General features: G+C 51.4%; 3 protein-coding genes across 4 annotated transcripts; 1 reads left to right on the top strand and 2 right to left on the bottom strand.

Moving 5' to 3' along the window:
- Positions 1–4,886: 4,886 nt before the first annotated feature.
- On the top strand, positions 4,887–11,357 carry Ldlrad2 (low density lipoprotein receptor class A domain containing 2). The gene is made up of 5 exons (XM_027399761.2): positions 4,887–4,965; positions 7,362–7,814; positions 8,537–8,668; positions 9,357–9,497; positions 11,125–11,357. The coding sequence occupies exons 1-5, from the start codon at positions 4,887–4,889 to the stop codon at positions 11,355–11,357; spliced, it is 1,038 nt and encodes a 345-aa protein (XP_027255562.1).
- A 2,522-nt stretch (positions 11,358–13,879) lies between these two features.
- Hspg2 (heparan sulfate proteoglycan 2) lies at positions 13,880–113,929 on the bottom strand. Its single transcript, XM_027399760.2, has 97 exons — positions 113,771–113,929; positions 81,101–81,236; positions 79,921–79,965; positions 73,488–73,597; positions 73,331–73,389; positions 72,774–72,934; positions 70,952–71,080; positions 70,467–70,721; positions 70,263–70,382; positions 69,618–69,749; positions 69,343–69,487; positions 69,107–69,258; positions 68,862–69,008; positions 67,340–67,503; positions 66,852–67,031; positions 66,546–66,742; positions 66,290–66,437; positions 65,631–65,758; positions 65,216–65,302; positions 65,080–65,138; positions 64,880–64,947; positions 63,984–64,124; positions 63,691–63,867; positions 63,408–63,587; positions 63,198–63,316; positions 62,742–62,853; positions 62,517–62,630; positions 62,299–62,426; positions 61,908–61,994; positions 61,266–61,315; positions 60,883–60,977; positions 60,552–60,692; positions 60,028–60,219; positions 53,501–53,593; positions 53,160–53,240; positions 52,807–53,037; positions 50,429–50,542; positions 49,015–49,142; positions 48,826–48,912; positions 47,561–47,619; positions 47,241–47,405; positions 47,028–47,138; positions 44,513–44,613; positions 44,247–44,427; positions 43,630–43,755; positions 43,368–43,520; positions 43,147–43,289; positions 42,694–42,829; positions 42,455–42,609; positions 42,044–42,194; positions 41,231–41,376; positions 41,007–41,142; positions 40,190–40,341; positions 39,925–40,060; positions 39,676–39,827; positions 38,894–39,029; positions 38,545–38,696; positions 38,024–38,162; positions 37,788–37,939; positions 37,180–37,315; positions 36,915–37,066; positions 36,072–36,210; positions 34,690–34,841; positions 34,351–34,495; positions 33,194–33,339; positions 32,744–32,885; positions 32,035–32,186; positions 31,548–31,689; positions 31,291–31,431; positions 30,556–30,690; positions 30,218–30,399; positions 29,436–29,631; positions 29,053–29,232; positions 28,554–28,814; positions 27,236–27,440; positions 25,495–25,592; positions 24,783–25,049; positions 23,197–23,306; positions 22,902–23,049; positions 22,707–22,823; positions 21,769–21,880; positions 20,604–20,748; positions 20,425–20,524; positions 20,157–20,266; positions 19,933–20,041; positions 18,943–19,041; positions 18,428–18,649; positions 17,906–18,150; positions 17,408–17,579; positions 17,183–17,305; positions 17,045–17,101; positions 16,307–16,382; positions 16,121–16,199; positions 15,897–15,964; positions 15,655–15,738; positions 15,122–15,225; positions 13,880–14,987 (listed from the first exon to the last, which is right to left on the bottom strand). Exons 1-97 carry the CDS (start codon positions 113,831–113,833, stop codon positions 14,815–14,817), a joined length of 13,161 nt encoding a protein of 4,386 aa, XP_027255561.1. The 5' UTR covers positions 113,834–113,929; the 3' UTR covers positions 13,880–14,814.
- A 14,259-nt stretch (positions 113,930–128,188) lies between these two features.
- Positions 128,189–135,056, bottom strand: LOC100764856. 2 transcript variants are annotated; one of them, XM_027399759.2, is made up of 2 exons: positions 134,849–135,056; positions 128,189–129,158 (listed from the first exon to the last, which is right to left on the bottom strand). In XM_027399759.2, the coding sequence occupies exon 2, from the start codon at positions 129,103–129,105 to the stop codon at positions 128,257–128,259; it is 849 nt and encodes a 282-aa protein (XP_027255560.1). In that variant the 5' UTR covers positions 129,106–129,158; positions 134,849–135,056; the 3' UTR covers positions 128,189–128,256. The 2 variants fall into 2 exon arrangements, with proteins under 2 accessions (XP_027255560.1, XP_035295392.1); XM_035439501.1 differs by having other exon boundaries at positions 128,189–129,263.
- Between the last annotated feature and the right edge of the window lie 6,323 nt (positions 135,057–141,379).

Below are 141,379 nucleotides of genomic sequence, written 5' to 3' on the forward strand. Positions count from 1 at the left end.
ACCCATTGTGTATTGCACATAACCGCATTCAGACACACACACCCACACACATAGTTAAATGCAATAAGTTTTAAAAACTGGTAAAGACACCATCTGGCAAAAATAAAAAATAAAAAAAATCCCTGTCCCAGTTAACATTTGTGGAAGATCAAAGTATGTGTTCAAGGTCGAATCTCGTTCTCAAAAACTAAGTACACTTTGCTTAGCAACCACACTGCACTTTTAAGTCAGCAGATGATGTAACAAAGTGAGGGAGCTCAGCCGGGTGTTGGTGGCGCACCACCAACGTCCGGCTCAGAAGGCACTATTATTTTTCTTTTCTCTATTTCTTCTTCCTTTTTTAATAGGGTGATGTGGTAGTTTGAATGTAATTACTCCCATAAGCTCATCAGGAATGACACTTTTTAAAATCTATCTAGCCGGGTGTTGGTGGCACACACTTTTAATCCCAGCACTCAGGAAGCAGAGGCAGGCAGATCTCTGTGAGTTCGAGGCCAGCCTGGTCTCCAGAGCGAATGCCAGGATAGGTTCCAAAGCTACACAGAGAAACCCTGTCTAGGAAAAACCAAAAAAAAAAAAAAAAAAATCTGTCTATCTGTCCGTCCATCCAGTCTTCTACCTGCATGTATCCCTACAGGCCAGAAAAGGGCACCAGATCTTATTACAGATGGTTGTGAGCCACCATGTGGTTGCTGTGAATTGAACTCAGGACCTCTGGAAGAGCAGCCAGTGCTCTTAACCTCTGAGCCATCTCTCCAGCTCTTTTCTTTTCTTTTCTTTTCTTTCCTTCCTTCCTTCCTCCTTCCTTCCTTCCTTCCTTCCTTCCTTCCTTCCTTTTTTAAGATAGGCCTTTCCAGGTGGTGATATACACCTTGATCCCAGCACTCAGGAGGCAGAGGCAGGTGGATCTCTGAGTTTGAAGCCAGCCTGGTCTTCAGAGCAAGTTCAGGACTGGCTCCATAGCTATTAAGAAACCCTGTCTTGGAAAAGAAAGAAAGAAAGAAAGAAAGAAAGAAAGAAAGAAAGAAAGAAAGAAAGGAAAAGAAAGATTGAAATATTTTAGTTTGCTGAGAGAAAAAGTTTTGAAAGATTTTAGTTCACAGAGAGAAAGTTTCCCACGGGCCTCGGCCCATTACCAGGAAGCTGGCCCCAACCCCGGCGCATCCTATGGTTGAGACGGGGGCGATCGCCAAGACAACCCTCTTTGGGTCACACCTGGCTGGTCAATAGACAATCAAGGACTTTTCAGGGTACGTTCTATGGTTTTTCCTTTGTAGAAAAGCAGGTCACACCTGGGTGACCACTCTAACATGAGATCATACTTTGTAATCAATCACTTTGTGCCCCTTGCCTGTATGCTGATCTGTGGTTTTTTTCCTATATAAGGAGCTTGCACCCCATGCTGGGGTGTGCAGCTTTCCCGATATTGCTGACACCCGAATGTGCATTAGTTCAATAAACCCTCTTGCTTTTGCAGCTCTTGGTCTGGTTTCTGAGTCTGGGGGGCTCCTCGGGACCCTGTGCCCCTTAGGGGCCTGAGGGTCTTTCAGATATTCCTGACTCATAAACTTCTAAGTGATTCTTCTGTCTCCATCTCTTATCTCACCATAGGAATGCTGGAATTACAGATGTGTGCCACCACACCTCACTTCCTTACTGGGATACTGGGGCTCAAACCAGGCAAACAGGCTTGGTTTGCATGCAGCTTTACCCATCAAGCCACCTCACTACAAAGTCCCCCTCACATTTTTTTTTGCCCCTCACATTTTTTTCAGGTCTTTGCTCAAAAGCACCTCTTAGGGAGGTCTTCCCTGGCTTTCTGAAATGTCATGTCTGTTGACAACATTGTATAGTGTTTTGTTTTGTTTTTTGAGACAGGGTTTCTCTGTATTGCTTAGGAGCCTTCCTGGCACTTGCACTGTAGACCAGGCTGGTCTCAAACTCACAGAGATCCACCTGCCTCTGCCTCCGGAGTGCTGGGATTAAAGACGTGAGCCACCAATGCCTGGCTGTATAGTGGCTTTTACCTTATTACTTATCACAAAATAAATTAGAGCCCGGCATAGGTGGTGCATGCCTTTAATCCCAGCACTGGGTGGGGGTGGGGGTGGGGGGCAGGTGGCAGGTGGATTTCTGTGAGTTTGAGGCCAACCTGGACTACAGAGTGAGTGCCAGGAAGGCTCCTAAGCAATACAGAGAAACCCTGTCTCGAAAAACAAAACAAGAAACAAAAACAAAATAAATTAGCTATTTAATTCCTTGAATCTTCTCCAGTGCCTAAGATGGAGGTCTATGGTCCTTGAAATCTGAATTTACACTGATAATTTAACATGAAAATTTCCAATAACCCAATAAGATCATTTAGTGCTGTCCCACTTTTGTACAAGAGAAAAGTGGGAGACAGAAAGATTAAGACCATTGAGCTGTGGTCATGCAGTTAGCAAATCTGGCACAAGTAATACTCCATCCAACGCTTTAGTGACCTTGCTTAGCATTGTCTGTACTCAAATTTCTAGCCATTTATTTATTTAGATTTATTTTATTTGTCATTATAAGTGTGCGTGGGTATGTAAGTGTTCTCTGAGGCCAGAAGAGGGCTTCGGATCTCCTGGAGCCAGAGTTACAGACTGCTGTAAGCCACCCTAAGTGAGTGCTGGGGTATGAGTTCAGGATCCTTTGCAACAGCAGCAAGCACTACCCATCACCAGCTATCTTATCAATGCCAAAGTTCTCATCTTTTAAATGAGGCATTATGGGCACCAGCTCATGGTGGGCTCATGGTGACAAGAGTCTATGACGGTGACAAGCTCATCACCTGTCAGAAGCCAGCCTTGACGACCCCCCATGCCTAGCTAGCCGCCAGCTAGTCTAGCATCCCACCCCTCAGGTTCCGGGACCTGGCCTGAGAAACAACTAACACCTATTCCTTCCACCACTTCCTTAGTTAGTTCTTGAGATAAACACAGGAGATTCCAGATACCTGCCTGAGAGCAATTAACATTCATTCCTCCCCCACCTCCTTTTTCTCTGCTTCCCCCTTTTTCTTTAAAAAGCCCCTTGGTTTCAATAAAGTTAGACCTTGACAAGTCAAAAATCGCTTGGTCTCGCTCTTCTTTTCCGCCCATTATTTTCAGGCTTGATCCACCTCAGACCCATGAATTACTGGAGCCCCTCGGGCCGGGGCAATCACCAATACCTGGCCTACTGTCAAGAGGCCTAGGGTGTAGCTGGGAGGTATAGCAAATGCTTAGCTCATGGGTCCCCAACACTAGCAAGCAAAGGGGCAGGGAGTTATTAGAGATAGGAACGATTGTCCCTGGTCATGAAAGGTTGTTTGGTTTGGTTTGGTTTTTTGAGACAGGGTTTCTCTGTGTAGCTTTCAAGCCTGTCCTGGCATTCACTCTGTAGATCACAGTGGCCTCTAACTCACAGAGATCCCCCTGCCTCTTCCACCTGAATGCTGGAACTAAAGGCATGTGCCACCATTGCCCGGTTGCTATGATTGTTGATACTGCTGTCATTCCCCTTTAATTCTGTGTCAGCATCTTTTAGCAACATCCACGTGTTCCCAGGGTGAGTGACTAACCTCACATACAGTTGTAATCCCTGCACTTGGGAGGCAGAGGCATAATGATCAAGAGTTCAAGGTCATTCTTGGCTATATTATATCAAGTTTGAGGCCAGTGTGGATTACATCAGACTCTCTTGGCAAACACATAGATAAAAAATGAAAATAAAAATCAATATTTATAAAGAGTCCTGAGAAGATAAATTCAGAGAGATGTGATTGATTGATAGGTGGGGGGGGCTCTTTCAGGTGGTTATGGAAGGGTAGTCTGAGGAGGCAAAATGTGAGCCATGACCTAATGCCCTAACAAAGTCAGTCACAGACAGACAGCTACGGGCAGCACTATGGATAGGAGTGCAAAGGACCTGGGGCTGGAACCCTGGGTTAGGAATTGAAGACGCTCCTGGTCCCATGTGCCATCCCTTCCCACTGAAAGATTTTAGTTTGCTGAGAGAAAAAGTTTTGAAAGATTTTAGTTCACAGAGAGAAAGTTGCCCACAGGCCTCGGCCCATTACCAGGAAGCTGGCCCCAACCCCGGCGCATCCTATGGTTGAGACGGGGGCGATCGCCAAGACAACCCTCTTTGGGTCACACCTGGCTGGTCAATAGACAATCAAGGACTTTTCAGGGTACGTTCTATGGTTTTTCCTTTGTAGAAAAGCAGGTCACACCTGGGTGACCACTCTAACATGAGATCATACTTTGTAATCAATCACTTTGTGCCCCTTGCCTGTATGCTGATCTGTGGTTTTTTCCTATATAAGGAGCCTATAACCCTTGCTGGGGTGTGCAGCTTCCCCTATTTGCTGACACCCAAATGTGCATTCGTTCAATAAACTCTCTTGCTTTTGCAACTCTTGGTCTGGTTTCTGAGTCTGGGGGCTCCTTGGGATCCTGAGGCCCTTAGGGGTCTGGGGGTCTTTCACCACTAATCTAGGCCCTCAGACTGGTTCCTTTGGTCTCCTGAGATTTTCCCAAACTCAGTCTCCCACTCATTCAGGAAGGCAGTGGTGCGGAGGCCCAAGGCCCCCACTTCTAGAAGCCCTGCAGCTAAGCCGGATCTGAGGCTCCTGATTACTGTTTGCCTGGTCTTCTCCAGCTTGGAGCCGAAAATCTCCTTGGCAACCCTTATACGCAGCAATTCTGATCCAATGGAGGAAGACCTGAGAGAGGGAGCCCAAAACAGACCTTAGGAGCTAGCCTCATTGTTTCTTGTGTCCTGTGCACTTCCAGGAGCAGCAAAGCCCTGCACCCCAATCTCCCCAAAGACTCCAAAGGGGATTCCAAGGTCTGTCCCTTGCTGGCCAGAGACCAAGGATGATTTTTCTTTGGCACCTGCCCCAAAGGCTGCTACTGCTGGGGACAACTGCCTTGACTGTGTCTGCCCTGGGGACAGGTGAGTAGGAAGGTGCACCTGAAAACCTTGTTCCCAGGCCTTCCCCAGTCAGCACTCACTCTGGTGGGCAGTCTCTTGATAGAGGAGCCTGGGTCTTGCTTAGTATCCCCAAGCCTATACCAACCCCTTCTGGAGCTTTATTTATTTATTTATTTATTTATTTATTTATTTATTTAATGTTTTTTGAGACAGGGTTTTCTCTGTAGCTACTCCTGCTTGGTTATCATCACAAACAAGGACAAATGGCTGAGATGCCTATTAAAGGCCTCAAAGTGGACTGTCTGCCAGGTTCCCCCTGCGTCCCTCAGTCCCTAACTGACATAGGGCCCTCCTGGCTGGCATACCCCACCCCCTACCTTGAACTCTCCAGCCCAGGGGGCTGGGCTGCTCTTCCCTCTATAATCCAATCATTTTGGTTACCCACTCTTTGTATTTCGGACCTCATGGCTGCTACACCTGGCTCCCCTTTCCCTTCCCCTCCCCCCTCTCCCCACACGGCCCAGCTCAGTCTGGATGTGTCCACTCTGGACTCTCCCAGATGTCCCTGCCTCTGGCTATGCTCTCCCACATAGCTACAATAAACTTTCTCCTCCACTAAACCTAGGAGCACTCATGGCCTTCCCTTTCTTTTCTTCATTCAGTCCTTGTTGTTATCATTTGCTGTTGTTTATATATTGAGTAAGTTCTTGATATGCAATCTACATGATCTCAAACCTTGGGACATCCTCTGCCTCTTGAGTGTTGGAATTAAATGTGTGCACTACCACTATGCCTATTTTTTTTTTTAAATCAGGGAGGAAACCATTCCCCAGAAACCCCCAGCAGATCTCTTCTTAAGTCTCATAGGTCAGAACTAGGTCACATAACAATCCCAAAGGCCCAGGGATGGAATTAGGACCCGTTATGAAAAGCTTGAGGGGGACCTTTCGTGGATTCCATGACAGGCGAGGGTGACGGAGGCAGAGGGACTAACATGCCAGGCAGACAGAGCTTAAGTGAGAAGTTTTATTAGAAAGGGAAGGGGGGGAAGGAAAGAGAAAAGGGGTAAAGAGACACAGAGACAGAAGAGAAGAGGGAGACAGGAAAAGTCCTGTCTGCCCCAGGGGAACAGCAGTTAACAGAGGGAAAGAGAGTGGAAGAGAGAGCTGGAAAAGAAAGAGCCGGAAAAGAGAGCGTAAGCGGACAGGGGTCTTTCTTTTAAAGGGGTCCTTTCCACCTGCGTGTAGACTGTGCAACCATGGACCCCTGGGCTGACCAGGCTACTGCCTGAGTGCATCCTGCCAGTTAACAGGGGCAGGCCAGCATAATGCCTGAGTCCTTACAGGACCCCTTTAGCAAGGAGAAACAGAGAACGAGAGGTTGGTGGGCGCAGCCAAATGTCCAAATGTATCCACCCCATCCTCACAAAAGATAATGGAGGTGGCTGACACTTCAGTAACTCTGAATTCTGAGCAGTGTGGGAAAACACTATTCCTAGATGCCCAGGCGTTTGTTGTTGTTGTTGCAATCTCAACCTACAAAATACTTGAAAAAGTAACATTTGTTTTTTATCTTGACTACAAGACTTAATTTGACAGCAGCCGTTTGTTCTACCCACAGCTAGGTCTGGCCTGTTTACTGTTTAAGGTTCATCCTTCCTGCAGTTAACACAATAGTTCTTGGGATAGTTTCTGAACGTAGAGAGGTCTCAGAAATATGCTGTGTATACAGTATTCCCCCCTTTTTTTCTTGAGACGGGTCTCTTGTATCTCAGCTGGACTTGAACTTTCTGTGTAGTTAAGGGTGGCCTTAAACTCCTAATCCTCCTGCTTCCACCCCCTAAGAGTTGGGATCAGAGGTGTGTACAACCTGAAAACCTTATTTACATTTTCTCTCCCTGTCTGTGTCTTTGTCTCTCTATCTCTCTGTCTAGCTCTGTCTCTGTCCCCCTCTCTCCCTCTCCCTTCCCCCCTTCTCTCGTTTTTTTGAGACAGTCTCACTACATAGCCCAGGCTGTCCTAGAATCCACCATGTAAACCTTGAGGGCTGACCTTGAACTCACAGAGGTCCACCTGTCTCTGCCTCCTGGGCGCCAAGGCACGCATGGCCAGGCCTGTCTATTATAGTATTCTTTTTTGAGACAGATTCTGAATTTGTAACCCAGGCTAGCCTTAACCCACCATGTTTCCTGTCCTCCAGAACACTGGGTTTACAGGCAGATGCCACCACCCTAGGGGCTGAAGTCCAGGGCTTTCAAATAAGGAGTTGTGACTTTAAGTCATTACGTGCTCACCAAAATTCATCCCTGTTTTGCCAATGAGGCTCAGAGAGGATGTGTGACTTGCTGGGATCAAGCAGCGAGGGGGGCCTGGGACGGCTGGGTAAGCCCCGCATGGTCCCGGCGCTCTCCCCCTCAGCGGACCTGACAGACCTGTGCGGACAGACGTGGCAAGGGGACGCGCTACAGCTGCGCTCGCACTCGGCTTCGCGCAAGTTCTACTTCGTGACTCCAGACACTGACTGCATGCTGTGGCTGCGTGCCGCAGCCCCTGAAGACAGGATACGCTTCCAGTTCCGCTTCTTCCTGGTCTATAGCCTGTCCTCGGCCACCCGGACCACCGCAGCCACCCTGACCACGGCGGCCACCCTGAACCCCAATGCGTCTTCGCGCGACCAGTGCGCACCCGGCTCCTACCTGCAGTTCTACGACGGCCCGCAGGGGGCGCCCCGAGTTCTGGGACACCCGACCTGCGGCCTGACCATTCCTGCCCCTATCACGTCCTCTGGACCCTGGCTTGGCCTGCGCTTGGTCACCAGGGGCCGTCACCCCCGCGTGGACTTCTTGGGCGAGGTGACCTCTTTCCGCCTGGGTGGGTTGGGGCTGATGGCCAGGATGAGGTGAGGAGAGACAGAGCAGGAGAGGAGAGGCTCAGATGACAGGAAGGGAGGAATGGGGTCTCAGCTGGGAAAGATTGGGTGACATGGACAGGGTTGGGGAACCAGTTGGGGAAGAACCAACACGAGATCTATAAGTCCGGCTTCCTTTTAGCCTAGACACACACTCTCTAACCACTTCAGAGCACATTCACACAGGACGCCAGTTCACACCCATACCACACTCACAATTGAACCCATACTCACACATACACCTCACACACTCATTGTCCTGCCCCTACCTCACGCAGTTCTGTCATTGTGGGGACACATTATTATAGGAGCTGGTCTAGGATTCCTTTTTTGGGGTGGGGGTTTGAGACAGGGCTTCTCTGTGGCTTTGAAGGCCGTCCTGGAACTCACTTTGTGGTTAAAGGTGTGTGCCACTATCGCCCGGCTGGTCTAGGATTCTTTTTTTTTTTTTTAAATATTTATTTATTTATTTATTTATTTATTTATTTATTGTGTATACATCGTTCCTCCTGCATGTATCCCTATAGGCACAAGATCTCATTATGGATGGTTGTGAGCCACCATATGGGTGCTGGGAATTGAACTCAGGACCCCTGGAAGAACAGCCAGTGCTCTTAACCTCTGAGCCATCTCTCCAGCCCCCTGGTCTAGGATTCTTACTCCCAGCTTTCCTTTTCCACCCCAGGGTCTTGTGGCACCTACTTCCGGTGTAGGAATAGCAGGTGTGTGCCCCAGAGCCTGCTGTGTGACGACTGGGACATGGACAACTGTGGTGATGGCAGTGACCAGGACTCCCAACCCCCGGCCAGCTGCAGAAGTCAGTGATGAGGGCTGCCTGGATCCACAATGAACAGCAAAGTGGAGAGGCTGATTGGCCCTAATACCCTTCTTCTGGGTGGCAGGGCCTGGGTTGGGAGGTGGCATGAAGCAGGAAGGAGTGTGGCCACGGTGGCAGTCAGTTTAGAGACCAAGGGTGTGAGGGCCAGTGCAACAGGGAAGGGTCCAGTCCAGCTTGTGGCCCGGGACCTTGGAAGAGAGGCTGTTCTTCACAGGACCTGAGGACCCGTCTTATTTATTTCAGTTAATTATTGCCAGTCATTACAATGACCTCTGGGTTATAGCAGATGCTTGAGAAACAATGGTTAACTGATTAGAACAGCAAACTTCCTGATACCTTGGTTTCCTTATCGGCAGGGGGTGGAGTCATCACACCTCACCTTGCAAACACCTCCAACCACAAGTGCTGTCAGTTGCACACAAAGCGTGACACTTGCTGTACAAAAGCTGCTCACCCAGGCTGGTCTGTCCCATGTCCTGAGAAGCAGCTCCACTTACAAGCCAGACCTCACTTCCAGCTGTGTGACCTTGGCCAGATGTGTTATCCACTCTTGGTTCCTCATTTCCCTTATTCTGGTAGTGGGGACCACAAAGAATTCTCATGAGGAGTAAGTGACACAGCAGTGCCCCATGAAGGGGAGTTCTCAGAGTGCTGTTACTTCTCACAGGTCCTTCTGTGGTACCCAAGCAGACCCCGAGAATGGAAGGTGACAGTTCCAGGCCTCTGACTCTCCTCTCGGCTCTCGGCTCTGCAGCGGAGAGGACCTCTCCAGCAAGTCTGGCACCCATCACACGAGAAGTGCTGGAAGGTAGATGGCACTTGGTGACAAACCTCTTACATTCTTCTACCAAAATCCCTCTTGGCTCAGTCAGGAAAACGCTTGCTGCGCAAGCATGAGAAGTTGAATTTGGATCTCACCATAGTATAAAGCCAGGCTCGGTGGGTGTACCTGCAACCCCAGCACTGGGTAAGCCAGTCTAGCCCAACAGGCAAGTCTTGAGTTCAGTGGGAGAGACCTTGTCTCAGATAATTAGGTGGCAAAGAGGGCGAGGCAAGGAAGCCTCCTGTGTTGAGAAATGGCTCAGAGGTTAAGAGTATACTACTTTTGCAGAGAACGTGAGTTTGGTTGCCAGCACACAGCTGGGCAGCTCACAGCTGCCTGTAACTCCAGCTTCAGGGGGGAACTGATGCCTCTGGCTTCCAAGGACACCTGAACTTACATGCAATTGCCCACACAATATACACAATTAAAAATAAATCTTAAAATAAAGAGGCTTGCTGGGCATTCGGGTGCTTGCCTTTAATCCCAGCACTTAGGAGGCATAAACAGAGATCTCTCTCTGTGAGTTCGAAGCCAGCCTGGTCTACAGAGAGAGTTCCAGGACAGCCAGAGCTACATAGTGAGAGCCTGTCTCGAAAAAATAAAAACAAACAAAAAAGAAACAAGAACAAAAACAATCAAACCAACTAGAGGCTTCCTAATATGTCAGCCATGAGCCTCCATATTCAACACACATGTACATCTCGACACATGAGAACATGTGTACACACATAAGCATATACCACAAGACACATGCCAAATAGCCAAAACAGCAAAAAATAAGATGGAGGGCTGACAAGAAGGCTTCGTGGTAAAGATGATGGCTGAGTAAACCTGTTAGGCTGAGTTCAATCTCCAGAAACTGTTTAAGGAAGGAGAGGACAGGGTCCATACAGGTGTCCTCAGACCTCCACACATTTGCTGTGGCACAATGCCCTCAGCCCACTATAATATCACCCAGTGGTAGCGCGCACACACACACACATACCCACACACATACTCTCTCTCTCTCACACTTGCACACACAGTCACTCTCTCTCATACACACTCTCTCTCACACACACTCTCTCTCACACACACACTCTCTCACACACATGCACATTCTCTAACACACACATACACTCTCTCTCTCTCTCTCTCTCTCTGTCTCTCACACACACACATTCTCTCTCTTTCTCACTTACACACAGTCACACACACACTCTCTCTTACACACACACTCTCTCTTACACACACTCTCTCACTTACACACACACTCTCTCTCTTACACACACACTCTCTCTCTCTCTTACACACACACACACTCTCTCTTACACACACACTCTCTCTCACTTACACACACACTCTCTATCACTTACACACACACACTCTATCACTTACACACATACACTCTCTCTCTCACACATACACACACACACACTCTCTCTCTCTCACACACACACACTCGTTCTCTCTTACACAGACACACACACACACACTCTATCACTTACACACACACACACACACACACACACACACACACACACACACACACTCACACACTCATGTCCAGTCTAGGTGATGGAAGAACATCAGGCCCAGGGGGAAGCTGACTGGACTCTCATTCCTCCCACAGGTTCCTGGATCTGGTGGGGGGCTCTGGCCTCTTCAATACTATTGATCTCCACTGGCCTCCTCTGGTGGTGCTGCTGCTGCCCAGGCTGGCTGGTCTGGCACCCAGGTGCCCATAGGCTCTGCCTCAGATGCTGCACAGCCTCCAATACCTGCCACCTGTGTCCTGGCCGGGTGGCTCCTGGGGATCTGTGGCTGACCTGGCCAGCTTTCCAGAACCAGGGAGGCCATCCTTAAGGGGCTGTAATTATCAGCTGAGTAGGCTCTGGGGTCTGAAAGGCCTGAGTTTTAAGATTTGTTGGATGGCTGACATGGAACATGTCACTCAGTTCTTTGAGCCTTAGTCTGCTTCTCTGGGAAATGGGCCAAGTTCTGTTTCCCAAATGAGGTAAAAGCTGCAGAAAGCAGAATCACCAGGCATACTTTGCTTTGAGTTATTTCTTTCTTTTCCTCCTTCCTTCCTTCCTTCCTTCCTTTCTTTTTCCGAGACAAGGTTTTTCTGTATTGCTTTGGAGCCTATCCTGGAATTCACTCTGTAGACCAAGCTGGCCTCGAACTCACAGAGATCCACCTGCCTCTGCCTCCTGAGTGCTAGGATTAAAGGCATGCGCCGCCAATACCCAGTCTGAGTTATTTCTTATTGTCCCGCACAGTAGCTTCCGTGCTGGGCCTTGCTCTGAGCGAATCCATTCTAGAAAACAGCTGGCTGCACCTGAAGTGCAAACACTGAGCCACACTGACTCCAAACAGATGCTGCAGCATGGACAGACAGGCCCAGGCTGGGACTAAATATCACCACCTGTGGCAATGCCAGGTTAAATCAGAACACACTGACACAGGGGGGTCCATCCAGGTCTGGGAACGTAGCCCAGTAGAGTACTTGCCTTAGCAGTACAGAACCCTAGGTTCCATCCCCACCAACACCTCATAAAATTGAGTATGGCAGAATGCACCAGTCATCCCAGTAAGCAGCAGGTAGAGGAGCATTGGTGAAAATATCACTACAGTCATCCTTGGCTATAAGTACAAAGTCAGCATGGGCTACATGAGACTCTGGTTAACAACAAACGCCCAAAACAACCATACAAACAGAAAATAACAAAGATAAGTAAATAAATAAGGGCATTGGAGAGATGGTATCTCAGTGGTTAAGAATACTTGTTTTGCCAGGCGGGTATTGGTGGCACATGCCTTTAATCCCAGCACTCAGGAGGCAGAGGCAGGCGGATCTCTGTGAGTTTGAGGCCATCCTGGTCTCTAGAGCGAGTGCCAGGATAGACTCCAAAGCTACACAGAGAAACCCTGTCTCGAAAAAACAAAAAACAAAACAAACAAACAAAAAGAAACCCCCCCAAAAAAACCAACCCCCAAACTGTATCAGAAAAACCAAGTTAGCCAAGTTAGGTGTCAGTGAATCACACCTATAATCCAGCACTTGAGATGTTGAGATAAGAGGGTTACCCTGAGTTTACCAGCCTGGGCTACAGAGTAAGACCTTGTCTTAAAAAATACAAAAACTGGGGCTAGAGCCTGGCATGGTGACAGTCAGCACTCAGGAGGCAGAAGAAGGCAGATGTCTTTGAGTTTGAGGTCAGCTTGGATTATATATTGAGTTCCAGGACAGCCAGGGCTACACAAAGAAACCCTGTCTCAAAAACAAAAACAAAAACAAAAACAAACCAAGAGAGATGGCTCAGGGGTTAAGAACACTGGCTGCTCTTCCAGAAGACCCAGGTTTGATTCCCAGCACCCACATGGCTGTCCACAACTGTCTGTAACTCCAGTTCCAATTAGACACTCATGTGGTATACAGCAGACACATGCAAACAAAACTCCCATACACATAAAATAAATAAAATTTAAAAATACAAAACAGGAATAAAAACCAAACCTTTGAATATAGCATACCAATGAATGATGGAACCTCTTACCCTGGGTCATATACAAGGAAGGACACCTAATGTAGGGATACAGTGGCCACCAGCAGCTGGTGGTGTCCTAGATGGAAGGAAGGCTGAAGTACTTGGGACAGTGTCCTACCTAATACAGGAGCTTTGGTGCAGCATGGAGCAGGGTCCTCTGCTTGCCTTGTTTGAGCTGCTAACTGTTGGGACCCAGCTCCTAGGTAACTGGTAATGCTAACTGGGCTGTTAGACTCTAACTATAGCAGGGCCTGTCTGCATCTCTGCCATTGCCTCCCCTGGGGTCTCTTCAACCCTGTAGCTGTTCCGTAACACAACACACATGTATATACACATACACATGTGGAAAATCATAATCTGTCCATCTGTCTTTGAAGCAGAGTGCTCATGACAGAGGAATAGGTACTGGGTGTAGGGTGGGCACTGTGCTGAGAGGGTAAGGGTGCCAAGGGCAGGAACTGAGGCCTTCTCTGATCATGAAACTTGTTTGTCTTTGCTTCTCCTCCAGATCTCAGAAACCCTGTCCTGTACCCCCACCCCAGCAGTACTGAATGAACCCCTTGTCAAAGAACAAGAGACCAGCTGGGCAGTGGTGGCACACACCTTTAATCCCAACACTAGAGGCAGAGGCAGTTAGGCAGTTGTTGGATTTCTGTGAGTTTGAAGCCAGCCTGAATTACAGGCAAGTTCCAGGACAGCCAGAGCTGTTACACAGAGAAACCCTTTCTGGAAAACCAAACCAAACCAAAACAAAACTGAACAAAAACAAAAAAAACAAAATAAAACAAAAAAACAAAGGGTGGGTGGGGGAGAGAGACAGGAGAGACACAGGAAACCTCTTGGCGGGGATAGCACCATTTATTAAGAAAAAAATCAGATGAAGACCACAGGGTTCCCTCTAGGACCCGAGGCCAGGTATCCCAACAGCCTGCTTACCCCTCAGTTGGGCCCTCAGGCTTCCAGGTGGGCAGGGCATCACCCCTCTTCCCAATCTGAGAGGGGTGCCCCCACCAAGGCACTGGTCTTCCTGATTCCTGCTCCCCCACGCCCTGGGCCTTCACCTCCAGAAGGGTGGGGGGTGTGGCCTGGTGTGTTGGGACTTCATTGCTGGGCTCTGCCTAGCAGGTCAGGGGAAAAGTTGGTCTCCCTTGCAGCTCCTGAGGGCAGGGCCCTGAGCTGTGTGTGGTGGTGGTGGTGGTGGTGGTGGTGGGGAATGCAGAGGGACGTGGGCTGGGTGGGAGGGGATGCTGCCAGGGACATGGGGTTTCTGGGTAGGTGGGGGTGGAGGAAGCTGGGATGTGGCCAGTGGGAAATGAGCTGTCTTCTGCTCCCAGCACAGTAGCTCAGGCTATTGCAATACCATACCCTCATTCAGTTTGACAGTGAGGTACCAGGCGGTAAACTGAGGTTGGCACTCACAGCAATGAGGACTGTCCATGGACTGCTAAAACGAGCAGCCCGGCTTTACTTTGTAGTGGGGATGGAGTCAGAGCAGTTCTGAGCCCTACCAGTCACTGGGCCTGACTTTAAGTCCCAGTGGCCTTCTGAGGAAAACCTCTTCCAGTCCACCTGCCCCACCCACCAACCTTGGGGCTCTGCCCACACGTGTGTGGGAGCTGGCGCACCCACCCTCCAGTCCAGCCCAGGGTGGTAGCAGCAAGCGTGGCATTGCCTCCGTCTCTTACAAAAAAGTCATAATAATATTAATAATAATATACTCGACATTGTCAGGCTGGGTGCGGCCCAGGAGTCCGTGGGCGGCAGGAGGGTGCCTATGAGGGGCAGGGGCGTGTGTTGGCCCCTGCCTGGGCACGATGCTGCAGGTCCAGGGGTTGTGGGGGTGGGGCTCCAGGCCGGGCTGAGTGCAGCACCAGGTTCTTGATACAGCCTGTGATCCCAGAGGAGAACTTGCCCCTGGTCAGTGTGGCCACATCTGGGGCACCACCTGTGGAAGAGGAGTGTGACAGTGGGTCAGTGGTAGAACCAGAGAGGCGAGGAAGCCAGGCTCTAGCACTGAAGGCTGCCACCCCCCCACCCCCGTCACCCTCCACCTGTCTCGACACCCTGCTGGGCACTCACCAATGTAGACCATATCCTTGGTGTTGACGGCCACATTAGGACCTGGGGACCGGCCGATGACCAGCTCCTCACCGTCTACTTGGATGGAGCCTCTCTGGCCCTTTCTGCAGTGTGACAGGTTCAGGCCCCTTGCCCTGAATTCCCATCCTCCCCAAATGTCCTCCCTTTGTCATTGAGACTCCCCATAGACAAACCTGGCCCCTGCTTGCTCTTAAGTCCCTCCTTTCCTACTGGCCACACACAGCTACCTTCTGAAGCCCTCCTCAGGTTGCCTCTCTTTAAAAAGCCAAGGCTGGGCTCAAACTCAGGATCTTCTTGCCTCCACCTCCCAAGTGCTGGGATTACAGGTGTGCACCACCACCTTGGACCCTATGGAGCTCTGAACGGCCAGGAGCTCTGCTTGCCGGTAAGGTGTCCTTCCCACATCAGTTTCTCATTCTCTCTAAGATGGCCAAGCCTCCCCTGGGACACGGGGGAGGCTCCTGGTCCTATGCCCACCTCTGGCCCTTCCCCTACCCAACTGGACTCCTTACCGCAGTGCTGTCACCCGATGCCACTCGCCATCATTAATGGGGTCCTCAGAGACAAGACGGGCCTCTCCACTGCCTAGCTGGTAGCTGTAGTATCAAAGATCCATGGAGGTGTGAGTTTTGGGGTGGGGCAGAAGGTGAAAGGTGCAGATGGTCCTGGGGTATGTGGCTGGGGCATCTGGAGCTGCAGCTTCCCATGAGAGAAGCCAGGGATAGAAGAGGGGGATGAAGGTGTTAGGATTCACCTGAAGACAAGATGGCCATCCTGTAGTCCAAGGCTGATGAAGTCCTTGCTGCGGCTGGCCTCTCTCACCTGCCAAGGAAGCATAAGGTGTCTAGGGTCCCACATTGGAGAGTTGAGACCCTGGGGGCTGTAGCCTTGGTCTTCCTCTTTCTGCACTTTCCCCGACTAGGAGGCCAGTTTCCAGCCCCAGGAATCCCAAGACCCCCCAGTTGGATGTCCACTCACCACACCCTGCCAGAGCAGGAGGCCATTGGCTGTGCTGGTCCGAACCTCAAATTCAATGGTCTCAGGTACTTCAGGAAGGCTGGGGGGAGGGGGGGGGTGGGCAAGAAGCAGTGGGTCAGGGGACGCCTGAGTCTCAGACTCCTGTTAACCCTGCTGGACCCATAGAGTCAACAACACCTGTCTTACCTCCTGGAGAAGATGTTGCCAGGGAGGCCTAGGAAGCCATTGTCATGAAAGTAGGCCCCGTATTGCCCAGGAGCATCTGTGTGAGAGTAGAAGACAGTGAGTATGTATCACGGTGCTCATCTGTCCTGGAACTCACTTTGTAGTTCAAAGCCTCTGAATTTGAGGCTTTGTAGGCCTCAAATTCAGAGATTCACCTGCCTCTGCCTCCCAAGTGCTGTATTTTGTGTGCGTGTATGTGTGCGTGCGTGTGTGCTTGAGCACGTGTGTATCAGTGCTTGTGGAGGTTACAAGAGATGGTCAGATCCCCTAGATCTGGAGTCCCAGACTACTGTGAACTGCCTGAAGTGGGTGGTGGGAACTGAACTCAGGTCTTGGTAGGAGCCTCAATCACTCTTAATGTGGCTCTCTAGGCCCACACATTTTAACTTTTAAGTATGTGGAATTCCAGAGCATGAGCCCTGCACTGTTCCAAACTGGCACACAATAGATGCCTGCTGACTGAGGGAACTGATGTCAGAGTGGGTCAAAGGCCAGCCCAAGGTCACATTGCCAACAAATTGTGTATGGCTCTGTCCCTCTTTGTTCCCGCCTATCTGTGTCCAGTGAGCTCCTGTCATAGGCTTGTTTTACTTGAGGACTCAAACTAAGGTATAAATAACTGGAGGAAAAGTGGCTGAGAGACCAAGACCAAGAAGACAAGGTCACCTGTTTGCCTAGCTGGCCACAGGGAATACATACCATTGCCTCCACTGCCTTCAAGGTGCCAGTCAGATTCTACTACGCCATACCCTGCGCCTGTGGAGAAGGGTGGACTCTAGTTGGTGGACACAGACACCAGTAACTGTGGCCCCAGAGGAGGGTGGAGAACAACTATACCTTGTTGGCAGCGGGGACCAGAGAAGCCAGGGAGACATAGGCAATGGGCACCCCAGCAGGTGCCACCATTCAGACAGGGCTCTTGGAGCTGGCAAGGGTTCTCCTCATGCTCACAAAGGTCTCCTGTGGGCCAAGACAAAGGTGCGTGGGCAAGGGCTAGAGTTACCCTCTGAGTCTTGGACTGCTGGTCCCATGCCCTGCTGTGCCCTGGGCTGGCTCTGGTACCTTTAAAGCCATCTTGACAAAGGCACTGGAACTCATATTCACCCGCAGGCATGCATGTGGCACCATTCCGGCAGGGCTGGCGCTCACACGGGGAACTATCGTAGCACTGCCCCACACCCTGGCTGCCCAAAAAGCTGTAGGTGAGGTCCAACCGCTTGCCATTCACAGACACCTGTGGGCATAGAAACACCAAGGAACTTATGGGGTATGGAAGGCAGAGGCATGGGTGTGCCAGCAGACAGGGCATGTGTTATAGAGTATCTGGGAAGTCAGCCAGGGGCATGAAAAGTGACAAAGGATCCTGAGTGTGGACGGGAGGCCTTGAAGGTGAGTACCTCCTGTGCAGCCAGTCCCCAACATGACTTTAAAGTGGCTACTATAGCCTATTTTGAAGAAACTGACTCAGCAAAAAATGTGTGGTTCCAGGGCCCTGTGAGTGGCAGGTGGTCTCACACCGAACCCGTCCCTCCCACTGTTCCCCTGGGGGCTGCGTCTCACCTCGCCCACACAGCCTCGGAAGTGAGCACTCATATTGGTGGCTGGGGAAAGCTGTACGGAGGGCTCCACACCACCCAGGTAGAGCAGCGTGTGTAGGTTGAGGCCCTGGCTCTTCCCTGGGGAGGAGCGCAGCACAGGGCGCCCTCCATCCACCCGCAGGCTGCCATCTTTGTTGAGACGCTCTGCAGACACTCGGTGCCAGCGGCCCAGGGCCAGCGGTTCATGGCTTCGCAGAACAGCCAGACCTGACGAGACCATAGGCAGTGCTGGGTATTGGAAGGACCCTGAAACTCTCTCACTCTAGAATGTGATTAATGGGACACTTCTCATATATCTGAAGAATCTCTCATGAGGAGTTTGTGGTTAGGGGTGGCCTTAAAGTCACAGAGAAGTATGCAGGGACAGACCTCAGAGGGTCTGGCTTGTGAACTTAGCCCCCCTTGCCTCCAGGGAACATGGTGACTCAAAGACAGTGCAGATCTTGCCACCCAGGCTCATCCACACATGGCACCCAATGCTTACCTGACCCTAACTCATAGCGGAATTCCAGGTGGCCACCAACCATCGCTAGGGACACAAAGTCTTCCACGGGCCCACTCTTGCCCCCACTGAACAGCAATATCCCATCGGGTGCCAGTGGCTTGAACTCCACATCCAGGCGTAGCTCATGGTGAGTATTGGTGAGAGCCGGTAGTGCCAGGTAGGAGCCAGTGCCAGACATAGATGGGGTGGTCACTGTCACACCTGTAGCAGCCATAGTTTAGCTAGGAGCAGTGGGGATAGCAGAGCCCTGGGCAGGAACTCCACCCCTGACCCCTTACCCTACCAGAGGCTCAGGACTGGCCCTGCCCATGAAGATTCCCGGGAAGACAGTGTCCTCTTAGGGAATCCCAGGTACGGGACTCAGGCTAGATAGAAGTGTGGCCAGTTGATTTTAACATCTTCCTGCTTTAGACTAACTTGATTACTCATAGGACTTGTTATAACCCCAGTGTGCCTTGTGTATAATGTCCCCAGCTATCACAGAGAACACTCACCTTCCTCACACCTCATCCCCGAACGGCCCAGGTGGCAGCGACAGGTGTAGCCTCGGCCATCTGGCCGGTTCACACAGGTGGCGTCGGGCCCACAGGCCTCTGGAGGCATAGGGAAGAGGCAGGGAGATAACTTAGCAGAGGAGATTCTGTCTCTCATACTCCTGGGGACTTTGACTCTTAGGGCCAAGCCAGTCCTGGGAGGACTGTCCAGGTCCAAAGTGGGGGCACAGTCATAAGAAGGATACTGTCAGAGAGGACCCCTAGGGACAGCTGTGGCATTGAGTGACTGTACCTGTGTTTGTTTTTGCCTTTAGGCAGTCTTGCTTTGTAGCCCTGGCTAGCCTGGAACTACCATGTAGTTCAGTCTGGTTTTGAACTGGTACATGAACCTTCTGCCAGTGCCTCCTGAGTGCTGGGATTATAGTAAGTGCTACAACCCAGTATGGTTTTTTGCTTTGTTTAGATTTGTTTTTGTTTGCTTTCAGGGTCTCATGTAGCCCAGGCTGGCCTCAAACACACTGGTGACCTTGAACTTCTGACCCTCCTGCTTCCAGTTCCCAAGTGCTGGGACTATAGACATGCACAGTACACCTAGTTTATGAAGTGCTGGGGATTGAACCCAGGGCCTTGGGAATGCAGACATTAGGCAAATACTCTAACCATTGAGGTTAGCCATAAACCAGCCCTGTTTATGGCTTCTTTGAGACAGGGCCTCATTTTGTAACCCAGGCTTGCCAGGAGCTCACGGTAATTCTCTAGTCTCAGTCACCCAAGTCCTGGGGTTATAAATGTGTGCCACAATGCCCAGCTTGCAATAGTAAGACTGGGGGCGGGGTCAGGGCTGTGGCTAAGTGGCAGAGCACTTGTCTAGCACGTGCAAGGCCTTGGGTTCAATCCCAGCACATACATACACACACAAAGACTGCACCTAGGCAAGAGTGCAGGGTATGGATGGAGAGGCAGTGGAGGCACAGACTAGACGGTGCTCACCTGGGTGGCAATGCAGGGCTTGTGAATGCTCACAACGGCTGCCAGTGAAGCCAGCAGGGCAGACACATGTGTAGCTGCTGCTCTCAGAATCGTGGCACTGACCCCCATTCTACAAAGCAGCCACAGACATCACGTCAAGGAGACCACAGCCCTCTCCCTCCCTGTCCACCCCAGGGGTTAAGCCAAAGCTCAGGGCAGCTGGGGAGTGGTATGGGAAGAACCACCTGGCAGGGTCGGTCCTGGCAAGTAGGGCAGTGGGAGATGCCATGTGTTGTGAGGTTGAGGTCATGGAAGATGATTTCCTCGCCTTGGATACGCAGCTCACGTACACAGCCTGGAGGGCAGGGCAGGGTTGGGGGAGGCAGGGTGAGCATATGGAGGAAAGAGAAAGCTGGCCAGCTGTTGTCCACCATCTCTTGTGCCCCCTTTGGCTCGTGGGGCTCCATAACCAGCCAGGCAAGTTTAGCTGGGGAGGAGGGGAGGAAGGCTCACCTACAAAGCCACTGCTCAGCCCAGCCTTGGGGATGGCACCATAGTCAGGATAGCCACCCAGATACAGCTCCTCATTCAGGTCTAAGCCTTGGAACTTGCCCTGTGGAAGTTGGTAAGTGAGGTCCAGCTATTGGGTAGGTACAAGCTGGGAACTGGAAATGGGACAGGCTGGGTCTCACCTGGGAGGTTCCGTTGACAGGGGCAGAATTGCCCACAATCAGGGATCCATGAGTGAGGCTTCGGAGCAAGGTCACGGTGTGGAACTGGCCTAGGGCCAGTGGTGTGGGGTGGCGGATAGTGGCCATGCCAGAGCCTGCATCGAATCTGTTCCATAGGGTGGGGCAGGGGCAAGAGAGAGGTTTGTAAGCACAGCTTCAGACAGGCCCAGGCTGGGCAATGAGAGCCAGAGGAAGGACATCGTTCCCCATGGTCCAGGCTCTGAAGTTTCTGTCTTTGCTTTGTTTTCCTTTCATCACCCAACCCTGGCTGACCCCACCTCTTCCAAAAGCTTTCTCCACCACTGCCTTTCTGTGGGAGCACCTCTAGAGCAGGCTCTTAGGACTGGGAGAATTCTCTGCTCTGAGGCCCTTGCAGCCTAGTTCTCGGCTTCACTGCATTTGCCTCTGAGGTGACCTTGCTTTTCTTTGTTATGTTTTGGCATCCCCAACTAGAGTGGACATTCCTATAGGAACAACCTGACTTTTTCTGTTCATACCTGTAACAGTGCCTGGCACATGGCAAGAGTCAAGCAAGTGATTATTGGATGGATGAATGACTGGTGAGAGGATGGATGAATTGATGGATGGATGGTTGAGTAGATGAACTGGTGATGTGGATGAATGGAAGAAGACAGATGGGTGGTGGATAAATGGGATGGATGGATGGATGGATGGGTGGATATATGGGTAGATGGATGGATATATGGGTAGATGGATGGATAGATGGGTAGATGGATGGATAGATGGGTAGATGGATGAGTAAATGGGTAGATGGATGGATATATGGGTAGATGGATGAGTAAATGGGTAGATGGATGAATGAATGGATGGACAGGTGGATGAATGAATGGATGGATGAATGAATGGGGTGGATGATGGATGCAGGAATGAATAGATGAATGAATGAACAAGTGGATGGATGAATGAATGAATCCTGCCTATAGTAGAAGATCCCTCCTCTGCCTGCTCAGGATAGGGTGCCTCCTCCAGTAGACTGAGTGGTCATTTAGGATAATAGCCATAACTACTCTTTCTATAGATTCACCATAGTGTAACTCAGCCTAAAGCAGAGTATGTCCAGTCCCCAGTCTATCCCTCCTAGAAGACAGGGAGGTAGAGATCTCACCGGAACTCAGGCCTTCCGCCCACGAGGCCAAAGGAGATGAAATCAGGTTGCCTGTTGGCCAGGTTGGTGGGACTCCCTGGGATCCGCTTCTGCCCATTGTACAGCAGCATCCCTGGAGGGTAAGCAGTGTAAGCAGCCGCCCCTCTGGTCACCAGCCCTCTGTCACTCACCTAAGCTCTTGAGCCAGTGGCTTTCAACCTTGCTAATACTGTCACCCCTTAATATAGTTCTTCATGCTTCAGTGACTCCCAATCATAAAATTATTTTCATTGCTGCTTCATAACTGTAATTTTGCTATTGTTAAGAACTGTAATGTAAATATCTGATATACAGATGGTCCTAAGGGGACCCCTGTAAAAGGGCTGTTCGATCCCCCAAAGGGGTCATGACCCACAGGTTGAGAAACGCTGTCTTGAGCCTTTCTACTCTATGGTCCCTCACTCTGGAATACGGCCAGGAACCTCCACAATTATAGGTTCAGTGGCCTGAGGAGAAGAGCCTTACTAAGAGCTCTGAGACAGGACCTGACTTTTTGGGCATGCACCCATAGGGTGTGTCTCAAGGAGGAGAGGGAGGCAGAAACTCACCTGAGTAGAGAAGGAGGCCTGGGAAGTGAAAGTGAGAGACCGGCAAGATGAGAGGATGAGGGGAAAGAGAGAGCAGGAGAGAGAGAGAGAAGTCCATCAGATAAAAAAGAACATTGAGCAGGGACAGGAAGATGGGCCAGGAGGGCTGGGCACCAAGGCAGCCATGCAGCAGGACCAGACGGAGGCTAGAATGTCACAGAGAAGGATTGGAAAGCAAGGAGGCAAGAGAAATCCAGTGGGCTCTAGACAGGACAAGGGTTCTGTCAGGATTCCTACTGCAATGACAGATCCAAGGGACAGGTCCCCATCCCACCCCACACCATCCTCCAGACCCACTAGGTGTCTGTTTACCATCTGCAGAGTCTGGCCGGAAGGTAATCTTGATCTCAAACTTCCTGTAGGCATCTTTGATGGTGGGAAGTGGCAGGAAGGAGTAAGGTGTCTGAGTGAAGTAGGGTACCACTCGCTCTGCAGAGAGAAGACTGTCAGTCAGACACCTGTGGGCAAGTTAGCACATGCTGCCAATTATGGCTGGAGTTGTCCTACCTGGCACCTGCAGATAGGCGAAGGCTTTGACCTTGCCCTGCCGGTTGGTGGCAGTGCACACATAGGTGCCGGCGTCCTGTGGACGAACTGATGGTAGCATCAGCATGTTGTTCTCCAGGCGGCTGTCGGGTGGCAGGTCGCCATCCACCTACAAACATTGGCACTAAAGGCCTGGCCTTGGCTCATGCCCATACTTTGCCCCAGGCCCCGTCTTCAAATTGGGCATTTACTTTTGACCAGGACCAGCGATATTGAGCTAGCTCAGAGCTGGTCCTGGCACTTGTCCAGCATTTACCTTGCTCCAGGTGATGGCAGGTGTCGGGTAGCCTGAGGCCATGCATGGGAAGACTGCTGCAGAGCCAGCAGGCACTCGGACCTCTGGGGGAGTTGAGATCTGAGGCAAGGCTGAGGGAACAGACAGAGGTCACTCGTGTGATGGCATCCACCAACTTTGTGCTACCTTATGCTTTTCTAGTCTTCATTTTTCTCTGGGTGAAAGGTACTGCACCCACTGCATGAATCGGGGTGGACTACGGCCGTTCATTCCTGGTTGGACAGAGGGGACCAGGCAGAGCTGCAGCTCAGACCCAGGCTGATAACACTTCATGCCTGAGCAGACATAGGAGGCACTAGGACAGTGTAGTTGAATAGGTATGAGGTAAGTCTCAGAGTTTGGGGTAAAAGGAATTGCCTTAAAAAAAATAAAAACAGACTTGTATCTACTGTGTACCATGGTGTCTTTTTATTTATTTCAAAATTACACTTTTATTTTATTATTATTATTATTTTCTTTTTTGTTTTTGTTTTTTTTGTTGTTGTTGTTTTGTTTTGTTTTTTTGAGACAGGGTTTCTCTGTGGCTTTGGAGGCTGTCCTGGAACTAGCTCTTGTAGACCAGGCTGGTCTCGAACTCACAGAGATCTGCCTGCCTCTGCCTCCCAAGTGCTGGGATTAAAGGTGTGTGCCACCAACGCCCAGCGAAAATTACACTTTTAATTTGTGTTTACATTTGTGTACGTGTGCACATGCCATGCATGTGTATGGAGGTCTCAGAGGGCAACTTGCAGGATTTGGTCCTTTCCTTCTACCATGTGGGTCCTGGAGCTTGGCAGCAAGTGCCTTTACCCCCTCCTCACCCCCTTTTTAAAAAAAGGCTGGGTCTCTCGTAGCCCAGGCTGGCCTCTACTGGCTCTATGTAGCACATGGTGGCCTTAAATGTATGATTCCCCTTGCCTTCACTTTGGAGATCTGGGTTATAGGTGTATGTTTATTTATTTATTTTGAGATGGTGTCTTACTGTGCAGCCCAGGCTGTCCTCCAACCCAAGATCTTTCTTCCCCAGTCTCCTGAGTGCTGGAATGGCAAGTGTGTGTCACCACACTCGATTTTACATTTTCTGTTTCTGTAAAATCTACCACTGGGCTAGGGTATGGGTCTCCTGCATCAGATTAGGGTATTTGTCTCCTCCATTAGAGTTAGGACTAAGGGTTATTCTTCTCTTTCTCCTCCTCCTGTTTTTTTTTTTTTTTTTTTTTTTTTTGGAGACAGGGTCTCACTATTCACCCCCAACTGGCCTGGAACTCGATATGTAGACCAGGCTTGAAACTCACAGAGATTGGCTTGACTATGCCTCCGGAGCCAGCAAGCTCAGGAATCCACCTGTCTCTGCTTCCCCAGAGTCCTGGGATTAAAGGCATACACCACCACACCAGGCCTACTTTTTCTTCTTGTCATTCATCTGCTGGGAAAGCTATCCCTTAAATATAGACACACTAGGAAATCCCCAGGATAGCACAGAAGGAGCGATGCTGCAAGATGGAGCTGGCAGCACCTCAAGGTCCTGTCCCTCCCCTGTCCCTTCCATAGCCCCTAGTGGTCTCTACCTTGTACGAGCAGCAGCACGTGGGACTGGGTAGTACCAGCAGCATTGGTGGCCGCACAGCGGTACTGTCCTGCATCAGTCAGCTCCACATGGGCAATCCTAATGACACTTCCACTCTGCACGATGCCAGGCCTTAGGTGTCCTCCAACTTTGCTCCAAGTTACCTGAGGCTTAGGGTCACCCAGTGCCAAGCACTCAAACTCCACGGAGTGGCCGACTACCACGGAGTGCACAGAGGTGCGTACATTGATGAGAACTGAGGGCAAGGCTGGAGGAGAGGCAGGGTGGTGAGCCAGGATAGTGGAGGCCAAGATTGGGGGAGGGGCAGGGTGGTGAGCCAGGCCACAGGAGGTCAAGTCTGGGAGGAGGACGGCCTGGAGGGAGCTCTAGGCACTCAGCCATCTCCTGGCTTGCTTTTTGTGTGGTCACTCACACATCCAATTGTTAAGCTTCCGTTTGTTCATGCACTCAAGTAGCTGCTAATTCTGTCTTCACTACTTTGCTGAGCACCCACTCGTCCACCCATCTCCCTTCTTTCCTTCCTTGCAACACTTGCCACGGCCAGGGCTCCATGCAAGGTGCAACAGGGAAAATAATAATTTTCTTTATCATGCACATTTACAGGCTTTCCTGGGGAGTAGGGGCAGATCCCACCACCACCTGTTTCTTTTCTCTGATCCTGCTGTTAGCAGAGGTCTGAAGCCACCTCCTACCTTGAACAATTAGCTGGGCACTGGCCTGGGCTTGTCCCCAAGGCCCATGGGCCTGACAAACATACGTCCCTTGGCAGCTCTGGTCTAAGTTCTGGATTCTGAGAAGAAAGAAGGGTGACGTTATAAGTAGCCATGGAAAATGTTTGCAGCTGTGCGATTTAAACCAGACAGACCACAGAGCTGGTGAGATGACTCAGTGGTGAGTTGCCTACCCCAAAGCTAGGTGACCTGAGTTTAAGGTGGAAGACAGCTGACTTCTGAAAACTGTCCTCTTAAACATACACACAGTGGCGTGTACATGAATACATGTACACACACTTACTTACTTAAATAAATAAATAAAAACAAACACCAGGGGCTGGAGAGATAGCTCAGCGGTTAAGAACGCTGACTGCTCTTCCAGAGGACCTGGATTCAATTCCCAGCACCCACATGGAAGCTAAAACTGTAACTCCAAGATCTGACATCTCACACAGACTACATATAGGCAAAACATCAGTGAACATAAAATAAGAATAAATAAATTATTAAAACAAACCAACAAACAAAAGCCAAACATGAAACAGTCCAGAATCCAGGGCCAGTGCTAGTGACCAGGATGCAGGTGACAGGGTGGTACACCACACCATCTCGTCCATCCATCCATCCATATAGCCTCTATCTAACCATCATCTACCTATTATCTCTTTATCCATCTGTCTATCCATCATCTATCCATCTATTCTCTCTTTCTCTCGATTTATCTATCTGAGAACTTGAGGCTTCACATATGCCAGCCAGTGCTCTACCAATGAGCTACATTCTCATTTGATTTTCACTTTATTTGGAGACACGCTCTCAACTAAGTTGAGAGCCTTAACTCACTTTGTAACCTTGAAGTTACGATGTTCCCCCTTCAGCCTCCCTATTATAAGCCTGTGCCATGAGGCTTGGCTACCAGGCCCCTCTCAGAAACAGATTTCTTGCTCTAAGGCTCTCTATCACACTGAGTCAAGGTCTCACATCAGAGACCGAGCTGCAGATCTCTGGCCCCATTTTCCTGCCTTTAATAATAGCTGGAATGTAGACTTGGGCACAGTGGCTTACCTCTGTAATCCCAGTCAGTACTAGAGAGGCGGAGGCAGGAGGATCACAGCTAATTAAGAAGCCAATCTGATCCACATAGTGAGTTTCAGGCTGGCCTGAACTACAGAGAGGGACCTGGTCTCAGAAATACCAAAATACCAAAACCAAATAATCCAAAAAAAAAAAAAAATCCCCCCAAACCAAAACAAAAATCCAAACCAAACCAAACCAGTATAGAAGGAACACAGGCCACTGTTAGCAGATGGCCTTCCAGGCTCCAAGAAAGCACTAAGCATTTTAGAGAGAACAGCCTTCAATTTCCTAACTTATTGACCACTGTAAGAACTAAGGTTCAGCCATGTGTTGGTGGTGCACACCTTTAATCCCAGCACTCAGAAGGCAGAGGCAGGCGGATCTCTGTGAGTTCGAGGCCAGCCTGATCTATAGAGCAAGTGCCAGGACAACCTCCAAAGCAACACAGAGAAACCTTGTCTCAAAAAAACAAAAACAAAAACAAAACAAAACAAAACAAAAAAGAACTAAGGCTCAGAGAGCACTAGCAGCTCACTCAAGGACATTGCTCTGTCGTGGCCCCATAGGCAGGTAAAGTAAGTCAGTTCCACTGAGCCTTAGGCTGGGGGGAACCTGAGTCCAGTCCACACCCACCACCGCTCACCGGAGGACTCCGTCCTGTACACTGTGTCCAGGAGGCAGCTGACCTCCCTCCTTGAGCCATCGAAGGTGGGTGCCCCGTTCGTTGGGCACAGCACAGTGGAACTCAACGCTGGCCCCCACATTCTTGGTCTCTAGCTGAGGAGTGACTTGCACAGTGGGTGTGGATCCTACTGGGATGGAGGTTTCAGGGAGATCGCCAGAAGGGCCTGTGGAGACACGTGAGATTTAGTTAGTTAGGATCGCCAGAAGGGCCTGTGGAGACACGAGAGATTTAGTTAGTTAGTTAGGATCGCCAGAAGGGCCTGTGGAGACACGTGAGATTTAGTTAGTTAGTTAGGATCGCCAGAAGGGCCTGTGGAGACACGTGAGATTTAGTTAGTTAGTTAGCTAGTTTACTATAACAGGGGCTCATGTAGCACAGGCTATCTTCAAATTCATTAAGTAGCTAAGGATGACCTTGAACTTTGTAATTTCCTGCCTAAATGCTGGGATTACAGTCATATGTCACCACATCTAATTTATATGGTGCTGGGCATTGAAGCCAGGACTCAGTGTAAGTTAAACAAGCACAAGTCATACCCTCTGCCCCCCGCCCCCAGGCTAAGGGCATGAGGTTGTTTGTATAGGGTTTTGAGATGAGGTTTCTCCTCTGTTGTCCTGAGTAGTACTGAACTCCTAGGATCAAGTGCTACCTCAGCTTAGTTATCTTGATGAGCTGGGACAAAGGTCCACAGCATCACACAGGACACCCAAGGCTCTTCTGTACACATGTATGCGTCATATCCCTGAAATACCCGGGTACCAGGATACCCTCATCTCAACATTCAAGGGATGTTCTTCAGATAGTCCTTTCAATACAGATCCACTCATCTGTTCTCATAGTCAATCATTTTCAATCATTTGATGCACCAAGGGCCAGTGTGGGACTGGGCTTTGCCTCTCAGAGTTTGGGCCCTTGGATAGGGAAGGTGGCCCAAGACATGAATAGCCGGGAGGGAGACACTTTCCCCCCCTTCTCTTTACATAAGAAAAACAAAGCTGGGCATTGGTGGCACACACCTTTAATCCCAGCACTTGGGAAGCAGAGACAGGCGGATCTCTGTGAGTTGGAGACCAGCCTGGTCTACAAGAGCTAGTTCCAGGTCAGCCTCCAAAGCCACAGAGAAACCCTGTCTTGAAAAACCAAAAAAAAAATAAAAAGAAGAAAAGAAAAGAAAGAAAAAGAAAGGAAGGAAGGAAGAAAGGAAAAAAAAAAAAGAAAAGAAAGGGCCCACAAGGAAGCTGACTCCTGGTTTCCCAGTTAGACTCTAGCTGCTTACCTTGGACCAGCACTTGGGCAAAGGCCTCAGCTGAGCCCACCTTGTTGGAGACCTGGCAGCGGTAGCGGCCAGAGTCTGCAGGACCTGTGAGCTCCAAGTGCAGCAGCTCGTTCCTAGCAACAGCCCTTTCAGGGAGGATGCCAGCCACACGGCTCCACTGGAAGGTGAGTGGTGGCGTGCCGTGAGCCAGGCATTGCAGCTGAACTGGCTTCCCTGGCTGCACTGAGGTATGCTCTGGAATGATGGTGGCATAAGGAGGACCTGAAGAACACACATACAGAGATCAGGTGGGAAAGAACCACAGTAGGTAGCTGCATCCAGATAATGCAATCAAGCTCCTAGGGCCCAAGAGGAGACATGGGTGACAGTCAGGGCAGGCTCTGGAGTCATCTAGATGGAAGGGGATGCTGGGGTTCTGCCCAAAGAGGAGCTTGGCAGGGGAACATAGACCTCCATGCAACACTAACGTAAGTCCACGAAGAGGGTATAGGAGACTTACTCTCCACATGCAGGACAACAGTGGCTTCAGTATGCCCAGCAGAGTTGGTGGCATTACAGATGTACTGGCCTGAGTCCTGCTGGGCCACCCGGGGAATGACCAGTGTGTTGCCTTCTACCCGGTGCTGCCAAGGCAGGGGGGCACGCAGCTTGGACCAGTGGATGGTGGGCGGGGGATTGCCTATAGGGTTGAAGATGGCTTGGTCACTAGGCTGTTCCAGGGATCAATCAAGTGTGTGTGGTGATAGGAAAAGGTTGTAAGTGACCTATTCCTCCATGGGACTGGCTAAGTGGATGCTTCTGGGGCGTGGCATCATTTTCAGACGAATCCAAGCCCCAGAGCAGCACTGCTCTGCCTTTCTGTGGGGCTCCACCACACCACACCTGTGGCCGAGCAGTGAAGAGTGGCCGTGTGTCCAGCCTCCAAGGTCAGCTCAGCTTCTTCAACTTGGACCCGAGGGGCGCCTGGGGCCACAGTGCCGGTGTCCACGATCACCTCCACCTGCTTCTGTGCCTTGCCGAGGGCATTCTGGGCCAGGCACACATAGGTGCCTGCATCTGATGGTTTAGCTGATGAGATCTAGAAGAAAACAGTCTGGTTTTGAAGGTGCCTGGCAGAGGACACTGATACTGAACCCTTCCTTTGTATTTTGATTATTGTGTTTGTTTTCTGAGCTAGGGTCTCATGTAGCCCGGGCTGGCCTGGAATTCTGTTTGGTGACAATCTTCATCTCCTGCCTCCACACCCTGAATGATGCTTCAAGTACAGGCCTATGCTACCATGATTTGTTCATGTGGTTCTGGGAATGGAAACCAGGATTTGGTACACAATAGACAAACACTTTCCCAACTGAGCAGTATCCCTAGATGCCTTCCTTTGCTTTTAGCTCTTCTCTGTGCTGCTGGAAGGTTCACTTTCACAACTGCCCATGGGTCCATCTATCTGCTAAGCAACCAATCTACCCATCACTCAGCTACCCGTCCACCCAGGCTTCTGAGTCATTAATTAGTTCTTCCTTTCATCCTCTCTTCTCCCACCTTCCAATCCCCACTAACCTCCTCTTATCTGTCCATCTACTTATGTCCCCTCTAGGCCTCTAGGCACCTGCTTCAGTCAGCTCCTAGGAAGGACCTCAGACCCAGACATGGCGCAGCCCCAACCTCACCTTCAGCATTGCATGGCTATTCATGAGTCCATATATCCGCGGCTCCAACTTGACAGGGGTGCCGAGTCGGGTCCAACGGGGGGAAGAGCGGGGTTCCCCAGCACTGACGCACTCCAAGGTGATGTCCTTACCCATTTTCACATGCACAGGGCCCTCAGGGAGCACAGACACTGTAGGAGACCCTGAGGGAGGAATGACACGCAGAGCTTTGGGTTACAGACGAGCCACAGTCCACAGCTGAATACCATTCTTAGAGGGCTGGCAGTGGTGGGACTGATTTTAAACCTGGAAAAGCTGGGCTGGCAAGAGGGCCAGAACCATGGGTTGGTGTTTCTCACCGTGCACACTGAGATTGACGACACTCTGGGCCACACCATAGGCATTGGAAGCCACGCAGCGATAGGCTCCATGGTTGCTGGGCCGGGTGCCCACGATGGTAATGATGGAGCCATTGGGGCTGATGTGGACATTGTCTGTGGGGTTGCATTGGTAAAGTGTGATGGTTAGTGTTAGCTGTTCCTTGACGGGATCTAGAACTGCCTCAGAGATAGGCCTGTGAGGGATTACCTAGATTAGGTTAACTGGTGTGGGAAGATACATGTTAACTGTGGAGAAAGCTATCACCTGGGCAGGAGATTCTGGACTGTATGAAAAGAGACAGTGAGCTGAACAGAGGTATTCCCTCATCCCTCCCTACTTCCTGGCTGTGGATGTCACATGACCAGCTGCTTTGAGCTCTTGCTGCCTTGACGGAGCATAATCCCCAAGCTGTGGCCTGAAATAAGTCCTATTTCCCCCCACAGTTGCTTTCATCAGGGTATTTTATCACATCAACACCAAGGGAGGGAAGGCTAGTTCACTGTTGATCCTTTGGGTCTGGACACAGGGCTCGAAGTCATAGATGGTAAGTGGGAGCCCTGGCAGTCTTCTGGGTCCTGCTCCGTCACTACATGGATGGGTTCAAGCCTCACTCAGAGCCACTGGGGAACATGGCATGGACCCAGCTTTCCACCCTGTGTCTCACAGCAAATGGCCCTCCCTCCTGCCTCCAGCCCAGGCAGCCAGCCACTCACCCTCCAGCTCTTGGTTTCGGGTCTTCCACTCAAGGTTGATGGGTGTTGCTCCCTCGTGGATAAGGCACTTGAAACTGGCATCTTGGCCCTGTTGCACTGTGAGGCTGGGTGGCTCGATGGAGATGACGGGGCTCCTGAGACCTGGATGGAGCCCGAGGGTCAGATTCTAGGCTCATTTGGGTGGGCTGGCTCCACTCAGGTAGGTCCTGTCTAGGCTCTAGGCCTCCCTCCCCACTCCGGACATTCCCTATACTCACGGTAGGAAGACCCTGCGCTGGGCGGGACTGTGACTGTGAAGGAAGCTTCATGCTCAGGGCGGGAGCTACCAGCCACTTGGCACACATACTCGCCAGAGTCAGCAGGGGAGATATGGTGGAGCCTCAGCAGGGAGCCATGAGTCTGTCAGAAGAGTAAGGGAAGGAATCCATCAAGGGTTCTGGAGATGAGGGAAGTGAGGCCTAGAGCTAGGCCTGCAGCTGTGGGCTGAAGGAGCTTCCCGCACAGAATCTCTCGAGTTTGACACATTCTCTTTACTGAGTGGGACATGGGTTTAAATGCTAGTTGTAAAGCAATGCCAGGAGGAACGTCTTTCAGCAACTGTTCTCTTGGTCTGGGGCACTCTTCCCTGATGGATACCTGTTTCCCACGATCCCATGAATGCTGGGGTCTGTGTGGGGCTTAGGTGCAGAGGAAACTACAGGAGACCTCGCCTACTCCAGGCTTCTCCCCACCCTGACCAAGTACCTGGTGTCGTGCAGGCAGGCTGCCCCCTCGTTTGTGCCATGTGACCTGGGCATGGGCTTGCCCAGGAACCACACAGTTCAGATCCAAAGTCTGTCCCTCAGCCACGTGGGAGGAGGAGGACTCTATATAGATAGGCTGGGCCAGTCCTGGAGCTGCAGGCACAGAGGTGGGGAACAGTCAAGGCTCCTGGGGTGAGGGTAAGGACCTAACTGTGGTGATACTCTTAGAGGGGACACAGCTGAGCCATATCAGCCAAGGCAGTGTCCCTTCCCTGGTTTTGAGGTGTCTTGCTGAGAACCAGGACTGATTGAGGGTGATTGAAGGACTTAGTAACCCAGACACAGATTATGGAAGCTTTGACCTGGGTGGGCTTGATCCTCAGCCATATGAAAGCCAATGACCCAAGAACAATGCCATGCCTAGACAGGTATGCTGACAACTGTCTGTAATTCCAGAACTTGAGGCAGAGAGAGAGGAGTAGCATGAGTTAGAGGCCAGTAAGGGCTACAAAGTGAGACCTTGTCTCAAAAAAAAAAACAAAAACAAAAAAAAAACAAAAAAAAAACAACCCTCAAAACAAAAAACAAGCAAAACGAAACAAAACACAGCAGCAACCACAAAATCTACCAAAATAAAGGCCCTATGTGAAGAAAAAGCAAGGCCAGGAAAGCACCATCCCCAACATCACCCACTGCTCCATGTCACTCACCAGGGATGGGCCTGGGGTTAGTGGACTCAATGTTGACCAGGACAGAAGCCTCCAGGGTACCTGAGCTGCCAGTCACTTGGCATGAGTACTCGCCAGAGTCCGCTGGGGACACATGGTTCAGCCTCAGTATGTGACCGTGGACCTGCATAGAGGGGAGAGGGTGGGGAGCACTGCTTTGCCTCTAGGTGCCCCGCCCTGGCCTACACAAAACTCTGCCTCCTATGTAACAGACAGTAGAGTTTAGGAAGTAGGGTCTTGAGGAAGTGCTGGGTACTGGGGGTAATCCTGTTGTGCCTGGTCTGTTTGCAAACACTTGTCTCTAGGTGGCTGTACAATGTTTCTCAAACTGTCACGGGCTGCTAGGGCCACCCTCCCTTCAGGGATGGGCTCAGGAAATGATCACTGGGGTTGAGGAAGAGGGGCACATGCTGCTCTTTCCAGGCTCTGTACCTGGTGCCCGGCGGGCAGACTGCCTCCACGTTTGTGCCATGTGACCTGGGCATGGGCCTGCCCAGGAACCACACAGCTTAGATCCAGGGTCTGCCCCTCAGCCACTCGGGAGGAAGAGGTCTCGATGCGGATGGGCGGGACTCCACCTGGGGCCAGGGCACAGCTAGTGGTCAGTGGCTAAGGCTGCTCAGTCTCTCCCGGGTGCTCTACTGTGCACACTGGTTTCAAGGGGCAGGTGGCTTCTTTTCCTTTTCAGGCCACTCAGATTGGAGGGAAGGACTCGCTGAGGATGGGGACCCCTCTTTTTTCCTAGCCCCACCCCCAGGCAACCATATACTCCCAGAACCACTGGGCTAGGCCCCTCCACAGAGCCATTGACACTTCCCAATCTGCAGTAGGTGGTAGCTAGGAATGCAGACCTTGGGGCCAGACTGCAAGAGCTCAGCTGCTAGCATGGCCACTTATTGTGTGATCTTTGGGAAGCTACCTCTGTGTCTCTATTTCCCCAACTGTAAAATGGAGAACTGTCATCCAGCCTCAGGGCTAACAGGATGAAATGCAGTTAATATGAACAGCAGGAGGATTGGATCTGAGCAACTGACATCACATCATGCCTGGGTCCCCTGTTTTCCTTTAATTGAACCATTTTAAAACCTAGTCCTTAGCTCCACTCTAGTAATAACTACCTCAAACCACAACAGGTCTGAGGTGCCGCAGTTGTTAATATACCACAACTAGTAGATACACTCATCAAGACCATCCCAAATGACCTCTAACAACCCACAGGGCAAGGCCAGGCTCTCGGGACCTCAGTAGATTGCCTATACATCGAGATAGTAGAGGGTAAAAACCCCACTAGCAAGAGCCCCACTGTCCTTTGTCCATGGAGGACAGCAATGTGGAGAGTTCTTTGTGTGACGTCTCCAGGTGGGGACACTGATACCACACTTGAAAGCTGTGTTCTCAAGCCCATGAGAGAGAGAGAAACTCATACCGTCTGGCCTGGCCCTGTGTTCTGGAACAGCGAGGGAGGGCAAGAGACAGGAGGCAGAAGTCTGGAATCAGACACCTGCTGTCTCCAGGCCTCAAAGATACCCAGCTCAGCTGATATTCTCCCTCCCTTGTCTCTCTTTCCAGACCCATGCAGGGATCCTCACCAGGGACGTGGGCATTAGTGGTAGGTGCTGTAATGGAGACCAGGACTGAAGCTTCCAGAGGGCCAGAGCTGCTCAGAACTCTGCACACATACTCGCCCGAGTCAGCAGGGGACACCTGGTGCAGCCGCAGCCTTGAGCCGTAGGCCTGGTCAGGGGTGGGCCAAAGACAGAGGATGAGGGATAAGATATCAACCGAGAGGCCTGGAAGGTTGGGAGCCAAGGTCCAGCCTCCACTCCAGGTGTGTGAGGTATCCCCACAGGGGTCTCATGCCTACTTCCTGGGCAGAGCAAACCAGCACTCCCGGCCAGCATTTCTCTCATTTCTTTTCCATTTTATACCTGATGTCGAGCAGGGAGGCTGCCCCCTCGCTTGTGCCATGTGACCTGGGCATGGGCATGTCCAGGGACCACACAGTTCAGATCCACAGTCTGTCCTTCGGCCACATTTGAAGAAGAGGATTCGATTCTGATGGGTGTGGCACCGGCTGGGGCTGAGGACAGAGGAGAGCAGATTAGCCTGGGCTGGATTCTCAAGTGGGGTATAGGATCCACAGAACAGAAAACCCATAGCCCAGGGTAGTCTCAACTACCCCCTGGTAAGCACCATCAGGGTGCCAGGCACTGCTCTAAGTACCCACATCCTTGACCAACACACTTAACCCTCACACTTCCGTACCCTGGGGTGATGGAAACATCCTTTTATATTGACTTTATTTTTTATTTACAGATGTGAGCCACTGTGCTCGGCATAAAACGAAATTGTGTGTGTGTGTGTGTGTGTGTGTGTGTGTGTGTACGTGTGTGTGTGTGTGTGTGTAGCAGTCAACCTTAGGTGCTATTTTTCAGAGACATCAATCTTGTTTTTATTCATTTATTTATTTGTTTTGGAGGCAGGGTTTTACTCTGTAGCCCAGGCTGGCCTCCAACTCATAGAGATTGGCTTGCTTCTTACCCCCTGAGTGCAGAATGTTGTCCTTTTAATTTTTGGTTTCCCAAGACAAAGTTTCTCTATATAACAGTCCTGGCTCTCCTGGAACTTGCTCTGTAGACCAGGCTGACCTCAAACTCACAGAGATCCTCCTGCCTCTGCCTCCTGAGTGCTGGGATTAAAGGTGTGCACCACTACTGCCAGGCTGCATCCAGTTTTTCTATGTGGGCTCTAACTCAGGTCTTCATGTGAGTATGGCAAGCACTTTACTGATGGCGCTATCTCCCCAGCCTACAAACCAAATTTCTTTCTGTTTTTTCTTCTGTAGTACTTGGGTTGAACCCAGGGTCTTTGCATGCTAGACAAGAACCCTAGCACTGAGCCACACCCCCAGCCCTCTTTTTACTTTGGTTTTGAGATAGGGTGTCACTAAATTGCATAGGCTGGACTTGAACTTTTGATTCTCTTGTCCTAGCTTCCCAAAGAGCTAAGATTATAGGCCTTTGTCATTGGGCCTGGCTTGTTAACGATTTTTGCCTACAAGGCTAGTGTGACAGTTTAGCTTTATGAGGCAGCAGTGATCTGTGTCCCCATTTCACTGTCAAGGAGACCGAGGCTACGAACAAAGTGTAACTTATTCACTGCTGGAGTGACACAGCAGGATTTGAACACAGACACTCTTTGTAAACCCTTGCCTTCACCTACACCCAGGTCTGTGGGCTTCAACTCAAGGTTTCTCTTCCGAGGGAATTGTGTTTCCCTGTCCCTTTCCTGGATCAGGAGTCAGACCTACCAGAGGGGCTGCTGTTGCTGGGGGAGACTGAGATCATGATGGAGGTCTCCTGAGCATCAATGTTGTTGTTGGCTCGGCACACATACTCGCCGGAGTCAGCCACTGACACCTGGTGTAGCCGCAGACGAGAGCCGTGGGCCTGGGACAGATGGGGATAAGACAGACAGGGCTGAGATCAGCAGCCACGGCCCCACTGACTCCAACCTCCCTTGCCAGGCCTGCTGAGGCTGTCTTACTTATTTTTGTGTATATGTGTTTTTGTGAGTGTGTATGTATGTGCATGGGTGTGGATGTACTGATGCACACGGTTGTGCCCCCATGTGGAGGTCAGAGGAGGCCGTCAGGTGTCTCCACTATTACTGTCCCCTTTGTTCCTTTGAGGCAAGGTCTCTCTGTGAACTTGGGAGTGTTTTACCAACTAGGCTGGTAGCCAGCAAGCCCCAGAAGCACCCTGTCTCTGCCAACTTCAATGTTGGGATTACAGGCAGGTGCAGGACCATACCTGACTTATTACATGAATGCTGGAATTTGAACTCAGGTCCTCACACAGACCAGAATGGCCTGGGAACTTACTAAACAGCTGAGGATAACTTTGAACTTCTAATCCTTCTGCCCTCACCTCCTGAGAATACAACACAGCACAACTTCCGGTTTTCTGTGGCGCTAGGGAGGGAGTCCTCATGCCAGGCAAGCACACGACCAACTGAGCTACATCGCTGGCCCTGCTGAGGCTGCCTTTTGTCTACCCAAAGTCCAGATGGCTGGAGTACACTAGGTGTGAGAAGGAGCCCTCCATCCTGAGAGATCGAAGGGCCACCCCACTGCCTCAGTTCCTCTTAGTACCTGGTGTTTGGAAGGCAGGCTGCCTCCACGCTTGTACCATGTGATAGTGGCCTGGGGCTGCCCAACCACCACACAGTTCAGATCCAAGGTCTGTCCTTCCACCACTATGGGAGATGAGGTCTCAATCCTCATTGGTGGGGAGACACTGGGCACTGGGGACAGAGGAGGGTAGGGGAGAGAATGCAATTAGACAATAGTGACAATACTGGGGACCTCTGTCTCCCCAACACTCACTTGCCCAGCCCCTTGTCCACCACATTCTCACCATGGGATGGACCTCTGCTCTCGATGTTGACAATGAGCGAAGTCTCCTGGGAGCCAACGCCATTACTGACATGACACACGTACTCTCCGGAGTCCGCTGGGGTCACTTGAGGGATCCGGAGGCGGGAACCCACGATCTGGAGGAACAGATGACAGTGGGTGGAGGTGGAACCTACATGTCATAGGCCCTACAGACATCAGATCCTGGAAGTCCTCTCCCCAACCTTGCCTCAGTGCCTTCCTGAGGCTCCCGGTGTGACACCCTCTGGGTCCTATGGACGAAGCCTCTAGTCTTTGTGCTGTTCCTATACTTCACCCCTCCAAAGGCCTACTGAGCCCCCACACCTGTCACACCCTGCTGTCATTTAGTATGTCAGCTTCCCTTTAGACCACCAGCTGTATGAGGGCTCAGCAGTGCCAGGCACAAGCAGTGGCTTCAGAGGAGCCCGAACCAGGGCCAGCAGGATCAATCTGTACCCCAGTGCCAGTCCAAGTCTACCCAGCAGAGATGCTCAGTGTTTGTTGAGTGACTGAATGAGCACAGGACTAAGGGCTAGAATCCACTCTGGACTGCCTGCCAGACTGCTGTCCTGTCCATTGGCTCTGTACCTGATGCCGGCTGGGTAAGCTGCCTCCACGCTTATACCAGGTGATGGTGTGGGGGGCGTGGCTGGCCACCAGGCAGTTCAGGTCCAGTGTGTGCCCATTGGCCAGTGAGGGTGACGAGGACTCAATGCGAACTGGGTGCACCACGCTCTGGGCTGGAATGAGACAGAATGCAGACTGAGGGTGCAGCTGGGCCCCTCACAGCCCCTGTTAGTCACTGCAATTGCTAAGACACTCACAGTGAGAGGGGATGAGGCGCTGCTGGATGGTGACAAGGACAGAAGCTTCGTGGGTGCCCGAGCCACTGACCACACGGCACACATACTCCCCGGAGTCAGCTGGGGTCACCTGGAGCAGCCTCAACCTTGAGCCATGTACCTGAGAGGAGTGGGATAAAGGCACCAGGTTGAGAGACCAGCATGGCAGCCACCCACCAGACTCTAGTTCCCTTGCCTGGTTCCCCCCCAGCCCAGTTAGCTAAGTTAGCTAGGGGTTGTACAGGTTATGACTGGTTAAGTCACATTGAGCCTGCCACCTAAATGCACACAGGGCTTGCAGAGACTCAATCAGCACTTGTTGACAGGAAGTCGTTTGACAGGTGACCCTAAGAATCAGAGAAGTCATGCAACTGGCTCAAGGTCACCCAGCAGGCAAGTGACGAGTGCATCTGAACTACAATATGGTTAAATTCACAGTCTGTGCTCTTTGTTCCCCAGTTATGAGGGCTCTTTAGGCTCTTCCTTGGCTTTCCACCTCCTACCTGATGCCGGGCAGGGAGGCTGCCCCCACGTTTGTGCCAGGAGATCTGGGGGTGAGCCTGCCCAGCAACAAGGCAGTTCAGGTCCAAGCTCTGCCCTTCTGCCACGTGGGAGGGAGATGTCTCGATTCGGACTGGAGGGGTGACCCCGAGTGCTAGCAACAGAGGGCAGAGTGTCGGTTCCCGGCAGATGAGAGATGGGTGTGGGTGGGGACAGGAGCCCACTGGACTCATGGAGGCAAGGTAGGCATGCTGCCTCTGGGTCTTGTCATGTCATGGCTGCAGTGGAGAGTCTCCTTGTGTGGTGTCCAGCCCCATGCACTTCCCGTCCCCTCCCAACATGGCTACTCACCAGGCCCAGAGCCTGCAGGCTCAATGGTGACAAGGACCGAGCTCTCCAGAGGCACAGGCCCTCCCTCCACCCGGCACACATATTCTCCTGAGTCAATAGGAGACACCTGGTACAGCCGCAGCAGGGAGCCATGGGTCTGGCAGAGAGAGGGTGGCATTAGGGAGGAATTCTCCCAGGACCCCAACACAACACCCACAATCTGCAAACTGCATCCCCCTGTGAGCCCCTGGGCTCACCATCAGCTCTGGGTCAATCCAGTCTTGTGCTAGGAGTGGAGGCTGCTGGGAGAAGCCCTTGAGAACTGGCATGCATCTTCCCACACTGTGTCATGCTAAGCACAGACTCTCCAATCCCAGTCAAGACTCTGCAGTGGCTATCTGATGACTGCAAACATTTCCCCCCTCGGGAGCACATCACATAGTGCAGTCAGTGGGGTCGAAAGGCTGAAAACCCCAGCACACAAGCTGATTAGCTGCAATGACGGCTCAGTACTTGTGCAAGCCAAGAGCCCTGAGAATCCACAGCTGAACTTGGTCCAGAGACAACTATGAAGACAGGACTGCTCTCTACTTGTAGACCCTGAGCCTACAAGCACCGAGAGGTTGAACAACTTGCCTAAGGTCACAAGCCTGGGTGACAGATACAATTCATACCTAGGGTGGCCCTGCCTAGGCTTTAGGTCTAGCCACAGTGGACCACACCAGGATGATGGGGCCCATGCCATCGATTTTCCCCACCCACAATTCCCTTTCTTCTCGGCTCCTTTGCCCTCTATCCTCTACCTGGTGCCGGGCAGGCAGGCTGCCTCCTCGCTTGTGCCACGTGACCTGGGCATGGGCCTGTCCCTGCACCACACAGTTTAGATCCAGGGTCTGCCCTTCAGCCACATGAGAGGAAGATGACTCAATACGAATGCGTGGCGTGCTACCCGGGGCTGGAAGAAAAGTCATAAACAGATGGATTCTCTAAAGCCACACCAGCCTCCCCTTCCTTCCTCTCCACATCCCAGCCTAGCCAAGTGGGCTACTCACGGTAGGCAAAGTTGGCCCCTTGGTTGCCTGTGACCTTGACTGTGATGGTGGCTTCTTGTCCATTGCCTGCTCGGCAAACATATTCTCCAGCATCTACTGGGGAAGCCTGGAAGATGTACAGGCGGGAGCCACGGACCTGGACAGTCATGAGAGCAGTATAAGAGGGCTTTCCAGAGCCCAGCGGGGGTCCCACACCTGCCTGCCAGGCTGTAACCCCAGTATAGCTTACCACCCATGGACCCTTCCACATTCTAGGAGTGAGTACCTGATGCCGGGCAGGCAGGCTGCCCCCACGTTTGTACCATGTGACCTGCGCATGGGCTTGTCCCGCCACCACACAGTTGAGATCTAGCGTCTGACCCTCAGCCACTGTGGAGGATGAAGACTCAATTCTGACAGGCAGGACAGGTCCAGGGGCTGTAGGGACAGTGGGAAGGTAATAGATACTTCCCAAGCTCCAGGGCTGGAACTCCCTCTTGGATCTGGCTCAGCCTTGTAATCTGAGGTCAGGCCTCCATTTCAGAAACTTGACAGCCCTGGCTTGAAGCCCTCAGCTCAGTACTCTGTTGGAGGACTCAGGATGAGGATCTCACAGGAAGCAGGAAGAGAGACAAAGTAAGTAAATAAGACAGGCAGGGGCCAGATGGGGTGGCGCACGCCTTTAATCCCAGCACTCAGTAGTCAGAGGCAGAGGCAGATCTCTATGAGTTCAAGGCCAGCCTGGTCTACAGCATGAGTTCCAGGACAGCCAGGGCTGTTACACAGAGAAACCCTGTCTTGAAAACAAAACTAAAACAAACAAACAAACAAAAACAAAAAAACAAACAAAAAAGAAAGAAAAGAAAAGACAGGCAGGAGTAAGGCTAGGGTGGAGGGGGGAGGCAGGAGTAGAAACCAAGGGAGTGACATGGCCAGGGATAGCATGATGGGAAATATGGGTCATTCAGACAAAGCAGTTGGCCTAAAGCCAAAGCCTGGGTGGCCTACTATCCCCAGGTAGCAGTAGGAGCCATAGATGGGGACATTACTCCCTGGAAGACTTCTGCCTCTCACAGCTTTCTGTATCACTGGGAGCCACTCACCAGGGATGGCCTCGGAAGGTTCAATGGTGACCAGAACAGAGGACTCTATGTGCTCAGAGCCAAGGACCACATGGCACACGTACTCGCCCGAGTCAGCAGGGGACACCTGGTGTAGTCTCAGCAGGGGACCGTGGGTCTGTGTGGATAGGGAGGACTGAGGGTTAAGCAGGGCCCAAAGTGTCCCCATCCATCCCCTCTAGCAGGTTGGCCCTGGATGGCTTTACCTGGTGCCGGGCAGGAAGGCTGCCTCCACGTTTGCGCCATGTCACCTGTGCCTGCCCAGGCACCACACAGTTCAGATCCAAGGTTTGCCCCTCAGCCACATGGGAGGATGAAGACTCAATGCGGATAGGTGGGGTGCTGCCAGTGGCTGGACACAGAGAGGGCGGTTAGAGGCCCAGCGTGAATCTTATTGGTACCCTGAGCAGAGTCGTGTGCACCTTTCTTTCCCCACCACTAGCTCCAGGCTCTAGCTTGAGGTGATAAGATGTAGGGACCCAAGAACTTTCTCAGGCCAGGCAATAGGATGCACAGTAATGCTGCTGCTCTCTTCTCAGAACACCAACTATAGTTTCCCAACACGCTTCACGGGCCCCATGTCCCCTAACCATACCCTGATGGCTTCACAGTTCCCATCAAGCCAAGCACTTTCTGACCTGATAGGTGTTAAAACCACACCCATACCCAGCAGGTAACCTACAAATGGCACAGTCTACACAGAGCGGGAAAATGAGGTTGACAGAGGTCGAAGAACCAGCTCAAGGTTGAAAAGGGGGCAGAACCCAGATTTGAACCCAGGTCAGCCTAACTCCCGGCTCAGTGTGAAAGCCAACACTGTGTTTTGCAGGTAGAGTCTTATTGGGCTTGAGGCAAACTGGGTCAGCATCTACTCTACCCCAAGACTTCTGGCTTCTGGAGCAAGCAGCAGAGGGTAACAGGAAGACTGCATCCTGATGATCTTGGAGAGATCGTAGCATCCTTCCCTGCAGCTGGGAGAGCCAATGGCTCTGCCCCACTCAGCCCTGCTGGCATCTCACCTGGGGTGTAACTGGGGCCTGAATGGACACCGTGAAGGACAGAGACAACAATGGAAGCCTCCTTGGGGCCCAAGTCACTCTCTACTCGGCACACATATTCTCCAGAGTCCGCTGGTGAGACCCGGGGGAGCCGCAGCCTGGAGCCGTGGACCTGGGCAAGGTGGGGGCAGAGGTGAGGATGGGCTGTGATTACCACTCCCACTGAGCCTCAGTAGTTCAGTCATCCAACTTATAGGCTCCACTCTGAGCCATTCACACTAGGCTGGGAGCCAGGAGGGTGGGAACTGTCCTGGTCCTAAAGCACAGGAGAGCTTGGCAGCTGAAGCACCCAAAACCCCCTACACCCTAAGGCTATCCGCAGCCAGTGCCCCTGTACCCCAGTCCCAGCCTTAGGCTGGAAAAGCATCCTACCTGGGCGTGGGGAGGTAGGCTGCCCCCTCGCTTATACCATGTGACCTGGGTATAGGTCAGCCCCATCACTGCACAGTTGAGGTCAAGAGTCTGTCCTTCAGTCACAGATGGCGATGAAGACTCGATCCTGACTGGCACCGAGCTGGTACCTGAGGCTGTGGCCACAGTGAGATGAGCATACCTCAAGTGAGGCTTGGCTCACCTTACCCATAATGTTAGCCCTGGAGGAGGTCCCATACCTGAGAGAACGACCACCTGAATTCGGGCCTGAGCGGTGCCTGTGGGGCTGGTGGCCACACAGAGGTAGAAGCCAGCATCAGCAGGTGTGATGGCTGGGATGAGCAGCGTGGGGATTTCTGTGTTGTCTGACCGGGCCTACCACATGGAGAGAGTGCTCAGGTATTGGGAGGGGGTCTGCTACTGGCAGACTTGGAGGGAGCAAGTCCTACACCAAGATCAAGGCTCAGTGGGACTCCAAGAACCACGGAATTGGGGACTATTAGGATACAGGCACATGGAATGGGGATCCTGGAATCGAGCAGTAAAGGGGTGAGTGGGGTCAAGGGTGACTGGGGTATGGGATCTACATAGTAAGTACAGGGAGCCTGAGGAGGGAGAGACCATGGAGGGACAGGTGGTTGAGTGCTGGGACTCTGTTGACCCCACTGACCTGGGACAGCTGGGTGGCTCACCTGTGGGGGCAGGCTGCCTCCCTCCTTCCTCCAGGTGATGCTGGCACTGGGCACTCCTGCTGCCCTGCAGTACAGCCTGACTGTGTGGCCCTCGTACACCTGGGTCCTCTCGGGGCTCACCTGGACCCTGGGTCCACTGCCCCCTGCAGACAGAACCCCTATGAGGATGCCTCTCTGAGCCTCCCCCAGCCCTGCCCCCACCTCAAGGCCTGCTCTCTCACCGTGCACCTGAAGCATGGCCCTAGCTACATGCTGCCCCGCACTGCTGAGGGCGCGGCACAGGTACTGGCCCTGATCTGAGGGCTCGATTGCTGGCAGGCGCAGGATGCCACCGTGGATCTGAGCCTTCTGAGGAAGCTGGCCACTAGGTCCTCCTGGTGTGGGAACACGGGTCAGCATACCCCGGGAATGGGCCGACTCCTGCCCTGTACCCCTCACTCAAAAAACGCCAGGGTCTGAGTGTCACTCCCATCACAGCCTCACCTGTCCATTCCAGAGTGGGTGTGGGGTTCCCTGTGGCACTACAGCGGAACTCAGCCAGTTGTCCAGGCTGCACAGTGAGCTGTGGCGGGTGTATGGAGACCACAGGGGCAGTTGAGGTACCTGAAACTAACAAGCCAGGAGCAAGGATGAGATATGATCAGGGTGGGGACTTTTCTCCACCGATAGCCCCTTGCCTGTCGCAGCTTCTGCTCTAGCCCGGCATAGCCATTTGTCCACCCAGTAGCTGGAGAGGGCTTTGAAAATTTCATGGGCCAATTGCTTCCTTATCTAAGGCCCACCCATAGTACTCGAACTCCTCTTTTTCGGAAGAGGGTTCACAATGTTGCCCAGACTCACAGTGCTTCAGCCTCAACCTCCAACTGCTGGGATAACAGGCCTGCATCTTCCCCTCACTTAGTGCTATCCCAACCCTCCAATCCCTCTCACCCCTGGCATTCATCACCACACACAAGCGTCTTGTTTCTGCTCTCTCACTTCCCCTGACATACACTTCAGGAGGTCCAAGACACAGTTTGTCCCTCTCTGTCCCCGCTTCTTCAGAGCCTAGAGCATGTAGGGGATCCCTGGGGCCAGACTCAGATCACAACAAGGCATACCCTGAACATGCAGCGTGGCTGTGCCCTGGTCCATGGCGAACATGTTGGAGCCAGTACACACGTAGGTGCCCGCATCACTTGGCTGCACATTGCGGATGGTCAGGATGCCGTTGAAGTCCATAGCACGAGAGGGCAGCTTCCCATTATGCAGGCGGGTCCATACCAGGGTGTAGGCTGGAGACTGCAGGGAAGCATCAGGGTGAGGGACATGCGTGGGCTCAGGGTGCCCACGAGACAGACTCCCCCACTGCTCCCTGTCTGCTCACTTTGCTCTTGGCTGTGCAGATAAAGGTGACATCAGCTCCAGGCCGCACACTCTGGCTCCTCTGCTCCTCCACGGTCACTGTGATGGGCTTGCTGGGAGCCTCTGTGAATGGGAGGTCTCCAGTGAGTTCCACAAGCCTGCTGTGTCACTTTCTCTTAGGCCTGCTTTCCCGTTCTCTTCTATAAGACAGATCTTATTCCGTTTCCCTGACTGGCCTGGAACTCACCATGTAGACCAGGATGGCTTCAAATTCAGATCTTCCTGCCTCTGTCCCTTGTGTAAGCTGTCTTTCTCTCTCTCTCGGTTTTTCGAGACAGGGTTTCTCTGTAGCTTTGGAGCCTGTCCTGGAGCTCACTCTGTAGACCAGGCTGGCCTTAAACTCACAGAGATCTGCCTGCCTCTGCCTCCTGTGTTCTGGAACTAAAGGTGTGGGCCACCACCTCCCAGCTCATTCTCTTTTAAAATAGACTCTCATTGCTGCAGGCTGGTTTCAAACTCCTTATGTAGCTAAAAATAACCTTAAACTTTTGATCCTCCTGCCTCAGCCTCCCAAATGCTGGGATTACAGGTTTGTACTACCATACCTAGTTTTTAAGTAATAATATATGTGTGTGTGTATATGTGCATATATAGATTATGTCTATATACGTGTGAGTATAAATGCCTGCAGAGGTCAGAAGAGGGTATCAGATCCAAGTTGGAGTTACAGGTGGTCGTAAGCCACCTACACTGGAAGAGCAATGTATGCTCTTAACCACTGAGCCATATCTCCAGCCCCAACATCTGGTTTTTGTGTGGTTCGAACATAAGGCTTTGTGTGTGATTGGGAAGCCCTCTACTAGCTAAGCCACATTCCCAGCCCACCTCCTCGGGATATCTCTTCCTTTCTAGTACAGCTGGGATGCCATTCCACTCCCTGGTGCCTCCCTAGACCCCACTACCCACGTCTCTCCCTTCAGGCATTGAGCAACCAGCATGTGGTCCAGTGGGAGTGCACTGGCTGCAGTTCATCATCCCAGGACACAAAATAGCTCTTAGCGCTTCACACTTCATTGCAACTGACTTCTCCATCTAGTTTGCGTCCCCAGATAGCTATTTCTTACCTCCTTCCATCTCCCTCAACCTTCCTGCCCACCATCCCACCTTAAAGCCCATGGCTTCAACGTGCACTTGTTCAGAAAGCAGAAACCACCAGTCATCAGGTGCATCTCTAGCTTTCCCGGCCCCCCCCCCCCCGTCTAACCCCCCCCTTACTCCTCTCTGGTCCCTGCATGCCCCACCCCACCCTTCATTTCAGAGCACTGGATCCTTCCTTCCTCTGGTGTCACATCAACCCCTGCCTCCTGCCACTGCTTCATAGTCCAATGTGTTCTAGAAATGTCCATAGTTCCATGTACTTCCAGATACTGCCCCATTGCTTACTTGACCTCTCTTCTGAGCTAGGACTTTTTATTCCCTTTTTTTTATTCTCTCCTCTCTCTCTCTCTCTCTCTCTCTCTCTCTCTCTCTCGACAGGGTTTCTCTGTGTAGCCCTGGCTGTCCTGGTAACTCACTCTGTAGACCAGGCCAGCCTTGAACTCAGAGATCCTCCTGCCTCTGCCTCCCGAGTGCTGGGATTAAAGGCCTGCGTCACCACCACCTGGTGACTTTTTCTTTTTTTCTAGACAGGGTCTTGCTACATAGTCCAGGTTGGCTTCCATCTAGAGATCCACCTACCAAAGCCTCCTGAGCCTGGGTATTTAACGTAGGTGCTGCCACACCCTGTTCTGACCTGGCTCTTGCAAGAGTTTCCACATGTTCCTGTGTCTACTCCAATTGAGTTTCCACCTCTGTCAGTCTGTTCTGCCAGAGTCCAATCTTCACACCATCTCCCTGCTTATACAATACGTCCTATTGCTGCACTGGCTGAGCAGCTCTCCCAGGAGCCTTTACTCCAGCTCACACCCTAGACTTCTCTCCCCTTCTTCCTCCAATCTCACTGGCGGCTCTTCTGGCTTTTTCTGTCCTTCCTCTCCAGCTTGACAAGCTGGCCTTGGAGTTTAGTGGATGCTATCTTGGCTCTTGTCCTAAATAGGACTTAGCCAATGACCAAGACAAGCTGGTGTACACAGACCAGACAGGACATAGAAATCTGGGGTTCCCAATTTCCTCAGCCACATTAAACAACTTGGCAAAAGCCACTTATGGTGGCTATTCCCTTGACCATGTCCTCCCTGTTGGTCACTTCTTCTCTGCCCCTTCCTTTGCTGGAATCCTACACTGCCTCAGCTTTGGGGAACCCAAATAAAGAAACTTGCGGAGCCTTCCTCATCCCAGTAAATGGCACCCATACCCCAGGCGGTGTCTTCTCTCTTAAGCCTTAAGGATCATAGTGAGTCCCGGAGATTCTGTCTCTGCAATGTGTAAATCCACCCCCCTCATGTACTTCCCTCCCATCTTCACAGCTATTGTCCTTGTCCAGTGGCCACTGTCCTCTCTAGGCAGATGGTAGCAGGGGCAGGGAAGCAGGGGCTCACCAGTGACCAGGAGCTCAGCCCTGCTGTTGCTGGTGTGATGCAGGTTTTGGCAGGTGCAGATGTAGACACCGGCATCGGAGGGCTGCACGCTAGGGAAGTGAAGCTCAGAGCCTGGGGTGGGGAGACGCTTGTCAGGGCCCAGCTCCACATGGCCCAATAGGACAGGAACAGGGCTGACTCATGGGACAGAAGAGGCTGTAGGTTTGTGACTACCTTGATGCCGCTGCTGAGCACCACTGGATATGGGCCGCCCATCTTCACGGGACCAGTAGAAGTAGTGAGGTGGACTGCCGTTGACCTGGCACCTCAGGGAGTGTGGGCCTCCTTGGGGAACCACGCTCCGAGAGGGATGGATCTGAACCTCCAAGAAGTCTTTTGCTAATGGAGTGGGGGAAGGAAACCATTCAGCCAGGAAGACCCCAATATAAAGCAGTGTCCCTGACACTGGTCTCCCAACCTCAGAACTCTATTCCTCACACTCCCGAGGGTCCATGACCCCCTCTCTCACCACCCTGTGTCATGGTCCTACTTACTCAGTGGCTGGCACCGGCCTCCTTGCACATTGGGGTTACCCTCATAGCCTGGGGCACACCTGTTAGGAGGAACGAGAACCAGCTCTGTAATCCCCAAGGGATCTAGTGTCTAACAGTGAACTTGAGGAGCCAGTTCAGCCAGCTGCCATGGTATATGGAGGAAGCTCAGGGTTCTAGAAGGACTCTGGGGACCACAGAGGTTCCAATACACAGCCTCAGTGAGCTGAGACAGAAGTTGCTAGGGGGCTGGGTAATGGAAGAGGTAAGCCTGCTATTCTCCAGGGAAGCATTCATTCAACAAACAGTTATTAGGGAGTTAGTATGCCCCAGACACCATGCTCGGTGTGGAGGCACAACAGGAGACATGGCAAGGTCTCTGGTCTGAGGATTAATCAGGAAACGGCATAGAAACTTCATGTAAACTGAGAACGAGGGAGGGGCCATGTGGACCCAGGGAGCCCAGAGAGACTACAAAGCATGGCTCCTATGCTGCTTTGGGTTTCCTGCAGCATGCTGCGCACAGCTTCCAGAGAACAGATCACATTTGGAAATGTGTATCTTGTAGCTGTTCTCCTGCCTCTGCCCCCATTCACCTCCTATTTTGGGTTGCAGACTCTGTAGGGCTGACACAGAATCTGTTCTGTTTGCCAGTTTATCCTCAGCACTTCAGGACACAGCACACACACACAGTAGATGCTCAATAAAAATGTGTTGAGCCCTGCATGGCAACCCACACCTGTAATTTAAGAGGCTGAGGTTTCAGGCCAGCCTGGATTACACAGAGTTAGAGGCCAACTTAGGTTTTATACTGAGACCCTGTCTTAAACTTCCTACCCCCTCCAAAAAGTGTTGAATAAGTGCAAGAGGTTGAATCTTGAAGGCTAAGGAGTTAGCCAGGAAAGGGCATGTTTGCGAGGCTAAAAACGTTCTGCAGACGGGCAACAGCGCATGACAATACAAGTACTAAGAATTCAAGAAGGTGGTAGAGGGCTACATGGTGAGGCCTGTGCCTTAACAACAAAACAAAACAAAAAACAATTCAGCTTATCCTGTCTGGTGTGAGGAGTGGGGTGGAATGGGCGTGCCTGAAGCATGGTTAAGTCATAAGCCCCACCTCATCCCAAGGGCAGTATGACTGTGGGAAGTGTTTGGGGCAGGGAGGGACACGATCCTGGTAGAGGCTTTTCTGAGCCACACCCTGTAGGACTCTCACCTGGGAGCCTCTCATTTATACCTTCACTCCCCACTCCTCCTGTGGAACTTACTGTTCACAGTACTGGCCGGTGTAGCCGGGTTCACAGGCCGTGCAGCGGTACCCTCCAGCTCCAAGGCTCTCACAGGTACGGGAGAACCTGGGGCAGGCAGGCAAATGTCAGGCCGCAGGAGCCCACTCCCCATCTCGCTCCCCCATCCTCCAGCAGGAGTTCATTCTTGGATGTGAGCCAGGTACGCACATGTTCTCTGGGTTGGTCAGTGGGCAGGCACATGGCTGGCAGTCTTCAGGCGTCCCGGCCGTGGCATCTCCGTAGTAGCCAGTTGCGCACAGTTCACAAAACTCACCAGCTGTGTTGTGCTGACATCGCTGCGGAGCACAAGGGTGTCAGACAGCAGCTACGAAGCAAAAACTCACCAAGATACCCTCATCCAGAAACCCCAAATCTTGTCTTAAAGAAGAGTCATGGAGGGGGCTGGAGAGATGGCTCAGCGGTTAAGAACACTGGCTGCTCTTTCAGAGGTCCCATATGACAGCTCACACTTGTTTGTAATTCCAGTTTCAGGGGATGAGACACCCACAGAAAAACACCAATGCACATTAAAAAAAAAAAGTAATGGAAGGACATACAGATTTACTTATAGGGATGCCCATCAGTTCCGCAGTGCTGAAAAAAAAAAGTACCTATGGGGACTCAGATAAACCAAAAAGTCCATCCCAGCCTGGGCTTGGGTTTACACCAGTAACATCAGCATGGGGTGGGGAGCGGTGTGTGTGTGTGTGTGTGTGTGTGTGTGTGTGTGTGTGTGTGTGTGTAGGTCATCCTTGGCTACAATAGTGAGTCAGCTCTGTCTCAGAAAAAACTGTGTGTGTGTGTGTGTGTGTGTGTGTGTGTGTGTGTGTGTGTGAGAGAGAGAGAGAGAGAGAGAGAGAGAGAGAGAGAGAGAGAGAGAGAGATGCCTGTGACATTAAAGGAAAACAAAGGTATACATTTGGACACAGAGCCTCGAAGATACATGTTTCACTATAAAAACCCCATGGACTGGAGAGATGGCTCAGTGGTTAAGAACACTGGCTCCTCTTCTAGAGGACTCGGGTTCAATGCCTAGAACCCACATGGTAACCCAGCACGAAGGGATATGATGCCTTTTCGGACTCCATGGGCACCAGGCTCACACAGGGTACACAGACATAGGCAAAACACCCCAAAACATAAAAACCCAGACAATATACAATCTCATCCAAAGACAGCCACATCTGTGGCATTAACATAGTATGTTCCTTGCTTCACACAGAGTCTGGGACTCTGTCAACTATCTGTGCCCTAGCCGTGTACTTGTAAGGACATACACATACCACTCCAGAAAGTGTATGAAAAAGTATTTACTAAAGTTTCATCTCCAGTACCACCAAAGACAAACAACCCCCCTCCAGCCTCTATAATCTGACTCTTCTACAACAACGTCAGTCACTTAGGGGCAAGCAATAACAAACCATAGCTTTCTTTACAAAGAAGAATGGCTTTCCACACTTGTGGTTCCTGACTATCTTCACCTGTTCCATTCATCCAGGTGCTATCTCCCGTGAACTTGCCCCCAGAGGCTTAACTTACAAAGACCCCTCCCATCCCGAGGCCACCCCTGCTTGCATCTCACCGAGCAGGCTCCAGTCTCTGGGTGACACAGGTCAGAGTGGCCGTTGCATTCACACAACTCACAGTGGCCAAGGTACAGTCCGCTTCCAGTGCGCGTGTAGCCTGGGGCGCAGTCCTAGGGGGCAGAGGAAAGTTGGTCTCCATTACCCACAAAGCTCCACCCAGAGCCAGTATACCTAGCCTTCTGTCCCTTCCTCATCTTCCAGAGTCTAGATCCCACTGGCTCTAGGAGAGGGCATCCCAGGCCAGCCTCCATCCACAACCTCTCTGAAGAGGCCCCAGCCTGCTGCTCATCTTCACTTTCATGGCTCCGGAAGGAGATGGAGCTTGTAATACCCAGGCAGTGTTAGCTTAGTGAAACGTAGTATATCCCCAATGGGGACCTGCCTCATTTCAAGATGGGAAAGGTCTCTATGGGAAAATAGTACAGCTAAATGGTGAAGTGAGCTGGGGAGACCCATGGGAGAAGGGGTCCTTGAAGATATTTTTACATTTGTGTGTGTGTGTGTGTGTGTGTGTGTGTGTGTGTGTGTGTGTGTGTGTGTGTGCCACAGTTCATATATGGAGGTCAGAAGACAACTTATAAGAGTCAGCTCTCTCCTTCCATCGTGTGGGTCCTGAGGAATGAACCGAGGTCCAGGCTTTGTTGTAAGTGCCTTTACCACCTAAGCCATCTTGCCAACCTTTATTACTGGGGTTGCATGCACCAATTAGTAATCCTGCTCGGCCAGGTGATACACATCTGTAATCCCAGCACTCTTGGAGTGGGGGCAGGAAGATAGTGATGTTCAAGGCCAGCTTCTGATTACACACACACACACACACACACACACACACACACACACACACACTGAGCTCAAAGCCATTCTAAGCTGCATGAGCTCCTGCCTTGAGAATTCGAACCAAACCAAAACCAAAATCAAACAAGCACAGCGATAGAGTTAGCACAAGGCATCACAGATGTTGGTGCAAAGTGGAGATGAAGGATCACAGGTCTGAAGGGCAGTCCTCTCCCCCGCCCCTTCTGAGAAAGCTGCCAAGGCCTCCTCCGCACATTCCATGGCCAGTTTGTGGACCTCTTAGGGCTGGGCTGCAACAGTGTGCACAAGCACGTCCCAAGAGCTCCTCTTTCAGATGAGTCAAACATGGTATCTTTGCAGAGAACGAAATTCTACACTGGGATTTGAGAAGTCTGTGACCCCAGAAAAGGCACACAGATGTATGTATGTATATGTAGTATAAATATATAAATACATAAATTTATATATAAATACATTATATTCATTTATTCACATATCATTTTTATTTATTTATATATTATAAATAAATATAAGTGTATATATAAATAAATAAATAAATATATTTTTCAAGATTTATTTATTTAGTATACAGTGTTCTGTCTGCATGTATTCCTGCAGGCCAGAAGAGGGCACCAGATCCCATTATAGATGGTTGTGAGCCACCATGTGGTTGCTGGGAATTGAACTCAAGACTTCTGGAACAGCAGTCAGTGCTCTTAACCTCTGAGCCATCTCTCCAGCCCGGCACACAGATATTAAAGTGCAGAGATACGAACTTGCTATAGCTGTACCCATTCCTGACCTCTGCCATCTCATTAGATATTAAGTGGGTCAATGTCACGTGTAGGGTAAATGCCTGTCTACCTGGAGCTCAAAGCTGGGGCCAGATCCAGCAGAGGCTCTTAGGAGCTTCAAAGAGACAGCCCTCTGTCCCACTCCACAGCCCCTCCACACGGTACACCAGGCCTTGACCTCTTTCTCTGCACCATCCATTTTGTCTACATCCAACAGACACATGGTCCCTGCCTGGCGCTGATTATGGGATGCCTATAGCAGAGTGACTTCCCCATCCCAGGGCCCTGTTCTAGGCCGGCCATAGTGACCCTACTGCAGGTCCAGTCCCATGTGCTCCTCCTTCCAAGCTGGTCATCCCTTAAGCCTACAGAGTCATCCACTCCATGCTGTGTACCTGAGGCATGTCCTTGCCCAGCTCTGAGAGTCTCCTGTGTTTGGGTCTCTCCAGTTGAAAGTGTGCCATTCTTTAGGCAGTGCTGTCTGGTGGTTAGGATATCAGATCTAGGTTCAGGTTAGTTCTCCACACGTTGGGTGTATGCCCTTGGGTAAGGCACCCATCCCTTGGACGTTTGCTTTTGTCAGGTAAAGGAATGGCTTGGATATGTGATTGCAGCAATGTAAGAGCAGAAGGTACCTAACGCAGAGAGCAGTCATGGACTACAGCAATGGTTACTGACCTTGCAACGCAGAGAGCAGTCATGGACTACAGCAATGGTTACTGACCTTGCACCTTGCACATACCACAGCACTGAAGCAAATGCAGTCAGGCCAGCCACACACTCACCTGGCAGGACAACCCGACATAGCCTGGGGGGCAGCGGCATTCTTCTACCTCGAGGGCTCGGGGCCCTCCAGAAGGCCCAGGCTGGGCCACTTCTAGGCTCACGGCGCTGATACTGGCTGCCCGTGGCACTGAGGAGAAGGTGGCCCGAATCAGAAGTTCATCCAGATCCGCCAGGGCCATGAGCAAATGCTCACGGGTAGCAGGCTGTCCATCTGGCCGCCGCCAGAACTCCTGGGGGACGGGGGGATGACAGTAAGTGTCAGTGGAAGCTCTGGGCTTGGTTTGCTGAACTTGTAGCCCTGCACATACTCTGCCAAGGGGAGGATGGGCGATCAAATCCAAGTGCCACCTACCTCTCGGAAGATGATCTCGTAACTCCTTCTCTCTGGGCCCTGTGGTGCTGGCTGGGAAGCCACCAGCATGATGTTATTGCCCTGCACAAAGGTTAGGAAGGGCATTTAGAGTTATTGGAGGTATATCCACCGACCCCAGGTTCTCCAACCATGTACCTCCTGTCTGTCCACACCCCCAAGCTCATGTGCCTGCCTGGTGTTCCCATGCCTGGCAGCCAGCCTAAGGCAGCCTAAGGAGCAACCAGCCAGGTAGGGACCAAGGGCCCACATTTGGCTAGCTGGTGTGGCTTCCACATGGCTTGCATCCTCTGCCTGACCACTGTGGATTCTACTGAGCTCACCGTGATCTGGATATCGGGGTCTGAGAGTGGGCTGCCCTGTGGCCCTGATGTGTAGGAGAGGGTGTATCGTAGCTTCCCGCCATAGGCCGCCACCTGGGAAGAGACAAGATCACACAGGTCAGAGACAGAGCCTCTTGGCTCCTGTGTGTTGCACACTAACCTCAGAAGGCCAGGACTTGTAGCACAGAAAACTGGGCAACAGGCCCATTCTATCATTTCCTCCCTCGTCTCACTCATGGGAGGACTTCTTACTCATTCTCCATTGCCTGGCAGTCACAGTCAACACGTCCCTTTTTATGTGTAGACATTTCCCATAAAATGACAAGAGTAACAATAGTGACTCTCATGGGGAGACTGCCAAGATCAGAAGTTTTAGCCCAGGGCATGGATCTGCACGGGCTCTGGGGCCTCATCTCCTGGACTCCTGGCTTTGGGTCCACCCAGACTTCCTTCCTTCTGTAAACTACATCCTTGTTCCTTCTCTCCTCTCTGTCTTTTAAAGTATTTACTTTATGTGTGTGTGCACGCCTGAATGTATGTACGAGAGTACAACGAGCCCAGAGTGTACCTGTGTAGTCAGAAGAGGCTTTGGATCCCTGATACAGGGGATCCCCTGACTTTAAAGTTATAGAGGGTTGTAAACCACCATGTGGGTGGGTGCTGGGAATTGAACCTGGGTCCTCTGAAAGAACAGTCAGTGCTCTTAACTGCTGAGCCATCTCTTCAGCCCCTTCCTTGTTGTCTTTTAAAAAAAACAAGCTTCCTGTATACTCAGGTCCCTCCGACCTGCAGAAGGGAGCAAGCCAGGCCTGCCAATCAACACGGTTCTGAATTAGGAAGAGAGATGGGATAAGGTCAGTTCTAGTGTGACTAGATACAATGGGGCCATGTGCATTTCTCTCCAACTGGGGAATGTCTGGTGTATGGCACTCCTCTTTCTTTTGGGACAGAGAAATTCCTATCTCCCATGTGACCAGAAGCTACAAAATGACACTCACTGAGAAAAAGCCCTAATGAGCACTTGGACCCGGCCATCATCCTTGGACCCTATGGTTGAATGAGTCATTCTGTTTGTTGTTTGTTTTTTATTGTGGGCAAGCCAACTGGACTTGTGTCTTTGCAGACATGACTAAAAGGCTAAGGCTAGTTGCAAAGGGCTTTCATCCTGGCAGCCGAGGTTCCAGCTCTACCCATTGGCCTTTCCTCCCTCTCCTCTATCACCAGGGCAGACTGGCTGAAAACTACCCAGCATGGGTGTCCCTCTGGTTCAAGTGTGTTCATTCAGTGAGTGAACGTTTATTAAACAAAAGCTGATGACATGCCAGGCCCTGGGTGACACAGGCCCCAGGGCTATTCTCTACCAACTTAGGGTGTGGTAAGGAACCAGATTACAACAGAAATAACTGGTTTCCTGTTTGTTTTGGATGCCAATGAGTTCACAGTCTCATCTGGAACCAGCTTTCTAGGAAGTGGAAGGCGTGTGCCACACAGGGCTGTAAGTCAAGGACTACAAGGGGAAAGCCTGGGCTCAGACTCCAGCTCTGCTGTCTTATAACTGTGGGCAAGTCACTTAGTCTGAGCCCAGTTTCCTCATCAGCAAATAGGTGTAAAAACAACACTTTAAAGGACACCTCGAGGATTATGTAACTCAGGACACATACAGTGAGTGACACATTCATCTCAATGTAGAGAACACACTTGAAGGCCGATAGCTATCCAGGGCTTCTGATGCCAACCCAGACTCTGGTAGACTGTCCTCACCTCACATCCCCTGGACCTGCCTGGTCTAGCCTGGCCTCTGAGTGCAGTATTACATGTGTTACTCATAACTTGTCCCCCTCCCCCGATGCTGGAGACCGGACCTGAGCTTTAAGAGCTCTACCACTGAGTCAAAGCCTCAACCCCTTGGTACACACACTCTGAAGAGGCTCTCTGTGTCTCCTGGGGGCAAGGAGGCAAGGTGGAAGCAGTAACAACATGAATGCTAATGCCAGGGTAATAGTAACAACATTCAGGGCTGGAGAGATAGCTCAGTTAGTAAAGTGCTTATCGTGCGAGCATGGGGACCTTATAACACTGGTGAGACAGAGAGAGGCTGATCCCTAGGACTCCATGGCCAGCCAGCCTGCTAGGTGAACTCCAGACCAATGAGAGACCCTGTCTCAAAAAACAAGGTGTGTGGTACTTTCTGAGCAATGACACCTAAAGTTGTCTTCGAGCCTCCATAGGCTCATGTGCACATGTAAGTACACACACACACACTCTCTCTCTCTCTCTCTCTCTCTCTCTCTCTCTCTCTCAGAAAGACAGCCACATTCCGAATGCAGGACTAGTACATGAGAACAGAGGGGAGTTCTGGGAGGTCAGTGTGCCTCTGCAGTGGCAACACAGCATACAGTAAGTGCCTAATGAGTGCACACTAGATACAGGGAGAGAGGGCTGTTCTGCCTCCTACCCTCTGATAGCTAAGAATCCTCTGATGGCCAATGGCCCTTCCATTTCCTGGTTACCTTGTTCCCCAGGAAGGCTCGGGGCAGCTGCCAGTAATAGAGACTTCCGGGCAGCAGAGAGAAGCCCTCGTAGGAGAGGGAGAACTAGTGGAGAAGAGCAGAAGGTAAGAATGGGACACAGGCACCCCAGCAGGGACCCAGGACCCACCCCAACTACACAGCACAGGCCCACCATGCTCTCTGGGCAACCTGCTTCCTGCTCTGGGCCCAGGTCCTCCAGCTGTTCTTTCAAGCCTGTTCTTGGTCTGTTTTGTCTCCCAAGCACTGTGTCTTTCTGGTGGACCCCAAAATCAATGGGGTACACTGTAAACAGTTAAAAAAAAATTTTTTTTTTTGGTTTTTCGAGACAGGGTTTCTCTGTGTAGCTTTGGAGCCTATCCTGGCACTCGCTCTGTAGACCAGGCTGGCCTGGAACTCACAGAGACCTGCCTGCCTCTGCCTCCCGAGTGCTGGGATTAAAGGCATGCGCCACCAACGCCCAGCCAGTTAAAAATTTAATGGCTCTTTTTTACATATATTTAAAAATGTAGATGGATCTGAATATGTTAGACACGCCTTTAATCCTAGCATTTGCAGGCCGAAGCTGGTGGGCCTCTGTGAGTTTGAGGACAGCCTGGTCGATACAGTGAGCTTTAGCATAGTCAAGGCTATATAGTGAGATCCTACATTTTATTTTATTTGAGATAGTGTTTTTCTGATAGTGAACCTCTGACTATACTGGAATTTTCTCTGTAGACCAGGCTGGCCTGGAGCTCACAGAGATCCTCCTGCCTCTGCCTGCCAAATGCTGAGATTAAAGGTGTGCACTACCACTGCCTGGCATGTGAGAGCCTATCATGAAAGAGAGAGAGAGAGAGAGAGAGAGAGAGAGAGAGAGAGAGAAAGAGAGAAAGAAAGGAAAAATGTAGTCAGAAAAAAAAAAGTAGCCAGAGCGCTGTGGATATAGCTTAGTTGGTAGTGTTCACCTAACTTGTGTGAAGCCCTGGATTCCATCCTAAATATGGGATATCACATTCATTATCCCAGGACTCAGAAAGCACAGGCAGGAAAATCAGGAGTTCAAGGCCATCCTTGGCTCGAAAGTGGCCAGCCTGGGCTACAGGGGACTGTCTCAAAAAAGGAAAAAGTAGTTGGATATGGTACTTTATGCCTTTAATTTCAATACTTGGGAAGCAGAGACAAGAGGATGGACACAAGTTCAAGGCCGACTTGGTCCACATCAGGAGACCTTGTTTCAAAACAAACAAACAAACAAAAAGTAGCAGGCAGACATGGTTATTATCCCAGCACTTGAGAAGCTAAGACAAGGATTCTGGGCTTGATGTCAGTCCAGGGCCATCATGAGACTCCACCTCAAAACACAAGCCTGACTGACTCGATATCTGGTGGAGCTAACGTGACGTCTGAAGTCAATGATGATCCAGACAGTCTCAAGAAATAGCAACTGGTTTGGAAATGACCAGAGTCTAGGAAGCATGGTGAGCCGGTTCCTCAGTGAGTGACTTGGTACATACCTGAGAGCCTGCTGAGGAAGACAGAGAAGTGGAGGCAGAGGAAGAGGAGGAGGAGGAAGAGGAAGAGGAAGAGGAAGCGGAGGGAGGACCTGCTCGTAGAGCAGCGGCTAACTGGGGGTGGGGGTGCAGCCCACGAGGAGGGGGTTGAGGGTGGGCAGCAAAACTGGCAAGGAGCTGCCAGATCTCAGCATCGACCCGCCTCTGAGCTTCATCCACCTAGGGGGACGGAAGGATAGACGACAGGAACAGATGGACAGAAAGACACCCATGAGGCTCTGCCTTTCCCCAGGCTGTACCAGCCCCATCCAATTCCCTGATGTGGGCCACCCACGTGCCTGTGCTGATGTCCACCCCCTATTCCCACGTGTCCTTTGCCTTCTCACTCCTAGGACTCAGGCAGAACATCTCAGGATGAGTATTTGCATGTGGGCTAGGTCTGCTGGGGGAGGAACCTGCTCATGGTGTTCCCCAAGGGAAGGACAGAAAGTTCTGTGCAGTCAGGGCAGACAGCCGTGTGTGTGTGTGTGTGTGTGTGTGTGTGTGTGTGTGTGTGTGTGTGTGTGTGTGTGTGTGTGTGCGCGCGCGCGCGCGCGCATGGGGGCTTAGGAGGTGCTGCCAACAGCACTACAGAAGGCATTCGGGGGTGTTTGTAGAATACTGTCATTTGCTGTCCTTTTTAAGGACAGGCAGGGTGGGCAGAGGGGGCCCAGGAAAGCCTGGGTCTTGGTTCAAGGTTTGGTCCCTAGACCCCCCGACACAGCCTGCCCCTGCCCTAGGTACCTGTGATGCCCGCTGTGCCCGGCCCCTGCCCTCTGGGTCCCCAAGGATCCTCCCAGTTGTCACAGCTGCCCGCCACTGTTCCTCTGAGAGGGATGTGCGGTTCTGATGGGGTGGAAGTCACAGGCCAGCTCAGCCCTCACAGGGCTCAGACCTATAGCCATGGGTAGCCCTTTCCCCATACATGGTACCAGCAAGGAAGGCCACAGTGACTGGTTAGGGAGGCATGCCCTATTCCTGGGCTGGCACATAGGGTTACTCCAGGCTACTAGAAGGGCACACGTGAAGAGGTTAATGGTGGTTGCTGGCAAATGCATGGGGAAACAAGGGAGTCAGGCACAGTCACATGGATTAAGATCAAGTTAGTTTTCCTGTTCACAGACCCCCAACTATTGTGACACCAAAAACACATCACATGGCTGATGGGGCACAGCACAGAACACGACCCTCCAAACTCTCCTAGCAGCACTACAGGCTCAGGAAGAACGTCCATGAGTACAGGATATCCCCCATGCAGAGCTGAGGGTACCCCCATTTCACACCACTCAACAAAGGCATACCTGGTGAGCCCGGCGTAGCCGTGCAAAGTGAGCCTCCCTCTGTGGGGCAGCAAGAAGCACCAGGGGAGGAGACAGAGAAAGGTCTGAGGGAGGCCAGGAGAGAAGGAACCAAGGGGAAGAATGCACCGGAAGGCAGCCAGGTTGGACAGAGGTTGAGCCTCTTTCTCTCCAAGGAGCAGAGCCTGGAAGGCCTAAAAGCCCTACTGCTGAGTGGACTATACTGGCCTCATCTGGTGGGAGACTTAGATACTAAGTAAGTCCCACTTGTCCTGGTACCATGGCCATGGCTGAGGACCACATGTGGCTGCTCTGGAGTTCTCCCTTTATTTATTGTTTTTATTTTTGTGCATTGGTGTTTTGCCTGCATGCATGTCTATGTGAAGTTGTCAGATCCCCTGGAACTGGAGTTACAGACAATTGTGAGCTCCCATGTAGGTGTTGGGAATTGAACCTGGGCCCTCTGGGAGAGCACCAGTGCTTTTAATCACTGAGCCATCTCTCCAGCCACCCTGGAGTTCACCTCTTAGACGCTGCCCTTCATAAGACCATCCTTGATGATGCTGCCTTCCTGGCAGATTTCACTTCAAAGTCAAAATGATGGCTCTCTTTTGCCTAGCTCAGCTTTTTAAGGGCAGGTCTGACCTACAAATGCTGCTACTAGTTGTAGGACTCAGGAAAAGTTCTTGAACTCTGGCTTTACTTTCCTCTGCTAGGAAATGGCAGTGAAGCTAGCTGGTTCATGCAATCATGATTTAAGATGCCTGCATAAGTGAGTGTGTAGTCAGAGCTCAATAGAAATGACCTGAGAATCACCATGCCAGCACCCAGTACTCAGCCTGCAACACCCAGCACAGATGAGCACCCAGGAGATTCACACTGAAACTGTCTCACCATGCATGCGTTTCGGCCTGGCCTGAAAGTTCAGTCATTACCACTTGAGTGCTCAGTATGTGTCAGGGACAATCCTCCCAACCACCCTGGGTTGGGGAGGTCAGGTGTCCAGCTAGAGGACAGCTCAGCTGAGATGTAATCTGAGGTCACTGGACCCCAAAGACCACACACTACATGACATGGCAGCCATGACTCCATGTTGACTCCATGTTCAGCAAGGACCTGGCTCAGAGCTGGCACTTGGAGAGGGGCCGCAGGCCTCGCTTATATCTTACCTTGTCTCCCTGGTATGTTTCTGGAAGCTGCCAGTAGAAAGACTCTTGGCCAAGGTGGGCAAAGTTGCCAAAAGAGAGCTGGGACCCACCAGACACTGATTCCACGGTGAAGCCTCCTGTCAGTTGGCTGTTGCGCTGTGGGTTCACCAGGGCAAAGCCTTGGAAATCCCCAGGAGCAAATTGGGTGGAGATCTGGCAGCAGGAGAAAAACAGGGGTCAGCTAGGTGACGGATCACGCACACCAGGATGGTCAGGGCACAGAAGGGCAGGATAGGACATGGGGCTTGCTGAGACCAGGGCTGAGCAAGACATGATGGAGGGGGTGGATATCGGGTTAGATGAATGGGTATGCTCAGAGATGAGATGAGCAACAGCAGAGGCCCAGTTCTTGAGACAAGAGTCAGTTCACTGGACTCAGTGCCAAGGTGAGCAGCAATGGAGGCCTGAAGATGGGTACCACCTGGGAGGCTGGCACCCATCTGGGACAATGCTCCCGATCTTCAGGGTGGCAGACTGGCTCTGACCTGGTGGCGTGAGTAAGAGGAGCTGGCACACTGCTGGGTGACACCCATGCAAAAACAGGGAAGGCAGCCTTCTGGGTTGCTGGCACTCAGGTAGAAGTGGTGGGGTCGGCAGTGGCTGCAGGTAAGGCCTTCCACCTGGGCCTGGGGAGGATGGAAAAAAAGATGTGAAGGGACTCAGGGGTGTCTGCTGGACCCCAGGAGCTGTTGTGAGCAGCCCTGCCTACCCACCCCATGACCAGGCCTGAGGATCCCCTCGCGCACCATCTGACTTCTATTCGGCCCCAGTGCTGGACTGAGATAGACCTCATGGAAGGCAGGACTTTGAACTGACCTTGCATTGACACTGACCAGAGGCATCACACTGGCTGCTGACACTGCCATGAGGGTCACAGCCACAGCCTAGATCCTCTGGCCCCTGACCATCTCCTGAAGAGTAAAGAAGTCATAGATGACATCCTCAAACCCTACACCAAACACAGGCTCCCTAAGCCTGTCACTCAGCACCAAGAGGACTGCTACCTGCTTCTGAGCATGTTGGAGGTGCCTCTCCCCTATCCCATGTGACAGACAGAGAAGCCAAGAATCAGAAAGGTAAAGCCACCTCTCCCAGGTCCCAGGGAAACAAAGGATTTGTCCTAGCTCCCCCTGGACCACTGCCACCACCATCACTCAACTCCCGCCACCAAGCCCTCTGAATTCTGCAACTCTACTCACTGTGGCAGGGCTGTCCTTGACTGGGATTACCATAGTAACCTGGGGCACACCTACAGAGAGAGAGAGAGAAAGTGGTGAAGAGCTAAGGTCCAAGGAGAATCGTGGCTTAGACTCATGACCCCCACTGTAAGAGGAAAAACATCAGTCTTGTGCATCCATTTCCAAAGCATGGGGGAGTCCGAAGCAAGGGTGGGGCCAAGACCACAGCCAATGAGTTGATTCCATCAGGCCCTGACTCAAAAGGTCAAACTCAAGAGGCCTAATGTTCAGCCTCATGGTGTGAACCTAGAAGCACCTCCAGGGCATGGAGGTAGGAGGAACAGTAGTTGAAGGCTATACACAGCTGCATAATGAGTTTGTAGCTAGATTAAACGACATGAAACTCTGTATCAAAATAACCAAACAGCAAAGGGTCTAGTGGGAGGACTCTGGCCTGGGTAAGACAAGGGAGGGCTGGAAGGTGGGCTGCAGGTCAATGCCAGGCTGCAGTGTGAGGCTTCCAGAGAGGAAAGCTAATGTCCTTTGACAGCCTGTGTGATGAAGAGAAGTTGCAGGCTCCTTGTGAACAGGAGGCCTGGGACTCACTGAGGACCCTCAGGTATATCCTCCTGGGCCCCAGGCGCACCCCACCACCCGTCTCACCTCTCACAATGACGCCCGCTGTGGCCTGCTGAACATGAGTCACAGGTGGGGTGGCCATCTGTGTCCAGGAAGCAAGTATGGGCAGCCCTGAGAGAGTGGGAAAGTCCTGTCAGTAAGACAGTGACTGCTCCTGCTGGGCTCGCTCACGGGGAGACGGCGAAGTCTATGCCAATACATCCTTTCCCACCACCTCACTCAGCTCTACCCAGGGGCTAAGGTGGGTACGTTGTCCCCATTTAGGAAACCGGGGCTCTGAAAGTGAGCGTACTTTCCCCCAGTGACACTGAGAAGTGGCCAACCAGGATTTACCTATAGCCTCTCCCCAGTGCTGGGCAAGAGGGGGGATAAGAGGGGTGGTAGGCATTTCAGGAAGAGTGGGGTCCAGACTCACTGGCCAGCAGCAGGGGCTCCATAGCATGGGCAGGGTTGGCAGTCCTGTGGTGTGCCCCGCTGGGCATCCCCATAGAACCCTGGCTGACACTGCTCACAGTGAGCACCTTCTGTGTGGTGCTGGCAGCTCTGCAGGGACAGAGGACAGGTTGAGGCTAGCCCCTAGAAACCCCAACCTGCCTTCCAACCAAGGATGGAGAGTGAAAGGGCAGGACTCACCTGGCAAACACCAGTCTCAGGCTCACAGGCCTCTGAGTGGCCATGGCAGTTGCAGCGTTCGCAGGTACCCAGGTAGAGTCCACTGGGCATGCGTGTGTAGCCTGTGTCACAGTCCTGGGAACAGAAAGATGGTGGGGGGCTGAGCATACGGGGAGAGACAAAGGAGGCCAGGACAGCAAACACTGTGAAGGAAGCTGGGTGGGTAGGTAGGGGACCCAGGCTCACCTGGCAGGAAGGGCCACGGTACCCAGGTGGACAGGTACATTGCTCTACTTCCAACGCTGAGTCCTGGCCAGTGTAATCTGGCACAGCTATGTCCATGCTGATGCCAGAGACCCTGGATGTGATAAGACTCACGGTGAAGGACTCTCACTGTGCACTGGTAATACCTAGAATCCCATGCTCCATCTCCATGTGGCCTGTGTTCTCCAGCAGTCTCTTGGGCTGCGGTGAAGAGCTCACATCTGCTGAGCTACCTCCAAAGGGCTACCATCCTCTACCCCTCCTCACCCAGACATGCTACTCTACCCAGGCGACTCAGAAGACACTGGTCCCCAGCTTCTCAGGATTCTCTGAGGGAAAGCAGCAGTATGCTTTGCATTCTACAGGCAGAGTGTGAGTGGCTACACTACGTTTCTGCTTAGTCTGGAGACCCCTCTGCCCTGCCCTGGCCCCAGCTACCTGCTCTCAGCCGGTTGCTGGGTGTAGGATGCTTGGATGAGGAGGGTATCGATGCCTGCCAGGGCCATCAGCAGATGCTCCCTTGTGGCTGGCTGCCCGTCAGGCCGCTGCCACGCTTGCTGTCAAGAAAACAACATACGATCCATTCCTGCCACCTTGGGTGCCGAGGCCCCAGAAGAGAGGAACAATAAGGGACGGGAAGGGGCTCACCTCTCGGAAGGGCACTATGAAGTTACTGGGCTGGCCAGGGCTGGGCTCCCTTGAGGCGTGGTGCTCCAACACGATGCCATTGCCCTGCAGCACCACCAGTGGCTGTCTGTGCAGGGGTGCAGAACTGGGCCGTGGCCGCTGGGTTATAGTGAAGCGCAGCTCTCCTCCGTAGGAAGTCACCTAGCATGGGGTGGACAGGCGTTCAGCGGGAGACTTGAGTCAGGCCATGTTAACTGCTATTCTCTCAACGACCTGCTTGTCTTGCTCCTCTGTTCCCACCCACCTTGTCTCCTCGGAAGCTGGCAGGAAGGCTCCAGAAGTAGGGTCCAGACAGGAGGTTGTGGAAGGAGGAGAACAAGAGCTCCCCAGGTGCAGGGGACGAGACCCCCTCACTGGTGGTGTGGGTACCTGCCACATTTGTCAGGCTGAACTGAGAGGGCTGTTCAGAGGCCCCGAGCACCTGGAAACGGAGAAGGTTGGGATAGGGCAGTTGTAGCGGTGGTGGGACCCACCCTTTGTCCCCCCCCAGGCCCCAAGCATGGCTGTCCCATCCTGCGGCCGCCCTCTTGTGGGTACCTGGGCTCGGCTCCAGGAGGAGCTGCTGCACTGCCGACTGACCCCCATGCAGAAGCACTTGAGGCAGCCGTCAGGGTTCTGCTTGCTCAGGTGGAAAGAGCCTTCCGAGCACTCGTTACATAAGCGCCCCACCACATTGTTCTGTGGACACAGAGTTGGGAGCTTCAGGATGGCCCATAGGAGGGGCTACCTGAACACACCCACAGTCTAGATGGGGCCCCAGAGCACCATGGAAAACACGTATGTGTGAAGCATCACCATCAGCAGATCATGGCTGCTTACAGAAACCGCTCTTCCCTTTCTCACTGGCTGCTAAGAGGCTCACAAACAAGTTAGGATTTGAGACAAAGCAAGCTGATTGAATGGATTGCCACTGTAACTTAGGATGGAGAATCTCATGCTCTCGCTGCTGCCTCTGCAGCCACCTCACCCAACTCCCATTAGGGCTTTCAGGGGAAGGCGGATATTTCTTCCATCCTTAAAATAGCGAGGCTTGAGACATGCATCAGCACACAGGGTCCACTCGGCGTGCTTGTCTACCCTTCGTTACAAGATCGGGGGTGCCTGACTGCGAAACCCACCCAGCTGTTTCCCCCACTGACCTCTGATTCTCCTACAATTGATGTGATATCAACATGAAACCTGACAGAGTGACACAGGTGAGGGCCGGAATGTATGCAATAGCTGCCAAGGGCATGTCAGGAAATTGAACTTGGGGTGGCTGAGGGAAGGCCAGGACTTCCTCATGGTATAGAAGACCAGGCAGCCAGGCCTGTGGGCTGCAGGCAAGGTCAGCGTCCACTTGCCAAGGTACTAGAGAGGGTAGGATCTCTTTCCTCCCTTGGCCACAGTAAGGCTGGGTCCGAGGTCTTGGAGACAGCAGACAGTACACGCACCTTACAGCGGCAGGCCCCTCCGGTGGCACTCAGGCTACCTCGCTCATCACAGCGCACAAGTTCCTGGGCTGGAGACAGAAGGAAAGCACCGGCAGATTGGGTGAGAATGGGTGGCTCTCCAGGGATTCTGGGTATGGGCTGGAAACGGGGAGTGATTTCCAATTCAACAGGTTATGAGAGGAGGTGGTCACGATACTCACTGGTGGGCCTACACTTCCCGCCTGGCTGGATGGGGTTGCCTTCATATCCAGGGGCACAGCTGGGGGGAGACAACACTGTCACACCCCGCCAGGACATCCTGTTTCCCACCTGCCAGCCCCGTCAGCTCCTCTTTACCTTTCACAGCGACGGCCGGTATAGCCTGGGGCACAGGCATCACAGGTGGCTTGGCCGTCTGTGTCCAGGAAGCAAGTGTCTGAGAATCTGTGGAGATCAAATGGGCAGGATAGAAGGGTAAAACTGGGTGCCAGGCCTGACATGCTCACCCCAGGAAATTACTTCTGTCCTCACAGACAGACGGAGAGGCGTGATGCCATCTCCTGGCCCCTGTACTTGCTCTGTGGCCTCACAGCAATTGTAGAAAGGGAGATGCGGCCCACTGTACAGAAAGGGAAAATGAGGCCCACAAGAGATCAAAGAGCATGGGACTACTCAGTGAAGAGGTCAGGACTGGAATCCACGTGGGTACCCAGTTTCTCTGGCAGAGAATGCCCCTACTTGCCACACTACCATATCCTGAGCGGGTTCTGACCTTCGGGAGGCGTCGATGTATGGGCAGGGGCAGGGCCGGCAGGCTGTGGCTGTGGCTTTTGTGGCATCCCCAAAGAAGCCAGCTTTGCACTTGTTACACTGAGGTCCTTCAGTGTTGTGTTGGCAGTTCTAGGACAGGAGAGGGTAGGCTCAGGGCCTGCTGAGCAGAACTGGGCCAGACAGGCTCTAGAATGTTCCACAGCTTTGTAGATAGTAGCATCAAGGTAGTCCAGCATGGAAGCCAATCCCATAGATGGTTCCAAGCACCTCTTGATATGGAGCCAGACCTGTCACCCTCTTCCACAGTACACCCAGGGCTAGTTCTGCCCTAGAGTTCATTCTGTCACCCCTACAGCTGCTGGGGCATCTGATGACAGTACCCTGTCTGTGCCTTCTCTTTGATCAGCTCCACAATCCCAGTCCTCATCACTATTGCCAAGAGATGAGGTGTAATGTCTAGGCCATGCTTCCTCCAGCCCTCGCCAAGGGAGAGAAGCTTTCAGCTCCCTTGTCTAGCCACAGTATCTCTTGTTAACATATCCAGAGGTCATGGTAGTTCACCTGGAGCCATTCAAGCCATTCTAGAGGTCATGCAATGCTCTTGGATGCAGGGGAGACCCACACCTATCCAATGTCCAAATGGCAGTTTGCACTACTCACCAGGCAGTGGCCATAGACAGGGTCACAGGAGCTGGCATGGCCATTGCAATTGCAGCCAGAGCAAGTGCCCAGGTAGGGCCCTCCGGGCACCCGGGTGAAGTGGGCATCACAGCTTTCACAGGACAAACCAGAATAGCCAATGGGGCATCTGTGGGGATAGGGTCAAGAGAATGGCTGCAGGAACTACATTCTCTGATGTTTCACTTCTACCCCAGATAGTATCCCCAGGATCCACAGCCCCACAGGGGGCAGGCACCTGCACTCCTCCACACTGTGAGCACGGCCATGGCTGGTGGTATGGGTGACAGTGGTGTCCATGACGATGTCACTCAGCCCCACACTGGCCATCTTGGTATTGTACACTGTCTGCAGCAGTATACCCTCCAGGCTGGCCAGCGCCTGCAGCATCTCAGCCCGCTGCACAGGCCGGCCAGACTCATGGACCCAGTGTTCCTGGAGGGGACAAGGTTGTTTTGTCTATCAGTGCCTGCGTGGCGTGCATCACTCCACCCTGGCCAATCCTCCCTCCTAGACTGACCCCTGGGACTCAGGTACCACCAACCTCAGAGAGCTGGACCTGGCGCTGGTTCAGAGTTCCAGGTTGGGTAGGTGTGTGGCCTCGAGAATGGAGGCGGTACCCTGCGCCCACAAGGATCACATCTGGTTTCTGCACTGGTTCCAGCATGCCTCGAGCCAGATCATAGCGCACTTTGTAGCGCAGGTAGCCACCATAGGAGTCCACCTGGTCAGGATAGGTTAGATCAGGGTTGGGCAGCCATCCTTCCCTACTCTGCCCATCTGAGGCATACAGAGTGCCTGGCATGGAAGGCTCATAGAGAACTGGGCATGGGGAGCCCAGCCCATGGCAGACAGTTTGTAATGCTGTACCCATGGAGGTCAGTGTGGAGCACTCTAGCCAGCCCAGAGTAGGCAGTCAGAGAAGAACCCAAAGTGGGTTGGGAGAGCAGCCAGCAGAGATCTTGCCTTGTCCCCAGAGATACAGCTGCCTTGCTTCAGAGTGAGCAGAGACTAAGCAGGCCCTGCCCTTACCTTGTTCCCCAGAAACTGCTTGGGTAGGGCCCAGAAAGCGTCATGGACAAGGAAACGGCGTGACAGGTCAACCAGCTGGAACTCCTGTAGGGCTGGATCAATCTGCAGCTGGGTGGAGGAGAGGGGTGGCACACCAGGCTGCGATGGCATGGTCACATTCACACCTGCAAGGACAAAGGCAGGGTGAGGTTTGCAGCCCATGATTAGTGGAGAACAGCCACCCTGAGAGCTGGGATCCAGGAAGGGACAATTGAGAGAAAGCAGAGGCATCTGTCTGGAATTTAGGAAGTAGCCAAGCAGAACTGGGCATGGCACACACCTGTAATCCCAGCACTCCTGGAGGATCACGAGTTCAAGCTGGAGGCCAGCCTGGGCTACATAAGACCCTGTCTTAATCCACCCACTCCCACCCCCAAAAGAAGCATCAGTTCTTTCTTTTCTCTTTGTAGTCATTGTACCTCCTGCAGTTTTGGTGCATGCTCTAGGGAGGGCCATCACTGCAGAGTGACAGCTGGGAGCCACAATCAAGGAAAGGGCAAGAGAATCACTACAGCAGGACTTCTCAGAGTCTTTGTACCATCAGGCTGGGAACAGCCCACTGAGGTTAGCAGAGAACTATGTAGGGCTGAAGAAGAGAAACCCAAGCCCTGGTTCCACCATGTTCCTGGGGTCTGACCCTGGACAAAGGGCTCTGTTCCCTTATCTATAAAACAATGATCCTGGTGGCCCAACTCATGGAGTTATGAAGACAAAATGCACAAGTTGGCAGAAAGGTTAAAATTGAGGGTAACATGAAGGAAGCACTCAAAATAGGGCTCACTCTTACTGTTACGAGGGGTCACTGATTCAACCCCAAATGTGCACTCATTCATTCACTCACTCATTCATTCATTCACTCACTCATTCATTCACTCATTCACTCACTCACTCACTACTCATTCACTCACTCATTCATTTACTCATTCACTCACTCATTCATTCATTCACTCATTCACTCACTCACTCACTCATTAACTCACTCACTCACTCACTCACCCACTCACTCACCCACATCCACACAAGGTTTCTCTGCAGCACCCTGCCAGCCCCTAGTGCCAGCCCCTAGGGCAGTGCCACTTCACATGTCAGTAGGAACACTTGGTACCTACACTCTGTCATTTGATGCTCACATATCTTTGGTGGCAATCCAACACTCTTGCTGTTTGTGTGGAGTATGTGTGTACATGCTTGTGTGCAGATATCCATGAGCGTGCGTGCGTGTGTGTGTGTGTGTGTGTGTGTGTGTGTGTGTGTGCGCGCGCGTGCGCGCGCGCTTGCATGTGTTTGGAGACATGGGACCTAGGCTACAGAATTTGTCCTCCCTATAGCCTGAGGCAGGGAAGCTACAAACATGGATCTAGCTTGTCCTAAAGGTTTTTCTGATATAACTCAGTGTTTTCTCAGTCACTCCCTACCCTTTGGCCCTGGTCCTTCTCCATCTGTCTCAGGTTCCCAGGAGCCCGGAGTCCACCCATCCACATACCCTTGAAGTCATTGGGCTGGTCAAAGCTCAGCCGGATCTGGTCCCGGAAGCGCCGGCTGCTCTGGCATACATTGGTCACACCAAAGCAGAAGCAGGGCAGGCAGGAGGCGCTGTCCTCCAAGTAGAAGTGTCCATCGGGGCAGGGGCCTGTTGGGAGGCAGGGAAGGGGCTGTGGTTGGCCACCAGCAGGAGGTCCTGTGGCACTGGTGCCAGTCACCCACCTTACACCCGCCCGTCTACAGCACCTCGCTGTGGGACGAGTTCCAGCACGCCATCTGGAATGCCAAACACCATGCCACGTGCGTTCATGGCTTCACAGGTGTAGGCGCCCTGGTCTGCCTCCTTCACATCACGGATGATCAGTGTGCCACGCCCTCCCTCGCTGGTCATCGTCACCCTGGTAGACAAGACAGTGGTGGGTTAGGCTTGAGCCACAGACTCAGTCTTTTCCATGGGCAAATCACCCCCACCTGAGTTGTACCTGGGATGAACAGGGATGTGGCCCCAGTTGAGCCTCCAATTGATGATGGGTGTGGGGACACCAATGGCTACGCAGGTGAAAGTCACTGTCTGGCCCCGGGAAGCCTGGATGGACTGCTGGGGAGGCGTCACCACCTGGGGGGGCACTGGGGACAGCAGAGCAGGAGTGAAGTGTTCAATCAGCAATTGGGGCAGGAAGTGCAGAAGAGTGGAGACTCGAGTGGAAAGCAGATGGGACATGGAGCCACCCAGGGCCATCCCCAGGACATCACTCACTGCAGCCAAACTCATCACTGCGGTCAGGACAGTCAGTTTCCTCGTCACAGTGGAAGCTGGCCGGGATGCACTTGTTGGTGGAGACACATCGGAACTGTGTGGGCCCACAGTCTTCCCCAGGCTCCTTGACGGCTGGTGACAAAACCAGGTGGGGTGAGCACAGGGCACTGTCTGCAGGGCACCACGGCTCACCTACCACCTTCTTCAGGTGCCCTCTGGGTCACTCCCTCCCTCTTGCCCACATTACACACAATGCCTTCAAATCTGAGCCAAATACAATGCGTTATAAAGTGACCGGGCTCTGGCATTCTGTTACAACAACATAAAATAGACTGAGTAGCCCATGGGTTAGGTTGTGACCCACACACTGGTCCAGGACACCATCTTCACAGAGATCCGCATATCCACTTCTCTCACCAATACCAACACAGTAACAAAGAAAAGATTAATGGTCACCCAAATACAGCAGAGCAGGAGAGACATGGCCAGCAGGCTGTCAGCTAACTGCAGTTCCAAACACAGAGGAATTTGGATGTTTGTCTGCAGGGTCCCTCACTGACCAGTAAGGCCAGCACACCTCCCAGAGCAGGGACCAGAAGCACACAGACTGGAGGGACGAGGCAGAGTGAGGCCTGCTGTACTCACGGCAATTAGCCTCATCTGTATGGTCCTCACAATCGAAGTCACCATCACAGCGCCACAGCTTGAGAGCACAGTGTCCATTTCCACAGGGGAACTCGTTAGGTTCACAGGGTGGTGGGGGCCCTGTGTGGACCAGGCAGGGGGGTCACAATGGTCCTTTGCTGACCAGAACCCAGTCCCCACACTCCCAGCCTATATGGTACTCACCACAGCCCAGTTCGTCGCTGCCATCCTTGCAGTCTTCCTGACCATCACAGAGGTAATCTTTGGGGATGCAGTGCCCACTGCGGCATGTGGCCTCCTGGGGTCCACACACCGTGGGCACAGCAACACTGGGTAACAGAAACTGAGGTCCATATGTGACTGGTGGTGGATGTGCTGTGGCTGCCTCTGGCCAGAGTGGTAAAGGAGACACCTTCACAACAGCAGGTGGCATGGAGCTGAGCTCTGGTTCTGCCTCCTCTGTGGACAGGATCCCTTGATGCTTAGTGAATGGGTGGGTCTCATCCTCGCCCCAGTCTCCCATGCTCCCTGGAGTCTACCCCAAGACCAGCCTCTGCGTCACTCTTCCCCCACCCCCACCCTCTCCAACCTCTCTGCACCAAACCCTTATAGCCCAGATGACCCAAAGACTCAGATGTAGCCCCGCCCTGGGCATTAGGGGCCCCTTGAGGTTCCCAACAACTTCTCACCACAATTGAGCTCATCAGACATGTCCCTGCAGTCAGGTCGCCGGTCACAGCGATACTCTAGAGCCACACACTCGTTATAACTGTGGCAAGCAAACTCTGTCTCGGTGCAGACCCTTGGGATCTGTGGCACTGTTGGGAGGGGGCAGTAGGAAGGAGTCAGGCAGCAGGCTGAGGCAGCTAGTGGTGTGACAGACGGCAAAGGCAAGGCACGGCTGTGAGTGGCTCTGGTGCCCTGAGTCAGGCCACACTGTGGCAGACAGCAAGAGCAAGAAGCACTTGGTGGGCACACACATGGCACACATGGAACACTATGCAGGAGCCCTTACATGGAACTTCACTCGGGTGACATGCCACACACACGCAGCCACCATGCCATACACATGCAGGCTACAGCCGGGCCCGGTGAGGGCAATGAGACAGTGGGAGGAAGCAGTCACGTGGCCTTTGCCCTTCTTTTCTCCCTCTGTCAGGTTCTCTAGGAACCCCCCTGCACCTCAGCCAGGCTCACACTCTCACCTGGTGTCACTGTGACCCCCACAGCAGCTGGGGATGGTGGGGGGGTCTGTGCTGGAAAGGAAGCTGTAGTTAGCAACCGTCCCACCTGGGACCTGGAAACTGAGGCCCAAGCCGAGCCTGCAGCTGTCCCCTCCCTCGCCAAGAATTCACTGAAGGTGGGGATTAGATGGCTAGGCCTCCAGCAAACTTTAGGCCTGGGTCTTAAGACCCAGGAGAGCAAGTTCGATTTTGGGGTGCACGGATAGGAGTTTTCCATGCAGAACAAGGAAGGCGATAGAGCACTACTTTTTTTCTTAGACTTGATACCATTGTAGGGCTGGAATTTGTCCCGTTTGGAGCTTTACTGAGTCAGAGGTACATGGCATGACAAATGACAGCCTGCTCAGTAAGGACGCTGAGATGGAGAAGGGCCCAGTACCACAGCCTGTGAGGGATGAACCAGAACTGGCTAGGGAAAGACTCAGTGGGTCAAAGAGACAGCAGGTAGAAAGACAGGAAACCTGGGCAGGCCCTGAGCACTTCTGCATCTAATGGCTGTATGACTTGGGGCCCATTTCCTGTCCCCTCTGGGAGGGTTTCTCTTTTGTTTCCCATTCCTCGTGGATTCTAGAGAGAGCAGTGTGTGTGTGTGTGTGTGTGTGTGTGTGTGTGTGTGTGTGTGTGTGTAGTATGCCTTTGCATGTATAGATACATGTCATGAGATACATGTGTAGGTGATATGTTACATGGAGGCCTGAGACTGACATTAGGTTGTCTTTCTTGATCGATCTTCACCTTGTATACTATGGCAGGGTCTCTCTTGAATCAGGGCTTGATGATTCGGTAGTCTAGCTAGCTTGCTCTGGGGATCCCATCTTTACCTCCTGACAGCTGGAATTACCTGACAGCTGGAATTATAGGTGGCTGCCACACCCTCCTGGTATGCCCATGGGTGCTAAGGATCTGAACTCCAATCCTCATGTTCTCACAGCAAATGCTTCTTTACATGCAGAATCACCTCCTCAGCCCTACAACTGTTGGTTTTACTGAATGCCAATGCCTTTTGATTTGGAAGTGCTGTATGAAGGAGTTTATCTACTGTCCATATATGAAGGTCTGTGAGGACACAGCCTTATGGGTCCTATTAAAGGAAACAGTTGGGCTCCAACCAAGTAGAGACTGTACAAAGACTGACAGGCAGGCTCGGGTTCAGGATGAAGTGAGTTCCCTGTCTGGGGGGGGTGGTGGTAGCTCAAGGTGAAGACACCAAGAGGGGCTAGAGTCTGAGGAACTGGAGAGGCGACCCCAGTTTGGAGGACAGGCTCACCTGTGCCCAGGCGTCGGAACTTGAACCCCCAGGGGGAGGTGATGTAGGGGCCAATGGAGCCGCTGGAGACCACTGTGTGTAGCACCTCCTGAATCTGAGCCCCATCTGCATTCCCTTCGGAGCCCACATCCAGCTCAACAAAGACCCAGCCATCCAGCTCCCTGAGGAGAAAGAGGCCTATGATCTCCATACCTCTATCAAGTTCCTAGCCTTGTACTGGCTGGCCTGTGCCTAGGGTAGGGTCATTTCTGATGCAGGATACCTCATCTATGCTCTCTGAATTCCTGTCACACACCTTTAATCCCAGCAGGTGGGAGGCAGAAGCAAACTCTGAGTTTGAGGCCAGCCTGATCTACAGAGTGAGTTCCGGGACAGCCAGGCTACACACAGAAACCCTGTCTCGAAAAAAAAAAAAAAAAAAAAAAAACAAAGCCAAGAAACAAAAACAGCCCATCCCTTCTGACCCTGCTTGTCCTGCTCTTGGTAGCCAAGCCATTTCCCACCCTTGGCCCCTCCCAGTTGCTCCCACCCCTCCCATCCCCAGAAACCCATCTCACTTGATGAACACCACGCTGACAATCTGGTCTCCTGGGATCTTCAAGTACTCTGACTCCAGCTGTGGGGACACACCATCATCAAATGCCTCCCACATACTCCAGTGCTGCCCTGGCATCCCTGGGGAGCCCCCAATCCCAGCTTCTCTCTCCCACGTACCTTATCCACCACAGCCTCCGACACCTCTCGGAACTCCTTGGCACCTGCATCCTCCAACTGGGGGCTGTACTCAATGGACCGAGTAAAATTTACCAGAGCCCGGAAATAGACTGTGGAAGAGAAGGTGGAATGTCACTGTGAAGGTCCCAGTTTGGCAGTTGGGAACCCCGTTGGCAGGCTGAAAATAAGGTGTTGGACTGCCACACAGGCTGTCACCTGTGTTCCCACAGAAAGGCCCGCACTGCCTGTAGAAGTCTAAAAGGCCTGCCCATGGCTCAGAGGGGGCTGGGCAGGAAGGGGCAGTTATCAGGGCACTGGCTAGCACGAGGGTCATCACTCCTTTATAGTGATTTGTTTTCCCAGCCAGTTCCTATTCATCCTTCTGGGCTCAGCTCAGCCACCATACTCTCTAAGAAGACCACCTGGGCTGCCCTGGCTGGTGTGGGCGTCCCCACTCTGGGCTCTCACAGCACCTCTGCTTTCCAAACTGGGAACCTTCCTTCCCTGTCACATCGATTCTGCTGGGAACACCCGAGCCACACAGCACCGCAGTAACTATCAGGTCCTGAGTCGGCTACTTCAGATACTGACCCTTCTCGGTGAAAGTCTCACTCCTTCTTCATAAAATGGGGGGGGGGGGATGAGGGAGTCAACCACATTTATACCCCATGGCTGCTGCCCGATTCCCACACTGCTCCTGTGTGCACAGCTGGCACTCAGTAATGAGAAGCACAGTCCCCTCTTACCCTGTTCCCCCAAACCAGGAGCTCCATGAGGAAATGAGGAACCCACCCATTTGTGGCCCATGTGCCTATCTGTGAGTCATGGCCAAATAAACTCACGCTGTTCTGGCATAAATAAACCATACAACTATTGTTTCCTTCAGCGCTGGATGTACGCAACACGGTTGATAGCCACTGATTATCATGTTGGCTGAGTCTGGATCTCACAGGTTTCTCTGTGTAACAGCTATGACTGTCCTAGTACTCTCTCTGTAGACCAGGCTGGCCTTGAACTCACTGAGATCCACCTGCCTCTGCCTCCTGAGTGCTGGATTAAAGGTGTGTGCCCCCCGCAGCAGCGTCCCCCCCCCATGCCCACCCTCTGCTGGTAGTAGACGGTACAGCCATCTCCCCTGTACAACCATCTGCCTCTGTTTCTTGTTGTTGCTGTAGGGGAGGGGGGGAACCTAATGGATAGAAGTTAGGTCGCTGAGGGCCTGGCCTTGAAAGCGATATTGAGACTCTGCCCTTCCATGTCTCCGTCTATCTCTGCCTCCCATACACTATTAGGTGACCCAGATTCTGCCGAACACTCCCGCCACAGTATCCTGTGCCAGCACAGGCCCAGAGCTGCAGAGCCAAATAGCCAAGGTCTGAAACCCCTGAAACTGTGAACCAAAATAAATTTTTCTTCCTTAAAAGTCAATTACCTCTGGTATTTTGTCACAAAGAAGGAAGGCTGGGCAGCACAACGTCCTTGAGTTCAAAATGCAGAGTAAGCTCTCTAGTGGCAAATGAGTCAGCCATTTGTATGTATATGTACAAGCACACCCACGTGCACACACACACACACATACACAGAGCCTGCAACAAATAATGAGCAAACCATGCTATTCCACATCACACAGAGAATGTGTGATGTGTGAACACACATAAACACATATACTCCCATATTCTCAATTATTTCTCTGAGTGTGTGTGTGTGTGTGTGTGAGTGTGTGAGTGTGAGTGTGTGCGAGTGTGTGTGTGTGTGAGAGAGTGTGTGCAAGTGTGTGTGCGAGTGTGTGTGTGAGTGTGTGTGAGTGTGTGACTGTGTGTGAGTGTGTGTGTGAGTGTGAGTGAGAGTGTGTATGAGTGTGTGCAAGTGTGTGTGTGTGTGTGTGTGTGTGCGTGTGTGTGCACGTGTGCGTGTGTGTGTGTGTGTGTGTGTGCGAGTGTGTGTGTGTGTGTGTGTGTGTGTGTGTGTGTGTGTGTGTGTGTGTGATATGTGCATGTGTATGTAGGTGCACATGCCCATGAGCCCATGGAGGCCAGAGGAAGCCAGGGAGTGTCTTGTTCTACTCTCTTCCCTTGAGCTGGGGTCTCTCACTGAACTTGGAGCTGGGTGGCAGCCAGCGAGCCCCAGCCATCCTGTCTCTGCTCTGATCAGAGCTGGGGTTACAGGGCCTCAGGGCCGAGATGGGTTTTTAACAAGGATGCCAGGGATTTGTACTTAGGGTCTCATGCTTAGGCATCAAGTGTTCTTTTTTGTCTTGTTTTGATTTTTTGAGACAGGATCTCTATATATAACCCTGGATGTTAATCACAGAGATCCACCTGCCTCTGCCTCCCAGGTGGTAGGATTAAAGGTGTGTGCCACCATGCCCAGCCCAGCAAGTGCTCTTATTCAATAGGTCCCTTTTCCCAGCCCCTGTTTACTATTGTTGTTGTTGTGTGAGACAGGGTCCCAAATTCTGGGCTAGCCTTGATATATAGCCAGGGCTGACCTTTTTTTTCTCTTCTTGAGATAGGGTCTCATGTAGCTGACACTAAGATCAAATATAATATGTAGCCAAGAATGACCTCAAACTTCTGATGCTCCTGCTTCTACTTCCAGAGTGCTGTTATCAAAGGCATGTCCCATCACAACCGGCATCTCAATAATTCCTTAAGTCCCTATTACGTATATACAGGATATTTTTGTGTACTCATGGGTTTAAGCACAGGCTATAAATATCAGATTAATAAGAGTCACCAAGTGGGGCTGGGGAGATGGCTCAGTGGTTAAGAGCACTAGCTGCTCTTCCAGAGGATCTGGGTTCAATTCCCTGAACTCACATGGCAGTTCATAACTGTTTATAATTCCAGTTCCTGAGGATGTGACACCTTCACACCAATGCACATAAAGTTAAAGTATAAAAAAGAAGTTTTGTTTTGTTTTTTTTTTTTTAAAAAAAAAGAGTCACCAAGTAGTCTGAAGTGTGTGCACAGTGCTCAGAACACTCCCCAGTACAGAGTGGGCACAACACGATACCTACTGTCACCATGCAGAGGTAGGGGAACTCACTAGTTAATGGCCACTGATGGCCTGTGACATTTCTGAGCTCTAATGTTGCATCTATAACCTGAGGCCACCAGTGTCCACCCCAAGAGCTGCTATGAGGATCCACATTGTACCCGGAACACAACAAGGAGCAGGGTCCACAGTGACTATTATCTCGATCTTCAGGACAAGCTCTAGGACCAGTCCTAGACTGGAAGAGCATCTGAGTCACAAACAGTGTGGAGGGCCTACCATGTGCCAGGTGGTGTTCTAGGGCAGGGGTGCATCGATGGACCCAACAAATGGAAAGTCCCATTCCCAGGGGCAGCATCTTCTAGTTGGGGGAGAAAGGAAACAAACCAAATGGTTGAGAATGTGTGGACTGGGCCCAGCAATTGTGGCTCACGCCTTTAATCCCAGCACTCGGGAGGCAGAGGCAGGCGGATCTCCGTGAGTTCAAGGCCAGCCTGGTCTACAGAGTGAGTGCCAGGATAGGCTCCAAAGCTACACAGAGAAACCCTGTCTCAGAAAAAAAAAAAAATGTGGATTATGGAATGGGGGCTGAGGAGAAGGTGGGTACATTTTTCCATGAGGGTCCAAGGAAAGGAAAGGGGTGAGCCATTTGCAGTGTCTGTGAGAAGAACACTGTACAACAGACGAACTGACAAGTGCAAAGGCCCTGAGGCTGAAGTGAGTACGTGTGACATCTGGTCAGGATGTGTGTGACATAGTAGGGGATGCCTTCCACTTACTCACTCGCTGTCCTTCAGGCCTAGAGAGCCCTTCAGACCCCCAAGCTAGGGTGTTCTCCCTCTATGGCTCAAGCTAAGAGGGTCCATGAGGTCCTGGGCCAGGTGCTGAGGTGAATCCTGCACTGTGAGGGGATACTGTGTCTGCTCTGAACCACAGCCAATGGTGGGGCTAGGCTCCTGGGTGCGGAGTAGGTGGAGCTTGTGGGCGGAGTGTGGGGCTGTGAGCTCCACCACAGAGGCCTCTTGTATGCAGGCACAGAGGCCCATTGAGAGCCCCCACCCCGGCCCCTGGCCTCAGCCCACGGCCAAGTTCGGGTGAGGAGGCCGGGCCTCTGCCCAGGAATGTGCCCACTCCTGAGGAGTGTTAGAGTGCCACAAAGCCCCTTTCTACCAGGGCTTGGGAAGAGCTGGAGCCCTCCAGCCTGACCCCCTTCCATGTCCCAAAGCAGAGGCCAGCCAGGGTGAGCACCCTGGGAGGGTCATTAGCCTGAGCTGAGGCTCCACCCAGAGCTGAGGGACTGAGATTGCTGGACTGTGAGGCTGTCAAGGGGACGGGGTGCTCTGGGCATCTGCCCTCACTAGGCCTCCCCCACTTGGCCTCTGACCCTGGCTAAAGCATTCACTGAGATGGGAGGCTGGAGCAGAGGAAGATTAGGCTGCACTGAGGGCTGGTGTGAGTGGGAGGCAACACCCCTAACCCCTAATGGGCCACCCCAGCTCCAAACACCCATCCCTGCTCAACAGACTCATCATGAGTGGCCTGTCCCTCTAGTTTGGGATGCCTTGGGTGGGCAGTAAACCAGCCTTTGCAGAGGTTGAGACAAGCTGTTCCCAACTCTAGAGCCTGGCTATATCCTGGCCAGCACCCCTAGAGTAAGAACAGCAGGCTCCCAGCACCCTGTTCCAATTTAGAGCCCTGGTGGGGAGGCACAGGACCTTGCCTGGCCTTGACTCTTCTTCAGAGGGGTGCCTCTGGCTTCCTGTGAGATCCTGGCCAAGGTGGGCTGGGCAGAGGAACACAGGGAGGAAAAAAAAGACTGAATGTCAAGGATGAGCTGGGAGGGCGTTCTGCAGGACAATGACGGACATACAGGGAGGAAGAGCAGGCACAGCATAAGGGTCCTTGGGGAAGGGACACACAGAAAGTAGAGAGATGGCAGAGGAGTGTCTAGACAGTGGCAAAGATGGGGAGGAGAAGGAAGAGGGAAGAGCCAGTGATACAGGCAGTGTGGGGAGCCAAGGGGAAAGTGGACAGAGTTCCCACAGAGATGGAGGAATAGGCAGTGGCCAGAGCAGTCCCCAAGATAGGGGAAAGGCTGACAGGCAGGTTAACAGCTGGAACCAAAAAGGAGAGGAGTGAGGCAGATCCAGGGGTGGCCCATGAATAGAGGAGATGAAGCTGGGAGGAGCTGGAGAGACAGTACTGCCTGTCTACGAGGGAAGTCTCGGGGATGGGCTCTAGTGTCAAGTCAAGGACAGCCCAAGCATGGCCCTGTCAGAGTCAGGGCAGCCTTCCTTGCCTGCACAGGAAGGGCGCAGGTCCTGAGCAAGCCCATGTGATATACACACCAAGACCTTAGGCATCAGGATGCACACCTGTGCTTCCCAAGCTGGGACTAAGCCCAGCTGGGTGGCCACACTCCCAAGGGCCACCAACTGTACAGGGTTGGGACTGGAGAGTTCGGGGCCCTGCTACCTCCTACAAAGGAAAGAAAAATCCCTGAGCTTGGACCCTCCAATAGTTTCCCTGTTTCCTGGCTTCCCCCACCTCTGGCCTTGCTGGCCCTCACTGCAGCATCTCAGAAGTGGCTGCCAAGGAGCATCAAAAGGCATCCCCTGGTAGGCCCCAGGTGCTCTAGAAGGAACTAGATCAGTGGTTCTCAACCTTCCTAATGCTGTGACCCTTTAATCAAGTTCCCCATGTTATGGTGACCCCCCCAACCATAAAATTATTTTGTTGCTACTTCTTTTCTATAAATTTTGCTACTGTTATGAATTGTAATGTAAATATTTGATATGTAAGATATCTGATACGTAACACCAAAGGGTTGTGACTCACAGGTTGAGAACCAGTGATCTAGTTAGACCAAAGCCTCAACAAGAGGTAGTTCCCAGGATACATCAGCCCAGGTCACTCTGGGATATAGCTCACAACCACAACACTACCCGACACCCCCACTTCTGTCCCCAGCCAGGTTCCAGGCATCCTGTGGCCCTGCAAAGACCTATGTGTAGGAAAACTTCAGGCAGCAGTCATGTCCAGGCTCCATGAGGTCACGCTGGCCAGGCTGCCAGTGGCCAGTCCTGCGTACAGTGGCCCAAGTGGGATGCCACCCTCAGACATGGGGGAATAGTGGACGCTCCTGCTGCACTAGCTAAGGGAAATGACCTCAGCCCTGGAGACACCTAACTACTTTGAACACTGAGAGGCAGGCTGGCTTTCTGTCCCAACCAGAACTGAGCTTTTATGTGGTCACTGTCCTGCATTTTGTGCTGGTAACATAGGAAAACAGCCAAACTTGGCCATTCCCAACCGTGCAGGTGCCTGCCCATCTTCAACAGGAAAGGGACCGTCCCCACAGGACCATCTCCCAGGACCCTTGAGATGGGGCCTCTGCAACCAATAGACCTGCTCTCCCCAGAGAGCAGAAACTTACCCATATGGAAGTTTCCACTGCCCCCGTCTCCACTGCCCAGACCATCTGCACATAAAAGGGAGACTTAGTTCAGCAACAAATATTCACTGAGCACCAACATGGTACAAGGCATTACTGTAGGCTCCTGACCCAGGGGTGAAGAGTCACTCCAACATAGAATAGCCACCCCACTCCCACCCCATGCCTCCTTAGTTTGGAGGCCTCCAGCACAGGGAGTGGACTGAAGCCTCAAATTCCAGGGATCATCTGTTTGATGGGTGGGGCAAAGGAGCCAAGTCAGCCTGACCTCCAAGTAGGGACAAGGAGGAGGTAAGATGAAGAGATGGTGGGGCTGGAGAGATGGCTCAGGGGTTAAGAGCACTGACTGTTCTTCCAGAGGTCCTAAGTTCAATTCCCAACAACCACATGGTGGCTTACAACCATTTGTAATGGGATCTGGTGCCCTCTTCTGGCACGCACTGTATACATAATAAATAAATAAATCTTAAAAAAAAAAAAAAAAAAAGATGAAGAGATGGCAAGTGTCCCTATTATGCACTGTCAGCTATCTTCCCCATTGTTCCTGATGGCACCAGGCAGCAGAGAGGAGTGGTGGCCAATCTAGGAACATGGAGATTGCAAATAGAGGATACTGGGACCATGAGACCAGGGTTCAGGACATACATATCCACATCTTTTTTGTTTGTTGCTTTTAAAAAAAAATGTACACTTATTTGCTTATTTATTTAGTGTGTGACCACATGTGTGCCACAGTGAGTGTGTGGAGGCTCTAGTTGGTTCCCTCCTTCTGGGGTTCTGGCAACCGAACTGAGGTTGTGAGACTTGGTGGCAAGCCCCTTTACCCACTGAACCATCTCACCAGCCTTTGTGTGTGTGTGTGTGTGTGTGTGTGTGTGTGTGTGTGTGTGTGTGTTTTGACAAGGTCTCATTTATGTCAGGCTGGCCTTGAACTCATGTATTACAGAGGCCAACCTTGAACTCCTGATCCTTCTGCCGCCACCTTCCAAGTTTGGGAATTAAGTAGATGAGTACCACCACACTCAATTTATGGCCCATCTTTTTTATGGCCCATCTTTTAAAGCCCCACCTGGGGTGACTTTCACAGGACCTTCAGAAGCTCTGGTGGAAGGAGCCAGAACTGTTCCTGTCAGCCTTCCCTCTAGGGAGACTACTGGCCTACCTCCTGATGCATCATCAGCCAGCAGGTCCTCATCGTCAGAGAGGTATGAATGGGTCCAGCCAGCCCGGCCAGCTGTGACAGTCTCTGTGTCCTCAGGCAGGGAAAGGCCATCATAGGCCCTCAGGCCGTGCGTCACCTATGGGAGATGACAGTCCATGAATCACCTCTCCAGTTAACTGCCAAACCCCAAGGCCCTTCTCCTCACTTCAGAGGGACCCAACAATCCATCCCAAAGCCCCACAGGGTGGTTAGGCTCACTGTGGCTAAGACAGCCAGGAGCCTGAACCACTCTTTGGGACTCGGCTTCCCCCAATCCCACCAACCTCTGGAGGCCTCAGAGTCAGAGCCCAAGGTACAGATTCTCAAGGACTCATCAGATAAAATGGACAGGAGAAGGAAGATCACTTGGTAAAAGGTGGCTTCTTTTTATTTGGAGAACATAAGGGGCCCCCAGGACATGAGAATGGGCAAGGGGACAGACACAGGTAGGTACGGGGTGACCTGGACTAGCAGAGACAAGAGACATAAGCATGTAGAAGACTGTGGAGGGGACATGGGCAGAAGTGAGGGTATTGATTTATGTGTTATTGATCTATAACAGTTCCTCTCTCAGTTCCTTGGCCTTCTCCACCAGGTCTGGTGTCCAAGCCTGGCTGCGGGCAGCACATTCCACTGCTCAGAACACTTAAGAGTCCTGCGGCTAGTCTAAAAGGAGGCGAGACAGACATCAACTCCCCGTGGCCTCAGGCTGATGTTAAGCTCAGCTGGCTCTGAGGCATCTGTCCCAGGAAAGCTGGGGGTGCATGTGTGCATGTGTGTGTGCGTGCGCGTGTGCTTGTGTGCACAGCACGCAGGCCAAGCAACAAGTTCCAATACTCATTATCAGGCTTTTCCAAGAAATGACTGTGGACAGTGAATGCCTGCATCTACTGGGACAATATCAAGATGTTTTCAAAGACGTTGTCCAGGTAACCGATGGGAAAACCATCCAGGGAGCCCAAAGGCCGAGAGGCCCCTGGCACAGGAATGCAGTATTGAATGGCCCCAAAACAGTCCAGAATCCCTGGTAAAAGAGCCTCAGGCACTACTGGGGCTAAGTTGCATCTGAGCAGCCTGGACTGGACAGAGGAAACTCAGTTCTCTGTGAAAACCAAACAGCTACACCAGGTAACAAGGCCCAAGCTGAGGGAAAACTACAAATCCATACAGTCCACATCTCCCATGCCTGTTGCCACAGGGCCCTCTGCCATCATGCCCTTCCTCCCCTGGTTTGTGGACCAACTCTTATCATCCTCTACATCTGCATCTCTTAGCCATCGTCCCTCTAAATGCCCAGTAACAAAAAGGCATGGTTAGCCAGGTGTACCAGCTCATACCTGTAATTCAACTTAACAGGTAGGGGCAGGGGAATCAGGAGTTCACATAGCAAGGTGGAAGTCAGGCTGAGTTACCTAAGACCTTGTCTCAAAACACACACACACACACACACACACACACACACACACACACACACACACACAATGGCTGTGCCTGGCAATTATAATGATCCTCAGTTCCTGTGCACAGTGACAGGCAGCAGATAAAAAAGGCCCAGGGATCATGAGGACTCAAGGTGGGACAGAGTGCCCCACGCAGTGACAGAAGACAGATCAGCAATTTGCCTCAGCTGTGGACTAGACAGGTGGGTTGGAAGGGACTCAAGATATTTTGGGGAGAAGGTTCCAGAGTATGTGTCATGCTCACATACATTATTGATCTGTATGCTCGAAGCAAGTCCGTTTTACTCCCAGTCAACTGTGGCATCATAAAGAAGGCAAAAAAGAAAGTTCTAGAGAGATATTCAGACTCCTTGCCTTTCATGACCACCTCTGCCCTGGCCAGGTCCTGTCATGTGTACCACCACTAGATAGAAGCAACCTGAAGATGGGGCGGAACTGGCTCAGCTCTACTTTCTCAACACATACAAGCAATCCTTCAACACATGAGTAAGAGATAGCAGCTGTGACCGAACTCAACAACCTACATATATTTCCCGGCCCCCAGCCCCACCCTGGGGGGGCTGAGAACTCCTGGGTTCAGGGACTGAGCACCACTTTGTCACTTTGTGTTAGCCAGAGTGCTGAGCTGCACTGCCTTCCCCCCAAACCCTGGTATGGCCTAAAGCTCTATCCTCACAGCCAAAGAGCAGGGCCACCACCTGGTCCTTCTCATCCCTGCCCAGAGTGGTAGCCAAAGGACTTGTGGTCTATGCATATGTGGCTATGGGTATGTGGCTTCATAATCTTCAGTACCAGTAGCTGAACACAGTGGCACATGCCCGTAATACCAACACTCAACAGGCCAAAGCAAGAAGTTCATGAGTTCAAAGCCAGCCTGAGCCTTATTGAGACCATGTCTCAAAACAAAACAAAGCACAACAGCAACAAAAACCAAACCAAACCAAACAAAAAAACAAAAAAAAACACCAAAAACAAAGGCTAGGGTATGTTCTAGCAGTTCATCAATAGAGCTCATATGTACAAGGCCCCAGGGTTGATCCCGAGTAATACCATCATCACCAAAACACAAAACAAAACAAACAAAAACACCTTCTGGGGCTGGTGGAAAAAAAAAAAAAAAAGATTCCTGGTCCTTTTTCAGAGCCAGAGGCAGCTTCTCATCCCAGATCGGGCAGAGCTGTACATACCCAGGGGACACTGACAGTCCCACTTAAAACAGGACCAGAGGCTCTGCTTCCTTCCCTACCTGGGAGCCGAGGTAACTGGAGGGTGAGTCTTGAGCAGGTCTTTAATTGACACAACGGGACTAAGAGGCTAGGGTTGGTGCAGGGACACTGATTTGAGGCACAGGAGGTTTGGGTCATCTCCAGGTAACAAGTGTCACTTTGTTATACTCACAGCCTCCCAATGCCCATATGAGCAAGGCTATGAAGGTGAAGCATGAGGAGCAGATTCCCGCCACCACTCAGACACCACTGTCTGGAAAGGAAGCCCTTGCTGCTAAGCAAGGTCCAGAGCTTTTTGTAGGGAGGAAGGGGGTGGAGGGAGTAGAGCCTGGACCCGGACAGGAAATAGCAAAGTGAGATTCAACAGGGAAAACCATGCCAGGAACACACATCTGCAGGAAGGCCAAGAGTGCAGGGCACTGAGTCAGAAGCCCCCCAGCCCCAGACACCCAGGTTGTCCATGCCAGCAGCTCTTGCTTCCCAGGATCTGAGTAGCCAGGGGTAGCCAGGGCCATCAGGGAAGAGGCAAGGCAGCCAGGGGCAGAGACTTCATTTGCTAAAAGCTGTCCATCCCAAAGCAGCTGGGATTCACATCTGGGAGGGAAGATGAAGCCAGAGCAAAAGAGGCTCTGGAAAAGCACCTGATGGTAGAAGAGACTCAGAGCTGGCCAGCCTAGTCTGATAGGGATAGTCAGAGCCAGTGCTGGTTCACTGAGTGTTCCCTGCACACCAGGAATGTCTAAATGGGACAGAGAAAGATGGGCTTGGCTGTAGGAGCTGGAGGTCTGGTGGTCTGCCTCCCAGACCTGGGGTCTCACCACTGAGTGCTGAACACCCCAGGACTCCCTCTCAGAGTCCCTCTCCTCAGCCCATGCACCTCACCCAGAGAACTACAGCTCCCAAAAATCCTCTGAGGAACTGGGGCAATGGTGTGTGGCGCTCACACCATTGTAATCAAGGCCTGTGGGAAAACCTTACCTAGATCACAGTGGGGCTGACCTCTGCTCCAAGCTCTGTGCTAACCAGGCAAGGCCGAAGCACTGGGCCACAAGGACAAAGCAGACAGCAGTACCAGAAAGCCCAGGGCTACCCAGACTCCATCCCCAACCTGAATGGCCCAGGGGTGTGCTGAGCTGGCAGCAGCCTGGGCTTGTGCAGTGTGTTCCTTAAGTCCTAAGAAGGCCCATGGGTAGCTCCAAGGTCAGAGGCAGAAATAGAACCCAGGCTTCCTGCCCTGTAGCCTGTCTCCGGCCATGCGGGAGCCCTGCTTCCTCCCAGAGGAACAGCACTCAGGCAGGGCTGAAGGGGGATCTGAGCCAGTGAGGAAGGAGCCAAGCTGAGAGGGGGATTTTCCAGACCTGTAGGTTGCTGGAGGGCTGGGATGGGGGTGGGGGTGACTGACTCACACAGGACAAGGCCAAAGTCTAACATGCTGGGAACTACTTGAGGCAAGGATATAGGCAGGGTGGTCCCCAGTGACAGCTATTCTCTGAACCCAGGCAGGTGGACCACAGGCAGGGTATCAGACAGCAACGTCTGGAAGGCACCACTCTCAAACACTGAGTGAGTGTCTAGGCTTTCCTGGTGAGGACAAGGGACACATGGAGATACCTCTAAGTCCAAGTCCTATAGAGGTCCAGAGGGACAAGGAAAGAAGGGACAGAAACTAGGCCTTCTTTTCTAGCCTCCACGAGGCTAGAAAAGGAGTCAAGGCTGGCTAGGATGCTCTCAGAGTGGAGAGAAATGGAAAGCATGGAAACCAGACAAGGAAGCCAGGCAGTGGTGACACACTCCTTTAATCCCAGCACTCAGGAGGCAGAGACAGGTGGATCTCTGTGAGTTTAAGGCCAGCCTGGTCTATAGAAGTAAGTTCCAAGACAGCTACACAGAGAAACCCTATCTCGCAAAACAAACAAGAAGAAAGATAGAAAGAAAGAAAGAAAGAAAGAAAGAAAGAAAGAAAGAAAGGAAGGAAGGAAGGAAGGAAGAAAGGAAGGAAGAAAGAAAGAGAAACTAGATAAGGCCCTGAACATGGGGACACAGGTACATACAGGACAGAGCATGTAGAGCTTCCACAGCATTGAGTGTGCACCTTTCAAAGCTTACACCACAAGGCTGCTCCTAAGACTGCTCAAATCAAAGCTGGTGACAGATGGGAGCACAATGACAGAGGACAATGAGTGCCAAAGGGACTAGGGAGGTGACCCAGTGGGAAAGATGCTTGTTGATCAAACATGAGACCCTGAGTTACACACACAGACATAGGCACACACACACACACATAGACACACACATACACACCCACACACAGACATAGACACACACAGAGACACAGGCATAGACACACACACACACAGACACACATACTTACACAGACACACATACACACAGAGACATAGACACACAGACACACACATAGACATACACAGACACACAAATAGACACACAGAACAGACACAAACAGACATAGACACACACACAGATATAGATACACACAGACATAGACACACACACACAGAACAGACAGACATAGACACACACAGACATAGATACAGACACACACAGACATAGACACCCATACTCACACAGACACACAGGACACACACACACACACACACACACACACGAAGAGCCAGATTTCACAGAGGTTTTCTCAGGCCAATCCCTTCCCACATGCCATGTAGACCAACTCCACATGGCCTGAAGTTACAGGGACACCATTCTGTACCCACAAAAAGGGAAAACCCAAGAGTTCCTTCTGCTGTTGCTGGCAACAGGGTTTCACTATGTAGCTCAGGCTGGCCTAACCCCCCCCCAACCTCCCAAGGGATCAGAGGCATGCTCAAACATGCATTATGCTTTTGTTTGTATTTTGGGTTTCTTTTGTTGTTTTGTTTTTGGGACAAGGTCTCCCAGCCTGGCCTCAAATTCATTATGCAGAAAAGAATGACTTTAAATTCATGATCCTCCTGCCTGCAAATCCACAATGTTGGAATTACAGGAATAAGACACTGTGCCTAGTACATTTTTGTTTTTGTCTTTGAGACATGGTCTCACTGTGTAACCCTGGCTAGTCTGGAATGCCCTATGTAGACCAGGCTGGCCTCAGATTTACGGAGGTTTTTCCTGTCTCTGCCTCCCAAGTGCTGGGTTTTAAGGCTTGAGACACTGAAACCAGCTGAGCTACATGATTTTGGCAGCAATGGTCATGTGCTTGATTGTGGAGTGTGGCCCCAGGTACCATCACAGCTGGCAAGCGTTTTGTGTCTCCTTTCTCAAACTCAAAAATTGCTGGATTCTGAACTACCTCCAACCCCAAGAGTTTCCCTTGCCACTGTGAACTTATTTCTATTTCTGTTTCATGCATGAGGAAGCTGAGGCTCAGAGAGGGTAATCTGTGCACCTGTGATCAGGCAGGTGTGGTGTGGACAGCAGCTATTCAGTAAGGTTGAAAACAGTACCATAAAGGGAGGTCAGAGTGGAGGTCTGTCTGAGGGGAGATGCTTGCAGGTGGGGTGTGAGCTCAGGTCTGTGGTCACCTCCTGGTTTGGAATGAGAGAGGCAGGCTAAGTGGCAGGGCCTAGACTGGGGTGAGCTACAGAACTCTGAAGGCTGACAGGGGTTCTCTGGAGACATTCTTCACATGCCTTGGGTGGCCAGCTCCCAGCCTCTGTCTTCATGGCTCAGGTCTGAAACTGAGGCCCCCTTCATCCCCCACAGCTGGTCAGGAAGTCCTGAGCCCCTCCCCCTCCAAGCAGTCCCCAGGGTGGCTATGGCTGCCCAGGGCAAGACTCCAGGCATCTGGGACTGGAGTGAGCTCACCCCATTAGAATCTGGAGACAGTGGGGGTGGGTCTGACCACTTGTCTCTTTCTCCCATGCTTCACAGGCCACAGCCCCAAACCTTGGCCCTAAACCTTGATGCAGGTGCCTAGGAAGCCCCCAAGAAGCACAACCTCCTCCAGCTCCAGCCCAGGCCATAGGAGAGGGCCAAGGTGCCCCTCCCCCCACTGCCCAGTGTCCTGTTGAGGGCAACAGACGGCAGAGGGGAAGGAATCTGTCGGGGCAGCAGTTTGCCGTGCAAACTGCCAGGGGCGGGTGAGCAGAACACAAAGGCCCAAAGGCCTTTAATCCCCTGGCAGTCTGAGAGGGGCGCCGGGCCGGAAAAGAGGTGGCTGTGCCTCCTCTGGCAGGCCCATGTGCCCGTGCCGCTCGGGAGGCCTGCCAGCTTCTCACACTTGGGCCCTCAAGGCGGCAAGCAGGACCTTTGCCAGCCACTCAGCTGGGAAGAATTTGCTCCCCACAAAGGAGGACAAAGGTGGACACTCAGAATGCCGCTGCACACTGGGTGCCAACCTAAGGTCTTCAGGGGGTGATTAGCACTCAAATCCATGACAAGCAGTGGAAACCAGGCAAAGAGAGAGGTAAAGCCACCTCTCGAGGCCACACAGCTAATGGGAACTACATTTGAAATCCAGGGCTCTAGGCTTACCTGCCTGTCCCTTTTAGCTCAGTAGCAGGGGCCAGGAGACCCCTGCTTGACCTCTGTCACCTGCTCTCCCAGGCCTGGGATCCGGAAAGGCTGCATTCCAGGGGATGGGGCGGGGGCACTGGGGAACACTGGGGAGGATCAGGGCTTTTGGCGTAAGCCCAGGGAGCAGTGTCTTTGAACAGCACCCACCTCCTGCTCCTTTCCCTTTTAGCAGCTTCAGGGTGTTCCCATCATCCACACAAAGGGTCACACCAGCCCTCTTCAGTTGCTATCTATACCAGGAAGGTGGGACTTTTATTGCTATTTTGCTTTGTTCTTTAAAATCTTTTTATTTATTTGTTTGTTTGTTTGTTTGTTTGTTTTGAGACTGTCTCACTACGGACCCCTGGCTAGCCTGAAATGGGAGAACCCAGGCTGGACTAAAACCTGTGGTGATCCTTCTGCCTCAGCCTGCAGGGTACTGGGACTGAGGTATGCATCACTGTGTCTGGCTAGCGAGTAGAATCTGGGGCTCATGAAAAAGCATGGACAGTGAACTCTGCAGCTGGCAAGCATTACCCAGGAGGCCCTGGTTGCTCAAAGTGGAGAGTGTCACCAGTCAGACCTGCCCATTAAGATTGAATCCAAATCCCTTCGACCTCCACTTTCTGAGTTCTATTCTGCTAAGCCCATACAGAGGGGTGCAAACCAGCTGTGCCAGTGTAGACCTATAATCTCAGCACTGGGGAGATAAAGGCAGGAGGAGGACTGCAGTGAGTTAGAGGCCAGCCTGATCTACATAGTGAATTTCAGGCCAGTGGGATACACAGCAAGACCCTGTTTCAAAACCATCAAAAACAAGGGCTGGGGACAAAGCCCTGGGGTTAACTGCCAGGACCACATAAACTGGGTGTGGTGGTGTACAACTGTAATCCCATCACCTAAGAGGATCCGGAGTTCAAGGCTATCCTCGGTTATGTAGCTAGTGGGAGGCTAGCCTGGTCTACATGAACTCTCTGAATTCTGTGGGATCCAGGCAGCAACCCAGTGAAGAGCCTATAGTGTGAGGAGGGCTGTGATGGGGAGGACAGAGGCTGGGGGTGAACAGAGAGGTTCCTTGCTAGCTAGCGGTAGATAAGGAACTGGTCTTGAGGTTTGCCTGAGCAGGGGATAGGCAATGTTCAGTGTAGGGGGGCACATGGGTTCAGAGGCGGGAGGGCCTGTGACATGTGGAGGGCAGGAGGCAGCAGTGTGGTAGAGGGCATCAGGGAAACGATGCCCACACTTTCCCATTTCCAAGTGCTTGGCCCTCAGCTGCACTATGGACCCTGAAGGCTCCCACTCCCCACAGACCCTATACACATCCCAAGGATGGCACCCCTCTGGAGGCTGGGGTAGCTATTGTCCAGCTCCAGGGAGCACACAGGAATCCCTCCAGTAAGTGTTCCTACCCCACCCTTAGGCCAGGTACAGTCAAGGCTGGTGGTGGGTACAGCTTCTAGGCAGGGCTGGGGGCTGCCAAGCACAGCCAGTGCCAACTGCTTGCAGCGCTCACATGCCGCCTCCTCTTTCTGGCCTGCCTTACACCTCAGGTTCTCTGGCTCCTGGCATTCCTGCTGCTGGGAGGCACTGGCCTGTCTGCAGTATTTTTAAAGACCAGTCCCATCTGGCTGGGCCTGTTCATACCTGCAAATTTCTCTAATGAGGCTGGGGGCTACTCCCCAAACTTCCATTGAAATAAGACACCAATAATGACAATGCCTATTCCCTAAACCTATTATGTCAGGCCTTTTTGCTGCCTTCAAGCCACTAAAGAGTGAGAAGTAAAGCCTGCACTATGGCAACTAGTGTACAGACAGACAGACAGTCAGACAGACTCACAAACACACCTGCCAACCTCCTCTGTTCCATTCTCTCTCTTTCAGCTACATTACCTTCTTTTTTGGGGGGGGCGGGGTTTGAGACAGGGTTTCTCTGTATAACAGCCCTGGCTGTCTTGGAACTTGCTTTGTAGACCAGGCTGGCCTCGTATGTTTTATTTTATGTAGATGTATGCTACATGTGTACAGGAGCCCAAGGAGGCCAGCAGAAGGAGCTGGAGTTAGACGTAGTTCTGAGCTACCCGATGTGGGTACTGGAAACTAAACTTGGGTCCTCTGGAAGAGCAAAACGTGCTCTTAACCACTGAGTCATCTATCCAGTACCAGCGATAAATCTTAAAACAAAACAAAACAACAACAACAAAACCAAGCAAACAAACAAAAAACCTTCTCTGGGGATTACCAGAGAAGAACCTGAGGCTCAGAGAGCCAGCTTGCCCATAGTTACAGAGTTGTAAGACCTGAGACTTGAACCCAGGACCCCTGTGCACAAGCTTAAAAGGAACTCTCAGTCTTGTCCCACCTCCTGGCATCTCTTTGCCCCAAATGCCTGGGCTTTTCCGCTAGATGCCCACCTCTAAGGGACAAGTGGTTCCCACAGTCTCTGAAGAATGTCCCAAGGAACAGCAGAGGTCTCAGAGATGAGTAGAGCCAGATCTCTCGCCCTAGGGCCTTATTCAAGACAGCCAGGCAGTCAGGCAACCAGGCTTCTGTGAGGTTTTCAATATGGTCGCTGTGGGCATCCACCACAGGAAAAAACAGGCTGAACGGCAGCTGGATCCTGGGCCAAGGAGACCAGCATCCCTGCCCTAGGATTTCCTCATCTGCTTCCGGGACAGGGAGGAAGCAGCAGTGGGCCAGGCCCCTGGCTCGGGCAATGGAAATGAGCAGGATCTGCTGTTTCCTCACAAATGTTCATTCCTGGGCAGTGTAGCCCTGGGACAGGAGTAGGTATAAAGACATGCAGACAAGTGTCCCTGGGAAAGCCTGGTGTAAGGAAACTGAGTCAGGCATCCCAACCCCCACCCCACTCCCAGCCTGTCTCCCCATCTCATGAGGGAAGAGATCACCTAATTACCAATTCCCAAATGTGTGTAACTTGGAGCCTTTCCTCCCTGCAAAGTGCTTACTGCCCTTGCAGAGGCAGTCCTGAACTTGGTTCCCAGCACAGCTGCCTATAACTCCAGCTCCAGAGAACCCCAGCTTCCATGCACTCTGAGTTTCTTTCTTCTTTCTTTCTTTCTTTCTTTCTTTCTTTCTTTCTTTCTTTCTTTCTTTCTTTCTTTCTTTTTAACCTCAAACCCCAAAACCTTAGGATTCTAAAATCCCAGCCTGGAACTCCCCTCAGCAGAGTTGTGTGTGTGGGGGGGGACTACTGGGAGTAATGACAAAGTCAGGACAAGCCAAGTCATAGGAGCTTGGCTGGGATCTCCCTACCCTTCCTGCTTCAGGGAGCTCCCAAGATGAACGCACAACAGCAAGAGAAGATAAAGGAAACAGACATTAGAACCCAGGGGTGGGCAGATAGACAAGCCTGCAGAGACACGCTGGTCAGAGTCAGCACTGTGTCTCAAACTTCCCAGTGGTTGGTGGGACGCAAGAAATCTAACCTGTCCAGGATTCCATGTCCTGTTTCTTAGAAGGAACACAAATATTCCTAATACAGTAAATAGGGGTTGTCCCCAAGGTAAGAGGCTGCTGTGGCTATCTCTGCCTTGTTTGTGGAGCTCACATTCCTCACAGTCCTCTGACTGAGACCCTTTGAGGCTGAGGCCAGAGACAGAGGCGCTAGGGATCAGAGCGACATAGACAAGAGTTGAGGGAGTGTCTTCCCCACCTCATCCCAGGATCGTTGGTCTGGGCAGGATCACCCATCACTCCTCAAACCTAAATGCAACCCAACCAATGCTCAAAATAGCCAGAGCTGGCAAAAGTGCCAGGAGGCCCTGGGCGGGGACTGGACTAGGCCTGCCCACCAGAGAGCTCTGAGAGCCAATACACATATCCCTCGCACGCACACAGAGGCACGTTACCCCAGGCACGCAGGCCTCCCTGGGAGTCCCACACCCACTGGCTCCCTCTGGCAGTAAGTTACTCATGCTGCCACCCTGCCCTTCCCAGGCCTTCCTGCAGGAGGCAAATGGAAAAGTATTAGCAGAAACACCATATAGGGAAGCTTCCTGGACCTCCTGCCCCCACCTCCAGGCCCAGCCTTCCCTAGGACCTACTAGGCTCTGTGAGCTCTCTCTGTCTCTCTCTCTCTCTCAACCTTGGGCCGAGACAATGGGGGCTATTCTGGGCATCATGGAGTATTTAAAGTCCTGTCTGGGCCTCCTCCCTGGGGAACAAGAAGCCTTGCCCTCCACAAGACCTTCCTGAACTTGTCACTGCCCAGGCCTCAATGGCTGGCGGCATCCCCTAACACTTAGAATAATCTAAGGTTCAGGCTGGGACCATGGGGAATTGAGCAGCAGTAGCAAGTCACAGAACCTCTGGAAAGCAGGGTTCTAGTAGCCTGAGTAGCCCATGATCTCTGGGTCTGAGACCTCTCATCTGCAGCCCTGATGTGTGTGATCACAAGACCCACATGTGCAGAGCTAGCCAGAGGCTTGTGCGGGTTAACACAAAGGCGTGTGTCTCTCTGGCCACTATAAGAGGAGGAGGGTCAATGTGAGCAGTGGGTTGGGGAAGCTTGGTTAATTTTTCACTGCTCTCTTTATCAGCACCTGGCACACAGTAGGTGCCAAATATTTACTGAGTGATACAAATGTTTGCAGGATGCGCCTGGAACCCCTGTAGAGTGTACAAATGACCTAGCATTCTATGGTGACAATGCTGCCTGCCCCTATGAACTCTGTGGGTGAACCTGGGCTAAATACTGCTGTAAACTCATTATCTCATCTAATTGGCTCAATTCCAAGAGGCTGATACTACTGCCACCAAGCCTTATAAGCAAGAGCATGGAAGTTCCATCCCAAATACTCGATCAGCTTGCATGAGTGGCCAAGCTGGGAATGAGACCATGAAGTTTCTGTCTCCTTGCATGAGTGTGCCTTAAAGATAGGAGCAGGGGACACCGAACTGGGGGGCCAGAAGCTGGAGGTCAACTACGATGTAGCTCTGTGACTTTCAGCAAGTCACTTGGCCTCTCTGAATCTGCTTCCTCTCGTGTAAAAACAGGATATTCATCTCAGTGTCTTCAGATCTTTAGTGGGATCAAAGGAACTAAAGGATGTAACCATGCCTCCCCCACCATGTGCCTCAGCCTCGTCCAGGGGCAGGGCTAAGAAACATGGTGGGAAGCTCACTAGAAGAGGCGGGTGTGATGACAGTGCTGGGCTCAGCCCCAGCTGAAGAAGAGCAGCCTGGGAAGTCACCTCTGGCCCTCCTCTGTCACCCTTCCCAGCTGACAGCTGCTAGGGCTTTGGGGCCAAGGGCCCCACAGCAGCCAGAGAAGGAGGAGGAGGAGGAGGAGGAGGAGGAGGAGGAGGAGGAGGAGGAGGAGGAGGAGGAGGAGGCAGTGTTAGCTGGCTGGGTTATCTCAGATCTCAGGCAGCCACTGCCCAAGTCCCAGGGGCCTAGTTGGGCCCACTGGCCAGGATGCTAGGCTGGCTGCCCCATCCACCCCCAGCCCTTCACCTAGTTCTGGGGGCTTTTGGCTGAGGGTAAAGGGCTGGAGTAAAGGTCTGTGGGTGGAACATGGGCTGGGGGGCCCTATTGACTCTTCAGCCCACAGTCCCCTTTGCCCTTTGTGGGCACCTTTCAGGGGTCGTTCTTAGCAACCGTGAACTTGGCCTACCTCAGGCCTCACTCAGCTCACCACTCCCAGCCAGCTCTAGCCCACACGCCTCTCTCTCTCTCCTCTGAACTCTTACACACCCATAATTAACATTGACCATATTTTCCAAGGCAAAAAACTCAAGAAATTGTAGAACAAAGGCTTTCTGGGTTACTTCCGGGTGCTGGAGGCAGCTTGGGAAATGTAGTTTGGACACAGAGGTGTTCAAATGACTGCAGCATGTTAACACTTGTAGGGGAAAGACTAAGACATTAAATGTGCTCCATTAACAAATCCGAAAGTCATTCTAGAAAGTGTGTAACAACCATTTGTTACTTCCCACCGCTGGACACTGGACACTAGCCGGGCAGCCGTCTAGCTATGTGGTCCTGGGCAACTCACTTGACCTCTCTGAGCCTCTGTTTCTCAACTAGAAAATGGGAATAAAAATGACCATCTCGTTCAACAGAGCAACCTAAGGGCTTTGCATCAGGCACTTACAAGGTGTGTCTTTACTTTTTCTTCCCCCCCCTCATCCTTCCCACCCTTCCCCCCACCTCCCCAAACCCATCAACAAGAGTGTGCTCCCCAGAACTACCCAGAAAAGCAATTCCTCAAGAGAAAGACATGGCCATAGAAAGTTCCAACGTATCCCCAGAACCTGGGCTTACTTATCAGGAGCAAGAGAGGCACAGAGAGGGTTAGTAAGCATGGTTCGTGTGACCAGCAAAGGTCAGAGGGCCTGTTCAAATGCCATCTCAACACTGCTGGCTGCTGGGGACACGACACTTGAGCCCAATTTTCTGATTTTGAAAGCCACATGGCAGCAGTCCAGGGCAAAGCTGGGTGCAAGGAGAAGAACCGGCTTTGGAAAGGAAGAGCCTGCCAGGGACATGATCGGGGAGGAAGACCCAGGGCCTTGGCTTCCTGGCTGCTGACACAGGACCTATCACCTTCTCTAGCCATTTCTTCCCTTCTTGGGAACAGGGACTCCCCAAAACCAGGATGAGAGTTTGGAGAGTATGGCAGCAAATAGTGCTGGGGCTGGGGGTGAGATGGGACCTGAGACCCACCAGGTCTCAACCCCTGGGACTATAGCATGCCATCCAGCCCCAGCCAGGCCAGCCCAGAGAAAGTAAGGGTAGGAATGGCGAGCAAGGGGTGCCTGTCCTTGGCAGGGAGAGCTACATTGCTGGGGACTCCGGTTACCGGAAATGGTAAATCTTCCTGCTGCCTGTCACCTCCAACTAGGAATGTCTGCTGCCAGGGAGCGGGGGAAGAGCGTCCTGTCCACCTGCCCCGAAATGCTCCAGGGACACTGGGGACCTGGGCCCACTCTTTGCTCCCTGTCCTGGCCTTGGAGCCACAGGGCAACATTGTTCTAAGTCAGGAAACCCTGTTGTAATTGGCTAATTCCAGGAGAGAAGGCAGAAAGGGAGATCCCAGGAGATGGACGTCACCCCTAATCCTAGTCTGCTGGATCAGTTACAAGTGGCTTCTGAGGTCTCAGTTGGCCTGAAGGCCTTCCTTTGTTAAGGCTCAGCACACAGGACAGCACAGTATGAGTTCTAGGGTTGAACCAAGCAGCCTGGCTCTGTCACTGACCAGGTGGATGGCAGTGAGGAAGTCACGAAGAGCCCTTGGTAGATCTCTGTTTAATTCTTAGAGATGAGCTCAAAGCACAAAGGGCCGTGTACTGGGGTCAGTGGGCCAGCAAGCAGAGGAAACAGAAAGGGTAACTTCAACAGAGGAAAGATAAGGACAGTACCTGACTCAGCCCTCAGAGAGCTGGTACTAGCTGCACTGAGAGACCATAACTTAATACTCTTAACACTGTGAAATGGCAAAAGAAGAAAACTGACAGGGCCAGAGGGGAGAGAGGCTGGGTATGAGTTGTTGATCCTGTCTGCAAGGGAGAGCCACGAGAGGAGTGAGGGGATAGGTGCCTGCCATGAGGAAGCAGCCGCTGCCCAACCCTAAGGCAGAAGGGTCCTAAGAATGCCCTGGAAACTCTTAGGGGGCAGGTCTTCTACGTGTGCAACCACCCTGGGAGCTGGGTGCTCGTACCACCCCTCATTCCCCTGAGAACATGGAGCAGCTGGCATTCCACCTCCTCCCCAGAGAGGTGCTCGGGTACCGGTGTCTTAGATCTCTGGTGGGGAGGGACAGGATGGGTGAAAAGTGCAGCAGGCAGTGGAATCAGTTCTCTGATCTCCGCCCAGGCCAGCCTGGGGCTCTGATAAATTGTCTCTTCTTGTTAAGTCTCATATCCTCTCTCCTCACGGACCAACATGTCTGTTTTGGTTTTGTTGTTGTTTGTTTGTTTTTGTTTTTGTCTTAATCTCCCATGGGATTAAGGAGCAGTCAGAACAGGGGGAAAAGATGAAAAGCTGGACCTCAGCTTTCCCACTACCCTAGACCAAAGCCTCTCCCTAACAGGTACAGTGTGGAGTAGAGAGCATGTCCACCTGAACTGCCCAGGGTGATCTCTAGCCTGGTTCCTAAAGGTCCACAACCCTGCCTATGCCTGCCTGGGCCTTGCCCCCACTTAGCACTTGGGACCTTTGCCACAAGTGGCAGCTCCAGGACTCAGCCCAGGCCTAGCTCTCCATACTCCGAAGCAGCCTCTGTTAGCAGGGTGCTTGAGCAGACCGGCCCTTGTGGGCACCAGGCCAACACAAAGCCTGGCCAAGTGCAAACAGCACGCTTGGCGCCCAGGTCCAGGAGCACTGGAGTGGGAAGGATGCCCACTGCCCCCGTCACAACAAACTATCCACCCTGTTGAGGGGCCCAGGCAGCCGGCACCCCTGCAGTGAGTTCAGGACACAACAGAAGCTTCTCTCCCTCCCCCTCTGGGAACCAGCAGTGGGAATCTCAGAGGCTGTGACAAGGAGAGTCCAGATGCCAGCAGCTGGACAATGAGAGCAGGAGAGCCAGGCCCAAAGAGGTGGCGTGTCAAGAGATGGTGACAGATGGTCACAGACTTGTTATCATTATGAGGACATACCAAGGAGGAGGATAAAAGGCTTTACCCTAGCTTCTGTAAAGACATTGTGTTTGGCCCGCCACAGTGAGAAGGACAGTCTAGCATTGCTCCATTGAGGTCTGGGTGGCGCCAAATGGGACAGAGAAGTAGTGATGATGACCCCAGCAGCTCCTTGCTGGAGGCACACGTTACTTCCCAGAACATACCCAACAGCTTTTTGTCAAGATGACAGGGTCCTGATCCTGCACCACCCAGTTTAGGGGCCACTTGACACATTTGACTACTGAGGACTTGTCACTAAGCAAGTGAACAGAGACACTGTGTACTTTAAAATCTTTAACATTCTTTCACTAAGTTTCATTTTTAAACAGCCATGTATGGCTCTTGGCTACCACAGCAGACAAGTCCTTTGGCGCCATCACAGCCTCCATCCACAGAGGAGGAAACCAAGGCTTGCCCGAGGTCAAAACTATGTAGCTGGCAAGCCACCTAGGAGATGGAGGAGATGGGAGTGCGTGCCTGGCTCCAACCCAGTGCTCCCCACCCAGGGTTATTGTCGACGGCACTGGGCAAGTCTAACGGAAATCATACATGTGCGGGAGATAAGGCCACCTCATTAATCAAGATATCAAGTCCCTTTGCTTTCCATCCCAATTCTGCCAGCTAAAAGGGCTATCTCACAGAGACCAGAAGTTCTGGTGGCCATTTATAAAAGGGCTTTGATTTTCTGACATGAAGAAAGGGCAGAAAGATGATGGAATATCCCAGCTGGTGTGAGTCCAAGTCCCTATGGACACGGGGACTTTTTCCTTGCAAGAACAGGGAGCTGTGTGTCCTTTTGCATCACCCTAGATCCCATGTGGGTCACAGAACTGGATGGAACCCACTCTGAGGAACACAGGGCCCCTGGGCTTTTATGTATGTGCTTCCTTCCTCATGGGGTGCTGTGACCACCACTCTAACATGCCCATCACCCAAGGCCAGCTCAGCTGCAATCTCTACTTTGAGATCTCTGACAAAGTGGCCTTTCTCTCTCACACATCTGTAGGCCTTAATTTCTATCTTACAGTACTAGACACTGGGTCCTAATTACAGTCATTTGAGTTGCTCTCATTTGGAGCCAAAGTCCCTTGGGGTTTGTTTTGGGGTGTGTGTGTGTGTGTGTGTGTGTGTGTGTGTGTGTGTGTGTGTATTTTTGAGACAGGGTTTCTCTTTGTAACAGCCGTGGTTGTTATGGAATTCTCTTTGTAGACCAGGCTGGCCTCGAATTCACAGAGATTTACCTGCCTCTGCCTCCCAAATGCTGGGATTAAAGGCATGCGCCACCACCACCTGGCTTTATATAATGTAATTTTTTTTAAAGATTTTAAGTATTTATTCTGTATACAACATTCTGCTTCCGTGTATATCTACACATCAGAAGAGGGCACCAGATCTCATAAGGGATGGTTGTGAGCCACCATGTGGTTGCTGGAAATTGAACTCAGGACCTCTGGAAGAACAGTCAGTGCTCTTAACCTCTGAGCCATCTCTCCAGCCCCTTTATAATGTATTTTTATTGCATTTATTTATGGTGTGTGTGTGTGTTCACCCATGTTTCCAGTGCATGCTCTGGCAGGCTTGTAGGAGTCAGAGGACAACTTTCAGGAGTTGGTTCTTTCTTTCCTCCACATGGGTTCCCAAGACCAAACTCGGGCATCTCATCAGGCTTGGCAGTAAGTGTCCTTACCACTCAGCCACCTAGCCAGCCCCCAAACATATATTTAAAATATAGACATGGGTAGTTTAGTTTTTTCTTTCTTTTTCTCCCTTTATTCCTTCCTAAACAAGATAGTCTTATTACGTACCGCAGGGTGGCCTCAAACTCATGGCACCACTATGTCTGACTTAATGCAATGCTGGGGATTGAACCCAGGGCCTCATGCATGCTAGGTAGGTACTCTACTATCTGAGCTACATCATTCCCAGCCCCTGAAGACAGAAAAACTAAATGAAGAAACTAAATGAAGAAAAGAGAGTGTCACTTAGCTACATAAATAATGGTCACCTTGGATCCATTTTCTGTATAAGAGGCGACAGCTTTGGGAGAAACAGGATCACACTCCCACTGTGCCTCAAACAGCAGTGATGGGGGTGGGGGACGACGACACAGGAACAAGGTTAACCAAGGCCCCTCTGGCCTCCTCCTGCATTCTTTCTTTTGTTTCTTTCCTATGAGAGAAGGCACTGTCACCACCACAGGCCACACCAGGACGACCCTCCTTTTCTGGGACAGGAGTACACACGCTGGAAGTGATTCAGAGGGACACCAGTACCTGGGGATATCACGTCTGGGGGGAAGGAGAGTGTCCTGTGACCTCAATAGCTGTTCCTGCCAGGGCTCTGACTCCCCATTCCTCTGAACCCCAGCCCCCAAGTGGAGAGAAGATGAGTGTGATTGGTCACTCCTGTGCCTTGTCCTGAGTTTTCACAGCATCTGCTCATTCCTACATCACAGGGTGTTTTCCAAGATGAAACAGAATGGCCAGCAAAGCAGGGCTTCCCCACGAGAGGGACACCTTGGGAATCTTGGGACTGTTCACCTCAGATTCAGGAGGTCTGGGCTGGAGCTCAGGCCACATTCCTCAAGATCTCCCAGGTGAGGTCCACCCTGCAGCTACATGAGCCAACCCTGCAATCAATCAGAAGACCACAAAGGGCTCAAGCTACACTGTGCCCTCCACAAAGAGCTTCTTTCACTGGGCTATGAGGGCCAGTGGCCTGCCTAAGGCTAGAGAGAGGCAGAAACAGAACTTAAGGCCAAGACTATCCATCCATCCTTCCCACGCATCACACCACCCCAAACCCCACCCCCGTCAGCCACAAGCCTGGAGAGCTGTGGAGCCCAGCCCTCAACTCTGCTTCTTGCCAGGCCAGCCCAAAGAGCAAAGAGTTCCATGGTATTGCCCCTGCCCCCCTCAGTTGTGGTTTCTATCAGGTTCCCCTCCATCGCCTTATAAAGAGGTCCAAACTGCATTGTCATTTTCTGCAGAACGACCGGCCTTGTGCTCATCCTACAGCCCCAGTGACCAGGCTCCTCACACATTCCTCCTGGAGCAACATTGCCTAATTTAACCAGCGCCCCTGCTCCCCAGGGCTCTCAAAATAGCAGTTGCCAGATGGGGAAATGCCCTAATAGCTCTAGAATAGATACCCTCCCCTCTTCCAGGCCCAGGGACCCAGTCCTGGCCCTCATCCCGTTTTCCTTCCTTCCTCCTTCCTTTCTTTTCTTTCTTTCTTTCTTTCTTTCTTTCTTTCTTTCTTTCTTTCTTTCTTTCTTTTTTTCCTACCTGGCCCCCGTCCCGTTTTCCTTCCTTCTTCCTTCCTTCCTTCCTTCCTTCCTTCCTTCCTTTCTTTCTTTCTTTCTTTCTCTCTTTCAAATGTGCTTTGGTGTTTTACCATGGATGTCGGGTCCCCTGGAACTGGAATTAGAATTTTAACTACCATGTGGGTGCTGGGAATTGAACCCAGGTCCTCTGAAAGAACAGCCAGTGCTCTTAACCACTGAGCCATCTTTCCAGCTCCTCTCTTTTTTTTTGAAACCAAATCTCATCTTGCCCAGGCGAGCCTCAGTTTTTCTATATAGCTGAGGATAATGTTCAATTTATAATCCTTTTTCCACCACCTCCCTCAGCACCTGCCAGGGCAAGAAGTGAGGGGTAGGCACTAAGGAGAGAGGGGTGCTAGAAGCTGTCAGAGTGCCAGGATTAGAGCGAGAGAGCCAGGACTGCAGGCATACACCACCATGCCTGGCTTATGAAATGCCGGGGGTTGAACCCAGGGCTTTGTGCATACTTGGCAAGCATTCTACCAACTGAGTCACATTCCCAGTCCCTGCCTGCCCCTTTTACATTCGTGCTAGCTCCTTGAATGTTCCCCTTCTCCCTTCTACTCCTAGGCCCTCAGTGCATGGGTGGCCATTGCCCTGATTACCCCACTAGAATTCAACTTTCACTTTCTCCTAAGTGCAAACCCCTCAACAGTAGTGGATAGCTGCTGTCATTCCCCAGCTATTAATTATAGCCTAAACACTTCTGGCACTTGTAGAGTAGGGGTGAGCCCTCCCTTCTTGGAGATAAAGAAGCATGTGCTCCAGATGGGGAGAGGACTTACCCAAGGTCACACAGCCCAGAACAGGCAGGAGGGAGTAACTGGGAGCCAAACCTCATTGTCCCAACCCTCCCACGGGGAACCACCTGTAGGAAATGGGCCTTGAGAGGAGCATGGCAGTTTCAATGTTAGAAGGAGCCTGTTTGCCTGGGATAATATTCTTAGGTATGCTCACACAGACAGTAACCACAGTTCCCCCTGATACTATGGCCTTAAGTTCCCAGGAGCATAAGCTGTGACTCAGAGTCCCCTTCTCCACCCCAGGGTCCCAGATGAGGACTGCCACATGAAAACAGGGAACACCCAGGCCACTGACACAATGGTTAGGGATCGGGGAGGGCGGGCACTCCACTGCAGCCTAAAGTGATCATTAACCAGGGCAGAACAAGGTAGAGAAGTGAGGCAGACCTAGCAGCAAGCATGGTGGGGCCAATTCCTCCCTGTCTGGGTCCGGGACACCCTGCAGCCACACATCTAGGCCAGTGAGACCTGGGGCACCAGGTCACTAGCCAATTAAGACTCATGTTTCACCTACGACCAGCACAGGAGGACCAGCAGGTGCCTGGAGGGTATCAACACAAATCTCTCAGGAGGATGATTGACCTGGGGCTTGGAGCTTCCCCAAAGTAAAGGAATGTAAACCACAGCACCAAGGACCAGACAATCTTAAAGAGAAACATGAAAAGCATGAAGTAACACCTTGGAAGCTTTGTCCTGGTTGAAGGTGATTTATACGGTCAAAACCCTGCAAAGTAGCTATTACATGTCTACCTGAAGGACTAGGCTCAGAGCCGTTAATCTACCAGCCTGAAGGCAACAGCACCATGTTAGAACTAGGATGGGACTCAATACCATGCCTGCTTTTCCATGACCCAGCCTCGAAGAAGAACTTGTAGAACTTGGGGGTGGGGAAGCTAACAGCTAATGTAAAAGGGGGGCTCGTCTCTGGAGCTGTACTTCTGCCTGACTAGTATCCTATTTTCTGGTTTAAGTGATCTAGGCTCAGACCCCTGCCCAGGCTCAGAGAGCTGACACAGGAGAACAGGTGCAGATAGACAATGCTCCCACAGCTTAGGTGCCAAGTACAGGTGGCTCCTGGGGCTTCTAGCATCAGCCAGGGCAAGAAGTGGGCCTCAGAGATGGGGTGGGGGTGGGGGACTGCAGAGGTGGGAGAAAGCAGAGGGACACGGGAAGCTGTGAGAGTCAGGCCTCCTGGAGTGTGACAAGCAGGAAGGTGGGACCCCAGCCCCCACCCTCATCCCCTGGGAGGCCAGGTCCTCAGCCCAGGAGAATTCCCTCCAACTGCTCAGGTGAAACAGAGGTGAGGCCCAGGCAGGCAGCAGGCTTTGATCTTATCACCAACATTCCTATCCCAGTGTCCTGGTTCCCTCCCCTTCCCTGACCCATTTAACCCTTTCCTGGCATTTCCACACTTCTATTCCAGGCTCTGCCTCCCCCATCTAGGAAAAGTGAGAGAGAAAAGTGGAGGGCCTGTTGGGATTCTAACCTCCTCTTTCTCTCCTTCCTTCCTTTTAAAGACAGGGTCTCGCTGGACTGTGGTGGCACACGCCTTTAATCCCAGCAGAGGCAGCAGAGGCAGAGGCAGGCGAATCTCTGAGTTCAAGGCCAGTCTGATCAAGTTCCAGGACAGGCAGGGTTACACAGAGAAACCTTGTCTGGGGGTGAGGGAGTGTTGTTAAAGACAGGGTCTCATCTAGCCAGGCTGTTCTTGAATTCCAATGTCCACCTCCAAGTACTAGGATTCCAGGCTTGTGCCACCGTCCCCAGCTGTTGCCTTGCTTTTGAAGACAAGGTCTATCTAGATAGTCCAGACTACCCCAGAACCTGAGATCCTCCTGCCTCAACCTCTAGAGTACTGGAACTATGGGCATGCATCACCACACCTAGCCTCCTGCATATTACTGGGTCTAATCCCAACCTGAGGTCTGAGAGCCACTTCCCATCATCCTAAATGAAAATGCCCAGACTCTATATAAACAGTCCCTTTGTTCTTCAGTGAACCAGCATGCTCCCATCCTTCCCAAGGATCTTCTCCTCTGCCCTAGCAAACCCAGGCCCCCTCCTCCTACCAGCTTACTGTGTGTGTGGGGGGGGGGGAGGTGGAGCACAGATTAATGGTGAATGAATAGTAAAGGGAAACTGAGCCATGCCTGAGAGCTCAAGACTCCTCCAGGCCTCTTCCCCTGTCTGCCCCTCTCCCCCCAGGGCACTGGCAGCTCCTTTTGCCATGTGCAGGAGCTGATATAGAGAAGGCACTTAAGGGAGATTTGTAGAACGAATGAATGAATTGGTCCCATTTTGCATCTGGAGATTAGGTTCCAAGAAGCTAAGGTTTGCCCCAAGCCGCACATGCTGCTGGGAGTGTTGAGGCTCTTAGTCTAGTGCTCAACTGCCAGACACCAACAGTGACTATGGCTGTTTGCCCAGCATCAGGGACCCACAGGACACAGAGTTAAGCCCAGGGGGTCAGATCACCACAGGACCAACATACAGGACAGGACAGGTTCAAGGATGTCTAAGGGTACACAGAACGGTCCCAGACCCTCATTTGTTTCAGGGCTCAGCACCTAAACATCAAGGAAGGAGGGGTGTGGCAAGAGGTAAAGGCCGGGAGGGTATTTATTCCAAGGGACCACCTTGAGCTTGAGAACATTTTACCACTAACTCCTGGGAGAAGCTCGAGTGCTTTACTCCACCATGGGCTGCAGGAGGACTAGAGAGCAAACAGACAGCACACTTCAAGAGCAGGCAAATGGAGGCTCAGCAAAAAGGATAAAGCATGGTTATGGCCAAGTGGAAGCCAGGTCTTGACCTCTTGCCTACTTGTCTGGCTAGGTGGGTGGGGGATGTTGAGGTGGATGTCACCCTCAGCTATCTTGGGGACTTCCTCTCATTCTTTCCTCAGCTTTAACAACTCTAGCAGTAGGCAAGGGGTCCTTCCTTCCAGTTCCTGAACATCCAATACAATGGGGACAATAGGATCCAGGCTGAGGGGGGCTGAGGGGGCTGGGAGCTCCTCCCCATGCTTCCTCTTCCCTAAGCATATCCAAACCCACCCTGCTTTCAGAGCCACTTCCTCCAGGAAGCCTGTCCTGATAACAGGTGACAAACTGGTCTCTTCCTCGCCTGACAACTTATTGTGAATGAAGGCTTCTGGGATGCACTGAGGCTCTTGTCCTGCCTCTCCCAAGCCTAAGACTCCTGCAGAGCAGGAACCCAGCCTCCAACTCCTTCCAGGAAGAGGTGATGCTAGTCTTTCCTCTGGCTGTGGGATCTGGGCAGGCCATTGTTTTTGGAGCTACTCCTCAACTGGGAAATGTAGTATAATCCCAACAATGTTCGGAATGTTAGATGAATGAATGACTCAATGGATAGACAGATGTCCCAGGTGTCTGAATGACAGTTTGGGAATCATCTGTATAGTCTATGTGTGTCTGTACTTGGTATGCCACTCAATCTCTCAATACTGAGGGTACACAGGCTGGCTCCACTCACTAGACTCAAGAAGCCCAATGGGAAGCTTGGACCTGGCTGAGAAGCATGCACAGTGCTCAGTCCTGGTGGGAGCCACATGCCTCAGCCTGGGGGACTTACCAGGGTTGAGATGAAAATCTGGGAGGAGGGGAGAAGATAACCAAATCTGAGAAGCAGGAACCAGCTAGACCCATGTGTCAGACATGCACCTTGCTCAAAGGCTTTGCTGAGAGGTACTATTCCCTCCTCCAGGCAGCACTCCTAGACTACTACCCCCCCTTAGAATCATTAAACTTGACCCACTGAGGAAAGAATGGACATGGGTCCCACTCCTAGAAGTGCTACAGACTGAGTGAATGCTGGACCACTCTGTGTCTCAGTTTGCTCCTCTGAAGGGAGACGGTGCAAGGGAGGGCAGAATAAGCTGATGGCCAGGAAGAAAAGGCCTTGTGTCAGGCTGCCTCTTGAGGGTGATAGCTTTAATCAAGAAGGTGTTAACACCACTAAACACAGCCTAGAGACCTAGGTGACCTGGGTCAGAGAAGGGACTGACCTAGCCTCTGGGAATTGCCCGGCCCTGTTCTTCTGGAGCCAGGGTCACAGGAAGGCAGAAGGCAAAGGTGGGTTGCAAGCTGTGAAAGTAACAGAGGTCGCTGGGGTGGGATTTTATGAGGCTATAGTCGAAATGCATCCCAGCCAGCCAGGGCTCCAACAAGAGGCATGATCCCAGTTCCCAACTATTTGAAAACTAGAACCGCCAAACATGGACAGGGATGAGTCAGCGGTTAGGAGGGGCTGCCAGGAGGTGGGGGCTGGGCTGGCTTCCTCATGGGAGAGGTGGGCTGGGAAGGGGCCAGAGGCAGCTGGGAATTCCCAGCCTAGCCCCAGGAGAAGCATCTGTGGAGGTCACCCCAGGCCACCTCTGAAGCCCTCCCCTTGCCAAGCCCCTGGATGCCTCCCCTTCCCATCGACCAGAAGTTGAGGAAACTGGGAAAGATGTCAAGAGTTAAAAACGAAACACCTGGGGGTGACCCACCCTGGTAGGCAGTGAGTGCTGTCCACTCCATGCCTTGCCCAATGGGCAAGATCACGCATCCCCGTGTGTCCTCTTTCTCCCTTGTCCTGCTGACTCTGAGAGCCCACAAGGGCCAGATTCAAAGCCATGTGGTGCCCCTGCCATGGCAAGAGAGGGTGGGCTACAGCCTTGTCCAGCACTCCCTGGGAAAGGTCTGCATTCTTCAGGCTAAGCTTGGAAGAGGGATTATGCTGAGATGGGGATCCAGGGCGCCCCTCTCCTGTTCCTCTCAAGATGCTCAAACATCCTCTCAGCACCCACGGGAGCCATCTGGCCACACCTTCTGTTGCTCAGAGCCTACCGACTGCACACAGCTGGGAAGGGAATGGATTTATCCAGAAGCCCCAGCCTTTCCCAAGCCACACCCTGGGGTGTGACCCCCCCACACTCTTTTCCCCCTCCAGGAAGGCGCAATCAGGAGAGGAGGGTGGACTCTGTCCTGCAGCTGTGGCCTCAGTAAGGGAAGGAGGGCAGTGACGGATCAGGCACAGTTGCATCTGGGGCTCCAAGCCTGCAGAAGAAAGGCTGAGGGAGACATGCCTTCAACAAGCCTGGGGTTCTTCCCACCTTGTGGTCCAGGGAAATAGGACATGCCAGGCTCTAGGTATTCTATATCAAACAGCATACTGGCCTTGTATTGCACAGCAGCCACTGGCTATCCAACATCTACCAATTCCAAGTATATCCACCTGGTCAACACATAACCACAACACAGATATTGCCTATTTCAAAACCGAAACAAGGGTCAGAGAGGTCCAGCAACTTGTGCAAGGTCACAAAGCCAGTTAGGAGTAAGCTAAAGAATTGAAAGCAGGCTTGTCTGAACTCACTACTTACCCTGTGCCATACACCCAAGGGAAGAGGTACCAGTGAGGACACAGACAAGAGAAAGAAGGTAGAATGGACATCATAGCTCATCCCACACCCTCGAGGCCACACGCATCTCAGTGGCTGGGAAGCTAGCTCATCTGAGTCCAGGGCCAGAGGAAGACCCTTACCAACTTCCATAAAGCCATGACCTTAATTACTGGACCAGGGTCTGCCAGGCCCTGGCAAACCACAAGGAAAGCCAAGTCCCTGACCTCATGGTGCTTCTTTATAAATGCATTCCCCACACACAGAAAACCAGGATCATGGCTGTGGGTTCTGAGGAATCCCTATTAATGAGTTCTACAAGTGGATACAAGTGCCCTCCACTCTGCCCCCAGGTTACCATAGAGGCCCAAGCCTGGGCAGAAAGGGGTTCAGTGGCTGGAGAAGCCCAGAGGCCACCGGCCTTGGCATTCGTCAGTCACCCCCAGCCCACACTGCCCGTCCACTACCTATCACACTACATCTTCCTCCATGCAGTTCCCCAGAGTTGTCCCATGGTTCCACGGCAGCTCTATCCTTCTGAATGCTCAAGACTGAGACTCTGGAGCCCTCCCAAGCTCCACTCCTTCTATCCCACCCGCTCCCAATCAGTCAGTCCTGTGAGCCCAACTTTCAAGATGTACTGGAGAGTCAATCATTTCTTTCCATCCATGGACCTGGTACTATCTCCAATCATGTCTGGCCTGAGTTAGAGACTCCTTGTTTTGTCCTAGACCCTCACAGAAACTATAGCCATCCTGTTAAAACACTACGGCTGGAGAACTAGAGAGACAGCTCAGCAGTTAAAGGCACTTGCTACTCTTGCAGGGGACCAGAGTTTGGTTCCCAGCACCCACACCAAGCAGCTCATCCATCTGTAACTCTAGCTCCAGGGGCTCCAATGCCCTCTTCTGGTCTCTATGTTCGCGCATGTGCACAACACACACACACACACACACACACACACACACACACACACACACACACAAATAAATAAAAATATTTTTAAAATGCACCAAGGCCCTTCAAAACCCTGGGGCTTTGCCATAGCCACGTCTTGCTGCCAGCCTTTCCTTGGCATCTCAGTATCCACCACTTCAATGGTGCTGTCCCACAGACATGCCAGGACATCCCCGCCTCCAGGCTCCTTACTGACCATGCCCCTTGCCTGGATGCCCTTCCCCAGACGTCTGCCCACCCTCACTGCCTTCCCCTCTCCAGAATGTGTTATTGGGGCTTTTCCTACCCCACATCATCACTCCACACACCCTTCTCTGCTTTATTTTCCCCTCTGAGCATAGCTGGCTTCTGTACTGGCTAAAGCACAAGACACAGAGGGGTGAGAATTTGACTTCTTTGGTTTTCTGCTACAAACTTAGCATCTAAAACAGGGTCAAGTACAGAGACGACGACGATGCTCCATAAATATTTGTTAAATGAATTTTAAGTGTGATACACACCCACCGGCAGCTGCGGTTTGAAGACTGTTTTACCAGCCCACACCACTGGCTCACTCACCAGTGTAACCCACACTGTCAGCCTATGTACAGAGAGCATCTCTGGAAATCCAGAGCAGTAGGAAGCCCTCCTTTATGCCCCAAGGAAGAAAAGTGCTGGTCCTGGAGATGTCTCAAGGTGCCCGAATGCCCCTGGGATGCTAGGATGTCCCTGTAGCCCTGGAACAAGTGAGCAGCATATGAAAGAGGCAAGCACGACCCTGATGTCGGCTCAGACTCCCATTCTCAGGCTTCAAAGAGCCACCTTGTTCTCAGGGCTTTCATAATGGTACCCCCCAGCCCAGCCACCTCTGGGCAGCCATGAGCCACACCCCTCTCAAGGCCGTTATTGACACTGCCTGACGCCACCAGGCTGGGTAGTGAGGCTGGCGGCTCCCCACGAAGCGAGTTCCACACATATTTCTGGGTTTCAGTCAGCCAACTCCAGGCTCTAGGATCAGGAGGGGGTGGCAGGACCAAAGAGGCCAAGGCTTGGGTTGGGGTAGCCTTACAACAGGTCAGGGACCTTCAACCCAGCTCCCCTTGTCCTTGATAGGAGCAGGGGGGAGAAGAAGAAGGCATTGGCAGACCTTTAGGAAGCCGCTGGGGAGCTGAGTCTTATTCCCCATCCTCCTCCAGCCTGGTCCTCACAGCTGGAGCTGGACCAGGAGAAGAGAGGAAGGCCAGGGCTGGGAGCCCACCCCTTCCATCCCAAACTCAGAAGGTCCAGAACTCAGAGGTCTGGCCTCCAAGTTCCCTATGATTCATCACTCATATCTTTCCAAATCCTGCCCCCAGCTTTCACCCCAAGGTCAGGCAGTCCTTAGGCCTCTTCAGACCCATTCTAACCTCCAGACCTCAGGGAGTAGCTGAGGAACAAGGAAGACTCCCTTCAGGTCCATGAGGCCCCAGGCCATATGTCTCCCTCATCATGAATAGCACACTGGGTAGAGACCATTCATATCCTACAGACCTGGTCCTCAGCCCCTAGCTGCATTTGTCTGCAGGGCCTCAGGGGCAATTAACAAGCCTACAAATGACTGCTCCAAAGTCTAGCTCCTGGCATTGCCAGGAGCCATCCTGGCCCCATGTTACCACTGTGTTACCACTGTACCTTGCTTGAAGTAGTCCCCCCACACTCTCTGTGCCACGTGGGGCCAGAGTTCTCACTGATAATGGCATCAGTGACAAGTTTCATCAAAATGTGATGGTGGGGACTGGGAGATGGCTCAGTGGATAAAAGGGCCTGGATACAAGCCTAAAGACCCAAATCTGATCCCCAGGACCCCTGGGTAGGAGAACTGACTCCTACAAGTTGTCCTGTGATCATCACATGTGTGCCCAGAGCACACTTAATAAATATAATAAATTTTAAGAATTCAGCTATGGTTGCAGGCAGGTGGGACATTGGGCAGTGTTATGGGGAGCCGTGCCTACCTTCAAACTTGACTCTTCTGAATAAGCAAGTGGGCAAGTCCCTTAACCTCTCTGTGCTGCCGTCTCCTCTGTACTGGTCTCCATGGCTTAATGCATTTCAACAAATACATTTACAGAGCATTAACTATACCAGTTAACAAAAGCAGATAGAGTAGTTACCTGCACAGAGCCCTACACAAGACTGGCCCTGTCAGTCATGGATGGAGGAGGGACTTAGGAAGGTATACCCTCTCACTGCTGAACTTTTGGCTGTTGATAGATTCTGGGAGATGGCAAGTCACTGTCTTCAACTATGTGTCTACTGCTGAGCCCACCAGGCTCCAACAGATAGTTCCCAAGCCATGCTCACACAGATAGCCTTGGTTAAACTTAGTGGGTCACAAAACAAAACAGACAGCAGTGTCAGAAAGTGTGTGGGGGGTGGTAGATAGGGAAGATAAGGGAGTCGGGGTGAGAATGGCTAGTTTGTATTATGGTGTGTGTGTGTGTGTGTGTGTGTGTGTGTGTGTGTGAAACTGTCAAAGAACAAATTTAACTAATAATATTAACTAAGAATATTTGAGCATAATAAGAAATGAATAAAATCAGAGAACAAGCAAAACAAACAAACAAAAATCAGGTAAGAGGGCCAGTGAGATGGCTCAGGAGGTTAAGAGTGCTCATGGTCAAGCCTGACGATTTAAGTTTAATCCCTGGTACCCGAAAGACAGAAGGAGAGAACCAATTACAGCAAGTCCTCCTCTGACCTCCACACATGTACCTCCTCCACCACACACACACAGAAAATAAATAAATACGATTTTGAAAAAAACAAACAGATGAGGTCTTGTTACCCTGGAACTTAAACAGAGCAGAGGAGATGAATAAACAAGAGAATAGATTCATGTTAGATGGCGACAAGAAAAAAAAAAAAAAAAAAAGCAATGGGGCTGAGGACGGCCCATAGGCATGCAACATAAGATTTTATATGTGAGAAGCCCTGGGTTCAATTCTCAATACTGCCAGAGAAGCAGAGGGATGGGAGTGGGTGAGTTTGGGCTAGGAAAGACAGGGCAGAATTATTGAGACCTGAGAGGAGGCAGAGGGTCCTGTGGATTCAGGGACATGTGTTCCAAGCTGAGGGAAGAGCAGATGCAAAGGCCCTGAGGTAGGAGTATGTTTGGAACGTTCAAGAAACTTAGCCAGACACAACGGCTCAAGCCTGAAATCCCAGCATGTAGACAAGGAAGGTGGGAAGACCAGGAATTCAGGGTCATCCTTTACATAGTCAATTTGAGGCAAGCAAGCCTGGGATGCATGAAACTCTGCCTAAAACATACCCCCAAAAAGGCATGAAGGAGGCTGAGAGAAAACAGCAGGGAGACATAACGACCAAAATACAATTACATACATATACGGAAAACCCAAAACAAAACAGAAACCTAGCAAAGCACAAGAGAGGAGAGTGGACCGCAGAGCCTCAGAGGGAGCAGGCCCTGTGGTTCTAATTCTCAGTAAGGGGGGATGTGGTGAGCAGGGACAGGAGAAGCTATGTGAGGATGTGTTGACAAACTTAGCATTCTTCAATCAATGAGTACTGAATACATGTGACCCATCTACAGTACTTTGCCACTGCCTGGCCTGCACCCCAAGATCTCCCTACCCGGAGCTTACTGTCTTCCAAATCCTGAACCTACTGGCATTCAAGCACCTTTTTAAAAAACCTTCTCCCAGACAGAGACTCAGGTCCACAGATCCTAACTTGCCTGTGCTCATTCTGAGAACAGGCCTGGGCCAAGCCAAGCAAGGCCCAGACGACTCCCCAGACACCTCGAACTCAGCCTAGGAGAGGGGGTGGGGAACCATATCCCTAAAGATCTCTGAAGTCCCCTGACCCCTGTCCAGGCTGTGGGGATGGTCCTGAAGCCTGATGCAGGCACTCTCTCAGCTCTGCCCTTTGCTTGGCACAAGTCTGGAACAAAGGGAGTGGGTAACAGCTGGGAGACAGGGTAGCCAGCTGTGTGGAGGGAAGGGCTGAAGTCACTCCAGGAAGGAGAAATTCCCCAGCTCCCACCAACAGCCTTTCCCGCAAGGAAATCCAAGGCAGGCAGGAAGCAGGTATTTCAGCCACTTCCCTCCTCAGCCTGGAAAACACTGTCATTACTCCAGCCACCCCTCAAGACTCCTATCAACAGTGGGGCTGGGCCCAAGAAAGGAAGGGCTAAAGTCAGAAGGAAAGGGTCAACAGGCCAGGGCAGGTCCTGAGTCAGCCAGGCCTGGTCCCATCCTCTCCCCAGAACAGAAATTACTCCCCCACATAATCACAGACCACTGTCCCTGCCTCCAGTGAGGCTGACTCCTAGGCCCTGTGTAGGCTGCCCTCCCCACCCGATGATTCTGCCTAGAATCAACTGAAGGACTGAAGTGATCAAGAGCAGTGAGCAAGGCTTGCTGGGACACAGGGTTAAAAACTGGTCTTCCTGAAGCTGCACTAGCTGGTGTTTCCACCCATTTCACAGATGTGGACACTCAGACTTGAAAAGCTGGGACTAAAACTGGGTCTATAAGACCCTTAAGTCTAAGCTCTTGGGGGCAGTGGGGCCCAACTCTGAGCTTCAGTGATGACTTCCACGTGACTGCTTGCAGCATCTATAATCCTAGAGCTTCAGGGCTGCCTGCTGTCTCCTTGGAGTCACAGTCTACTAGTCTGAGTCCTAGAAGGCAGGGAAAGGCGTGCCCCAGACCACCCAGACCACCTCGAGCCACAATAGCTATGCAGAAACAATCTTCCCAATGAATGATCCTGGGGACTCCTAGTGACTGTCATAGAATGCTGCTCAATTAAGATCTGGTGAATGAACAAGTGACTAGGGCAACCGTGGCAGTCAGAGAATTTCAGTAGAATTCCTCCGGCCCTCAGCAAACAGTTCCACCCACCACTCCTGCCATTGTACAGTCCATGATCTGGGGATCCCTCAACAGGGGGCAGAGCTGAGGGGATGTCAGGGAAAGATAGCAAGCACTCCAGGGCTAGGTCATTGCCTTGGGGAAGGGAAAGTCAGTTTTAGGAGTTACAAGTTCAGGCTGAATGGGGAGCAACTGCAGTGCGCTGCATTGTATGCTTGGGGTGAGAGGCCAGACAGAAGATTAAGGAAGAAGGCTGCTTAGAGGGAGGGTGGGGAGGAGAGGTGTTGTGTGGGTGGGGCAGAAACAGTGAGGGGTCAGGCCTGGTGGGAGGTTAAGGAATGACTCAGGAGGGCAGAGGTGAGAGAGAGCCAGGCAAGGACAGAAAATCAGTCACTGGGTAAATACTGGCCCAGTTGGAAAAATCACCCTCTTGGCTCTGAAAACAGAGAACAGGGATGGAGACTGTCTAGGAGCACCTGGGCTCTGTGGCTCACCACAGCAACTCCAAATGTACCCCCACCCTCATCTTCCACCCTCTCAACTCCTCCCAGCCCTCCTTGAGGTCACTCAGGTTTTCGGGGACTCTCCTGCCAAATGCCTTCTAGGTCTTAGGATTCCTGACTCAAGAGTTCCCTTCTCCTCCTTGTGACCCCCTGTGAGCTCAGAAGGAGGGCTGAACTGTAGGGGCACACAACATCCCGCTTCGGAGACCTGGGAAGAATGCTGGGGAAACTCAGCTTCTCATGGGACCACTCATAACAGGCGCTGCACCCGGCACTCATTCCATCCAGGCCCAACTGCCCTGGGGCTACCCATTTTGAGTTCCCTTTACCCACGTGGGACTATCGCCGAGAGGTTAACCAGCTCTCTCCAGGTGTTAAGGAGACTCAGTGCAAGGCAGTGATTGATTTAGCTCATGGCTTGGAGGACTCCAGGGTGCAGGGGTGCTGCACACAAGCTTCAGTTTTGTTCCAAGTTTTTACGTATGACTGCCTGATTATAGTCTCCCCAGAGGACAGCATGGTAAAGTTCCAGCGAAGACTGACAGGGTCCCCATCATCACGGAGTGCCCCTTCTGCCAAGTTGGCAACGGGAAGGGGTAACCTTGTCCTGCCAAGTTCCCACCCTGCTAGAAGTTTCTCCTTCAGGGCCCCGAGAACGGCAGGCCGAGCCATGCCCAGAGACGACTCTGAGCCTGAACAACGTGGCCGGAGACCCTCGGGTTTCCAAGCTTGCAGGGACGGCCCCTGACCTCCACCCTGGGTCCCTGGGGCGTCCCCTAGGAAAAACCCCACGCTGCTGGGTGGCGCTGGCCAGTGCCAGCCCAGGGTCCTGCGCGGGCGCGGCCGTCCCGGGCCAGAGTCTCAGCCCAGCAGCCTCCGGTGTCCCCGCCAAGTTGGCGCGCGCCCCCCGCCCTCGGCCCTTGGCCACGCACACTCACCGCGAGCAGCCGCGCGTGCAGCAGCAGCCCCAGCAGCAGCGCGCCCACTGCCCGCCGCCCCATGGCCCGGCCTCGTTCGCTGGCTCGCTCGGCGCCGCCCGCAGCCACCCGCTCGCTGTCCTGCGGAGTCCTTCGGACTGCTCGCCTCCCCGCCACCCCCGTCCCGCCCTCCGCACACTCCCCGCCCCCGGGTCTCCGGCTCCGCCCCCGAGGCGCCAAGTTCAGGAGCCCTGGACCCCACCTCCAAGTCTCTAGCCACGCCTCTCAAGGCCAGGCTCCGCCCCTGAGGCACCCCCGTCCTGGTCCTCTAGGTCCCACCCCCGTGTCTCCCGCCACGCCCCCACAAGACCAGGCTCCGCCCCCTCAGTGTAGGCCCCGGCCTCCCGGCGGCTAGCTAGGCTCTCTGGAGTAGCAGCGCGGCGAACTGAGCCTTTGTCTGGGCCCCAGTCCCCCTCGGTGTGGGCTGAGGCCCAGCCGGCTCCACGCCAGACGTGGCCTGGAGTGTGGAATGAGACTTGAACGCCACCGGTAGGGCATCGAGACCTCTGTACGCACCACTCCTTTACAACACGTGCACCACACTGAGTCCACAGCAAACAGCTTTCGAGGGGGTTCCACAAGCACGCAGCATTCACAGAGTTTCACACTCAAAAAGTTATAAGTGTGCTTTCCTGAGCTTCTGCTTCAATTTAGTTTAACTTCGCTAAAAGCCAATCCTATTGCCTGGGAAAAATGAGGTGTTGGACCCCAGGGCAAGTGCTCTGGGGTGTCTCCAGATGTCACTTGCACAGCTCATAGGCACTTTCACTATCAGTCCTTGAGGCTCACAAGCACTTACAAGACTTCTCAACCCTCACACACACTCAGCTGCTCACATTAACTTCACGTTTATATTTACAGTTTTTATGTTTCTTCAGACTCAAGTGTCCCAATAAGCTACCAAGCATCTTTTATTTATTAAATGTTTGTTGTGTGTGCTCCTGGATACATGCCACAGTGCACATATGGAGGTCAGAGGAGTTTTGGGAACTGATGATCTCCTACCATGCAGGTTCAGGGAATCCAACTCAGGTAGGTAATCAAGCTTGGTGGCAAGCCATCTCTCTGGACCATATCTATGTTCTCCCACACAGGTTCTTCACATATTTTACACAAGGGCTTATGTGCTTTTTCACATACTCACCAGGCTGTATAATCTACATTTTTCTCATACATTCATCCCAGGCCTTGAGTGGGTGCTTGACACTGAACAAGATGGCCCTCCTACCCCTATACCACAAGACAATTGGAATCATTCATAGACTCACTCTGATTCACATAGATTATTCCCAGAGACACACCAGTTCTCATGCCCAGGTTCACACAGACAGGCTCTGCCACAGACATGAACACTCAGGTGTTCTTGGTAAATCATGGTCATCATTCCACTTCTGCTGCAGCCCATGGGCAGGCACACAAGCCTGGAGCCTGGGAGTGTCTCTACCACCTACCCAGGGCCCCTTTTCTGACTGAAAATTTCCAGGCAGCCCCAGGCTAATGGGTGGAGAGAAAAATAACTGGAGTGTGTGTGTGTGTGTGTGTGTGTGTGTGTGTGTGTGTGTGTGTGTGTGTGTAGCTTTGAGGAAAACCCTTTGAGTAATGATAGAGGGAGGAGAATACAAACCCAAGTTTCCATTGTTTCCTGAGAGTTGCTAGGTTCCAGAGACTCCTGGCGGGCTTTTGCAGCCAGGAGTGAGGTGGGCTGTGGACAGAAGGAAATGCCCGGTTCACTGGATGGCGCCAGCCCTGTCCGGAAAGCATGTTCCCTGTGATAGGGGCCAAACACTTAGGGACCTGAGAAAACACTGACATCCTGACCCTTGTTCCATAGAGACCCCATCTCCAAAAGACTGAGCTCTTCTCTGCCCTGTGGGTATAACTATGGGGGGGGGGACCAACTCAGAGCATGAAGAGTAGAAGAGTAGAAAGCACATCCAAGTGGGCCTGCCAACGCCCTGGCCCTGGCCCAGACTCCAGCCACAGCACCTAATAAGGTCTGTGTCTGCTCCTGGCAGGGGGTGGGACAGACAGAGAAGGCATGCCCGCCCGGTTGTGGCCCCCGTGGTCCCCGTTCTGATGAAGGGGACAAAGGAGGACACAACCCTGCCTCCACCATCTAGCAGGGCAGACCTGAACAAATCACTCTGCCTTCCCTGTCAGTGTCATATAGAAAGCAAGAGCAATCCTGACTTTCCTCATAGTTAGGACTAAAGTTAACTGGAGAGAGAGAGAGAGAGAGAGAGAGAGAGAGAGAGAGAGAGAGAGAAGAAACAAGTGTTAGGCCAGAGAAATGGCTCCGTGAGTAAAGGTTCTTGTCACCAAGCCTGACTACTTGGGTCAGATCTCCATCTCTGGGACCTTCATGACAAAAGAAGAGAATCAACTTGTTGTCCTCTGACCTCCACTCATATGTTATGTGTGCTTTAGCATGAATACCCCCCAAAACACACACACACACACACACACACACACACACACACACAAATTTAATTTGGGCTGGAAAGATGGCTCATCTGTTAAAGCACGTACCACTTTTGCAGGGATTTGAACCCTGTTCCCAGCACCCGTACTAGGCAACAACCTGTAACTACAGATTCAGGAGATATGATGCCTCCGAGAGCACTGTACTCATGTATATACCCCCACAGCACACATACACATGATTTAAGAATAAAATAAATATTAAATATTTTAAAGGTATTTCAAAAGCTGAGGATGTAGTAGTTCAGTTGGCAGAATCCTTGCCTAGCATCCAGGAAGTTCTAGATTTCATCCCCAGCACCATATAAACTAGTGGTATTTTCCTATAATCCCAGGATTTGAGAGCTGAGATGGAAGGATTGCCATAAATTCAAGACCAGCTTGAACTACATAAGACCTTGCCCCAGAAGAAGAAAAGAAACAGGGGGAAAGAGGAAGGGGGAGGGGGAAAGAGGAAGAAGAGGAGACATATAGCTAACACTGATCACTGAATAGGAGGTGGTCACTTTTTTTTTTCCCCGAGACAGGGTTTCTCTGTGTAGCTTTGGAACCCATCCTGGAACTCACTCTGGAGACCAGGCTGGCCTTGAACTCACAGAGATCTGCCTGCCTCTGCCTCCCGAGTGCTGGGAGTAAAGGCATGTGAGTGGTCACTATTTTAATACTTTCTTTCTTTTTTTTTTTTTAATGTAGCTCAAACTAGCCTTGAACTCACAACCTTCCTCCTCCTGAGTACTGGGACTACAGACATGTGTAACCATGCTCAGCTCTCTTCTAACCTAATGAGGAGAAAATAAGGCTACTGTCTGAAAACATCAGTCTGGTGGTGGAGCAGCCCCTGTGTCATTGTGTGGCTGTCCATCTGACGGCGGGGTGCAGCCCCTACCCAAGGTTTTCCAGCCAGATGTGGGAAGACATCCTGGTGCTATGTGGGAGGGAACTCCCTGTCTGATGAAGAAGGCTGACTTCAGAGTTGGCAGCAGACCAGCCTGGTGGCAGGGTTTTTCCAAGGCCTTGCCTGTATGTGGAGGGGTCAGCATCCGTGACGAATCTCATGGCATGAGCTGCCCCAGTGTCCTTTCCTTACCTCGGGCCCTTTTCAGTCTCCAAGATTTAGCTTCTTTCGAGATTTGCTCATGGCTGCAGGGACAGGAGAACAAGCATGTCTTTGTAGATGTTTGGTCAAGATGAACCCAGGCCTATAGGCCTTGCTTGCTTCCTAAAAGGGTTTGAGGAAAGAGATGGGAAAGCTGACTGGGGCCTGGAGGGAACCAGCTGACAGCACGAAAATAGGGCTTGTCCAGAACATACCCCCAAGAAGCCACACCCATCTGGGGATCAGTCATCTACCTATTTATTCCGCATCCTCTCCTTTCCACGAAGGGGTTTGGCTGGCTGGTTTATAGCGTGCAGTCCTCAGTATCTTTAGTAAATGTTCTCAAGTTGTTCTGTCTGCAGCCAGGCTGTCATCTCCTTGTATGGCTTAGAAGAGGAGCTGGGCTTTTAGAGTCTCAGAGGTGCCTGTAACTACACCGTATGTGCTCACAGCTTAGCGTGCTTGTCAGCATCTTTAAGACAGAAACAGCTCAACAAGGTTCTGTGGGGAAGGAGGGACCATGAGAGTTTGGGAAGGCAGGTACAGGCTAACTCCCCGACTTGTGGAATGGGAGCTGGGAACTTTTGGAACAGTGGCTTCAGTTACAGTTTGCTCCTTCAAAAGTGGTAGGAATAGCTTCTTCTCCTGGTTTCCAGTTGATTCCAAATCTTTTCCCTGTCTCAGAGCCTCTCACTCATCTTAGCTTTTCTTTCTTTTGTTGATAATCATTCAGTGCTGCACTGGACAGGTTGGCAGACTGTTCTCATCACAAAGGTATGCTCCCCAGTGAACTGATAGGTTCGGTAATGTCTCGTGGGCTCCATCTGCCCCAAGGGGGTGCTTTTTGATAACATGAGTGAAGGCTCTGAATGGGCTAGCTGTGCACTACATTCTTCGAGTAATGAAACCAGTAACTACGGCCAAGGGTTTCCATCGCCTGTGTGGGAAAACCGGCAGAGATAGGATATGTCCTTGGTTAGGTCTCAAACCAGAAACTGATGTGAAAGAGCTGGAAGTGGTGGGGGAGACTGAAGAGCAGGAGGGAGAGGAAAAGACACCATCTCAGGAGGCAGTAAAGTTTCCCACAAGCAGGGAAGGGAAGGGGTGGGGTGGCTGGCAAGATATAGTCTTGCTCATCTTTCCCTGACAAGCACCCACCTTGACAGAAGCTGTCCCCAGCTTCCCATAGAGGGCATGGTTCCTAGCTTTCCCATAGTCCCATGCTTCCCTGCCTAAAAATCTTGACCACTGAGATCGTCTCGGGATGATTTGCTGTCAAGAGGCCTCACAAACAGCAACGACACACCATTCTTGTTTGGCCTTCTTTCCACTGGCATTCTCCATGAAGAAACACAGTGCCTGGTGTGCACCTGGCACTGAGGCCATTTTCGTTTTCACTGGGGTGAAAGAGCAAATTGCTTTGAGCCTGGCTTGTGACATGAATGCACCTTTTTGTTTGTTTTGTTTTTGTTTTGCTTTTGGTTTTTCAAGACAGGGTTTCTCTGTGTAATAGTCCTGGCTGTCTTGGAACTCTCTCTATAAACAATGCTGGCCTTGAACTCACAGATCTTCCTGCCCCTGTCTCCCAAGTGCTGGGATTAAAGGCATGTGCCACCATGCCTAGCCAAATATGCCTCTTCTTTTCCTTTTCCTAGTCCTGGGAATCAAATCTAACCCTCACACATACTAAGCAAGTTGTCTACTACTGATCTATGTTTTTAGTCTTCTTTTTATTTTTTGACACAGGATCTCACTAAATTGCCCAAGCAGGCCTTGAATAGCCAAGGCAAGTCTCGAGATTGCAATTCTCCTGCCTCAGATTCCAGGTATTGCAAATTTACATCACCAGGCCAGGGTCTGTTTTAGACCTGAAGTAAAGATAAATCCCTTCCACTGTTCAGTCATCCAGAGTCTTGTTTAATCTGACAAGGTCCTGAGAAGTAGACAAGTGTGGTTTTTGTTTTATGAAACAGGGTCTCAGTATGTATCCTTGACTGACCTAGACTCCCCATATAGACCAAGCTGGCCTCAAACTCACAGAGATCTGCTTGCCTCTGCCACCTGAATGCTAGGCCATACCCTGCTCACTATTGTGTTTTTGAGACAGTGTCTCAGGTAGCTAAGGATGACCTTGAATTCTTGATCCTCTTCCTTCTACCTCCCAAGTATTGGGATTACAGGTGTAACCACACTTGTGGGACAGGCGGGGGGGGGGGGGGATGGGACACCTGAACCCAGGGTCTCATGCATGCTAGGCAAGCATAACACCAACTAAGACAAAATCTGAACACTGAGGCCCAGAGGCTGAGGTGGCTTGCTGAGAGGGTGTTCAGCCAGTAAAGTCAGTAAAAAGGAGAGCCATAATTTGGTTCTTGGGTGATTCCACAACTTGTCTTTTTAGCCAGTAAAGATCTCTTCTGTGCCCGGGCTGAGGGCTCTTCCCAGCTCAGTTAGAATGTGATTCCTCTGGCCATGGCTTTAGACTTGCTGGCTATGTCCCCAGCCCCACCCAGCCCCAGCTACCCACCACTTTCTTACTTCACTCCAGGCAGCGTCTTGGGCTCCAGGCAGGGATCCCGCTCTACAGCCCATGGGTCTCCTACCCTCCCACCCAGATGCCCCAAGGAAAAGGGGTTCTTTATGCAAAACATTTTGAGATATCTGACCTTTTTTTATTGTGACTACATTTTTATTGTGGGCACGGCACACACGCTATGAGTGGCGGTCAAAGGACAACTTTCATGAGTCAATTCTCTCCTTCCACCCTATGGGTCCCAGAGATGGAATTCAGGTTGTCAGGCTTGGTGGTAGCAGGCATCTTTACCTGCTGAGCCAGGCCACCTACCTGGAAATCTTGCATCCTTTCCCACATTGTAACTGTCTCCTGGGAAAGTATCTATGCAAGTCTTGAGTGAGCTGAACTGTTTCATCTGTCCTTCCTCAATATATTTGTGGACAGACCCCACTTGTTTTGTGGGGGGAAAAAAAAACTTTTTTTTTCAAGACAGGGTTTCTCTGTAGCTCTGGCTGTCCTGGGACTCACTCTGTAGTGAGTGATCTTAAGGCTGGCCTTAAGATCCCCCTGCCTCTGCCTCCCAAGTGCCAAGTGCTGAGATTAAAGGCGTGTGCCGCCACCTCCTAGTGTGGGAAAAACTTTTAACATTTCCCAGGGCCTGTGTTGTTTAGGACATGGCTTATGAATACTACTCTAGAATCTGACTGCTGGGCTGACCATGAAATGGTCTTTATCATTTCAATCTGTCATTGTGGTCCCCATCCCCCAAACCTCTTTAGTCAAGCTGGAATTCTTGGGGGCCCTATCCACCCCCTCACATTCCCACCCACAAGGCCCAGCTTTAGCCTATAAGGCTTCTATGCAGGCCACGAGTTGGACTGCCACCAATGTCCTTGCCCCTTCTCCTCCAGGCAGAGCAGGCATTGTCCCTCACTGTATGTGTGTCAGCAAGGATGGATGGCTCCATGTCTCGCTTTTCTCACTTAATACTTTTTCCATAAACACAGCTCTTGCTCTGGAATGTCAATCAACAGTGACACTGAGCTTCCTGTTTAGCCCAGCCCTTTGCAGTCCTTCTCCATGTTGGAAACAGCACAGAGATTTATGTTTTGGCATGAGCTATAGCCATCTCTCCATCTTTCTCTCCCAGTGCTGTGGATGGAACCCAGGGCCTTGTCCATCTCTGCTGGCATCCCTAGCTTGGGGTAAAGCTTCTTGGGTTAGATGGGAATCATTGGCAATTTGTGAACGGATAACTTCAGATAACACTCTCTCGGCCTTTCCATGTGACCTCTCTTTCCTTCTTTCTCTCCCCTCCCTTTTGGGACAGGGTCTCTCCTATCAAAGGCTGGCTCCAAATTCACTACCTGGCCAAGCATGACCTTGAATTTCAGATCTTCCTGCCCCCATCTCCCAAGTACTAGAGTTACAGGTCTATGCCACGATGCCTGTTTATGCAGTGCCGGGGTCAAGCTTGTAGCTTTGTACTGGGCTAGGCAAGCACTCTGCCAACTGACCTGTTACATCCCTGGTCCATGTGGAAAATATCTCTAACAAATGTTTGATGTTATACCTCAGGGATACCCCATAGATGCCATTAACCCTCTCCTGTTGCTGGGTCTTTGCCCTGTCTGCAGGTCTTGGTTACTAAGCAAACATCCTGGAAACCGCTCTTTGTGCATCCACATGTTTACTCTTGTAACTCCTTCTATTTTTAAGGACCACAAATCTGAGGCCAGAGAGATGGAGAGACTTCTGCAGAGACACAAGTGGCGGGGAGAAGTAGCCCCACCCCCTCAGACATGGGCCTCTTAACCCCGGGCCCCCTTGTTCCTTCCTCTGATCCGCACTGCCCTTCCTACTGGGCAGAGACTTTCCGTCTCTTTTTTCGTGATTTTCTTTTACGAGGCCCTGAGCTCCCTGTACTGTTCTTGCATGTTGTCTTTTGCAGCCTGAGAGAAATCCTTTGGGAATGTCCTGTGCCTTCTCCCTCCAAGTTCCCGGCTTTGTTCAATTGTTCCCCAGAAATTCCTGCCGGGTTGTGGGGGGGTGGGGTGGGGGAGTCCTACGCATGAAGCTGGTGAAAAGTTGTCCAAAAATGGCGAGAGCCACTCAGCCTTGCAAGTGCAGGGCGTTTGTTGCCCACCCTCACCCCTGCCCCCGGGCACATAGCAAGCCAAAAGGGAGATGGGCTCAGTTGGGGATGGAGCAGGGTACTAGTCATGTGTGTAGACAGAAAAAGCAGTGGGAAATAAAATGGGCCTGGGGAGTGTGGTGAGGGGTGGGTGGGCTGAGGCCTGGAAGGGTCAGGAACAGTATGTGTATCTGGTACACATTCATTGGCAATTACAAAACTGTATTTCTTTTTCAGACTCCTAGAACTATGATATCAAACTATTTGTTTATAAAAGACAATATCGAACTTTTTTTTTTTTTGAGACAGGGTCTTGGATAATCCAGGCCATTCTCAAACTCCTTATGTTACTGAGGATGACATTAAATCCCAATCCTCTTGTCTCTGTGTCCCAAGTGCTGACATTGCAGGCACATGCCATCATGCTGGGTTCTTTGTAGCACTAGAGATGAAACCTAGGACTTCATGCACGCTAGGCCAGTCCTCTACTGACTGAGTAACATTTCCAGGCCCCATAGTAATTACTTTTAATGTATAAAAATTGTCGGTATTGGCCGGGCATTGGTGGCACACGCCTTTAATCCCAGCACTCGGGAGGCAGAGGCAGGCGGATCTCTGTGAGTTCGAGGCCAGCCTGGTCTCCAGAGTGAGTGCCAGGATAGGCTCTAAAGCTACACAGAGAAACCCTGTCTCAACCCCCCCCCCAAAAAAAAATTGTCTGTATTATTCTCCTGTATCAAGTGGTGTTAAATGACGAGGACCTCGGAGATCATATTGAATGAAGATCGATAGTGGCTTCTGAGGAAATTGCCCTTTTGTTTACTACTTTCTGGAAAGCGCCTGTCTCAGATTTACTCTGCCCTGTTTAGAACCCTGACATTGATGCACAGTGTGGTATTACACACTTTTTAAAATTTACATTTGAAAACATTTTTATGGTTTATTTTTGATGAGTTTTTATTTTATGTGCATGGATGTTCTGCCAGCATGTGTACCTATGTGAGGGTATGGAATCCCCTGGAACTGGCATTACAGACAGTTGGGATGGGCCATGTGGGTGCTGGGACTTGAACCCAGGTCCTCTGGAAGAGCAGCCAGTGCTCTTACCTGCTGAGCTGTCTTTCCAGCCCCAGATGTTATACAGTTCTAATCCCAACACATGGGAGGCTGAGACAAGAGGATCAAGACAAATTCTGTGCCAGCTTATTGTATATATTGAGTTCTAGTCCAGTCAGGGATACATAGTGAGACCTTGCCTCAAAAAGAAAAGAAAGGGGGCAGGCAGGGGAGACATCATTTGGGGGGAGCAACCCAACCCCTCTTCCAGATAAACATCCCCCTTGATTTGTTCAATTCATTGTATTTTGGAAGCCTAGTTTCCCTCCCTACTTCTCTTAGAATCTATTCAGTAGGGTTGGCAAGATGGCTCAACAGGGAGAGATGTTTTCTACCAAGCCTGACAACCTGAGTTCAATCCCCAGCACCCACTTGATAGGAAAGAACCCCCCACAAGTTGTCCCCTCACCCACACACATGTGCCATGGGACTTGTTCATACACACACACAGGAAAAAAAAAAGCCTGCCAGACACAGAGAGCTGAGGCCCTGGCTCAAGCCTGGCAAGCACGGGGAGTACCCACAAACAGTGGAACATTTCAGCAGGTATGAAGGACCTTCTTGACCACCCCCACCCCACTGTGGTGACACCCAGTGTCACATCCATGCTACACAAGGGAGATAGCACATCAGGCCACAGTATTGTTCTGCAGCCAGCATGCTGCCTCCTGTTTACATGGACCCTGCAGGTGTATGGCTTGAACTGCTCTTGGGGGACCTCCTGTGGCTTCAGCATGGCTGGCAGGAGCAGGGGGACCTTCTCAAATATGTTTATTTTCTCTAGATTTGGATTCAATAGCCTGTGGAAGGGACTTGTGACTATTGGGCTTCCATCCCAGGGAGCAATTTGGATCAAGGGCAGATCTCCTGTCCCTACGTGCTGTCATCTAATCCCCAGCCAATGGGCAAAGTTGACCTGAGCACCTACTATGTACTGGGTCCTCTGATGATATGTGACACACATTGTGTACCCACTGTGTGCATTCGCTCCTTTCCCAGTGTAATCATGACGATAAGGATGATGGCATACCCATTCCGAATGTGGTGCTCTCTCATGATGCTGAGCAGGCTTTGAAGGCCACTGAGTTCCAGGCACTTTGTTGAAATTATTTACACTTGATTCCTCTGCATCACAGTGTCCTGTTCCATAAAATGGCAATAGTGCTTTCCTTAGAGAGTTGGTGTGACGATTAAAGGGCTAGGTGCAGCCAGATGCATTGGCTTAGTGCTTCAGAGGTCAGCCCAAGCCCTTGCCATTTCCTTCTGTAGTGCCTGGGAAGAACACATGGATAGAAAAAGGAGCTATGGTGCCTCAGCTGCTGGCCTCACCTTTACTTCTGACATAGGCCTAACTTAGGTGAAACTGAGTCACGGTCCTGAGATGTCTGTATTTTAGAGACTCAACATATTTTGCTCTCAGACACATGTACACTTCTTTTCATGGTTGTTTTGAAGAAAGGGTCTCAGCCTAGGCTGGCCCCTGTGACTATGGGTATGAGCCACTACCCCCAACTTCTTCTGTTGTTTTAAAGGAAAACACAGTCTCTTTCAAGTCAGAGTTTAGTGACTAGTTACTAGATGAACGATTAATAGGCAGATCTCATTTAAATAGGAAAGTTCCAGCATGGTGGTGCACTCCTTTAATCTCAGCACTTGGGAGGAAGAGGTAGACAGATCTCTGTGAGCTCCTGAGCAACCTGGTCTTCATAGTGAGTTCCAGGCTAGTAATCCCAGATGCTTGGGAAACTGAGACAGGAAGATCATGAGTTTAAAACCAGCCTGTAACTTGTTCTGTAGCTCAGAGTCAAAGTTCTCTTCTAGCATAAGGCCCTGGGTCCAGTACTTGAACAAAAATTTTGAAAAGATTAAAAAGAACTGTTTTTAACCTATTTCCACAGCATGGAGGCATGTCCTTGGGAGGAAAGAATTCATCTTGTTAGATTTGTCACTTACCTACTGTGTTTCACTACCGAGGAGTCAAACCCTTAGTCTCTTTTGTATTCATTCAAATGATTTGTAGTAGTTTCCAGTAACTGTAGGCAGGACCACTCTCCTGGCAGAGGATCCTGGACTGTAGAAAGCAAGCCCAGCAGCGCTTTATCCATCCTTCTCTGCTTCCCGACAGCAGGCTCGGTGTGACCATCTATTTCAAGCTCCTACTGTTTTGACTTCCCCGCCATGATGGGCTGTACCTTAACTATGACCTAAAATAAGCCCTTTCTCCCTACATGGCTACTGCCATTTTATCAAAGCAACAGGAAACGACACTAAAATGTGACTAGAGTTTTTATTTTTCCTTTTTGTAATATTGTGAAGAAATATCTTCCTTTTGAAAGAATTGAATACATCCAAAGCACTTTAGATAATGCTTGGCATATAATTAAGAGTTAATAAATGTTGGCTGGCATTATTAATAGTATGAGTTACTGAGCAGCCACAAGTGAGGCTCTGTCATACTTCTGAGGATAGCAGTGTCACTGTTATGGAGCACCTGTTGGCCACAAGGTCCAGTGTCTACCAGCATTATAAAAAAGGATTTACTGTGAGCCAGACCGGGCCAGGTGCTAGTAAAGCTGAGCGGTGCCCTAGTCAAGGGCCCTGCATTCCAGTTCAAGGAAAGTGGACCATTTTGGAGGGGAACATTTCAAGAAAAGCCGGGGGTAGTCTGTTCTTCTGCCTTAGAGCCAAATGAGCACAGATCCAGGTCAGAACAGCGGTGACTTTGAGCAGCTGTACAAAGAGCTCCAAACTCAGCTCTGTTTCTCATGCTAGAGCAGAATGGATTCTGACAAACTGTCCCTGTGATTGTCCATCTGGGGGAAGGGAACTGGTAGGTGTGGACTCAGTGGGCATCTTATTCTGGGGAGGAGAGAAACAAGGGACAGAGAATTGAGATTGCTGCCTGCTGAGCCTGGAACCAAAGAAGGAATCAAAGATGGGAGTGAATTCGTGAATTCAATGGGTCAGGAGCTTGATGCCTCTTTTTTTTTCCTTCCTCCTGTCCTTGTGATCCCATGAGGGGGACACTTGGGCCTGTTAACCTCTCTGCTTGACCATAGGAATTTGCTTGGGTTCAGCAGGTCACTGTTACTTCTAAGCACAAAGGAATATTGGGAGCCTCAGAGTTCTACATTTTCTCAAGTGACCCCCTTCTATAGTCAGAGGTGCTGTTGGCCTTCACGTTGCCAGGGAGACGAGAGTGTCAATAGTAAGGACCAGGTCTCAGGTTTACAGCCATACAAAACTGGCCCTAAGGTGTGTAATGGGAAGCCCAGCATGATGGCTGGGAGTTACAGGAACTAGAGTGCTCGTGTGGGTCACTCTCAGTTCTCAGTCTAAGAGTCTCCAGGTCTGGCCTAGGACAAGAGAATACACTCAGAAACATGAGTCCAGGAGCCCATAGATCAATGAAGCTACACATCTAAACTGCAGATGGAGAAAACAGACCTGGAGAGAGGAGCAAAGGACCCGAGGCCTGGGGGGAGGGGGGGCAGCTAGGTTCTATATGGGGCTGATAGCTCTGAATCTAAGTCAGTTGGGATCTGAGTATCCTCAGTGGCCCAGGCAATATTTTCCCAGACATTCAAGGTAGTTGAAGGGAAGGCCACTTCATCTAGCCTCGCCCAGTCCAGATGGACTCAGTGACTTTGGAGAGCACCCAGCAGGACCACCCTTCATTCTGTGGGAAAGCCTGGTTGTCTGTTGGATGCCTCTAACACTGGCCATCAAAAAAAGGTTCATTGTGTCCATGTGAAAAAGGACACAATTGAGCCTGCTCAGTGGTACATACCTGTTATCACAGAACTCCAGAGTTCTAGACCAGCCTGGGCTATGTGAGAGCCTGTCTCAAGAAAAGAAGAGCTGAGAACAGCCCCCACTGCATAGTAACAGTTCTCCCAGAGACTTAAACTAGAGATTTCTGAGATTTGTGGGATTCACATTTGGCTGCAAATATTTTTGTTCATTCAGAGGGCACTGTGACATTCTTACATCTGTTCCAAACATGTAAAAAAAAAAATCAGGATCTAGTGAGATGGCTCAGCAGGTAAAGGCACTTGCAGCTAAGCCTGAGGATCTGAGTTCAATCCCAGCTAGACCCACATGCTAGGAAAGAACTGACTTCTGTAAGTTGTCTTCTAGTTTGCATTCTTACACAATGGAACATGAGCAAGTGTGTGTGCATGACACACACACACACACACACACACACACACACACACACACACACACAAATAATAAATATAACTTAAAAAAATCAGATCTCCAACACATATTTGTTCATGCCTCCTAGCCAATAGAGAATCTGAACTAGAAAAATGACCCTTGGGGACTAGGGTTCTAGCTCTGTTGGTGCCATGCATTAGGCCTTGAGTTTGATGCCACAAACAAAATATGGTAATATATATCTGTAATCCCAGCACTCTGGAGGTAGAGCCCGGGAGATCAGGAGTTCTAGGTCACCCTTGGCTGCATAGAATTTGAGGACAGCCTGAGCTATATAAGACCCTTGTACTGACTAGTTTTAGATCAACTTTATACAACCTATATCAATTGACCCTCAATTGAGAAAAGAAAATCTCTTCATAGGATTTGGCTATAGACAAGCCTGTAGGCCATTTTTTCAGTGATTGATGGGGGAGGGCCCAACCCATTCTGGGTGGGAACACCTCAGGCTGGTGGGCCTGGGTTCTATTCAGAAAGCAGGCTGAGCAAGCTATGAGGAACAAGACAGTAAGCAATACTCCTCCATGACCTCTGTATCAGCTCCTACCTCCAGGTTCCTGCCCTGTTTGACCTCCTGTCCTGACTTTCTTCAGTGATGAGCAGTGCTATGTGGAAGTGGAAGTCAAATAAACCCTTTCTTCGCCAAGTTGCTTTTGGTCATGGTGTTTCATCATAGCAATAGTAACCCTGACCAGGACAACCATGTCTCACATTTTAAAACGGGGGAGAGATTGCTTGTGTCAGGGGTTCCAGCCTGAGCCTGAGTAGCAGAGTTGACTCTCCATTTTAGGAGTAAAAACACCAGACCCCCTGGTTTGTCTTAGATCAATTTATTTTCCACACTGTGGCCATGTGCCCACAGGAGAAAACTGGCATCCATATCACCACCAGCCCGTGGGCTTAGGGGTGGATTCAGGGGCATTCCATCCAGAGCGGATTGCTTCCCAGAACTTGGGTAGACGACCTAAGGAAAAGAGCCCGTTGCCTAACAGAGGGATCTCTGGTAGTTTTATACCTGGCCTCTCAGACATCTCGGCAGAGAAGCTCTGGTTGTGAGGCTGGTGCGGGCAGTTTAAGCCCGTGGAACCTCCTATGTAGTGCAGAGGGTTGGGGTCTCGAATGGAAGGGACCAAGCAGTTATTGATTGGAGAGTGATGGGCGGTGTTGGCAATGTTAGTGCTGGGAGTAGAATAGCTGTGGGGCGGGGCCTGGTCCATTGGGCCCAGATAAAGTGAGTTGGCAGCTCGTTCCAGGCAGGTGGCCGCCAGCTGAGGCAAACTCAGAGCTTTGGGGTAGCTGTTGTTGAAAAGGTTGGTGGATCTGTCCAGGTAGTTGATGCCTTTGATGAGCTGGTCCAGGAAGGTAGGGCTGGAGGGGCATGAGGGACGATCTGTGCAGAGCAGGCAGTGGGGATTGCTACGTTGACAAGTGGGCTTTCTGGCCACCTTGGGTCCTTTCATCAGGTTACTTGTCTCTACACACCTGGAGCTGTAGGGTGAGCCCATGCATATTTTCCCCAAAGGAAGTTGGAGGGAGGCAGGGTTGAAGGACAGCTCTGAGTGGCCACTGGAGGTGCTGAACTCAGAGTTTGGGAACCGGGTACCCGGGTCCTTGATGTTGTTCATATCGGAGTGCTGAGTGCAGCCTGCAGTTCGGAGAGGAATGGAAGTGTTGCTGGCATTGCTCAGGCGGCTGTAAGCGCTGGACCGACTCACCTGGCGTCCAGACATCTTGGCTGGGTCAATTTTCTAAGGTGTGACAATGTTTGGTTGGTTACCTGGACCTGCCAAAGACAGAGTTGGGTCACTTCTGGCTCCCTGCCACCTCCCTCTGACCTTTCTCTTCCTCTGCTTCCCTCTTCCCTTCTCCTTCCAGGCTCAGGACTTCTCTAGAAAGCACAAGAGAAGGGTGAGATGTGAGGCGGAAGGCAGAGCCATCAGAGTGTCCCAGACCTGATGACGGCAGCCGAATGAGGTATACAGAGAGCAGCCTCTCTAGGAAATGAGGGACAGACTGTTCTTTGAACCCACATTTCTCAAATTCCAAAGCAGGGACCCCAGTATACCATAAAAGCCAAATGACAGTCTCTAATGTTGAATGAAGCAGAGACAGCCCTTAGATGACACCCACATCTAGCTAGCTCACAGTGCTAACCGCATTCTTAATTCCCCCACCCCAGACCCTGTGCTGTAGGCTCGACTTATGCACTGTGCCCTTCGCCACCCCGTCTTACATGCTGCAACATAAGGAGGGAAGTAACATTCTATTCTCAATGGACAGATGCCCCTGCTCCCAGAACAAAGGAGACAGAGTTCAAGGGCAGCCCTTAGCCACATAGTGAGTTCAAAGCCATCCTGGCTACATGAATCTCAAAAAAAAAAAAAAAAAAAAAAAATCCTGCCAGGTTGTTTGATTATAATCTCCTCTGACAGAATGGGATTTCTTCATTTGCCCCACTTGAACAGAGAGGCACAGAATTCCCACTCTTTCTGGTCCTGAAGTAGGCATTTTATGGAGACTAAAGCCTGGCCAGGCTAATGACATGCTGACTCCATTAAGCTCCGTCCTGTCCCTGGGTAATAAAGTCCCTATAGTTGTTTCTTTTGCTCCCTTGGGTCTCCAATACTGGCCAGCCCTCCACCCTTGCAGGAGTCTCCCCCACTACTGCCAGCTCTGCCTGACTTCTGATATTTGCCCAGTGCCAACAGAACAGTATTTGAGTCTGCCCCACCCAGGAAACAGCTGCAAATCTCTTTCCCCACCCGTGGCCCCTCAGCTGCCCTTGTCTTTTGGGTCTAAAATGGGTGGCATGTCTAAGCCCTGGCCTCTCTTCCCTGCTTGGCCCAACCCCACCTCACCCCCTATTCTAGAAAAAAAAGTGGGAACTGAGGGCTGCCCCAGCTCAAATCCCCTCCCCTTGATGGTCTATGGTGCCCCATCTGCCTACCATAGGCCTGGTTCCTCTCTTACCCTGGCTCTTAGGAGGCAGATGACATAGACCTCCCTGACTCTCCACTGGGGACACCTGCAATGTACCGCTTCAGACTGCTGGCCATGTCATAGAATCATAGAATCCTAAGGCAGGGAAGGGCCTCCTGGGGTCATTCCGCCCAGGCCCCAGCCTCAGGGCAGGAACTACTATGAACCTGCCAGGGCAGATGGCCCTGTTTTTGAGCCTAGACTAAGGTGGCTGTTTTCCAGGATTTGTTTTTCTTGTGTTGAATTGAAAGATTTGTGCAAGCTCTGACACAACTCAGGCTAGCTGCATTCAGTATCAGTGTCTTCTCTCGTTGTGTTGATCCAGCCTCCTCCAAGGGCTGTCCCTTTGGGGAACCCATTCTAGTGGACTGAAAGCAGTCAACAATTCTTTTTTTTTTTTTCTTCTTCAAAACAGGGTTTCTCTATGTATCTTTGTAGATCAGGCTGGCCTTGAACTCACAGAGATCTACCTGCCTCTGCCTCCCGAGCGCTGGGACTAAAGGAGTAAGCCACCACCCAGCCCAGTCAACAATTCTTTGTAGAGTACCTGTTGTGTGTCAGGCTTCAGATGGAGGGTGAAATCTCTTCAAGGACATTTCTCAGAGTTCCTTTCTGAACCCCATGTCCCCAACTGGGACTGGGTCCCCAGGACTCCTTCAGTAAGTGGGTGCTGAGTGAATGGGCCACATCCTCCCCTAAGACCTCATGTTATTTCCTAGGAAGAGCTTTTCTCTCCATCCCATTTTTACCTCATATTGAAAATAGAGTTTGGTTCTAGACGGTCAGTTAAGTTTCTGACTGAGGTGCTATGGTGTTTGTTCATTATCCGAGCTTCCCGAAGAGAGTCGGGGCAGCTCTGGCTCCCTACCACCTCCCTCTGACCTTTCTCTTTATGGGCTTCCTCTGTTTCTCTCTCCCTCCTCCTCCTAAGCTCAGGACTTTTCCAGAAAGCACAGGAAAAGAGTGAGAGGTGAGGAGGAAGGCAGCTTCATCAGAGTGTCCAAGACTTGATAGAACACCGCTTTTGCTTGTTCAAGACTTGGGATTAGCACCAGGTGTTGGTGGCGCACGCCTTTAATCCCAGCACTTGGAAGGCAGAGGCAGGCGAATCTCTGTGAGTTCGAGGCCAGCCTGGATACACACAGAAACCCTGTCTCAGAAAACTAAAAACCAACCAACCAACCAATCAACCAAACAAACAAACAAAGCCTTGGGATTTCAGCCTCAGTGCCACAGGAAACAAAGAGATGGGGGAAGACTGAGGTATGTCTCAGTGGTAGAGGGTTTGCAGAGTATATACATGACTTGAGTTCAACTGCCAATACTGGAAAATCAATCTCCCTCTCATATAATACGTGTGTGTGTGTGTGTGTGTGTGTGTGTGTGTGTGTGTGTGTACTGTATATAACTACTTATATATATGACAGTATATATATAATATGTATGAAATATATATACTGTATGTGTATATATAACATACATTATATATACTATATATATACTATGTGTGTATATGTAGTATGTATTTTTTTTTTGGTGGTTTTTCGAGACAGGGTTTCTCTGTGGCTTTGGAGCCTGTCCTGGAACTAGCTCTGTAGACCAGGCTGGTCTCGAACTCACAGAGATCCACCTGCCTCTGCCTCCCAAGTGTTGGGATTAAAGACGTGCGCCACCACTCCCCGGCTCAGTTCTCTCATTTTGCCTTGTGATTTCCAGGGATTAAACTTGAGTCATGCGGCTTGGCAAGCATGCACCTTTATTCATTGAACTGTCTTTCTGGCCCCCACATGTTCCCCATTCAAATCCTCTAATTAGACACATTTAGCACTTAAGTCACGCACATATACATTGCTATGCTGAGTAAGCAGCGGACAACAGCAGCTTTTATCCTTGATGGCTTCAGTGTGTCTCTCTACACACTGAGAGGACAGGGATACTTTTTAACCTCTCACAGGCTCCGGAGATCCAGGATGCTTAACATGGACATGGATCCTTTAGTATTAAATAGATAGTTCTGTTGTGTACTACCATCCTTAGAGCACAGCAGCCATTACTATCTTTATCCAAGACACCCTCAAGATCAGGCCTGCTGTTGTTCCCTCATAGAAGGACGGCACGAGGGAGGTCACTGGATCCTCACCCAAGATTCCAGCCACCCACTCCTGGGCTCCTCCCAGAGGCATGTGTTTCTGCTCCAGGGGGTGTGGACTTGGGAGGGGCTAGAGTACACAGAAAGTAGAAGGTGTACTAAGGGGGGGGGGACACCATAGAGATAGCTCTGGGAGGTTGCCACCAATGCTGGGGTGAGCTTTTTCAGTGAAGTGGCTTTTGGGGGGGGATCATTCACAGTCCTGTTAGTCACCCTTCTCCCATTCTTCTATAAAAAACCAATAAATCGGGGGAGGGGGTAGTGGCACACAACTGTAATCCCAGAACTCAGGAGACAGAAAGCAGGCGAATCTCTGAGTTCAAGGCCAGCCTGGTGTACAGAGTGAGTTCCAGGACAGCCAGGGCTACAGAGAGAAAACCTGTCTCAAAAAATAGAAACAAAGGCCAATAAACTCATTGTTTACCAGTCTAAAACTGGTTGGAGTTGTTTGTTTTTGTTTGTCCTGGTACACTATCTATGGTGAGTAACATTCAAGTCTCCCCAGGAGAAGTTAACACATTAATCCAAAGTTGAATTTCACCAGTTGTCCCTGGACTGTCCATCCTGATCAGCGTGCCGTTAGTTATCAAGTCTCTTTTGTCTCCTTTAGTCTGGAAACTCTCTTTCTCTCTCTCTCTGTCTGTATACATGTGTGGAGTCCAGAGGCTGCTGGGTAGATGTCTGGTATCTTCTTCCATCACTCCCCACCTTACATTTTGAAGGAAGATCACCCCACTGAACCTGGAGCTCATCCATTTGGTAAGGCTGGTGGCCAGCAAACCCCAGGAAGCTCCCTAATGCTGGGATACAGGCACACATTGCCACACCCAGCACTTTACAGGATGCTGGGGACCCAGAGCTCAGGTCCTCCTTCTTGTAAGCTCTTTACTAACAGAGACATCTCTCTACCCTCTCACTTTTCCTTCATCTTTGATGGCACTAGGGGTTTAGACTGGAGCAAACTAGTTACTGGCAGAATGTCCTCCAATTTGGGTCCAGCCCATTTCCTAATGACCAGATAGCGTAGTGCAAATCACTGTAGCCCTGTGTCCCGGGACCTCCTCAGTGTGCAGTTGCTGAGAATGAAGACCCTTCTGCCTCTGGGTGTGAGTCAGCTAATCAAGGGATGGAGATGAGGGACCCAGAGGCCCCTAGATGAAGAACTGTGGGGAACTCGGTAAACAAGGAAAGTGGTGTCCACCACTCTCTTTTGAGGCCTGAGCCAGGGCTGGGTGCAGCACTGGGCTGGGGGCTGGGAGGTCAGGCAGGCAGGCAGGCAGCCAGCTGAGGGCTGGGCCTCTAGGCTGTTTGTCCTGATGGTATCCAGGCATGGAGATCACTGGCCATTTCTGGCCTGGGCACAGGAGCGCTGGAAATAGCTGTAGGATTATTTCGGGAGGAATGTGCTGTTTCTCCATCTTCCCAGAAAGCCAGGCTGTGTCCTAGGAAGATCAGCAAAGTCTCTCTCTGGCGCCCCCACTCTATGGGACCTTCAGGACAGCTGGTAACCCACAGAGATCTTCAGTCAGAGGGGGACTGAAGAACTAAAAACCTCCTTTGCTGGTGGAAGGGGGTGGCTTTGAGATCCTAGCCCAGGTTGGGTACATTGGGGTTCAACTGACTCCCTGCCTAGGAACACAGGATAGGCAGCATATAAGGATGCCATTTGCTCTATCCCTGGCCCATTCTCCAAAATGCTGACACTTATGGAACCCCTACTGTGTGCAATAGAACCTGACGTCATTTTTGCCATGTCCACCCTTTCATTTAATCTTCACAGTCCTGCTATGAGGTAGGTATTTTGTTTTCCATATGAGGTCATAGGCAGCTCAGAGAGGGAAAGAGACTTGACAAAGCATGCTCAGAATTAGGACCTTACTTCTGATTTCAGAGAAGAGATTAACGGTTAAGTAGGAAGTAGGAAGATGTGTGGTCACTCTCTCTTTCATGTTGGGGGGAGGAGTATGCTCCAGAAAGTAGCCCTGTGACTCAGTCACCTTTGGGAGGGGAGACAGAGCAGCCAGAAGCTGTAACTGTATTCCACACTGAACCCTTACCTGGACCACCTCCAGCCTTGGCTTTTTAGCTCCATGGCCAAACCAGCTACAAGCTGTGTGGCCTTTCAGTCACCCTTCTCATCCGCCTTCCCTCCCCACCCTGCCAATATCCCTGCCTTTCTTGTTCTCTTCCAAAACCAAGAGGCCCCCCTTCTCCACACCTTGCCCCTAAGCACTAGTATTCTGGGATATTTCACTCCTCTGAGCTCCCTCAGGATTCGGGGAGCAGCCCTTCTCCTGAGTCTGAAGACCCTACCCCATTAGCACATAGCCCACACATTAACTAACCTCTCATCAGCATGGAGATTCTCTTGCTCCCCTGGAGATCTGAGATGAGGGGAGGGATGTCCCCTCTGTCCCTTTACTTCATGACTCTTGGAAACATGTGCAAACAAGTTCAGCTCAGCAGTCACATATGCGTGACAGCAGACAGGGACAGCTAGAGGCACGAGAACTTCCGTGCTCCCATCACGCCTGAAGGGCATCTGTGCCCAGCCTGTGATGACTACTGGCAGGTTGCCACCCCTGAACCCCTACCTGGCATTAAGCCAGCCTGCCCGCAGCTCTATAAATCTCTCCTGGGCCAGGAATTCTGCTCTCCCCACCCCCCCTACACTGCCTGCAGCCTTCTACCCACCAGGGTGCATGAGTCACACCCCTGCATCCATCCCAATACCCTCAGGAAAAAGGCCCCTTGTTTGTACCTACTGCCAAAACCAGCACTTCCCCAAGCCCACGTATGGCAGGTACAGGCCAGGACAGGTTCCAGTTCAGGAGGTTGGGACAGGTGGGGCTTGGCAAGGACCCCAGGCAGCAACAGCTCCCTCCTGCCGAGCTGCCTCAGGGCTTTGGAGGCAGAGCCACCAATCTTGGAGGTGTCTGGGAAATTCCCTCTTGGGGGGAGATGGTCACAAATAGGTTTGTGTGCCATGTTGCTGAGAGTGGCTGGTGGCCAGAAGTAGAGCTGCAAGGAGCTAGCTTGGGCTGGTAGATGAATGTCAGCAGCTCTCAGTCTCCTGTTCTGTAAAATGGGCAGAAGGATGCCTAGTGAGCATGGCACAAATTGCTATAATAGCAAAGGTTTTACAAAACCTCCAGGCTCAGATCTGAAGCCTCCACCAACGCACCAGCTGGTGCAGTGATGGCCAGCCTGGAGCTGGCTGGAGCCAGTTGTTCAGCATTCTGGAATTTGGTGGGCTGTTTTCTTTTGTTTGCTTCTCTCTCTCCCCCTCCCTCTCCCTCTCCTTCTCCCTTCTTCTTCTCTCCCCGCCCCCTCTCAATGAGATCTCAAAATGTAGTCCCTGCCTGCTGGATACTAGAATAACAGATGCGCAGCACCAGGTGGGGCATGGCAGGCTGCTGTTAAGCATGTGTAGTGTAATGCCAGGCACAATGGGAGCCTTCACCCCGGAACTAGTGTGTGTGGCAAATTAAGACTTTCTTTTGAGACTTTGTTGCCAGAACTGGAGTGGAGGGACCTAGCCAAATGATCACCCTTTTGAACTTGTGTTTCCTCAGCTTGGAAAACCACAACAGCAATGTTATAACAGATCCATGTATACACACACACACACACACACACACACACACACAGGAGTGTGCACACGCACACACACACACACACACACACACACCTATAATGTCCTAGATCCTGTGGTAAGTCTCATGCATCAGCTCATTTGAAATGTTTCTGATTCCAACCTTATAATGGAGAATGGAGTGTGTCCAATCTGCAGCCCACAGGCTTCGTGCACCTCAGGGTGGCTGTGAATACAAGCCAACACATCAGAAACTTACTTAAAACATTGCCAGATTTGGTCTTTCTCCCTTCCTTCCTTCCTTCCTTTCTTTCTTTCTTTCTTTCTTCCTTTCTTTCTTTCTTTTTCTTCCTTTCTCCCCCACACCCATTTCCTTCACCTTGATCGAGCAGGTCTCAAACTTTGTAGATGGCCATGCAGTGTCAAAGTGTCAAAAGGCTGGACACACTTGAATGTTAACATCGAGGATTTTTGGAAAAACTGAAAGACAGGTGTGCAGTACATGGTCTAAAGGAAACCTGGCTCAGCTCTGCCCCCACCTCTGCTCTCTCTCTACTCTACAACATAATCCTATTCATGGCAACCATCAGTAACTCCAGTTCTAGCAGATCCGATGCCCTCTTCTGGCCTCTGTGGACATTGCATGCACATGGTGCGCAAACATGCACGCAAGCAGCTGGGCGGTGGTGGCGCATGCCTTTAATCCCAACACTGGGGAGGATGAGGCAGGTGGATCTCTGTGAGTTCGAGGCCAACCCGCTCTACAGAGCGAGTTCTGGGGCAAGCTCCAAAGCTACAGAGAAACCCTGCCTTGAAAAACCAGAAAAAAAATCTATCAAGCAAACAAACAAAAATGCATGCAAACAGGGGCTGGAGAGATGGCTCAGAGGTTACAAGCACTGACTGCTCTTCCAGGGGTCCTGAGTTCAATTCCCAGCAACCACATGGTGGCTCACAACTATTTGTAATGAGATCTAGTGCCCTCTTCTGGCCTGGAGGTGTACATGCAGACAGAACACTGTATACATAATAAATAAATAAACCTTTAAAAAATGCATGCAAGAAAAATACCCACATACATAAAATAAAAACTCAAAAGAAGATTTATGTTTTTATTTTTGTTCTTGAGACAGGGTATCACAGTATTAAAAATTTCAAATTACACTTATTGTTTCATGTGTGTGGGTATATGTATGTGTGTGTGCGTGTATATATGTGTGTGTATATGTATATGTATGCATGTGTATGTATGTGTGTATATATATGTGTATGCATGTATATGTGTGTATGTGTATATATTATTTGTGCATGTATATGTGTGTGCATATGTATATGTGTGCATGGGTATGTATGTGCATATGTATGTGTGTGTGCGTGTGTATATGTGTGTGAATGTATATGTATGTGGGCATGTGCATGTGTGTTTGGGCATTGCATGTGTGTGTGTGTGCATGTGTATGTATGTGTATATATATGTGTGTATGCATGTATGTATATGTGTGCATGTATATGTGTATAGGCGTGTGTATGTGTGTGTGCGTGGGCATTGTGTGTGTGTGTGCACATGCATTTGTATGTGTGTATGTATGTATGTGGAATGTGCATTCCACAGTACAATGTGGAGGTCATAGGACCACTTAAGTCAGTTTCTCTTTCTACCTTGTGGGTTCCAGGGATTGAACTCAGGTCGTCAGGTTTGCAGGGAAAGTGCCTTTACTCTCTGAGCCAACTCCCTGGCCCTATTTATTACTCATTTATTTTGAGACAGGGTCTTATGTGATGATATATTGTTTATGATCTAATAAAACAACTGGAGATCAAAATGCAAAGTCTGCCACAAGCCATACAGGCCAGGCAGTGGTGACGCACACCTTTAATCCCAGTACTCAGGAGACAGAGGCAGGCAGATCTCTGTTAGTTCAAGGCCACATGCAGCTACACAAAATTGATCCAGTCTAAAAGAGAAACAGCTCACACAAAGGTGATTTCAGCACTTGGAATCACATGCCTTTAGTCCCAGCACTAGGAAGGTGCACTAGTCCCAGCACAGGAGTGATATGGCTGGGCAGAGAGAGGAATGTAAGACAGAAGAAGGAGCATTTTGCCTCTGAGGATTCGTGGAGACAGGATCAGCCATTTTGGTCTGAGGTAGAGGGAAGAGCTAGTGGCTAGCTGCTTTGCTTCTCTGGTCTTCAGTTTGAACCCCAATATCTGTCTCTGGGTTTTTATTAGTCATGCTACAGTCTTATATGTCCCAAGCTAGCCTTGAAGTCGCTACATAACCAAGGATGACCTTGAACTCCTGATTCTCCCACCTCCAAAATGCTGGGATTAGAGGTGTGCACCGCCATGCCCAGTTTTATGAAAAGTTGGGGATGGAATCTGGAACATCATGCAACCACTTAAACAATCGCTTTGTCCACTGAGCAGAACCTCTCCGCTCTCACATCTTCATTTAAAGGAAGATTCTAGGCTGGGCATGGTAGCGCGCACCTTTGATCCCAGCACTCCAGAAGGCAGAGGCAGGCAGGTCTCTATGAGATCCAGGTCAGCCTGGTCCACACAATGAGTTCCAGGGAAGCCATGGACAGGTATGTAGAGAGACCCTGACCACAACCCTGGAGAGACAAGGACGGCATCTGGCTTGTATGGGACAGGGAGGCCCCAGTGACCACCAGAGGAGCTGAGTGGTGGATTCCTACGAGGCTTGTTGGAATTCTATAAACATACACTTGGGATTTTTCATGATCAGTTTGGAGAGAGAGGGAGAGAAGGTTAGAGAGAGAAGAAGAGGAGGAGGAGGGGGTGGAAGGAAAGAAGGAAGAAAGAGAGGAAGGAAAGAAGAAAGGAAGGCAAGCAGGCAGACAGGAACGAAGGAAGGAAGGAAGGAAAGAAGGGAGGGAGGCAGGCGGGCAATAGAAGGAGCCAAGAGTCCTAGATTGAGTTTGGCTTCCAGCTTCTAGTTTCTTTTATGCCCTTAAGCCACTCTGTGACCTTCAGAAAGGCACATTCTGTGAGCCACACAGGCATCTCTAGTGGCCTTTCCAGTGCTAATGCTTTGTTGGCTAGTTTCTCTGCCGGTTTCTATTGCTGTAACAGCATACCAAAGACAATTTATCCCTTTATTTTTTATTTTATAACAATTTTATTTTATGCCAGTTTTGTTTTATATCCCAGTTCCCCTCCTTCCCCTCCTCTTGCTCCCCCCACCTTCCCCCACCCTACCCCCACATCTGCTCCTCAGAGAGGGTAAGGCATCCCATGGGGAGTCAATAAAGTCTGTCTCATCACCACACTGAAGATAAAGGCCCTCCCCTCTGTGTCTAGCCTGAGCAAGGTATCTCTCCATTTTTGGAAATGGGCTCCAAAAAGCCAGCTCATGCACTAGGGATAGATCCTTATCTTACTGCCAGTGGTCCCACAAACTGCTCAAGCCATCCACTGTCACCTGCATTCAGGAAGGACCTAGTTCGAACCTATTCAGGTTCCCTAGTTGTCCGTCCCGATTCAGTGAGCTCCCACTAGCTCAGGTCAGCTGTTTCTGTGGGTTACCCCATCATTGCCTTGACAAAGACTGAACAATTTATAACGAACAGAGGTTTGTTTATCTCTTATAGTTGTGGAGGCTAGAGAGACCAAAGCTGAAATACCAGTGCAGGTGAAGCTTCTGGCTGCATTATAACATGGTGGGAGCCCCCTGTGATCACAGGTTCAAGCACCTGTACAGTCTCTTGACCTCCGCCAATCCTAATGATCTCCCAAAGGCCTGACCTCCAAATATCAACATATGAATTTGGGGGTTAAGTGTCCAACACATGATTTTGGGGAGTGGGAACCTTCAACATAGATAGTTTTTGTTTTCTCCAAGCTGCACATACAATGAATGTGTGCTAGGCAATTATTTCCATATCTCATCTTTCTGCTGAGAGCTACTGAGGCCCTGGGAAGCAAGGGCCTGGCTCCTCACTCCTGTATCCCCAGTGTCCAACAGACATTAGCTTTTAGGAAAGACAGAATGAATGACTGCCAAGCTATTTCCTAGAACACTGCTGCTGTTAATGGGCTTGGAGATTCTACATCAGGAAGTCTGGGATCTTAACTTGCTGGTTTCGAAGCCCCACTTCTTGAATCAGAGGCCTTGCTCAAGCCTGGCTCCATTATCTCACCTCTATCTCCATCTACCAGGAGAGCTCAGAGAACATAGCTAAACACAGGAAACCTGCACCTAAGTTTCAAAGGCCCCTAACCTGGCCCAGCTCAACAGAATCCATTACCTTCTTTACCCCAGTAGGTCTCACTCAGCCATTCAACAAACACCACCATGGCCTGCTTGGTTATGGGAGGCTCCTGGGTCAGGATACATGGATTGGTTCCTAGTTCTGCTTCTCAAACACTAGGTAGGTGGGAGCTTCCTGGCAGGTGGGGGTTTCCCCTCAGCTCTTTGCCTCCCTGAGCCTCGGCCTGTTCTGTACTCAAGGTTGATGTGGGGTTTCAGACAGCAAAGGTCTCATTTTAATTCCCCTCCTGTTCTTTATTCAAGGACTCAAAGAGTTCTGGATACAGTAGCTGGCTGCTGCCCTGGCCAGCTCCACTTGCCCCTGTCCTGGCTGGTATGGTCTTCGGTTTTCTTCTTTTGTTTTTTTGTTTTTGTTTTTGTTTTTTGAGACAGGGTTTTTCTGTAGCTTTGGATCCTGTCCTGGCACTCTCTCTGTAGACCAGGCTGGCCCCAAACTCACAGAGATCCACCTGCCTCTGCCTCCCAAGTGCTGGTATTAGAGGCGTGGCTCTTTGGTTATCTTCTTATACATCCCACTCCTGCCCTTGTTATACACAGCACAGCATTGATAAGCGTGTATTCAAATGTTCTCTCTGTGTTTTGACATTTACTGGATGCATTCTTCTGTAATTTATTTATTCTGTGGAATGCTTCTGCAAAGTTGCTGTAACTGTACAATTGAGTGATTTGAACTTCTTGGTGCTGCTTTCTCCAAGGTTCCCAGAACCTGTCGATATACGCTCAAGCTGCTTTCATTCTGCTCTTGTTGTCATCACTTACTTTTTGAGATAGGATCTCATGTAGCTCAGGCTGCCCGCCAATCTCCTATAGAGCCAAAGATGACCTTGAACTTCTGATCTTCCTGCCTCTACTTCCCAAGTGCTGACGTTACAGGTGTGCACCTCCATACCTAACTCAATCCAACCTCCACAAGAAAACGGGGACTTGTCATCTCCTGCAAACACATCCAGAGAATGACACCTTACAGAAACCCAGTTTAGGGGT

This window comes from Cricetulus griseus, chromosome 2 (genome assembly GCF_003668045.3).
Source record: "Cricetulus griseus strain 17A/GY chromosome 2, alternate assembly CriGri-PICRH-1.0, whole genome shotgun sequence".
NCBI classification, from domain to species: Eukaryota; Metazoa; Chordata; class Mammalia; order Rodentia; family Cricetidae; genus Cricetulus; species Cricetulus griseus.

Bases quoted from the DNA above. Each gene is read 5' to 3' on its own strand.
- Ldlrad2 (XM_027399761.2), top strand. From the start codon at position 4,887: ATGATTTTTCTTTGGCACCTGCCCCAAAGGCTGCTACTGCTGGGGACA. The intron at 8,669-9,356 runs GTCAGTGATGAG...TACTTCTCACAG, and splicing joins ACCCCCGGCCAGCTGCAGAA to GTCCTTCTGTGGTACCCAAG. The intron at 9,498-11,124 runs GTAGATGGCACT...TTCCTCCCACAG, and splicing joins CACACGAGAAGTGCTGGAAG to GTTCCTGGATCTGGTGGGGG.
- Hspg2 (XM_027399760.2), bottom strand. From the start codon at position 113,833: ATGGGGCGGCGGGCAGTGGGCGCGCTGCTGCTGGGGCTGCTGCTGCAC. The intron at 40,061-40,189 runs GTACTCACTCCT...ATGACTGTCCAG, and splicing joins GCCTGCCTGCCCGGCATCAG to GTCCGTGGCTCCCGCCTGTA. The intron at 14,988-15,121 runs GTGAGTGCCCAG...CCTCTTCCACAG, and splicing joins CAAGGATATGGTCTACATTG to GTGGTGCCCCAGATGTGGCC.
- LOC100764856 (XM_027399759.2), bottom strand. From the start codon at position 129,105: ATGTCTGGACGCCAGGTGAGTCGGTCCAGCGCTTACAGCCGCCTGAGC.